General features: G+C 41.9%; 2 protein-coding genes across 4 annotated transcripts; one reads left to right on the top strand and one right to left on the bottom strand.

Moving 5' to 3' along the window:
• Positions 1-55,908: 55,908 nt before the first annotated feature.
• On the bottom strand, positions 55,909-135,341 carry LOC147614159 (uncharacterized). 3 transcript variants are annotated; one of them, XM_086780698.1, is made up of 10 exons: positions 135,146-135,215; positions 134,989-135,053; positions 134,652-134,889; positions 134,398-134,531; positions 99,408-99,475; positions 99,095-99,308; positions 98,788-98,880; positions 98,557-98,685; positions 56,682-56,776; positions 55,909-56,614 (listed from the first exon to the last, which is right to left on the bottom strand). In XM_086780698.1, exons 3-10 carry the CDS (start codon positions 134,737-134,739, stop codon positions 56,113-56,115), a joined length of 1,323 nt encoding a protein of 440 aa, XP_086636824.1. In that variant the 5' UTR covers positions 134,740-134,889; positions 134,989-135,053; positions 135,146-135,215; the 3' UTR covers positions 55,909-56,112. The 3 variants fall into 3 exon arrangements, with proteins under 3 accessions (XP_086636824.1, XP_086636823.1, XP_086636826.1); XM_086780697.1 differs by lacking the exon at positions 134,652-134,889 and having other exon boundaries at positions 135,146-135,341; XM_086780700.1 differs by lacking the exon at positions 134,652-134,889 and having other exon boundaries at positions 56,405-56,513; positions 135,146-135,341.
• On the top strand, positions 117,039-119,249 carry LOC147614160 (uncharacterized). The gene is made up of 2 exons (XM_086780696.1): positions 117,039-118,729; positions 118,858-119,249. The coding sequence occupies exons 1-2, from the start codon at positions 117,297-117,299 to the stop codon at positions 119,225-119,227; spliced, it is 1,803 nt and encodes a 600-aa protein (XP_086636822.1). The 5' UTR covers positions 117,039-117,296; the 3' UTR covers positions 119,228-119,249.
• Positions 135,342-144,179: the final 8,838 nt, after the last annotated feature.

Here is a 144,179-nt window from a genome sequence, read left to right as displayed (position 1 = left end):
GTAAATTTCCCACCTATACTTTTCAACTTGTTTCCCACATTTAAAACACACGATTTTATCATTTTTTTGCACTCTCATCACTATCAAATGCCATTTCCCATTTGTGCTCTTGAATTCCTTGATATGGCAACATAATCTAGAAGAGGCCATCTTCAAATGTCCAAATGATTGCGATCTATAACAAAATGATTACAATCTATAACATACTTGATGTAGAAAATGCACGAAATTCCTTGACAATGTCATTGATTTTTCTATAGCCATTATAGAAAAAAAAAGCAAAGAGGATTAGCCACCAACGATTTTATATATCACCTTGGAAAGATTCTGAGACATGGGATCAACAAAACCTGTATCGAAGAGATTCTTTCCCACATGATCTTCCTTGACACAAACCAAATTGTAAACCTATTTCATTTATTTGCAAAGTCAATAATAAGAGTTACGAAGATAATGGTTGTATGTGAAAACATGCAAAAGAGAGAGATGATTGAAATCCTCGGTGAAGGATGGAATAGAAAGGAAGAGAGAAATGTTATTCTCTCTTCTAATTGGAATTGTAGTTAAATTCAATGATAGAGTAATTTCAACAATCACTTTTGGTGAGAATGACATTCTTCAACAATTAAGAGAGCCAAATAGATTTACCCTTTGAATTTTAATTTAGAGTACAAAACAAGGATGTAAATGAATGAGCCAACAATGAATCTCAAAATGCATAACATGGACATGATTCTCTTTGTTGTATAGGTATCATCAGGGCATGCAAAATGTATATTACGCAAAGAGCTACAAGCAAAAAAGTGACTCTGACATGTAAGTGGCCTCTATCAAGTAAACCTCAAACATTATAGTTAGGTATTATAGTTTGCAAGATTTTATCATGTGAGAAACAATCACAACAAAGTAATTTGGGACATTCTATGTTAGTTTATGTCTCATATCGTATTGTTGTGGTCTTTCCTTGATTGATTTGATTTTATGATATTTTACAACATTAGTTCATTTTTTCACAGTTCTAAGCTTAATGCCAACTGAGAATTTAGGTTTAGAAGATACTCTTGAAGCAAACAAAACGACTACAACAACGTGATATGGGACATCTTATACTGGATTATGTCGCATTTTGTGTTGTTTTGGTCATTTTGGGCACCTAGTGCAAGATAGCATTAAAGAAAAAAATGACCACAACAATGCGATAGGGGACATCCTATGTTGGCATATATCCCATATCATGTTATTTTGATCATTCTGGGTGCTTGGTGCAAGATACTCTTAAAGCAAAAAATGACCACAACAATGTGATATGGGACATCCTATGTTAGCTTATGCCCTCTCTATCGCATTGTTCTGGTCATTTTGGGTGCCTGATGCAAAAAACTCTCAATGCAAAAAACAACCACAACAACACGATATGGGACATCTTATGTTTACTTTTATTCCAGATCGCGTTGTTCTAGTCCCCTCTCCCTCTCTCTCTATCTCTCTCTCACACACACACACACACACACATGAGGGAAAGGTTCATATAATTACAGGTTTTTAAGTTTGGTGTTAATATAATTAGAGGTGTTCATATAATTACAAGTTTTTAAGTTTGGTGTTAATATAATATAACAAGTTCTAGTTATCGTATATTGAATTTACAATATTAATGAGCTTTAAAATATATTATTATTTTGAATTAAATGCTTTTTTATATTTATGTCACTAATAGAATGGAATTACATTATATTAAAGTTATAAATTTTACCTTAAAAGTTATTATAATTTTATAAAGTCATTACCTATATATTATATATATTATAATTTTAAAGTCATTACCTATATATTATAATATATATATAATATATATTATAATTTTATAAACTCATAACCTATATATAATACTTTACCTAAAATATAGTTTACCTTAAAAGTTATTATAATAAAGTCATTACCTATATAACTTCTAACCTATATATGTTATATAACTTTATTAACTTTTCTAATATACATTACCTATATAACTTGTCATTACCTATATATTATATACATTACCTATATTAATATATAACTTGTCATTAACTTCTACCCTATCTTCTACCCTATATATGTTAATATACATTACCTATATTAATATTATTTTTGAAGTTAAATTTTCTTAACATTAGTATGTTACACATCTAGCACCACATTACCTATTACCTATATAACACATCATCTAGCATCACATATTTTTGAAGTTAAATTTTCTCAACATTACCTATAGCACATCTAGCATCACATTACCTATTACCTATTACCTATATAACACATCATCTAGCATCACATTATCTATGCTTCTAGCATCACATTACCTATATTATATAACACATCTAGCAACTTTTCTAATACATTACCTATATTAATATATAACTTGTCATTATTTTTTGAATATTTTTTTTGAAGTTAAATTTTCTTAACATTACCTATAATATATAGCATCACATTACCTAATTGCGTATAACACATCTAGCATCACATCACCTATTACCTATAACACATCTAGCATCACATTACTTACACTTCTAGCATCACATTACCTATATTATATACCACATCTAGCATCACATTACTATAACACTATAGCAAATCATATTCTTGTAAATATTATTAATAAAAAATTAATCATATTCTTGTAAACATTATTAATAGTATAATTTCTAGCATCTTGATTTTACATATAACATAATGAAAATCATTTTTTTAAATCTATATATAATATAATGACAAGCACAAGTAATTCATATAACTAGAAATATCATAGGACCTAGTCTTTAGAAACATTAGGGAAAAACAGGACTCATTCTTGGGCCTTTTAGTAAAAAGAAAAATAGACGCCCAACCAATGAGAGAACAAGCCTACATAATGTAGAAATGCAACAAAAATGAGAATGAAAATAGGTAGAACTAAAATGGACATTCTCTCTTTCCCTTTTGTATGTCACATGATGTCGGCAACATGATCTAGAAGAGGCCATCTTCAAATGTCCAAATGATTATAATTTATAACATACTTGATGTAGAAAATGCACAAAATTCCTTGACAATGTCATTGATTTTTCTCTAGACATTATAGAAAAAAAAAGCAAAGAGGATTAGCCACCAACGATTTTATATATCACCTTGGAAAGAAAGAATCCAAGGATTGAGACATGGGATCAACAAAACCTGTATCGAAGAGATTCTTTCCCACAAGATCTTCCTCGACACAAACCAAATTGTAAACCTATTTCATTTATTTGCCCTTGATTTTTTATTTAGGACTAATTTATGCAGACATCCTGGGGAAATAAAAGAATGAGTACTGCTTAAATCGATCAAAAGCTTGAACTGCTTACCCTGGTACTCTGCTGGAGTCTGGAGGACTGAAAATTAACAGCTATTCCCTTGATGCTCTATTGCTGCATCGATCTGTCCTTTTTCTTCCTCCACTTCCTTAGCTATAGTGACAGCTCTAGCTGCTACAGTGTCTGACGTGGAGCTCTCTCTCTTTGGTTACTCCAATTCTGGGAGGGAGTTCAGAGACTGCTTTACATGGAGGCTGGAGGCTGAGCTGGCACTCTTCTGGGGTTGCCTTGATTTTGGTGCGGGGGACCCTGATTGGGGACTAATACAAAAAGGAGTTTGTCTCTGAATTCTTGGACCCTAGCTTCCTTGGCCCACAGAAGGATATGGGCAATCCTTGAGCTGGTGCCCAAACCCATGACATCCGAAGCACCTGTTCTCACTTCAAAGCTCTCTCGGGGGGGGTCACTCGTATAAATATGTAAGTATCACGTGGGTTCAACAGAAGGATATTTTAAATATTTAAAACTTACAGAAATATATTTACAGAGGGGATTTATTTATTGTATTTTTAAAAAAAATTTACAGATTTGAATAGGAAAGGATACATTATATTCACTAAAAAATTCACAGATAGGGGACTTTTTAAATAGGCCTTGAACGCACGTGATATAGAGGATTTACATATAGTGACCCCCCCGAGGAAGCTCTTCCCTTTGCATTCTTGAGAGAGCCGGAGTTCCTGAGAATGTACTTTGAGGGAAAGGTCTTCCTTCATTCCTGAAGCTTCTCGTCTCCAGATTCTCATTGGGACCTTAATTTCTCCTTGGATAATGTTATTATGATTCAATTTTGATTTCTACTCATGGTCTCTCCTTAATGCAATACGATATGATTTTTAAGACTTTAAGATTGTATGATATTGCTCCAATAGTTTAACTAAAATTTGGTGTTTTTGACATCACACACGCATCCGCCGACATGCCTCAAAACCCCAAGAACGACTCTTGGATCACTGCATTCCAATGCCGGAACAAGGAGATATGGCAAAAATAAACATGGAACAAGAATGACCACTACAACGCGATATGGGGCATTCTTAAATTTAAGAATGCCCCATATCGCGTTGTAGTGGTCATTCTTGTTCCATGACTATTTTGCCATATCTCCTCATTTTCCAGCATCCGAATGCAGTGATCCAAGAGTCGTTCTTAGGGTTTTGAGGCGAGTCAGACGCGTCTGTGATGTCCAAAACACCAAATTTTAATCACAAAATTTATTGGAGAAACATCATACAGTCTTAGAGTCTCTTGTACTCTTATCTTGAATGCAATATTATATTTGAGTAGTCCTTTAATTATTAATTTACATTTCAATGCATTCAAGCACTAAAATGACTAAAATGAGGTTATTCTAAATTGGCCATAATAACAAGATATGAGATATTAGATCCCATGGATGTCTCATATCTCATTGTTATGGTCATTTTTATATAGCAATAGCTATCATAAGATAAAGGATTAAAAGGTGGTTTCTTCAATGTAAATGGATTTTTTAAAGAGTGGTGTACATTTCTTTCAAATGATTGCACTCCAATCGTGCTACAAAATTTAAGTCTTTTACAACTCTAGTTGATTTGCTTAGTGCAGTGTAATAGCCAAACAATCCTTGGTGACCATCTCCAACATAGCTGATTGATGAGGCCAGATTACAGAATGGAGGTATGAAGGAGTCTAGAGGATTTATTGGATAAGAAATCCTTGATGACCATCTCCAATAAATCTGATCGATGAGATCAGATTAGAGAATGGAGGAGTGAATGAGTCTATACAATTTATTGGATACATAGATCCATTGCACCAAAGGTCTATATGCTTTGAGCCTAAAACTCTTATTTCATTCTTTTCTCTTGAATTTTTTGAAATGGGCTCATGTATTTTCTTCAAAGGGACATAATCTTCTTAAAGATCAATATGTATATGATATGGCTTCCTTTTCTTTCCCATGGAAACTTAATCAAATATGCAAGTAAGTGTAAAATGGAATGAGGATCTAATAGACATCAATATTAGTGTGTTAGGCTAAATGATAAAATTGCAATAGAATCAGGGAGAGAAAAATCACTTAAATAGTGTGAGACCCCGACCCCACTCCGCGGTGCCCCCTCTGAGGCCCCCTCTGAGGGTGCTGGAAAGCAGTGCTAGCCTCTCGCGCAGGGCAGGGATCCACACTCTGGGCCTCGCCCGCGGATATCTGGACAAGAGACTAGTCTGACGGTTCCTCCAAAAAACGGAGCCCGAAAAGCACGGGCAATTCCTCTAGGGAAAATCTTCTAATGAGGGAATTAATCTAACGAGTCAAAGTCTTAACTAGTTAAACTAATCCAATGGAACCTGAAGTCACATGGTCAGATCAAAGAAGAGACTTGCACTTGGTCCATAGAATCACCACTTTTTTCCTCCTTTAACGAGGCATAGCCACTAATTTCCTCCCACAGAACAAGGATCTTCTCAAGCCTTAATCTAACTAACGTAACTAATCATATCTTAAGTGTTTCGCAAGAATCCCCTAATCTAGCCAACCAGTCCATGGATTAGCCAACCATCCGATCTAGCCAACCGGCCCATGGATTAGCCAACCACCCGACCATTGTATTGGTGGGATTGCTTTTATAAAGATTTGGTTTTGTTTTACACGGGTACCGACGAGGAAAAGAGTTCCCAGGTCCCCTAGCCAGTGTTTCAAGCAAAATTTAAAGTAGGCATACCACGTACACACCCAATATGAAATTGCCATTTATAACAGATTCGGCTATCTTTAAAACAATCCTTCAATGAAAATCATAATATTATTGATCATCATCCTCCAAAATTGTGGGTCCATTGTATTACAAAATATGTCATCTGGACTCAGGTGGCCAACCAACAAGATCCAATATCAAAATTTGTTTCACAAAAGTCATTCTTTTTAGTCCATTCGAATCTTCCTCAACGCACGCATGGGTGTCCTAGCAACCACAAGCCCGTGCATCACCTGGTCAGAACCCTCTAAGATCCTACTTAGGTTGCCTAGCACTTCACTCAGGGACCGCTTTGTCGGCCCTCGTCCATCGAACTGGAAACGCACCATTTTAACCGTACCGAGGCTGGTCCTCACAAGACCTCGGCAGGCTTTGTCGCGAGTGACGTCCCTCCACGACTCCCCGCCAGCTATTGCACAATGAACCTCCTCTTATAGTAAAACACATGCCAAATGCTTCCTCCAGCATTTTGGCGTAAAACAGTCCTTTAAATGAAAAACAGAGATTCTATGCAAGTAAAATTCCCAATTTGAGATTGGTTCTACGAAACCCCTTTTTCCTTAATTCCCAATTTCATAATGAGAATCCTTGATCTCTCATCAGGGTAATCTACCCATCATTTGACTTAATATCCAACTAGATTCTTGGTGATTTCGGTCAAAGAAAAACTAGTTTAATTCAACGGTAGTCTATTCTTTGTATTTAGGAACTGGAATTGGTCACAAAGCTTTTGCTTGATTCAGATCAAGAAATGGACAAGTAGGTTTACTGTCCGTCCCTCTCGTAGTCTAACCAAAATCATTCGGTTTAGCTCTAAATAACAAGGATTTTCTCAAATAAACAACTATTGAACTTCTAATCGTAAGGAAATTCCAACTTTGTGAATTTCATTCTTTTTTTTCCATAGTAGATTAAGAAATGGTTTTATTAGAGAATATTGGATTTTATTGAAAATACTCTTCTTCCATTTAATCTATTTTTCGGTAAACACCAATTTGGTGATTTAACCACATAAAATATCTAAAGGTATTCTTTATACCATTTAATTTCTCAACCTTAATTACCTAGGTGGAATTATGGTGAAAATTCCTCTTTTGTCATTAAAAATTAACTCAAATCTTTCTCTGCTTAAATATTATAAAAAATTTTCTTTCAATTAAATACAAGTATCCATTTTTTTAAATAAGCTTAAAATTCCTCTTTTCCTCATTTAAGGATTAGGTTCCAATTGTCATGGGAATTCCTCTTTTATCATAAAATGAATTTATCTAAAATTTCTCTTCAAATTAAAATATGCATTATTCCAAATATACCAAGAATTCCTCTTTTTCCATTTAAATGATTGAATTCCAAATATGATGGGAATTCCTCTTTCATCATTTAAATTTATTCATGCATAAAATAATTTTAACTATAATTTCTCTTAAAAATTAAATAAAAATATCCATTAATTTAAATATGATAAGAATTCTACTTTTCTCATTTAAATGATTGAATTCCAAAATTGATGGGAATTCCTCTTTCATCATTTAAATTTATTCATGCATAAAAATAATTTATCTAAAATTTCTCTTTAATTTTAAATAAAAATATTTATTATTTAAATATACCTATTTTTCTATTTCTCCATTGAAAATACATGGATCTCCATTATGATGGGAATTCCTCTTTTATCATAATAATAAAATTACTAAAAAAATTTCTTTTTCTCTAATTAACTATTTATGCATAAACATTAAAAATTAATTTTCCATGGATATGATGAGAATTATTCTTTTAGCATAGGATGACTAATCCTAATATTAGATAGGAAGTTCTCTTTTCACATTATGAATAAAAGTGACTTATGTATTAATTTCTAAAAATTTTACCATAGCTCTGCTGTTATTACTGATAATTTTTAATAATTTTGAAAAGAATATAACTTAGTAATACAATTATGATAGATTAACTATCAATAGATCTAAATCCAATTTGTGGATCTAAATCATAAGTTCATCATAATTTATGTAACATAAAACATTAAAAAGCCATTTCTTTAGCCTCTAGCTTAACAACTAGCATAGAGTTTGATTTTAGAATTAAGAATTGCTCCATGAGAAGCATCATTTGAATAGAGAATTGGTCATAGGAATGACCATTCTTTGGGGGAGAGAGAGATATACTTAGAAAACATATAAATTAAGCATAAAGATAATCTTTTTGTGATTAACCATTAGAATTCATTAGAGAGCTTCATTTGCATTGAAAAACCATTCATTTGAATACTTCTCAAGCTTGAGAGGGGTTGAGAAGTGAAAACATTTAGAATATTAGAGAAAAACCATAAAATCACATCTTACCTCTTGATTTTCTTGCTTCTCTATTCTTAGAAGAAGCCCCCAACCAATCAATTGGTTAGTATGTTTGAGAGGAAATCTCCAAGGAAGGTTGAAGAGAGAGAGAAACTCCAATCTCTCCAAATTGTAGAGGATTTTTAGGAGATAATAGAAAATATGCTTATTTTAATGTAATACTGGCATGGTCTACTTCACAGATGAGAATACAAAAGAATGAGGGTCTATTTATAGATGAGGGAGGCCATTAACTGAGTCCAACTAAGTTCTAGAATTTTCCAAGTTCAGTTTCGCTGAATTTGGACAAGATTTAGACCAATTTAGCTCCCATTTTGTTCTAGTTTGATTCAGGAGAGAGGAGAGATAAAATATTTGAATATTTTGGAATTAAAAACTCATCCACATGTGTGAAATAGGTGCCTTCTTAAAGTCTCCCCCCCTCCTTACCAAGGTATCAAAAATGTATCATTATTCTAAAATATCTCATTTTTTTAGTAATATCTCATACTTTTTAACTAATAAACCTTGTACTCAGTCAACTGTTCATCTTATGTGGGCATTTACTCATTTTTGGGTATCTTCTTTTATTCATTGGATTTATCTCATCTCAACACTTGGATTAATCTTATTGGCCCATAGGAACCTTCATTGGACCATAATCCAAAATTTTCAGAAAAATCTTGACCCTTAGACTAAGGTCTTTTAAAACATTTTTAATTCATTCCTAATGCACCTTGGAAAATTTATTTTTAATTTTTATTTAAGGGAAACATATTTTTGATATTAGGAGAATTTGTTTGTCTAAAAATATCTCAATATTGAATTTGTTTGTCCAAAAATATCTCAATATTGAATTACTACTCTCTAGAATTTTTCTTCTCTCTAGAAAAAAAAAAGAAAAATAATATTTGCTTGTATTCACAAATAGGGAATGATTAAAGGGGATTGAAGTAAAGCTTATTCATTATTCAAGCTGAGGAGGAATCTTACTTCATCTCCCACTTGAAAAATGCGAGATGTCCTCATCTCACAAAGTGGGGATAATCTTTCACCAACTCTTCTTCTTTCTCCCAAGTGGCGCCTTCTAGAGGGAAGAACTTCCACTTTACTAAAAATTCTCTAAGGACTCTCCTCGTGAGAATCTTCTCCCAAACATCAAGGATTTCTTCAAGTGTTGGAGTGCCATCTTCTGGCCTAGAGTCAGAGAAATCAATTGTTCATCTCATCAAGCACGTGACTCGCGCTTGGTACATACTTCTTAAGCAAACTGACATGGAATACATTATGCAACTTGAGATGGGGAGGCAGAAGAAGTTTGTAGGCTAGATCGCCTACTTTCTTTATAACAGCATTTGGCCCACAGTATCTGGGAGAGAGCTTCTTGTACTCCCCTAAGGATAAGGAACTTCTCTTTGGTTGTACTGGAATGAAGACCATATCTGATTCCTTAAACTCTCTCTCTGATCTCTTTTAATCTGCATACTATTTTTGCCTATCTTGGGCTGCCTTTATATCTTTATGGATTGATTGCATTTGTTGGTCCATGTCATCAAGCATTTGTCTTGACATTTCAACTTGGATCAATGGGTCAGATACCAAGTCAACGGTGTAAGGCAATCTTGCCCATACAAAGCTTTGAAAAGACTCATCCCAATGCTTCGATGGAAGCATTGTAAGCAAATTCAACTAGATGCAAATGGCTTAACCACTTATTGGGTTCCCTACCACAGCATGACCAAAGGATATCTTCTATTACCTGGTTCACTCTTTCAGTCTGGCCATCTGTTTTGGGGTGATAGGAAGTGCTAAGATCCAAGAAAGTTCCTATTGCTTTGAAGAATGCAGTCTAGAATTTCGATGTGAATTTGGGATCTTCGTCACTTACTATCCTACTGGGTAAGCCATGCAATCTGAAGATCTCTTTAAGAAAAACTTTGGCAACATCCACTACAGTGTATGTTTCTTTCACTGGAATCAAATGGGCAACTTTGGTTAGCCTGTCAACTACTGCCAAAATGGAGTTGTAACCTGATTGCACTGAAGGTAATCTAGTGACTACTGATACATTCCCACTTCATTTGTGGAATGTCTAGAGACTACAGTTTCCCTGGCATCTTGACTCTCTCTGCCTTGACTCTCTATGACACATTAAGCATTTTCGCACATGATCAAGTATATCCTTTTTGAGTCCTGGCCAGAAGAAGCTTTTCTTCACAGAGATATAGGTTTTCATAAACCCTGGCTATCATGGGCTTCTCTCATAAATTTCCTGAGGAGTCTTGCTTTCCTGCACTAGAAGGGTAGCAATAGGGGCAAAGAATTTGTCTTCCATGATTTTCTCTTTTGCTTCACTGATCAATGGATTTGACCCCACTATAATTGCAAGCAAGGAGGCTTTTTTGTTGAGCGCATCTGGCACCACATTTTCTTTCCCCGGTTGATACTTAATTTAAAAATCGAATTCCTCCAAAGTCTGCATCCATCTCCTTTGACGCATGTTCAGACCCCTTTGGGTGAAGATCCACTTCAGACTTTAATGATCTGTCATCAAGGTGAACCTCTGTCCCAAAAGATAATGTCTCCACAACTTCAGAGCATAAACTACTGAGAGTAAATCCAAGTCATAGACGGCATATTTTCTCTCATGTGTTCTGAGTTTTCTGGATTTATAGGCCACTGCATGACCTTCCTGCTGCATAAGAGCACCTCCTAAGGCAAATCCTTCGGCATCACTAACTACCTCAAAGGGTTTGGTAAAATCTAGCAATTTAAGGACAGGATTGGTTACTAAGGCTGTCTTTAGTTTATCAAGCGGCACTCTAACACATTGTAGTCCACTAAAAAAGTGTACTCTTCTTGAGAAGGTTAGTTAAAGGGGATCCTATCTGAGCATACCTGGGTATAAAGATCCTATACCATCCAGTTAATCCTAGAAATCCTCTGACTTCCTTTACTGTGTTGGGTTCTGGCCATTCTATGACTACCTGGATCTTTGCGGGGTCAGGAGAAAATCCCATCCTTTGATACTGTGAATCCCAAGTATTCCACCTGGTCAACAGAGAAAGAACACTTGCTCCTTTTTGCAAAGAGTTAGTATTTCCTTAGGATTTCCAGGACCTTGCACACATGATCTTCATGATCTGCAGCATTCTTTGAGTATACCAAGATATCATCAAAGAAGACAAGAACAAAATCATCCAAGTATTCTCTAAGAATATCCTGCACATAAGACGATTAAATGTTGCCGGGGCATTAGTCAATCCAAACGGCATGAGTGTGAACTCATAATGCCCATAGCGAGTATTGATTACTATCTTTGAGATGTCTTGCTCCTTGATTCTCATCTAGTAGTACCCGGATTTGAGATCTATCTTTGTGAACATTTGGGTCCCACTTAATCGATCTCCAGAAGTTCATCAATCCTAGGAATAGGATACTTATTCTTAATTGTTAATTGATTCAATCCTCTGTAGTCAATATAGAGTCTTAACATTCCATCTTTCTTCTTTTGACATAGAACGTGCGCACCCCAATGTGAGACACCGGGTTTGATGAATCCCTGCTCTAACAGTTGTCTTAACTACTCCTTAAGTTCTATGGCTTCAAGGACTGACATTTTGTATGTACGTTGGGCCACTGGCTAGCTCCGAGGGTTAACTCGATCTCATGATCTACTTCGCGAGACGAAGGCATCTCAATCAGCTCTTCAGGGAACACATCTACATACTCACTTAACCATTCTGGTTCTTTAGCCTTGCATTTTATGTCTACCAGATTCATCTTAATGACATAAACACCTTGCCTCCTTCTGAACCCTTTTAATAATTTGGAATCCTTGACTAATTGTAGCACTAGGGATCCGGAAATTCCAGTTCCTTGAACTTTATTTTCGTGAAGGTCGAGAAAAGAGATGGTTCCTTTGTGATAATGAATATCAGCTTGATTCTTAGGGAGCCAATCTATTCCAAGGATTCCATCATAGACTCCCAAGGGTAGGACTCTGAAAAATTGGCACTCTATTATGTTCCCATCGAGACTAAACTGAATAAGGTATGTTTCTCTCAAGGTGTGTGAAAAGAATCTTTCCACTAGTGTAAGATTCCTCCCTAGCCCCTCAAGGTGTCCAGTTTCTTCCCCTGTAATCAATCCCCTTTTCAGAATAATAAAAGATCTTATTTCTACCCGTTTTGGCCTAGAGAGAGAAAATATTCTAGAGAGAGGTAACTCAGTTTTTAGATATCTTTTGATGGAAAAATATCTTTTCTTATTAAAACAAATTCCCCCAAAATAGAAGTTTAAAAAGAATTTCCTAATGTGCATTAGAAATAAATTATAATTTGCTCAAAAGGCCTTAGCCTAAGGATCCAGATTAATTGAAAATTATGGATTAAGGTTCTGAGGGACCAATTAGATTAATCTAAATGTAGGGAGGAGATAAATTGAAGAAATAAAGACAAACCTCCCAAAAAAAGTAAATACTCACATAAGATGAAGAGTGGACTAAGGACCAAGGAAAATAGTTAAAAAACTGATTTTTGACACCTCAAAATGGGGATTCCCCATGTGAAGGAGGAACCTTTTTCTCATCATTGCTTTCCATTTTAAATCAATAAAATGAGATATTTCATCTCTCGTCTCTCCTAATTCAAGTAGTCTAGTTTCAAAAAGTAAGCTGAACTGACCCAAAATGATCAAAAATTGACCAAACTGATCTGGAAAATTCTAGAATCAGTTTGCTTGGTTGTTTGAGGCTCACTTTTTCCTATAAATAGAAGCCTCCCCCTTTGTAAAAGCTTAACTAGTATTTATGCACTGTTACTCTACTCCTCTCCCTAGAGTCAAATACATTGAATTCACTTGATAATTCAATTGTTTTTGACTAGATCCTCTTCAAAAGAATTGGTGGCCACTCTTGATCCAAACAAGAGTAGAACCCTCAATCCCTCAAGCTAAAGGAAATCTCACAAATCTCCATGTAAGTTAAAAACTCTACTTTTTAAATTTCTAATCTATGGTTTTCTGATTTCTTTGCTTTTTAGTGAATCTTGATGATAATGCCTTGATGAAAAGACTACCCCCTTCTCTTCCTTAAGAATTCAGCCCTTCTTTATCCTGAAAAGAGTAACAGATTTAAACTTTTTTTTTTGTTTATTCACTTGAAAGTGAAAATTGAGTAGATTAGAGAGCTTTACTTCAAATTGGGATTAATTTTAAAGTGATTTTAGAATGTAAAATTTGAGAAATGGTGAGCCATACAAAGGAGGTTATGGTAAAATTTTCTTAAATTTTATGGGAAATAAAGTTTATCTTTATGTTATTCTAAAAGAGTAATCTCCACCGCTTGTGCATCTTTGTGCATCTTAAAAGAAATATTTTTATTTACTCCATGTACATATTCATCTATGAATATACATGGATATCATTGATATAATTATTGAAATTAATTTCTATGCATGGAAAGATGAATAATTGAAATTTTTTATTATAAAAGTGTCATTTTCATCAGATTCAATTTCTATGCATGGAAAGATGCATAATAGAAGGGTTGTTGCAAGATCAGGGTATCCAGTTTTATCCAGTTTATGCTGGACTGGGACAATGCTTGGAGAGCAAATTTTGGGAGACAAGGTACTTAAAACAAGATCAAGCAAATAATAGAAAATACGCTTGCCCTTAAATTAACCCAATATAACTTAAATTAATATAAATTAGTCTAATTAATCAAAATTAATCAAAAATATGATGAAATGATAAACAAATGATCTTTCCATACTTAGAGTGATCCAATTTATTTTTCCATAGATGCACCATTATAAGTACAATAGTCCCTATAGGTTTTAGATGATTCACATCAAAAATGTAATTTTACTAATTAGATTATTGATATTTGCAGGCCTTCTGATAGTCTGGAAGAATTTTGAAAAAGAGATCATTAAAAATCCAACCATTGGATTTGTAATTTTTAATAACCACCACATTCTACTAATGTCTTAGTAGCTACCCACTCTTTTGATCTACAAGATTGAGGATTTTAAGTGGTAGTTATTGTGGGTACAAAAAGTGGCGTATATTACAACACTTTAAAGACCTTGAAATATTTAAAGAAAATAGACAGATATCTTAAAATTTTCTCAAAAAATCAAGTTAAGCTCCATATTATGTGAAGATCTAAGGAACAAAGTGGAAATCTCATATGAGTTTATATGTAAAAGATATTAGCATTTTATGGAATCAGTTCAAATTTGGGACAGGGTGTATACATTGACTTTGTACCTAAGAAAATGAGGACTTTTGAATATCTAATGCTTAATCAAATTATGCAACTATATTACCAACTTTGAATATGATGTTCCAATAAAAGAACTTGAAACGAAATTCCTTCATTTACTAGGAGAGATTAGCTACTAAAGGTAAACAAATGCCTGTTTTTTTACTGTTTACAGGGTGCCTGAGTGGACAAAACTGGGCACCCTGATCTTGCAACCACCCAGAAATATTTTTATTATAAAAGTGTTATTTTCATTAGATTTAAATTCTATGCATAGAAAGATGCATATTGGATATTTTTATTATAAAAGTGTTATTTTCATTAGATTTAAATTCTATGCATAGAAAGATGCATATTGGAAATTTTTATTATAAAAGTGATATTTTCATTATATTTAAATTATATGCATAGAAAGATGCATATTGAAAATTTTTATTATAAAAGTGTTATTTTCATTAGATTTAAATTCTATGCATAGAAAGATGCATATTGAAAATTTTTATTATAAAAGTGTTATTTTCATTAGATTTCAATTCTATGTATGGAAAGATGCATAATAGAACTATTTTTATTATAAAAGAGTTATTTTCATTAGATTTAAATTCTATGCATGGAAAGATGCATAATAGAAATATTTTTATTATAAAAGTGTTATTTTCATTAGATTTAAATTCTATGCATAGAAAGATGCATATTGGAAATTTTTATTATAAAAGTGTTATTTTCATTAGATCTAAATTCTATGCATGGAAAGATGCATAGTAGAAATTCTTTTTTTTAAAGAGTTATTCCTATTAAATTGATTTTATGCATAAATAGATGCATAAAAGGATTTTCTTTTATATAAAAGTGTTATTTCCATTCAAGTTAAATTTTATGCATAAAGAAATTTTTATATCAAAATTAGATTCTCTTTAATTCTATGTTTAATTTCCATGAATATTTGATGAATGAATAAGTAAATACTCTGTGAGGGAAAATTCTATCGTTTCATATTCACTCGGATTGTAACAAGAAAATTCAAAAAATTTATCGTAGTCGGAATTTCAGATAAATGATTAATCCCTCATCGGAATTCGTGATTAATTTAGAAATCAATTAAGTGAATATTCAATGAATGAAATTCAGTAAAATAATAACTAAAATATCACCCCCCCTTTTTTGAGAAGGATAGTTCAGGACAAACCTTATCAAACTCAAACCTAGAATCATACTATGACCAAGACCAAATTTCTTCGTCAGTTTCAAGGAAAAAAGATATGACCAGTTCAGGAAAATACACTCTAATCTCCTGCCAAACCTAAAACTAAGTTTGAGACCCTTTGAATTGATCAGTCGATCAAGTCACACAATTCGAGGAATTCTGTTATGGAATTCAAGATTATGATCAGAAGTTTTGGGAATACTCATTTAAGATATACTCATTGTATTCAAAAGAAAATCAAACAGAAAATTTGCATAGAAACCCTTTTTTCTTAAAGGATTATCTTACGCCAGAATGCTAGAGGGAGCATTTGCTATATGTATTTTTCTAAGGGAAGTTCGTTTGCAACAGCTGGGAGTGTTCAAATAACAGCTCACACAGCAAAACCTACCCAAGTCTTGACCTGCCTTGGTACGGTTAAAATGGTGCGCTTTCGGTAGTACGATGGACGAGGGCCGACGAAGCGGTCCCTGAGTGAAGTGCCAGGACACCTAAGGAGGATCCTGGAGGGTTCTGACCAGGTGATGCACGGGCTCATGGTGCCGTGGACACCCATGCATATGTCGTGGAAGATATTGTATGATGGACCAATGATTATTGTAATTTGTTACTGGATCTCATTTGCTGATGACCAGCTGGTCTCAACGGAGAGTCCAGAGTGACTGTTTTTTTTTAGAAACAAGGATTGGATGGAAATTTTGAGTTATGACATCTATAATCAATAACTGTTTGTCAATGGATTGTTTTATAAGTTAAAATTTAAAGAGGAGTGTGTGCGTATCTGTATTCGAAAGCAAAAGTTAAGAAAGGCATTCAATTATGGGTGGGTGAGTAATTGTCTGGCGGCTCTACCAATTCCAATGGTTGGGCGGTGGCTAACCCATGGGCCGGATGGGGTAGGCTGGAATTAGTATAGTTTTAATAATGAAATTGATTAATAGGAATACGCTTAGTACTCGAATAGTTAAATAATAACCTGAAGACTTCTCAAATGAATAGATCAATGGCTGTGCCTGATTCAGTTATAGGAAAAAAGCGTTGATTTCTTCAAGTTTAAGTCTGTAATAGTTTTCCTTCTATCTCGTTTAATCAGGTGAAGGTTCGCTTAGTCTCTCGACCCCGTTAGAAAATTTCTTAAGGAAATCAAAAAGGTGGAATCTTCCCCATTTTCCGGGCAAGGAAAATTTTTCCAGTTTCGATTTTGGAATGACCACCAGATTAGTCTCGTGTCCGGACATTTGAGGGCGAGGCCCCGAGTGGGAAACCCTGCCCACCCAAGAAGAAGCTAATGGTGCACGGAGGGGGCAGTTGGATCTCATAACTGGTATCAGAGCACTGTTGTAAACGTACAAAACAGCATCAGAAATTGCCTCTGCGAAAAAAAAAATGTTTTCACTTGCTAAGATTATGTTTGAAATGAATTCATAAACTGAAAACTCATAAATTGAATTGGATTTTTAGATGGATACCCCAAATCTGTCTAGCATTCTTGAACTTTCCCTGAGTCACGATATGATCGCCTTTGCCTTCAATCATCTCCTCAACTCCGCTACAACCCGAGAAAGCAGAGTGAGGCTCGCTCATCTCACTTTGAGGATCTATACTTCCCTAATCCAGTAGAGCAACGTCAGCACATGTGGTTCTCTAGAGGGTGATGTATTAACATCAATACCAATCAACTTCAAAGACTTAGGCAGAATATCTCTCTAACCATGATCTTGATAAGGCTAGGAGTTGTTCATTAAGTCCAACTCTTTAATCAGTTGCTCTTGCCAAATTTTTAGACTTCTGAGCCGCTTTATTCCTAGAAGTAGAATTACAGCACCTTTATCAGTGATGGATCGTGTATATCATAACATGTCTCCATTGCAGTATTGCCTTTTTATGCATACACGATTGAGGCAGTGACTTTTGGAGCCGAGATGCTTTATGTATATATCAAAAACTTTTGATAATAAATGATGTTTTGCAAAAGATTCTAAATTGTTTTCGTGGTTGTGAATATTGATTAACAAAATTATCAGAGTGAGTCTTGTTTTCAAAAATTATGGTGGAATATTTAATTGTTTAAGAAGTAAATCTTTAAAATTAATTAATCATAAATCTAATGACAAAGTTAAGTTGACAAAAATCTTGTTTTGTCAGAATCATGAGGCGCGCGGCCCATGCTAGGCAACCGGATCCTCTTACCGATGATGAAGAGTTAGATCCAGATGTTTGTAAAGCCCTGCACCGATCCCAACCAGGTCCATTTAAGGGTGAAGGAGAACAGTTAGGAGAAACGATGGAAAAATGGATTGAGGCAATGGAAGAGTACTTTGATGTAACCGGTTATAATGAGAGGAGCAGGATGGCTCTCGCCATATTAAAAATTATGGAAACGGCTAGGGTCGCATGGAGGAACCATTGCAAGAAACCGTCTCGACCAAAATACCCAGCATACCTTAGGAAGAGGTTTTGTCCCCCGGGCTTCCTGGAGACCAAAATGAATGAGTTCTTGGAGTTGAAGCAGGATAACTGGGACAATTGAAGAGTACCACCATGCATTTTCCCTTCTCCTCAAATATTCTCCACTTCTGGATGAAAAATGCCAAACCAATCTCAATGGCGGAAGCTGTCACAATGGCAAAAGACTTTGCCAAGGCATTTGTTATCAAGGTCTTGCAAAAACCTGCACGCTCAAACTTTAAAAGGTTCTAAACCCCAAGAAGTGCTTCAAATTTTCCACCCCCAAAGAGGCAACAAGGCCCAATTCAGAATCAAGATGCTCGTAGATTCAGAAGTGAAGGAAGACCCTCCCTCAGAACACTTTCTCAGGAGCCCCACCTTTTTCAAGGACTCAGAGAGATGAGCTTAGAAGTGAGAACACATGTTTTGGATGTCAGGGTTTTGGTCACCAGCTTAAAGACTGCCCGCCGACTCCTGCCATGTCAAGAGGACAGGGAAGTCAAGGACCTAGAATGCAGAGACCAGCCCCTTCCTATCAGTCAACAAATCAGGGTCCATCTCGTCAAAATTAGGACAATCCCAGGAGGAATCCAGCTCAGCCATCTGCCTCTATTCAGAGTAATCTCAAAACTCCCTCCGAGAACTAGGGTAACCAAAGACAAAGAGTTCCGCCCCAATCTGCAGAGCAGCCAGAGTAGTTACAATCATAGATGTAGTGGAAGAGGAAAGAGGTCAAATTTATGCCCCAATTGAAAACCAAGGGCCAAATCGTCAATTCTCTGTCATCCATACTCCAACTGAGTATAAGGGTAAGTCATTCAAACTTTTGATTGATTCAAGCAATACTCATTCATTTATTTTCCTTGGATGCTTGCGTAAGCTAGTCTTAGAACAAAAATCAGGGAAACCTATGCAAGTTGAACTGGCCAGTGGGAAGATCCTTTTCACTCACCTTGAGACAGATCGTATTCAGTTTAATCTAGATGGGAATATAACTGACTTATCAGTTCAGAGTCCTACCTTTGGGAGTTTGTTTCACCTTGGGGAGCGCCAATTCTCTTTCAGAAAAAGAAAGATGGAACTCTAAGACTTTGTGTGGATTACAGAGGTCTTAATCAGCTCACAGTTAAGAATAAGTATCCTATCCCCAGAATTGATGAGCTTCTGGGACAGGCTAAGTGGAGCCCAGATCTTCACAAAGATAGATCTCAAATTAGGGTATTACCAGATCAGGATTAATGAGTAAGATATCCCGAAGATAGCCATCAATACTCGATATGGGCACTATGAATTTATAGTCATGTCATTTGGATTGACAAATGCCCCAGCTACATTTAATCCCCTAATGCAGAACATTCTCAGAGAATACTTGGATGATTTTGTTCTTGTTTTCTTTGATCATATTCTGATTTACTCAAAGAATGCAGCTGACCATGAAGCTCATGTCCAAAAAGTTCTTGAGATTCTAAGGAAGCACCAACTCTTTGCAAAAAAGAGAAAATGCACTTTCTCTGTCGACCATGTTGAATACTTGGGCTTCCTGGTATATCCAAAGACAAAATTTCTCCGGATTCCGTAAAAGTCCAGGCAGTCATAGATTGGCCTGAACCAAAGACAGTGAAAGAAGTCAGAGCATTCTTGGGATTAACTGGTTGGTATAGAATTTTTATACCTAAGTATGCTCTCATAGCTTCCCCCCTGACTAATCTTCTCAAGAAGAATATCCCGTCCCTATGGTCTGCCAGGTGTCAGAGCGCTTTTGATAAGCTGAAGATCGCCTTGGTAACCAATCCCGTTCTGAAATTACCAGATTTCTCTCTACCCTTTGAGGTAGTAATAACTGATGCCAGTGGTTTTGCCCTGGGAGGTGCACTCAGCACAGCAGGAAGGTCATGCAGTGGCCTATGAATCCCGAAAAATTAGAATGCATGAGAGAAATTATGTTGTCCACGACCTGGAGCTACTTTTAGTAGTCTATGCATTAAAGTTGTGGAGACATTACCTACTGGGTCAAAGATTCACTTTGATGACAGATCATCAGAGCTTAAAGTGGATCTTCACTCAGAAGGATCTCAACATGTGCCAAAGAAGGTGGATGCAGACCCTACAGCAGCAAGAATTTGCTTTTGAAATCAAGTACTGCCCAGGCAAAGAAAATGTGGTAGCAGATGCCCTCAGCAGAAAAGCCTCCTTACTTGCAATCACAGTGGTGTCAAATCCATTGATTAATGAAGCAAGAGAGAAGATCATGCAAGATAGATTCTTTGGCCCTATTGCTACCCTACTTATGCAGGAAAGCAAAATTCCTCAGGAGTTGAACCGAGTTCAATGAACCGAGTTCAAGGGTACAGTCTAGATGATGGAATTATGTATTATAAAAGCAGGCTATGCATTCCCAAATGATGAGGAAACTAAGGGTGTCAAATTCTAAATCAAGCCCGTGACAGCCTTATTGGCCTGGACAAAAAAAGGATGTACTTAATCATGTACGTCAATGCCTGATTTGTCAGAATGTCAAAGCAGAGAGAGTAAAAATGCCTGGGAAGTTACATCCATTAGACATCCCCCAGATGAAGTGGGAATGTATCAGTATGGATTTTATTACTAGATTACCTTTATTGCAATCAAGTTACAACTCCATCTTCGTGGCAGTTGATAGACTAACCAAAGTTGCCCATCTAATTCCAGTAAAAGAAAACTACACTACAGTGGATGTGGCCAGATTGTTCCTCAAGGAAATCTTTAGATTGCATGGCCTACCAAGGAGAATAGTAAGTGATCGAGATCCCAAGTTCACGTCAAGATTCTGGACTACATTTTTTGAAGCAATAGGAACTTTCTTGGATCTCAGCACACCTTACCACCCCGAGACCGATGGTCAAACTGAAAGGGTGAACCAAGTAATCGAAGATAAACTTTGGTCATGCTGTGGGGACCCAAGAAGTGCCTAAGCTATCTGTACTTAGTCGAGTTTGCCCAATGCCTCTTATCATCGAAGCATCGAGATGAGCCCTTTCAAGGCTCTGTATGGACAAGACTGCCTAACACCATTAACTTGGTCCGCCGACCCATTGATTAGGGTCGAGATGTCCAGACATATGCTTGATGACATGGAGCAACAGATGCAGTCAATCCGCAAAGATTTAAGAGCTGCCTAGGATAGACATAAGCAGTATGCAGATAAGAAGAGGTCAAACAAAAAGTTTGAAGAAGCAGATATGGTCTTCATTCGAGTACGCCCCAAAAGAAGTTCTCTATCTCTTGGGAAGTATAAGAAGTTATCCCCCAGATATTGTGGGCCATATCTGGTTACAAAGAAAGTAGGTGACTTAGCCTATCAACTTCTTATGCCTCCTCATCTCAAAGTACATAATGTATTTCATGTCAGCCTTCTTAAAAAAGTATGTACCGAGCCCAAATCATGTGCTTAATGATGAACTTTTAACTTCTTCAACCCAAGGGCTGATGGAACTCCAATGTGAAGAAATCCTTGATGTTCGAGAAAAGGTTCTCACGAACAAAATTCTAAGAGAATTTTTCGTCAAATGGAAGTTCTATTCTTTTGAAGACGCCACCTGGCAGCAGAAAGAAGCCGAACTGATGCGAGATTACCCCCAGTTTGTGAGATGAGGACATCTCGCATTTTTCAAGTGGGAGAGAATGTAAGATTCCTCCCCAGCCCCTCAAGATGTCGAGTTCTTCCCCTGTAATCAATCCCCTTTTCAGAATAATAAAAGATCTTGTTTCTACCTGTTTTGGCCTAGAGAGAGAAAATGTTCTAGAGAGAGATAACTCAGTTTTTAGATATCTTTGGATGGAAAAATATCCTTTCTTATTAAAATAAATTCCCCCAAAATAGAAGTTTAAAAAGAATTTCCTAAGGTGCATTAGAAATAAATTATAATCTGCTCAAAAGGCCTTAGCCTAAGGGTCCAAATTTTTTGAAAATTTTGGATTACGGTTCTGAGGGACCAATTAGATTAATCCAAATGTAGGGAGGAGATAAATTGAAGAAAAAAAGAAAAGCCTCCCAAAAATGAGTAAATACTCACATAAGATGAAGAGTGGACTAAGGACCAAGGAAAATAATTAAAAAAGTGATTTTTGACACCTCAAAATGAGGATTCCCCCTCATGAAGAAGGCACCTTTTTTCTCATCATTGCTTTCCATTTTAAATCAATAAAATGAGATATTTCATCTCTCCTCTCTCCTAATTCAAGTCTAGTTCCAAAAAGTAAGCTGAACTGACCCAAAAATGGTCAAAAATTAACCAAACTCATGTGGAAAATTATAGAATCAGTTTGCTTGTTTGAGTCACTTTTTCCTTTAAATATAAGCCTCCCCCTTTGTAAAAGCTTAATAGTGTTAATGCACTGTTACCCTACTCCTCCCCAGAGTCAAATACATTTTGATAGTTCAATTGTTTTTTACTAAATCCTCTTCAAAAGAATTGGTGGCCACTCTTGATCCAAACAAGAGTAGAACCCTCAATCCTGCAAGCCAAAGGAAAGCTCACAAATCTCCATGTAAGTTAAAAACTCTACTTTTTAAATTTCTAATCTATGGTTTTCTGATTTCTTTGCTTTTTAGTGAATCTTGATGATAATGCCTTGATGAAAAGGCTACCCCCTTCTCTTCCTTAAGAATTCAGCCCTTCTTTATCCTAAAAAGAGTAACAATTAAATTGATTTAAACTTTTCTTTTTGTTTATTCACTTGAAAGTGAAATTAAGTAGATTAGAGAGCTTTACTTCAAATTGAGGTTAATTTTAAAGTGATTTTAGAATGTAAAAATTGAGAAATGGTCAGCCATACAAAGGAGATTATGGCAAAATTTTCATAAATTTTATGGGAAATAAAGTTTATCTTTATGTTATTCTAAAAAAGTAATCCCCACCGCTTGTGCATCTTAAAAGATATATTTTTATTTACTTCATGTACATATTCATCTATGAATATGCATGGATATCATTGATATAATTATTGAAATTAATTTCTATGCATGGAAAGATGAATAATGAAAATGTTTTATTATAAAAGTGTCATTTTCATTTCTATGCACAGAAAAATGCATAATAAAAATATTTTTATTATAAAAGTGTTATTTTCATTAGATTTAAATTCTATGCATAGAAAGATGCATATTGGATATTTTTATTATAAAAGTGTTATTTTCATTAGATTTAAATTCTATGCCGCATAGAAAGATGCATATTGGAAATTTTTATTATAAAAGTGTTATTTTTATTAGATTTAAATTCTATGCATAGAAAGATGCATATTGGAAATTTTTATTATAAAAGTGTTATTTTCATTAGATTTAAATTCTATGCATAGAAAGATGCATATTGGAAATTTTTATTATAAAAGTGTTATTTTCATTAGATTTAAATTCTATGTATGGAAAGATGCATAATAGAAATATTTTTATTATAAAAGTGTTATTTTCATTAGATTTAAATTCTATGCATGGAAAGATGCATAATAGAAATATTTTTATTATAAAAGTGTTATTTTCATTAGATTTAAATTCTTTGCATAGAAAGATGCGTATTGGAAATTTTTATTATAAAAGTGTTATTTTCATTAGATTTAAATTCTATGCATGGAAAGATGCATGATAGAAATTCGTTTTTGTTTTTAAAAGTGTTATTCCTATTAAATTGATTTTATGCATAAATAGATGCATAAAAGGATTTTCTTTTATATAAAAGTGTTATTTCCATTGAAGTTGGATTTTATGCATAAATAAATGCTAAAGAAATTTTTATATCAAAATTAGATTCTCTTTAATTCTATGTTTAATTTCCCTAAATATTTGATGAATGAATAAGTAAATACTCTGTGAGGGAAAATTCTATTGTTTCATATTCACTCGGATTGTAAAGAGAAAATTTAAAAAATTTATCGTAGTTGGATTTTCAAATAAATGATTAATCCCTCAATCAAAATTCATGATTAATTTAGAAATCAGTTAAGTGAATATCCAATGAATGAAATTCAATAAAATAATAACTAAAATATCACCCTCCCCTTTTTTGAGAAAGATAGTTCAGGACAAACCTTATCAGACTCGAACCCAGAATCAGACTGACCAAGACCAAACTTCTTCGTCAGTTTCGAGGAAAGAAGATATGAGCAGTTCAGGAAAATACACTCTAATCTCCCGCCAAACCTAAAACTAAGTTTGAGACCCTTTGAATTGATCTGTGGATCAAGTTACAGAATTCGAGAAATTCTGTTATGGAATTCATGATTATGATCAGAAGTTTTGGGAATAGTGATTTAAGATATACTCATTGTATTCAAAAAAAATCAAACTGAAAACATGCATAGAAACGTTGTTTTCTTAAAGGACTGTCCTACGTCAAAATGCTAGAGGGAGCATTTGGTATATCTATTTTTCTAAGGGAAGTTCGGTTGCAACAACTGGCGGTCTTGACCAGCCTTGGTAGGTTAAAATGGTGCGCTTCCGATATGATGGACAAGGGCCAATGAAGCGGACCCTGAGTGAAGTGCCACCACACCTAAGGAGGATCTTGAAGGGTTCTGACCAGGCGATGCATGGGCCCGCGGTGCCGAGGACACCCATGGAAGATATTGTATGATGGACTAATGATTATTGTAATCTGTTTACTAGATCTTGTTGTTGCTAACCAGCTAGTCTCAACGGAGAGTCCAGAGTGATACTGTTTTTTTTTTTTACAAGGACTAGATGGAAATTTTGCATTATGGCATTTGTAATCAATAACTGTTTGTTAATGGATTGTTTTATAAGTTAAAATTTAAAGAGGAGTGTGGCATTCAATTATGGGTGGGTGAGTAATTGTCTGGTTCTACCAATTCTAGTGGTTGGGCGGTGGCTAAGCTAACCCATGGGGCCGGATGGGGTTAGGCTGGAATCAGTAGAGTTTTAATAATGAAATTGATTAATAGGAATACGCTTAGCACTTGAATAGTTAAATAATAACCTGAAGACTTCTCAAATGAATAGATCAACAGCTGTGCGCCTGATTCAGTTAGGAAAAAAGCATTGATTTCTTCAAGTTAAGTCTGTAATAGTTTTCCTTCTATCTAGTTTAATCAGGTGAAGGTTAGCTTAGTCTCTCGACCCCGTTTGAAAATTCGTTAAAGAAATCAAAAAGGTGGAATCGTCCCCATTTTCTGGGGCAAGGAAAATTTTACCGGTTTCCGTTTCGGAATAACCACCAGATAAATCTCGTGTCCGGACATTCGAGGGCGAGCCCCCAGTGGGAAATCCTACCTGCGCACGAAGAAGCTACTTCCGCTAATGCTAGCAACCGGGAATGGTGCGCGGAGGGGGCAGTGGGATCTCACAACTGGCGAATTCCACTTGCATAGGTTTCCCTGATTTTTGATTTATGACTAATTTACACAGATATCCTGGGTAAATAAAAAAATGAGTACTTCTTAAATCGATCAAAAGCTTGAATTGCTTACCCTGGTACTCTGCTGGAGTTTGGAGGACTGAAAATTGAGGGTTATTTCCCTGCTGCATAGATCTGTCCTTTTTCTTCCTCCACTTCCTCGGCTATAGTGACAGCTCTAGCTGCTGCAGTATGAGGTGGAACTCTCTCTCTTTAGTTACTCCAATTCTGGGAGGGAGTTCGAAGATTGCATTGCATGGAGGCTGTAGGCTGAGCTAGCACTCTTCTAGGGTTGCCCTGACTTTGGCATGGGGGACCCTGATTGGTGGACTGATACAAAGGAGTCTGTCTATGAATTCTGGGACCCTCGTTGCCTTGGCCCACAGAAGGAGATGGGAAATCTTGAGCTGGTGCCCAAACCCCTGACATCGGAAGCACCTGTTCTCACTTCGAAGCTCTTCCCTTTGCATTCTTGAGAGAGCCGAAGTTCCTGAGAATGTACTTCAAGGGAAAGGTCTTCCTTCATTCCTGAACCTTGGTGTCTCTTTGGAGGCGGAAGGTTGGAAGAACTTCTCGAGTGTCTGGAATCTCTTGAAGGATTATGGAGCTGGCTTTGGCGGGACTTTTACGATGAAAGCTTTGGCGAAGTCCTTCACCATTCTGACAACTTCTGCCATGGACACTAGCTTGGCATTCTTCACCAGTGTGTCTAAGGGTTCGTTCATTCTCCGAATGAAACTGGCCATAAGTTGCTCTTCATTTAAAGGTGGTTCATACTTGAGTAGCAAATGCCTCTGATATTCTTCAATGGTTTTGCTCCCCTGGCTTAGCTCTAAAAATTCATTCATTTTGGTTTCTAAGAACCCATGGGGACAAAACCTCTTCCTTAAATAGGCTTTAAGATCGTTCCCCAGGACTCGGTATTCCTGTCTAGATGGTTGGTGTCACAATGGTTCCTCCATGCCACCTTGGCTATTTCTAAAATTTTTAACCTGGTAAGAGCCATTTTGCTCCGCTCATTGTAACCGGTGACATCAAAATACTCCTCCATTGCTTCAACCCATTTCTCTACAGCTTCACCCAAGTTCTCCCCTTCACCTTTGAAGGGTCCTGGTTGAGTTCTGTGAAGAGCCTTGCGAACGTCAGGTAAGCTCTTCTTCGTCAATGAGAGGGTTTGGCTGACGGCCCCACGATTCCCTCACCTCATGATTCTGCCAAAAATGATATATTATTAAATTTTTATTTTGCTATCGTCCATGAGATCCTAAGACTTAAGAGGTTCAAAAAATAATTTCTTAAACAAGATACACACATTTCTTTATTTATAGAAAGGTTACAATATGTACATAGAGAAGCTCGGCTCTAGAAGTCAAAATCTCCTCGGGAGATGCATAAGATGGCGATACAAATGTTCCCTTACTACCAAGGGAGCTACTATCTTCTCCTTGGAATAAAGAGACTAAGGAGTTTGTAGATTTGGTAGGAAAGTCTGAAATTTCGAGGCGTTGAGTGATATAAAATAACACCAAGTATCACTTTCAGCCTCATCAAAATCATGGTTAATGAGAGATTCTGCCTCAGCATCGCATGCTCGTCACACAACAAGAGGCGTGGACATACTGCCCTGCAAACCACTTGTGCTACCAACTCTCCACTGGGTTAGGGAAATATAGATCCACACACAGGTGAAGGAAACTGACCAAAAAGAAGACTCACTTTTTCAGAGGTGAGTCAGTTTGTCCTTTGCCCTGTCTCTTTCCTCAGATTTGTTTATGCTATTATCTCTTTCCTTTATGGGTTTGTCTCCGTCCTTCTCCTTCTCTGGTTGCCATCTGGTGAACGATTGTTGACAGGGGGCGACAGTGGGCCTTTTATAAGGACGATTTGTCGGAGGTCGGTCGCTTTCAAAAAAAATGTATCCTGTCTGCACAGACGGTTCATGTGCATATACACGCGTTTTTGGACGGGTGTATACATGCGTTTCTGGACGGGTGTATACATGCGACTGATAGGTGGCTTGGATGATGGTATTTGTGTGAGTCAAGAGACAGCCCATAATGTACATGAGGATGGTGATAGTCATGCATGCAATAATGTGTGTGCAACCTTTGAAGATAACCACACAAGATGGATGTTGTGGTGATAGTGATGTAGTTTTTGAAGAGTTGTAGGAGAATAACTCTATAGTTCTGAGTGTTGTTAAAGATGTGAATTCTCTAGATAGTGATGTCAGTTTGACGGTGGAAAATCATATGTGCTAGCTTGCATTTGTGCTTTGATGCAATCATGTATATACTTTCTTTATGGATCCAAGTTCTTCATCTGATCCATTTGTGTATAAATAGCAATTGGCTGATGGAGATGCTAAATCATTTTGGGTGCCATCCTGGTCCAGTTGAGCTTACAGAGTACATGTATGCCCATCCCCCTCCTTCCATGCCTGGTGTCTATACCCCTACCGCGAGTATCCAGGGCACTCCACTTTCGTCTATGCCTACGAGTCCGACGAGACGGCATGCAGCTTCTCCTCTTCCACGCCCACCGAGGAGACATACCTCATCCCAGACACTCACGCACACCCTCCCAAGCACCGTCACGTCAGGGCTCACAGCCACCATCACGTACTCCCTCAGAGCCACCGTCATGTCAGGGCTCACAGCCACCGTCACGTAGACAATCCCCCAGCCGTGACTCCACTCGCAGCAGTAGGAAGAGTGGGAGTGGAGAATGCGGCGGGTGCTTTGGTGGGGGAGGTAGTAGGGCAGATAGAGAGAGGAGTTGGAGGAGACAGTTCGGATGAGGAGGAGATGAGAGAGGTGGAGGGAGTGATCTGCTATGATGTGACGGATAGGGGCGGGATAGTGATGGATGCGAGGGGGAAAGAGGTAATGGAGTACATGCGTGGGGTAGTATCAAACTTGTATAGAAATTGTTTTATTAGATTTAAAGATCAAAATAGCCGATTAGTTGGGGAGGTGATAGAGGTTGTACATAGTCGGTACCCCAATCCCCCACATGCTACATTCTCGGATGTATGGGGAAGGACACAAATAAGGGAGATCTTAAGTAATAAAAGATCTCACCTTAAAAAACTCGCGTACGATGATGGGCTAAATGTAGCTGCGGGTGGCTATCCTACCGAGAAACCTGCCACTACGCACAAACGCGAGTGGAAGGAGGCAAAGAAATGAGCAGAGGGTGGCGTGAAGAGCAGGCAGCATGTGGAGGCACGACGGATCTAGATGGAGACCATTGGATCTTCGCATTTCGGATCTGGTGGCGTCGAGTCATGGGAGGCACGCAATTAGCATGGCAGTTTATCGAGCAATTGTTTAGATTGTACGGGTTACCGCAGGACATAGTCAGTGATAGGGATGATTGTTTTAATCTTACAAATTATGTTGATTATGATACAGCGACGGGTTACGGGGAGGAAGCCCACAGCCCACGATACTGGGTATGCTCGCCGGCATAGCAGACGTGACACGTGGGCCATCTTCAGAGCCGAGGGACGTATTACGGACGCGCAGTTTGAGATGGCCATGAGACCATACGGTTGACAGGTACTTGTTCTAAACGAATGATTTTGGTTTATTGAATTACATATATATATACTTATATACTATATATTACTTGAACAGGCACAAGCTACTGATGATCCACCCGCCGCCACTGCAGAGGGTGGACGTGAGCACTACTCATCGGACATTCCGACCGATGTGAGCTCATCTGAGCATGGAGGGAGCACCGAGTCATCATCTAGGTCTGAGTAGTACTCAGACTTATAGTATCACATTCCATATTGAGGATGTGGTTGTATATATATTTTTGTAACTGAAGCCATGGGCTACTTCGACATATGGACTCCCTTGTATATATGTGTACACATAAAATTTTGATAGTAATATTGAATCGTGAATCGATAGTATTGCATTCATGTCTATCTTGAATCGATAGTATTGCATTCATGTCTGTCTTGAATCGTGTATTGACAATGTATGCATTCATGTCGTTCTTGTCTTAATCTTCCTCGTGGATATCTTCCCCGTGGATGGTCCAATGCATCCAAAAAAAAATCCAGAGAGTGTTATTGGGTGCTGGAATGCTGGAACAGCATTCACGTAGCAAATAGCACTCTCTGGATTTTTTTTTTTGCTCTCTGTTCGCGTGTATAAACGCGTCAACTCTGCAAAAATCGCGTGTATATACGCGGATATCTGTAAAACATGCGTGTATAGACACGTCAAATCTATGAAATACGCGTGTATAAGCGTAGCTAAACTCACAAAACGCGTGTATAGACACTTGTATCAGCACGTCTAAGCGCAGCTAAACTGACAGAACGCGTGTATACGCCCATGTATCAGTGCGTCTGAAAAGTCCTATACACGCGCTTTTACACGCATGTCTCTGGCCGCGATTATACACGCACTGATACACAAGGCCCGCTACTTTTTTTCACAAGTCATTTTTAGCGGCTAGGAGCGCGGGTATGAGCCTGATCCCTTGTAGTGCTTGAATTGTTTAGGCTGTCAATATTTTTTTGCATGAAGTGATCTTGAATACCCTCATCAATAGAAGAAGATTCTGTGTCCTTCACTAATGGTTCACCATTCTCAAATGTGAGTTGCCTGATCGGTCAACTAACCAAATTTAGACCTGAAACACAAGTTGAACTTGGATGCAAAGATCCTTCTATAATGACACCCCAGCTACTCTCCCCTAGTTCTCTACAATTGATAGCCTCGTATGGGTGGACCAGCAATACTACTCCATTGCCAAGTTTTGTAGATCTGTTGTCATTCCAGAGGATGACACTTTTCTCTTTCCAGCTCTCCCCATCTATAAAGTGATCTTCTTGATCAACAAGAAGTTTTGCAAAATTATCCTCTTTGGTATTAGTAATGTCTCTGTCCATAATAAGGTTGACCAATGGCTGTGTCATCAAAGCTTTGTTGAACATGTATTGCTGCACATGTCTCACCAATGAATTGAAAACCACATGTTTGAGATGCATCAATGGAATGAATAACCCCACGTGCCTTCCAGAACCATCAATGGGAAACACTGAAGCACCTTGTTTTAGACCCTGCAATCCCTAAGAAAATTAAAATCTCAATAAGAAATATTGAAGCGATGTTTTTGCGGTCGTACACAAAACTATAAATGTAATTCAATCTCAACATGAGTTCAGGCTCCAACCAAAGTTTGAATCTCACCTATCAATGTTAGTTTGCTAGGAGGCTAGGCTCCATCTAAAGCTTGAGCCTTTGCCTGCATATGCTAGCTTGTTAGTAGGAGGCTCCATGAGCCTCACCATCATATGCTAGTTTTCTAGGAGGCTCCAGTTAAAGTTATCATCCTCACTTGTATCATATATTAGTTTGCATATGTTAGCTAGAACTCAAGTTTGAGCATAAGCTCCAGATGATTGAAAACCCATAGATGCATGATTCCTCCTAATATTTTGTGATATCTATAGTGAGGGGGCTAACTTCTTACTTTGCAACTTTGGAGGCCTTTGTGGGGAGACCACGGAGCACACACTACATAAGAATTTTGTCAAAAATGATTTACACTTGCTTCTATGTGATGATGATGATGATGTATGGTAGAATTGGGTTAAGATCATGAGGCTATATGCAAAAGTCTTGCTATCAAATACAGAGGGCGAAACTCAAACTAAAGGTCTTGATCAAAATCCCAAACTTCCAACTTTGAAGAGTGGGCAAATTCAGCAGGCACCAAGAGTAGTCACACTAGGCCCAACGTTGTTTAGGTGCATTTTAGGCCTTCAAAAGAGTGAAGTTTTGGACATTCAAACAGCACTTCTTGACAAGAGAATATTGCTTAAAAAGAGAAAGCAAACCCATCAAAGAATGGATATGGAGGAGATGGCTTAGAAGCTAAAAACAGATCGAGTTCTCAAAGATGCAATAACCGCCTTCTATTTTGATCTGACAAGGGAAAAGATGACTTGGGAACAGGTGTGTGAGACATATAATCTAGGGGAGTATGAGTATAATCAATTGAGAAGCTACAGCCAGTCCTTTGTTAGGGATGCTCTCAATCGTTCAAAAACAAATCCTTCACTTCCAAAAAGTGTAGTAACTTTACTGAATCACCTATATAGAGCATCTATGGGTATTGTATCTCAACAAGAGTCTATTCCTTGGACAATTAGGGGGGTGGGTTTTGATATGACAAAGATTATAGCCTTCTATAGTGAAGAGCATGTACCATTTCAACTGGCAATCATGGGCCTACATGGTACACAAAGGAGTAGCTCTCGTCAGAATTTTTCTCCAAGTTGGCACTTGCTTTGAACACACTAAACTCACAATATGAATATATTCTTATGTGTTTTGTTGATTTCATCACCATTGGAATGCTTATCGAAGGGATTTCTAGCCAGTCAACAAAGGTGCACTATGAATTTGGCGTGATCCACACACAAAAAGATGATGCCTAGACATCTGGAACAGTTGAGATTGCAACTATTATTCTTTTCAATAGCAAGGTTGACAAGTTTCAGGCCATTGATAAGGTTCTCACAAAAAATGTATTCATCTCAAGCTCTAGTGGCCAAAATAGAGAATTCATCGACAAAGGCTTTATTGACGGTCTCATCATAGGGTTTTTTCCTGAACAGAGCTATGTTGTAGAGATATATTGTGGTGGAGTTATGCTAGAGGAGAGCTTGCTAAAGAAGAGACGATGTATTGCTTTATGCAAAGATGATTTGGAAGCGATGGCATTAGAATCAAAGTGCTTTGCTCTTTTAGACGGTCACCCGTCCTTTTGCAAGAGTGGTGTGGTACAAGTGGCGGCACAAAAAAGCAAACACTAGATGATGCAAAAAAAGGGAACCTTCAAAATCTTCACATTAACGACCCACCAAGTACAGAGGAAGAAGACGAAGGTGATGATATTGACAACAAAAATGACACAGATGATGATAAAGAAGTTGGGGATGCTATAGACTTTGAAGATGCAGGGCAAAGGAATGAAGAGGACCAAGGGAATGATGCTCTATTCAATGAGGATGCCGAAGACAATTTTGAAGATATTAGAAGGCATGAAAATGATGATGAAGGTGGGAATGGTGATGATATATTGGATACTGCAAAAGCCATGGAAGCTACAAATGTTGGGGTTGCTATGGCCGTTGAGAAGATTGGGGATACAGATGTCAACAAGGCTTTCCATGCTCATAGCCCATCAAGCTCTCAACCAAAGAAAGGTAGAAAAGTGCATTGATAGTGCTTATTATGAATGTACAACGAATGATGATCATTGAAAGGAGCTTATCATCAACAACTAATATTAGCATAGGTTTTATTCAAAGTGTGGATTTGTTGAAATAATTATTAGTCTTTTGATTAATACATTGGCTTTTTTGGATTCACTTTTAACATTTTTCTATTAAAGTGAATATTTCTATTCTATTTATCCTTTATTTCATGCCAACGTCTGGTACAAATGATGATGCACACTTACTATTAAGAAATTACTCCATATCCTAGTGTAGCAGTGAGGGTCAAAATTAAGTTTGAGCCTAATACAAATGATGACGCACACTTACTATTAAGAAATTACACTTACTTCATATCCTAGTGTAGCGGTGAGGCTCAAACTTAAGTTTCAGCCGTACCTCCACTTATGTCCAACCTTGCGGATGTCTTCCAACACAAGGCACAATCTCAAGTTGAGCGATCTTTATGTTGCCCTTGTAAGTGAGGCTCAAACTCAAGTTTGACCCTCATGTTATGGTTCCTATTTCATTATGGTACATCACTCGAAGTTGAGTAATCTAAGTCTGGATACAAAGTATATGTGTAGATATAAAAATGACTAGTATTGTATTAGCCTTGGTGTATTATTTAAATCCTAAAAGTAATAGCATTTTATTTTAATCTTACCGATATATACAAAGAAGGGAAAGATGAAGATAACATTGCTCAACTAGAACATCATCATGAAATCCCTACTAGAGAGATCAACTCTCATGATTCAAGTGCTAGAAATAATGAAGACAACATGGTGGAGGTAGATCACATCGATGATTTAGCTTTGCAAACATCTTCAAGGCCTTCAAGTGATAGGACTAAAGAGACTAAGGACATTCCTGATTTGCAAGTTAATGTTGAGGTTAGTGAGAATAAAGATAAAGTTAATGAAGAGCTTCAAGAGACTTTTGCAACCAAGGAGAGACAAGAAGAGATTGTCGAACAAATTGATGAGGCTACATATGCTACGAATAAAGGGAAAATAGTTGAAATCAAGGACTCTGTGGGTGGCAGAGGGTGTTGAAGAAATTGACGAGGCTACATATGCTACTAATAAAGAGAGAATAGTTTAAATCAAGGACTCTGTGGTGGCAGAGGGTGCCAAGAAAACTAAAGGTAGATCTTTTTCAATAGGATGTTATTTAAGATGATTTATTCAGCAATTTTGTGTGTTAAAAAGTATGTTTCTCAGCGAGAGTTGTTTTTGCAGGTATAGTTGCTTCTAACAATCACAAGTTAAGTGCACAAGAAATAGAGCAACGTGTTGAGGAGCTACGTTCCGATACACAAAAGAGTAGGCCTCTAGGAAGTTTATATTCTTTTGAGAGAGATGGAGATAGATTAGTATTTCAATCTTCACCAATCAATAGGGAAATGCAATCAAGTCTAGAAGGAGCCATCATATAGATGAGTATGGGAGCATGAAACGAAAGTAAACTTCTGGATGTTTTGTTGTAATTAGCTCTCATTGATAATATAGGATCACTTGTTTTAATATTGTTAAGTATGTAAACACATTAAAGTGTTATCATTCTTATGTATTGTATGCAGAAAATATTCCTCGTGCAATCACCATAAAGAAACATGCACTTATACTTGATCTTAATGGAGTTTTACTCAACAAGGAAGAGAAGAGGCATCCACAAACAAATTGTATTCGAATTGATATTGGTTGCACCTATTCGCCCCGGGTGTTTTGAATTTTTGGATGAGATTTGCCAGTACTTTCATGTTGGTATTTGGTCCACCATGCTACACAAGAATGTTTGTGCCTATGTAAACACTCTTGAATAGTATGCACATAAGAAATATCATTTCTTTATGGTGTGGGGACAAGAAGAATGTTATATCCATAATCTTCGAAAAGTGTATAGGCCAGATAAGCCTACTGTTGAGGCTATGTTTAAACCTTTACTCAAGGTTTGGAATCAGTGCCAAGATATTTGCAATAAGAAGAATACATTGCTTATTGTTGATGATAGCCCTTTCAAGGGATGTGTTAATCCAAAAGACAACTGTCTCTTCCCTGAAATTTTTCAAGGAGGGTACGACTACGTACTATGCAATGACCTTCTACCCTACCTTTTAAATCTAAATAATACAAATGACATTAGGTCTATTATTTTGCTTAATTGGCTAGGTCAATCTCCTATCACACATGGCCATAATTTATTTATCGATTTTCAAGATGTACTGGAAGAATGGCTCCAATTCACCTCCCTATTTTTGCGAGAAGAGCTCAATGAATATTCAGATGAAGTGGAAAACTCATCTTCTGGATCTTCACACTTACCATTGTATGGTGATAAGCTAAAGTATGTCCAATCAAGAGGGGGAAAAAGAGAAGTAGAATCCATAAGCAATGATCTAGCAATGTTGGCATCCAAAGCTGGCGTACCATTACTATCCAAAGACCAGCTAAGCTTGTTAAAAGTGTGTTACAAAAGAAGGATTTTGAGTGATCAACACGCTATTGCTTATGCTACTCGCTTGGGATATGATCGTGGTCATCTCATAAGTGGAGTTGTAGCAAAAGCATATATATCAAGGCTACAAAAGGCTTACTTGAGCTTATGGGTAGAATAATGTCTGGTTTCATTAAACATTGAGTGACAGTATAATCAGATTCTAACCTAACCCATACTAGTTGTTTCTACAGGTCGAAGGAAACCATTTCTGAGGTCTAAACGTGCTGTTTGAAGTATGGGATCTGCACAAATATCAAGACTTGTTAGGTGCAGAATGTTTGGAGCCATTTTGTACTAAAAGCCCATAAGATAGACTTAGGCTTTGGCCAAAACAATGTGCTTAGATGGGTTTAATTTCTGGATTGTACGAGCCAAATCTTTACACTATTGTATCAAGAAATCAAATGCCTCCAAACTTATTGTCATTTGATTATCTCTTTTGTCAATATTTGCAATTCGATTGCAATGAAGATGTGTTTGTTTTTTATTGAAGATATTGCCTTGTCAAGGTGTAAGGCTATGAATATCATAATTTAATTTGGATAGACTCAATTATCTCAACAGTGAAAATCTTTTATACATCATATTCAATAAATTTGATGAAATTTACCATTGACAATATACTCGCTCTTTTATTTTTTTGGTTGAACTAATGAGGTATTGGAGCGTTTGTCTATGAAGGTTTAAGACCATCCATATCATGGATGAATTTATGTTGTTGGCACATAATATATTTATTCAAAATTTTGAATGTCCATTAACCAAACATTTTGTTTTCAACAGGATATGTTGAAGCATATAGTTTTTATTTCAAGTGTATAGAAAACTTACTATTGAGGTGGCACCAATCATTGATGACTCATGTACCTAGAAGCAAAAGAGTTCCACCACCCCCAGATACAATAAGGAAACAAAGAAGAGTATTGATACTTGAACTCAATGGTGTTTTACTTAAGACCATTGAGATGCAACATGGTTATGTATGTCCAGACTGGGCCAAACATATGCATCTTGTGGAACAGAATGCAAGTGTTTGGCATTTGATTCGCAAAGATGCATTCACTCTTTGATTTTTGTATGCAATGGTTTGAGGTATGGATCTGGAGTACTAATAGACTACAAAGGACTCGACGCATTCTTGAGTTGTGCTTTCCTCGGCACCATCAAAAGTTTAAGGTCGTAAAATAGGGCAGGCAGCATGTCAAAATATGGATCTTCTAATTGGATATCGATTTGTATACCACAAAAACTTGGATGTAGCATGGAGAATTTTTCATGACCTCGATGGAAATAACACGCGAATTTTTGATGATACCCTCTACAATGTAATGTGGAATATGCCGGGAACCTACTTGATTTTTCCAAAGATGTGGAATCAAAATATAGAGGAGCTTCAAAGTTTTTTGGAGACAACAATCAGTGCATGGTTACTTGGTTGGATTTATTCAAAGAACAAACGGGAGTATACCTGCAACACTTTAGTAAATGAAGCAGCTTATGATAGAGAAACTTTGTATGTATTGGAGAAATACATGAGAAAATGCTATGTTTGAGATACAATTTGTACTCAATTATTATCTTGACAAAGTGTCTAACGAAGGGTTTTTGTCTTCGGATGAATTGTAAACTTGAATGTAACAATCTCATTGAATGTAACAAGTGTTCTTTAGCATTATCATTCCATGTTTTTACTTCAATGTCCCTCAAATTTGAGCATATATATCATGATTTATAATCTTGATATAGTGTCTAAGATGGGTTTTTATCTGTGGATCAATCGTAAACTTAGCACATTGTTACTGTCATTGAGATTTACTTTTTGTTTTGTTGTTTCTAACACCACACCCTTTAGAGATCTCTCATTTCTAAGGTTCCTTTTTTAATGATATTTAGAATTCTTTTGGCAAATTAAATAAACCCCATGTTTTTACTTCAATGTCTCAAAGTGGAGATAGTATTTAACATTATCTTCTTCATATAAAAGGTGTTGTATAATCTCAATTAAGTTTAGTGTCATGTTTCCCTTGCCCTTCCAATATTGTTGCATTGATGTATGTATCTATACAACTACAAACAAATACGCCAAATAGTTGTGTCAAGATATAATCTAATGGCACAAAGAGTGCACCAACAAATAGATGTTATCTCAAACTACACAAAAATACCGAGTTTCCAACCAATCCTATAAGAAATCCCAAAATTCCTAAACTTGTCTTATAACTTCCCCGCATTTTCTATGAATTGAAAATGTTCAAAATTACACTTTTAACATAAAACTTAGTTTATGCATAATCCTAAGCTTAAAAATAAACATTAATTCATCATAAATCATAAACTTAGTTTATGCATAATCCTAAGCTTAAAAATAAACATTAATTCATCATAAATCAAGAAAAGCATGGTTAAAAGAGAAAACCCATAAAACAAAATGCTTCCCCAGCATAGGGGGGTTAGGAAGAAGGTTGACATTAAAAAGAGAGCATAAACTTCATTGTTTAGGCTTACCCTTGGTTTGCTTGATTCTTTACCTTGCAAAAGTTTTGTAGCCATCAAAGAAAAGGCTTAGCCACCAAGAGGAGAGGGTAATCTTCAAGAGAAGAAGAGGTTTAGTGAAGCTCCAAAGCTTCACAATGGAGGGCCAATGAAGAGGGAAGAGGAAAATACACTAAATTAAAAATTACACTAGCATAGAATTACTCTAAGATGAAAATAAAAAGGAATGGGTGTCTATTTATAGGTGAGGGAGGCCACCAATCAAGTCCAACTAGAATCTAGAGGCTTCCAGCTTCTATTTATAGGTGAGGAAGGCCACCAATCAAGTCCAACCAGAGGCTTCTAGCTTCATTTGGAAAAGTTTTGGACCATTTAGACTCACTTTTCTGATCTAGTTTGAAAGAGGTGAGAGGAGAGATGAAATATCGCATTTTTTAATTATTAAATTTGAGAGATGAAATATCGCATTTTTTAATTATTAAATTTAGAAAAATGATGAGATTCTAGGTGCCTCCTTCATGAGCTCCACTCATCCTCCTGAGGTGTCAAAATTTCATTTTTTTACTAAAATAAATTTCCATTTTTTTAACTATTAAGTTTCTGTACTAGTCAACTCTTCATCGTATATGAGAATTTACTCCTTTTTGGTAGATTTTCTTCTATTCTTGAATTTTTCTTATTTAAACACTTGGATTAATCCCATTGGCCCTTTAGAACACTCTTTGAACCTTAATCCGTAATTTTTTGAAAATGGGTACTCTTAGTAGGCTAAGGGTCTAATGCACATATTCAATTAATTTCTAATGCATATTAAAAAACTCTTTTTAAACTTCTGTTTCAGGGGAAGTCATCTTAAATTTAAGGGATAACTTTATATCCAAAAATATCTCAAAACTGTATTATCTCTCTAGAATAGTTTCTCTCTCTATGCTAAAAACAAAGGAAAACAATGTTTTTTTTACATTCTAAAATAGGGGATGATTACAGGGGACTAAAAGGAGAACTTATACATCTTTTAGGGACTGAGGAGGAACCTTACAAGTCCCCAAAGGCAAGTAAGTTTAAAGCTTTACAAAAAACTTCAAACTTCTCTCATGGGAGAGCCTTCGTGAAAACAAATCTGCCAAGTTGTCATATGTTGGCACATAAGCCAAGCTGATTTTCCCTACAGAGCATCTCTTCCTCACATAATGATAGTGCACCTCAATGTGCTTTGTGCAAGCATGAAAAATTGGATTCCTCGCAACTACCATAGCGCTCTGACTGTCAGTGAAGATGGTAGTGGCTAAGGACTCGCCAATACCCAAATCAGCAATAAAAGTCAATATTAGATAAAGTGGAAAAAATCCCATTCCCATGAAAAAAGTGGGGGTATGGTAAACTCATCCAAAATTTTGTCAAAACATATTCATGTGACATATCATTGGAAAGAGCTTGAAAAGTAGAATCTAGATCTACTTTGTCTGACAAATTTGGAGTTTGCATGTTCAAGTTATGGCCAAAACAAATTTTTTAAATACATTCCCATTTTGAGGGATTTTTTCCATTTTATCTAATATTGACTTATAAGGTGCCTGGGCCAAACACACTCAACTATAGCTATCAATGCTACCTTCTACTCAGTTTCACAGCTAGAAGTGGCCATAGTGGGTTTCTTCTTTTTGCTGAGCCCATGATATACATGAATCACCAAGGCAAAACCAAAAACCACTCGTGGACACTTGTGTGTCATAACATCCAGCCCAGTCTAAGTCTGTAAATGCATCCAGCTGTGATTTACCCCCCTTGGGATAAAATAACCCGAAGTGCTTAGTGTCCTTTAGGTAACGAAACACCTATTTGATGCTAATGCTTTGTGCCTGGGCTATGCATAAACCTGCTCAATATTAAGACCACATACTGAATGTCAAGCCTAGTGTTACACAAAAAGATAAGGCATCCAACAGCTTCTTGATACAAGTGAGCATCAAAAAATTCACTTGCATCTTCAAGACTTACTCATAAATCTAGCTCCATAGGTGTAGCCACAGGTTTACAGTCTTCAAGATTGAACCCTTTCAACAATACATCTTTGTATTTCCTCTGTAACATAACAATGTCATCATTACGCTGCCAAAACTCAAAGCCCAAGTAATAGTGCAACGGTCCAAGATCAGACATCTCAGAATAGTTCTATAAATTAGCTATAAAAGCTGACATTAGGTGAAATATACACTCTCATTTTTGCCCCTTAAGGATTTCCACACCTCCTTTCTCTAGAGAAATGGGCTCATGATGAAATTTTTACAAATCAAATCAAAAGTTGGTGGAGATTGCACATTTGGAATCTACTCAATGAGACCTTTCCGATGATATATAGTATGAAGAAAAATTTTGATTATTGAAGAAGTCCCTAAATTGGTCATCATGTGGCATGTTACATGCCATGTCATCATCAATTTGGGGACTTTTTGAATATTTAAAATTACTTATCATGCTATATATCATTGGAAAGGTCTCGAAAAGTAGATTCCAAATGTCCAAACTCCGCTCACTTTTGAGTTGATTTGTAAAAATTTCACCATGAGCCCATTTTTTCTAGAGAGAGGAGGTGTGAAAATCTTTAAGGGGAAAAAATAAGAGTCCATATTTTGCCTAATGAATATCATCACCATTAGGGCTATGAGAAGCATGTCATTAACGTATAACACGATGACCAATAAAATATCCTTAGTCTCCTTAATATAGAGGGTACTGCCAGTTGGGCTATTGCAAAAACCCTGTGCAACAACCAAGTATGCATGTATCTTTTCATACCATGCTCTAGGAACCTTCTTAAGACCATATGAAGCTTTCTTTAATCTATATACTTTTGGTTCCTAACTTTTTTGAACAAAACCACGAGGTTGAGAAGCATGTCATTAACGTATAACACGATGACCAATAAAATATCCTTAGTCTCCTTAATATAGAGGGTACTACCAGTTGGGCTATTGCAAAAACCCTGTGCAACAACCAAGTATGCATGTATCTTTTCATACCATGCTCTAGGAACCTTCTTAAGACCATATGAAGCTTTCTTTAATCTATATACTTTTGGTTCCTAACTTTTTTGAACAAAACCACGAGGTTGAGATTCATAGGCCTCCTCATGCAAATCTCCATTCATAGGCCTCCTCATGCAAATCTCCATTCAAACCAATTTTGATATCCAATAGATGTAAATTCCAACCTTTATATGCTGCAAATGCAATGATAGTCTGCATGGTAGTCATACAACATGTGGGTGCAACCATGGTCAATGCCTCTCTCTTGTGTATAACCCTTTGCAACAAGCCTAGCTTTGCATTGGTCTCAACAATGCCATCTACTTTATGTTTGAGCTTGTAAACCCATTTCGTACTAATGGCTTTCTTGCCAAGAGGCACATAGGAATTTTTTGGACCCAAAAAGGGCCTCCTAAGGATTCCTAATTTTAAGGGATTAGAGCTTTAAAATCTAGACTTAAGGGAGACAAAGGTTATGATGACCCCTATTTTTTGCCTTGCCACATCAGGCCATACCCCCCTAGTTTCACTTTTAAAGGGAATATTCTCACTCTCTCTCTCTTACTTTTTGACTTTTCTCATACTTTCTTTTACTTTTTGATTTTTTTATCTTCACTCTTTACAAATTGAATCTTTCTTGTCAGTTTGAAATCTCTTTCCTCACATTAACTCCCACCATATCTCCCTTCCACATCAGCAAAACGTTCTCGTGTCTAGGTGGGTCCCAAAAAGTGAAAATTTTTCATTTTTCATTTTTTTACATTTTGAGGTGGAAAAAACACCACAACCCAACCAATATGTATGATGAAAATATTTTTTCCCTCCAAAAATCTTGTAATTGAAGGGTCACATCAAAAGCCTGTCAGGAGCCACTACATCCATGAGATCCCAAAATTGTGGGGACCCCAAAAATTATTATTTTTTAAATTTTTCTCATAAATGAAATTTATTGAATGAAAAACTCCATGCTAGTATATTTGTATATCAAAAATATCATTTTCTACTCAAAAAAATGGATTTGTGTTAAACCTCCAACAACAAGCCAACAGCAAAGTTTTAACATTCTCTCTCTCTCTCTCTCTCTCTCTCTCTCTCTCTCTCTCTCTCTCTCTCTCTCTCTTTCTAAGAATCTCTCTACTTTAGCTTCTTCCTCTACTTAGCTATGGAGCCTTTGCAAGCTATGTGTATAGCCCCTTGTGAAGCTAGAAAATGGAAGGTTGATTTACACATTCGTATTCCTGAAGAGTATGGCAGATCTAAAAAAACCCATCCTACTAATGCACAATCTGTCCAAGCTCGTAGGATAGCTAAGGAGAAAAATGTAGATCTTTGGGTTGATGGTGGGTGTCTCTATCCAATTGACCCTCCATTAAGAGCAAACCCTCCTTTCCATGATTTATCATCTTTTATGCAATTTGTTGGTGAAGGAGAGCTTGGCTTGTTAGGATACTGTAGAAGATTGACTACAAGTGGAGCTTGGTAAACCCATATTCTCCACTCTCAATTGCAAGCATCACAATTCACCCTTTTACAATGTCAAGAAGGACTTAAAACATCATCGGATAAAATGAAAGATATCCTCGCATAGAGAATGTGGAGAAGGATGCAAAGATTGAAAGGCTAGAGGAACTTATAAACAAACGACTCAAAGCAATGCCAAATGGTGCTCGTGAACGCAAAAAGACATTGCCTAGTATAGAATCTCTTGCGTTTAAAGGTGGAGCACAGAAGAAAAGGATTTGTACAACAAAGTAAGTAATATAAACTTTCATTATGCACTCAATGATTTAAACAAAATAGTCATGATTTGTGTTCTGCCATGAATTTTCAAGAGGTGTGTGGTTCTAACGATGAGGGATGGAAGGATTTGGTCAAAGCCATTCTGAATACCAAGGATGTTGTCTCAATTATTACTGACCCTCATCGTCTTAAAATACGCCAAGGATTTTGTCTCAATTATTACTGACCCTCATCGTCTTAAAATATGCCAAGCTGTTGTCAGCAATGTGGTGAGCGAGATTACCGCCTCCACCGATTCTTCATCAATTTAACATGCTTGTGATGTGGATGGAATCAGCATGAAAGGGTACCAAGCAATCCATCAAGTTGTAAAAGATGCATTTCTAAGACAAGGAATCACTGGCACTTTATTTCCTACACTCAAGGTGATTTACAATGTCAAGAGTATCAATAATGATGATGTGTAGTGAGCTATAGGATAGTTTTATCACGTTGAGGGAACACTAACATTAGACACAGGGTGGTTGAGCAGAAAGAAAAGCAAGACAACAAGTACAGAATTTCACTATGATGTTTACAATAACATCTTTGTTCATATTGAGAGACTACAACAAGCTATGGTGAAGTTCTATGGTCTTTCACTAAGGTGAGAACTTGCAATTGCTAATATTCATGTTTTTCAGTATAAGATGAAAATGATTATTTTGTTTTGAATATTGTTAATTACCGTTTATTTACAGTTTTGAGGGAGCACACTTTCATCTGTGCTCAAACTAGATGAGTGCGAAATTATGAAAGGTCGGAAGCTAGAACATATGAGCATTATGCTCATGAATGAGGCCATGATATTGCATGAACACTGTTGCGAGACAAAATAGATAATATTTCCTAAAAACGAGAAACATTTGGCATCTTTCAAAGATTCCATCAAAAAAGTTTAGTTTTTTACCTCTTTTTAAAAAATGGTCTACGCATGCGTACAACACTGCCAAAAAATGATAATATTTTGGGCACTTTACATGTTTCTTACAAAAATTGACATGAAAAAAAAAAAGACTTCATTTTGCTTACTTTTTGAGATTATAATTAAAAATCTAACAATAAGTTTTTAAAAAACATTCCAAAATAGAGATAATGTTTATTATTTCCATCTTTAATCCATTAAAAAAATGATACAACTGTAAAAGAAGCCATTTTCTAAACATATAGCTTATGGCATAGGTATGGTTTCTCATGATCATGGCTACACCGTCACTAGTCGATGTGCCTTTCCCTGAGAAGGTAGATGAGGCATCCTCTTCTCCACTATCCACAAATATAATTTTTTTCTTCTATGTGTACACTTGAAGCTTAGACTCCTTGGGTCATCTGCCATGTTAGTATGATTGAGGATGTGCTATAGAGTGCAACTATAAAAAACTATTTGTATAATTATATTACAAAAGCGTTATCTTGATACAATTATTATCTTAATTGTAGAACCCTATTTTGGCTCTCGATGAAGATGAGAGTAGTATTAAAATCCATTTTGAAGCTCTTAAGTATCACAATTTCTTAATTGATAATATATTATTTTTTTTAAAGAGCTCGTTACGTACATATGAATTTTAAAATATCATGAATAAGCTATTTAAAAGTTGTCTAATTTTGAAAAATAATTCCACACTCATTTTTAAAGAAGCTGTGTCCTTGATGTGACAAAAAAGGGGGGTTAAATGGTAATTTTAGTTATTAAATGAGTTTAGAAAGTATGAAAAATGTCTCTTTAAGAAACAAAAGTTTATACTTTCCAATATACTTTTTTGTAAAATATCAGGCAGGGATTAGGTTCGAATCCTACTAGTTACTACACATAGTAAGGATGTTTTAGCTATAACATTTGTGGCAAACTTAATGCGAGTAGTAAGAACTTCTCAACTAAGAGTTGATGTTTTCCATCAACTTGATACAAAACATCAACTTTTATGAAAATTTGATATTTTGCATCAAGTTGATGTAAAATAATAACTTTATATTCAAAACATTAACTTTCTATGCAAAAGATCAACTTTTTTACAATACTTGATGTTTTGTATCAACATTATTCAAAACAACCTCCCTATCAGACCCAGCTACCTCCCCCAGCTATCTTCCCAGGTTAGCACTCACCTCCAAAGCCTCAGATCTTCCACCTAAGAGCCTCTTCTGACCACAACTAACATCTAGCTAACCAAAATCCCCTCCAATTTTTGCCACAAAAAAGCTTGAATTCTTCCTCCAAAATCCTCCACTAGTTCCCAGGTAAAAATTTGTCCTCCAATCCTCCAAAATGTCCTCTATCAATAGCAAACCTTAAAACCTTACCTCATAAGCTCTCTGAACCAGTCAGTTTTCCTTACCTAACCTCTAGCTAACAATAAACTATCCCACCTTCCACAAACAAATCAGATATTAATTGTTTAACTGCTTGCGAATTCTGATGGCTCACCCCAATCTAAAATGAGTCCTCGAGGATCCTCTACAATCCTCCAACATTAGCTAGCCCTATAGCCACAATCCTCAGACCTTCCGAGAGTCTATCTTGACCCTCTTCTCCTCTCCCTTTGACTACAATAATGGACTGAATTCTACCTCAGCAATCTGAAAGAGAATTAGTTGACTCAGAACCCTCAACAAACTGAGATATAAAATTCCTCCAAATGTCCTCAAATTCCTCCAAGCCCTCAGGCTACAGTAATCTTGAAGGGATATCACGTCACAGACACCCTCCTGCTGACAACTGACATTGAGCTGCCTTAGATCTTTCTATCCTCTCAAGGCTTACACAATTGACTCAGCTGATGCAGGCTTTCTCTCCTCTGCGTCAACTATCACTTCTATACCCTACAGTCACTCAAACCAAACAAGAATCTTACTCTATGACACTCAGCTGCCTCCAACCTATCTGTATACCACAGAAATCCCATCAGACCACCAAGCCTTCTAACTGCTGTGAGCTGACTTCTAACAGACTTCTAGCTGTCAATTGTGACTCATGATCATTTCCCTCCCACTCAAACAAGTCAAATCAAGGTCCCTACACCATCAGTTTATGATCGTTTTTAGGTCCACCAGCTGACACGCAACTGGTTCTCTACCCTTTTTCATCTAATTCTGACACAAAATCACTTCCACAGTCATGACATTGGCACACGCAAATGCTTCATCTCCTCAAACTCAATGAAAATAACTCTCTCACTCACCACAATAAAAACATCAAAGTAAAAGACTATGTATCCAAACACACTGTCTACTTCAGATAGACAAAAATACTCTCTATCTCAAGAGCCCTGAGACCTCAGCATCAACATAAAAGAAAATGCAAAGAAAACTCAAAGGTTTGCCTCAGGTGGGTCCCGGCGAGATGACTCTTCCAAACTTCCACTTCAGCGGCTACAGTTGAAGATTACTTGACTGAACCAAGTCTCTAACAGAAGAGCTACACAGAGAACCCAAGGTCACACTTCTAGGCCACCTGTCTGAACTTCAGCCACCTTCTGTTCTGATCCACCCAAATCTACCTGCCCTACGTTGTCCTCTTTCTGTACACTTGAACAATATTGTAGGTATTCCAGCCTGGAACTACCATCAAACTTGCAAGACATCACTCTATTGCAGTCTACGCTCTCCACTCTTCCTTGTGGTAGCATGAACCACTTCTACTAGGAGAGTCCCTTCAAATGAATTTAATTTCCCCTCTTGAACCCCGCGTCATCAGTGCCATTCTTCGAGAACACAACCACCGCCCGTCTTCCTTGTGTCACCATATCGTTTCCTTTTTCATTTGCGCACGTACGCTTATTCCCTTGGATGTCATGTGTTTCTTCTATCATCATGGCTCAACTACACTTCATCATACATATCTTGTTGTTGGATAGGTGTCATCTCCAGATGGTGTCACGCTAGTGGCACACTCTTTAGCCTCTAGGCATTTTTGGGATTTATAGCATTCATTTCCATTTTTTCCTATTTATACACATTTTTGGGTGGAGGAAAGGGTGGAGGAACTTTCCTATATATATGAGGAAAGGGTGGAGGAACTTTCCTATATATATGAGGCATTGTAGTTCATTTCTAATGAAGTTGGCTGATGAGTTCTTGAGTACATTGTCTCTTCTCTCATCTCTTCTTTCTCACATGGTATCAGAGCAAGGTGGTGGCGCACATAGAGCCTCCTTATCCTTCTTCCTCTCTACCTCTAGTCCTCTTCAACAACCCCGCTTTCAATTGCGTTTTTTCATTCTTTGATTATCTGCTAAACGAATGAGTTTTTGAGGATTGTGCCCGCGTGACCTATTGGAATCATTGTGGCCTACAACTTTGCAGAAGAAAGTTTTTGCAAATTCCTCACCGTTTTTGAGTTTTTTTTCGGAGACTTCCTGCATGCAGAATTTCTGCTTGCGATTTTTACAGAAGTCCTTACTCATCATCCTTGCACTCATTCAATGATGCAAGAGGCTTCAAACCAGCCCCTTACCATCCTCTACAAGTGTGTTTTTAAAGCATTTTCAATCCGAGTCCTACAACTCTACTTGCGGCGGTGAAAACATTGCCAACTAGTTTTCCCTACATGCAGTAGCGTTTTTTTGGAGGCTTCTTGGAGAGATTTCTTGGTTGCATTTTCATCATCAACTTCAGCCCTCTTCATGGTGTTTTGAGGTACATATTCATCCTCTTTTCTACACCTTTCTACCGATTCCACTTTGCTACACACTTTGAGTTTGTGTTTTTGTGGACAATCAACTCCTCCATACTGCTTCTACCTAAGGCTACATTCTTAGCTCTCTTTTGGTGGTTTCTACGGAGTCTATTGGTTCATATATCGGCTGCGTTTTGTGGCTGCATTTTTGCACTATCTTTGTGCATATTTTGGAGATACTTCCTTGGTGGACAGCCCATCTATTGGCTGCGTTTTTGGAGGTACGACACTTCTTCCCTTGTGTTTTCCCACCCTCCTCTCCCTATGGGATCTCGGAAGTCCTCTACTCCAAAAGACAAAGGCAAACTTGAAGATACTATGGATCCTACATCTCCTACAACGGTTGGACCGGCAACTACTACAACGGAAGTTGGTGCAATTCCTTCTTCGGTAGGTGCTTCTACTTTCTCTTTTCCGTCATATCCATTACCTTCTACGGATCCTTTCTCTCTTTCTTCTTTGTCCTTTATGCCTTCCTATCCACATACTTCTATGCCCTCTATGGTATATCCCCCTACATCATCTATGCCTTTTATGGCAACTTCATCTACTATGATTCCTCCTTCTACTACTTCCACTACTACTCCTCTCCCCACTCAATCATATCAGCCCTTTAGCCCATTCACTCAATCTTTGAGCCTTCCAAGTCTTTCCGATTCACAAAAGCTTACCCCAAACAACTACCACACTTGGTCCTTGTTTATGCAACTTCTTTTGGAAAGCGCCGGGGTGTGGTCTATAATCACTTCTCCTCATATGGTGCCTTCTCAATATCAAACCTATATGGATGCATGGGCCAAAGCTTTACTTGTGCATGGCATGTCTACATCGGTTGTGTCTCAATTTCTCTCTACAAGGAGTACGGCTCAACAATTATGGCACGCTATACAAATGCAATATGGAAGACTTTCAACGGTTGAGATGGCTAAGTTGGAAGAAGATTTGGATAAGCTTTCTATCTCCGAATCCAACAACATAGTGGAGAAGCTTGGAGAATTCAATCGAATCAAGCGGCAACTTGAAGAGTTTGGTACATTGGTAAGCAATCCGGTCCACAAGCTACATGGTAAATTGCCTTCTTCTTTTGAATCGTTCAAAGATAACATCTTTCTTCGAGTTTCTTTCCCTTCCTTTGAAGAGACTATGGGTCTTCTTCATGATAAGTGCCTTACTCGCACTTTGATGATGAAGTGATTGAAATCATTGATAGACAGTCACTTTCTTGTGTGTCACATGGTTATCAAAATGTTGGGCTTTATCATATAAGCTCTTTTACAACACAGTTGCCACCACATGAGTCTCATCTTCATCAATTATTTGCTTCTCCTAAAGCACTTGTTTCTAATGAAGATAGTGATCTATGGCATTTCCGCTTTGGCCATGTTCCTCTTGCTACTTTGCAACATCTTGTCTCACATGACATGGTTACAGGTCTACCAAAGCTTCAGAAACCTCGCCATCATATTTGTTCTTCTTGTGCTCAAGGAAAGCAACATCGGGCTTCTTTTCCAGAGGAGGCTACTCATAGGGCCACACGCATACTTGAGCTTATTCATGCTGTGATCTTGCAGGACCTATGGAAGTACAATCGCTTGGTGGATCCAAGTATTATGCTTCTTGTGGATGACTTCTCTCGCAAATCATGGGTTTCTTTCTTACCTAAGAAGTCTAATGCTCTTTCTCATTTTAAGGTTTGGCTTGCCCAAATGGAGAATCAAGCAAGTCAAAAGGTATCTTTTCTCAGGACTGACAATGGAGGTGAGTTTATAGCATTTGAGGATTTTCTAGCTTCAAAAGGCATACAACGACAAACCGCCATATCCTACACTCCTCAGCAGAATGGTGTGGTTGAAAGAAAGAATAGAACGGTGAAGGAAATGGCCCGCTCCCTCTTACATCATGTGACGCTACCTTTCTCCTTTTGGGGTGAGGCTATAGCTACTTCAGTTTATCTTCTCAATCGCTCTCTTACGAAAGCAGTGGACGGCATGACTCCAGAGGAGGCTTTCACAGGCCACAAGCTTACTGTTTCTCATTTTCATGTCTTTGGTTGTGTTGCTCATGTGCATGTGCCTTCTTCTAAGAGGAGGACTCTTGATGCTAAGTCCAAACCTATGATATTCACAGGATATGCTTCTCGCTCCCGAAGGGTTCCGTTTTTGGGATCCTTCTCGTGAGGATATTGTTCTTTCACGTGATGCCATCTTTGATGAGCATGTTTTTGGTCTTGATGAGTTACCACCTTCTACATCTCTCTCAGATCCATTTCCATCTCTTGAGCTTGGGCCTCTTTCATTCCCTACAGTCTCATCCTCATCTACACCATCAGTTCCTACTTCATCCCCTTCATCCATTTCGATTGCGACACCTACTACTTCATTGGATTCTACACGGACTTCTGGTCCTCCAAAATGGGTTCGCTCTCGACTTCAGGATTCAGGGATATCACTTTCAGATGCTCAACAATCTACTACACGTGTCTTACGTACACACCCTTCAGTAAATATTACCTTGATGTCTCATATTGGTGATGTGTTTGAGCCTGAAACGGTTAAGGAAGCTCTTTCCTTACCACATTGGTGTGAAGCAATGCAAGCAAAGATTTCTTCTATTGAATCTAAAACACATGGCAGTTAGTTCCACGACCTTCACATAAAAAGGTCATTGGTGTTAAGTGGATTTTCAAAGTCAAGTTTCATTCTGATGGTACTCTTGATAAGTACAAGGCACGCCTTGTTGCTAAAGGTTATGCTCAAAAAGAAGGTGAAGACTTTGATGAAACTTTTGCTCCTACTGCTAGATATTCTACTATTCGTGTTGTTTTTACTCTTGCTTCTCACTATGCCTGGCCTATATATCAAATGGATGTTAAATCTACCTTCTTGAATGGAGATTTAGAGGAGGAAATTTATGTGGAACAACTTGAAGGTTTTATTGCACAGGGTCATGAACATGATGTGTATTTATTACAAAAAGCTCTTTATGGTCTCAAGCAAGCTCCTCGAGCTTGGTATCAGAAGATTGACAGTTTTCTCCTTTCTCTACATTTTGAGAGGACTCATGTAGATCCTAATCTTTATGTGCTTATTGTGGATGATGATATATGCATTCTTGTGCTTTATGTGGATGATTTGACACTCACTTGCTCTTATTTGGATCTACTCAAATGGGTTCAAACTCAACTCACAGCATCATTTGCCATGACTGATCTTGGACTACTCCACTATTTTCTTAGTTTAGAAGTGTGGCAATTTGCTTCTAGCATCTTTCTTTGTCAAAAGAAGTATACTTTAAGGTTGCTTGAGAAATATGGCATGCATGATTGTGCATCACTCACTTGTCCCATGGATCCTAATTCTAAATTATCCAAAGATGATGATTCTCCTGAGGTTGATTCTACAGAGTATCGCCAACTTATTGGTTCTCTACTTTATTTGGTTAACACTCAGCCAGATCTCTCCTATGCTATGAGTATTCTCAGCCAATTCTCTTCACAGCCTCGTCGATCTCATTGGCAGGCAGCTTTGAGGGTTCTTCGATATCTTCATGGAACTCTTGAGTATGGCATTTCTTATGCAAGTGGAGATACACTTATTGGTTACTCAGATTCTGATTGGGCAGGGTGTATTGATACTAGGTGTTCCATGTCAGGCTATTGTTTTATGCTTGGTAAAGGACTTGTTTCTTGGAAATGTCAAAAGCAGCGAATTACTTCTTCATCGACCGAAGCAGAGTACAAGTCATATCTTGATGCCACTTCTGAAGCACTTTGGCTTCAACAAATTCTGAATCACCTTGGATGTTCATCTACTCCGACACTCATCTACTGAGATTCACAGAGTGCTATTGCTTTAGCCAAAAATCCAGTTACTCGAGGACGATCCAAACACATTGATGTTCATTTTCATTTTGTTCGTGATTGGATTTCTGAAGGTCGCATTCAGCTTGAGTATTGTCCTACCAAAGATAATGTTGCTGATTTGTTTACTAAGCCTCTTCCTCGACCTACCTTGGATTATCTTCTTCAGCGCGTTGGCGTTGGTCCTCCCATCTGGACCTGAAGAGGAGGTGTTGGATAGGTGTCATCTCCAGATAGTGTCACGCTAGTGGCACACTCTTTAGCCTCTAGGCATTTTTAGGATTTATAGCATTCATTTCCATTTTTTCCTATTTACACACATTTTTGGGTGAAGGAAAGGGTGGAGGAACTTTCCTATATATATGAGGCATTGTAGTTCATTTCTAATGAAGTTGGCTAGTGGTTCATTGATGAGTTCTTGAGTACATTGTCTCTTCTCTCATCTCTTCTTTCTCACACTTGCATCCGTCCATACATTGGGTTTAGAAGGGACTTGGGATTCACCTCACAACGTGGCCACCGACAACATTTTCTTTACTTTTGATATCTCGTGTGAGATAATATTAGAATATAAATCTTGTCAAGGACATATTCTATTTGATCATTTGTCAGGTGAGTTTTTTTCGTTTCTATTTTCTTGGTCGAGATACATAATATTAGAATTCCGAGACAACATTTTTCATTTTTCGTATCTCGCCCGAGATACATTATTTCATTATTCGTATCTCGTCGAAGATATATATTATTTCATTTTTCGTATCTTGCCCGAGATACATTAATTGATTTTCTTGCTGCGCTCGAAAAACATTTTCTCATTTTTCATATCTCGCTTGAGGTACATTTTTTTCATTTTTCATATCTTGCCCGAGATATAATATTTTGTATTATTTGAATTATCCTTATCTCGCTCGAGACTACTGAGTTGGTGTGGCAACATGAAAAATGACTTGCATGCAAGATTATAGACTTGTTGGTTGTGATGTGTTACAAGCTTCAACCTGTTATTAGTAACAAAATAGCTCATACAACATCACGGTCACACCATTTTTCTTATTCATAATTGGTTAAAACTCTTGAAATCCTAAAAAGTATTCTTTCCTTGCCTCTACTTGCTCTTGGCGGGCATTGTTTTCTTATCATCTTTAGGGTTTTCTTTGTCAGCTATAGGGTTTTCTACGTAATTCTAAGAGCTTTTCACATTAATGAACGCCTCGAGCTTCTGTAGCTGCTTCAAAAGTTCAATCCATCCATAACTTCTTGAATATTGTTTCTTTGCGGTGCTGCAATGGCCAACTCGGCCATTAACACTACCATGACTGGCGACCCAATAGCCATGTTCATGTTGACATATGTAGCATCAATTTACAAAAAATATTGAGAATCTGGCTAGATAGGAAACCAATTTGCATTCTACATGATGTGATATGAAATCACATTTGAGTTTGCTAAGAAGGGGCCAAGCATGGGGGTATCTGAGCATGACTTTTTAGGGGCTTTTTCCCTTTCCATATTAGGGAAACATGGTCATTGGGTGTCCTTACAGTGGAGGGGGCACTTTTCTCCTAGATTTGGTGGTGGTGGTCTCATAGGTCTCATAATGACCGCTAAGGGGGTTGTGGCAGTGGTGGTCCCCCTCTTGGTGGTGTTGAGAGAGAAGATACATATTTGGTACAATTGTTAGGATAAACAATGTATTGATGATAAAGTCAAAAGGAAAGTGGACAATGTAGTGTGTGGACACATAGTGTGCAAGGTAGTAACTTATAAAGGGATAAGGATGCCACATGTCAAAGAGTCTTGGCTAGAGGCTATGTATATTAGAAGACTCTCATTATATGGTTTTAAGGTGACAAATACACTAATTAAACGAGCTCCTGGCTCTTATCAACAATGCAAAAGAAATTATTGCTTTTTAATGTGGTACTAGCAATCCATTTAAACTTAAAAAGCAGTGGTTGAAAATGCGGGGTCACTTAAAATGTCAAATGAGAAGACCCATTAAATCGAATGCTTAGTACTCTTCCTTCAATACGATGATCAAAGGGTTAAGAATATAGAATATCTTATGGGTCGTATAATTTATCTATAACTATAATGTCCCAAAAATAACTCTTTTAAGAAAATACTCTCAACACAAGATTTTAGTTGAAAAGGAAAATATCAACCACCAAAATAGTTTACAACTTTTTCATAGTCATCACTTAAGCACTTTTGCAAAAAAAGCATTTTGCTTTGAAAACACCTTTAAAATAGTTCCAACATGACAAATATACTTTTTAACTCAAAGACAAGACTATTGTGGCATCTTTATGCTATTTTTAGTTTTTGAAAATTGTACCGTTTCTAGATACATGATTTTTTCCATGTGTAGATGCATGTTAACCAAGTGTACTCAAGTAGTTTTATAGAATTTTCAGTTTATTTTCCTTTTCATTTCTTCAAAAGATTGAGCCATTTTTCTCAAAGACTTTCAGCTTAGAGAGGGTGTTAGTAACCTCTTATGTGTTGAATTAGGAGTATCGAAAGCAATAATATATACTAGTTCTGCAATATTAAGCACAAGGGACACTCCAATCGTGAAAACTTACAATCAAAATACTCCTTGGAAAGATGATGGTTTGCCTACACCTATGTATGCTAATGAAGAATCAAGCATGAAGCGGACTTTATGCACTCTCTCATTTATTATATACTAGTTCTACAATATTAAGCACAAAGGCCACTCCAATCACAAAAACTTACAATCAAAACACTCCTTGGAAAGATGATAGTTTGCCTACACCTATGTGTACCAATTGTTTCAAGATGATGGTTTACCTACACCTATGTATACTGATTAAGATCAAGCATGAAGCCGACTTTATGCACTCTCTCTCATTTAGTGTACACTAGTTCTGTAATATTAAGCACGAGCGTCACTCCAATCACGAAAACTTACAATTAAAACACTCCTTGGAAACTGGTGGTTTTCCTAGACCTATGTGTACTAATCGATTCAAGATGATGGTTTGCCTACACCTATGTATACTAGTAAAGAATTAAGCATGAAGCCGACTTTATGCACTCTCTCATTTACTATATACTAGTTTTGTAATATTAAGCACAAGGGCCACTCCAATCACAAAAACTTACAATCAAAACACTCCTTGGAAAGATCATGGTTTGCCTACACCTATGTGTACTAATTGATTCAAGATGATGGTTTGCCTACACCTATGTATACTAATGAAGAATCAAGCATGAAGCCGACTTTATGCACTCTTTCATTTACTATTTACTAGTTATGTAATATTAAGCACAAGGGCCACTCTAATCATGAAAACTTACAATCAAAACACTCTCTTGGAAATTTGAAGAGATGTGCACAAAGGTGCATGTGCTAGACCGACCTTTCATGTAATGTGCATTATTTTCTCAGTAAGAAGGTACCAAGTTTCTAAAGGTTTTGATGACAAAATTCCAAGGTTAGTTGAGTAAACCTAATGATCGAGATCAAAAAGTTTTGTTGCTACTAGTAAAGAAGCTCAATTTTTTACATGTTGACATAAAAGATAGGCTTATTGACCTTGATTAGTAGGGCTAGAATACTTGCCAAGCCTTTGAATGACCTAACTGCCAAGACACCTGTTCCATGTCTTTTTCCTTAGATTTCCTCCACCTCTAAGTAAGCCCTCTTTAGGTTTTTTTAGATTCCCACAACTAACAAAACAAGACTGATAACTTTTTAGGATCAAATTGTGATGGCCTCAACTATTGAGCCTTTAAGTATAGAAATATGGCTTGATTCCATTTGCCCCTCCATGTCTCAAATGCAAAAGAGCTATGTCACTTCCCTGCACACCTTGATGTAGGCAACCTATCTACAGGGATGACAGAGAGGCTTCTCGTAGTAAGCATCTCATTGAATCTTAATAGGTGATTCAATGGCACGACAATAACTAGGCAGTAATAACTAGACAATATTTGGTGCTCCTCATCCTCATGCCACTGCACTTGAATACATATGCTCAAAGATTATTTTATTCCTCGCCCTAAACTAACCTGGTACTGGTCATGATTTCTTACATCTTTCTTCGTTTTCATCAAGGCAATTGGAACAGTTTCTGCCTGCCAATCGGTGTTCGAAAGGTGCCCTTTCGTCTACCTGGGGAAGAGGATGCGGTTCAGGGGTGCAATGTAAATCCTTGCTACCAGTTGAACATTAGGTTCTGCCATTTCAGTCTGTCCAGCTTAAATAGTTGCAATGTAGTGGAGGTTATGAATGTGAATCCCAATCCTACTAGAGTTCAAAAGTTGTTTAGTGGGAGGTTCCAAATGCACAATTAAAGTCTAAATTTAGATTTTGTCCAAGGTCACCTATAATGCAGACATCTGTCTTGATATGTAGAATCTTTAGAACAAGGCTGGATTTTATTTTAAGACAAGGTGATGGAGGTTCTAAACGACATGGTACATCACTTTGTTTCTTGTTAGTTTAGCATGATAGGAGACTAGTGATAGCCTTACAATACGGTCCATGCAAAGAGCAAGATATACCCAAGTGTAAGTGGCAAATAGGCACACTAGTCTGTAACCTTGATGTTCCACTTTACACTGAGCGAAGGGCAAAATGTATAAGCTTCCTACCGAGGGAAAGTCTGAGAATTTCATGCTTACACCAGGAATACACTTCCTTTGGTACAGTAGCTCTTGTTCAACAGTCGAACGCTTCACAAGAAGGCATTGAAAGTAACCAACAAATCAAAGCCCCTATCTATAGCAACAAGTCTAATCATTTACAAAATACTTATGGCAACATGTGATTGTAACTGAAGGTTCGGACTTGACCAAATAGGCATCCCCTTCAGGCTTACTTGAGATAAAGGGACCATTGTCCGATGAGCAAGGCAGAGAAGAGGATGACAGTTGAAAAGCACCAATTATCGGCTTAGGTCTAAGGTCATCAAATGCATGCATGTGTAAATCAACAGCACCCATGCTTATTTCAACCTCTGAAACTTCCACTTCATCTGATGCATTCTCCCTATGACTTGGCCTCTGTAGTTCTTTCCACAAGCTAGATGGAATGCAGTCAAAATAAGAAGAGACCGTCAAAGGTGCTGGCGGTATTTTCCATAAGGCTCGTGCTACCATTTCTCCGACATCCGCCATCACACGGTCAGCTACAGCTTCGTACTCATACTTGTCATCATTCAGTATTCCGTTGTTGTTAGTGTAAATGACAGCTGAGAGAAAAAAACCCTGCCCTCTTTCCTTGTCAAAAATATACCTGCATTTGAGCACATCAGATGCAGGAAGCAAGATCTACATCATTAGGTTGGGCATCTCTGACTCACGAGTTTTCAATTGTAAAGCCATAGGCTCGCCCCACTTTGTTGAAAATGCGAAGAGCTTTCTTTGGCCGCACTCGACATATGCCAGGCAAAAATAGCTGCATTAAGTAGTGAGAAATGAGTCAGAACAAAAAGCATGCTTTCATCTTCCAACAAGCAGATACAAGTTTCAAATTGTGCGACTAACTTTGCAAAAGAGCAAGCTAAAAAAACTGTTCATAGGTCCAGGAAAACAGAGGGTAGTGCGATCTTGCCAAGAGTGGGAAGGCCTTGTCATTGGCCCTGTGCTCCCTGGTATACAGTGCGTCTCCGTGGCAAAACTCCGGACTAATGGTTGAACCATCAACCAAAAGCCACTCCCACCCTTATTTTATCACGCATCGGGCCAACTCCCATCCTCACCCGTGTCCTTGATCCTAACTTGAGAAAGGCAAGAAGTATCCCAAGCCAAAAATGACCAGATGGAGAAGGTGGGATGGATTGCAAGGGGAATTGAAAAAAGTGCTCGACAAGATTAATGCCCAAGTCAATGCAAGTACAGAACCAAATGGACGCGGTGTGCTTACCAGAGACTGCCTACGGCTAGTAAAAGAAATTTTGACTATTCAGGAAGATCAGCCCGCGAACCATAGTTGTTTCTCGTACTGGTACGAACTAGTTTGTACGGTACGATATCGTACGGTATCATACGGTAAGAGTAGCCGTTTCTAGCCGTTGCGCTGCCCGTTTCCTGCGCCGTTTTGTAGCCATTTTAAGGGCTGTTTTTGGCTTGCCTTGTGGCCCATGTGACATGTCACATGTCACATGTGTTTAGGCCTTTGCATGGCCCATTGCCATGGGCCATGGGCCATGGCCCATTCCTATAAAATGCCCACCCCCTAAGCTTCTCTCAAGGCTCTCATTACTCGAGAGTCAAGACTCAAGTGACCATCAAGCCCCCCCCCCCCCCCCCCCCCCCCCCCCCCCCCCCCCCCCCTTCTCTCTCTCTCTTCTATTGAGGCGAAGAAGGAGTTCTTGAAGAGACGACCCACTTTAAAGAATACAGGCATTTTTCTTGGTGATGATCTTACTCTTTCACAGCTTGCACATATGAAGGAAGTCATGCCAGAGATTAGAGCAGCAAGAGAAAAGGGTAAGATAGCATTTTATAGAGAAGGGAGGGTGGTCATCGTGGAGCGACGCTCTACATGACGGTGCGAGACCTATGGGACCAAATTAAAGCTGGCAGCCTGGAACTGCAATGGATCTCTCAGACTTGATGTAGGTGCCTTTGAGGACAGCTTTAGAGATAGAGATATAGTCTTCTACTCGGAGACTCACCAGGCCCCTGGTCAGATGATGCCACAGGTGACAGGATACAGATGGGAGACAGCTTGCAGAGTAGGGACGAGATCGGTACACAGTAGTAGAGGATCAGGAGGGGTGGCAGTTCTTTTCAGGGAGGAGCTGCAACCGCTTCTACACATAGTTCGGAGAGATGATCAGGCCAGATATATGTGGGTGAGACTGAGGGCCGACACAGGCAGATTCCTGTATATTGCCATATGCTATTTTGCTCCTAGTACATCGACATATGCAGCACCTAGAGGGCAGTCTCCTTTCTCTGTGCTAGATGATGACATATGGGAGTTCTCTAGGGATGGAGACATCATCCTGTTAGGGGACTTTAATGCCCGGACGGGCAACCGCCAGACAGCCTTTTATGATACCTCGGAGGAGATGCTGAGAGAGCTGGACACTCTGGATATGGGATTAGACAGACGCTCACAGGATGTGGAGTGCACAGAGTATGGGAGATATTTGGTAGATATGGGGACTGCACATGGGTTGGCCATACTTAATGGCTTGCAGAGGTTTCCGTCAGCAGCTGGATTTACTTGCTTTCCACATAGACATGGTGCTAGCACAGTGGATTATGTTATGGCTATGCCCAGCTTTGTTTCATGCATTGAGGACTTCACAGTTGGATCTCGGCCCATTGGGGTAGTAGTGGATCATGCATTGTTGACATTGACTATCTCTTTTCACTTTACCACAGCTCAGAGGACACGAGGGACAGATCACACTCGATATACTTTTACCTCAGAGACTGATGCTGTCTACACAGATGGGATTTATAGACGTCTGTACACAGAGGAGCCAGGGAGACCTTTGGAGGAGTTGACCCATATACTGACAGAGACTTTACATGATGCAGCGAGAGAGGCATATCCACATACTCAGCCTGGACAGAGACAGCGTTCTAGATGTATGCCCCAGAACAGTTGGTATGATGAGGAGTGCAGAGAGACCAAAGCCCGACTGCAGCGGGAGGTTGCTTTGGGAGTCACTACTCACCGACAGTCACGTATTGCCTTCCGACGCCTTGTGCGAAGGAAGAAGCGGGCCTTCCTTGCTCAGCTAGAGCAGGAATTATACCAGCTGTTCTTGAGCCAGGATTCGAGGGAGGCTTGGCGTCTGTTTCATGAGTCCTCCCCTGCTTTGGCCATCACTTCTACAGAGGTCTGGGGTAGTTATGCAACATCTCTATATACAGTTCCTGGACAGACACCTTTTCCTGACCCGCCAGCACCATGCCCACAGACATGTACTTTCTTTACCGCAGAGATGGTAAGGAAGGCCATTGATAGGATGAAGACTGGGAGAGCATATGATCACGATGGATTGGTTGCTGAGCACTTTATTCATGCGAGAGACATGCTGGCAGAGCTTCTAGCAGTGATGTTCAATCGTGCTATGTGCGAAGGCTTACCCGAGACTTGGAGTAGGTCCACCATCGTGCCTATCTTCAAGTCAGGGGACCCTATGGAGCCAGGTAATTATCGCACTATTATGATTGGTCACACACTAGCACGATTGTATGCATCCATTCTTGAGCAGCAGTTGAGTAGATGGGCAGAGAGAGTTGGCATTCGAGCAGAGGGACAGGCAGGGTTCAGGAGAGGTTTCTCTACTCTTGACCACATCTTGACTCTGCGGGCCATTATTGAGGAGGGCAGGTCGCATGGGCGACGGATTTATTGTAGCTTTGTGGACTTCCGCAAAGCATTTGATACAGTGCCCAGAGCCAGATTGATGAGGCGATTACAGGAGATGGGGGTACCCACTGAGCTCATATGGGGGATTATGGCTTTATACAGATCAGTTGCAGGACAGGTACGCACCCCAGAGGGGGTCTCTACTTTGGTTCACTCCACTATAGGAGTGAAGCAAGGTTGCCCGTTATCTCCTTCACTGTTTGGTATGTATGTGGATGAGGCTTCTGACTACATTGAGAGATTGGGGGACAGAGGAGCCCAGCTAGCAGGTACATGGATCCCACTATTGTTATATGCTGATGATATTGTGTTGATCTCTGACTCTCCTGAGGGTATGCAGCGTCATCTGGATGCTTTACATGAGTTTGCACATGATAGTGGATTGACTGTCAACCTTGGCAAAACCAAGGTTATGGTGTTTAACACCACGCCACAGTGGGTTAGGCGATCAGCTTCCACATTTACATATGGGCAGGAGATTGTGGAGTATACAGATGCATATACATATCTTGGGGTAGTATTCAGTGGGCCAGTGTTTTCGATGAGGAGAGCAGTAGAGACTAGATTGACTAGAGCACATGCAGCCCTGGGTGGTTTGGAGAGGATGTGTTCGCAGGTTCAGTTTCAGGAACCTCGAACGAAACTCTGGCTTTTTGACACTCTAGTGACATCAGCTATGCTTTATGGAGTGCAGATATGGGGACCTTCAGTGGGCCATCACAGCGCAGGCGGGTGGAGAGGTATGGAGAGGCCTTTGGTATCTATGATTGCTAGGCTTATTAGAGCCAAGGCTGTGGTACCTCATGAGATTATTCGAGCAGAGCTGGCGGCTGCCCCTCTGGTGATTGAGGCTCTTACGAGATCAGTCTCCTACATACATGGCTTGTGGGATCTCCCCCGAGACAGATATGCACGCCTCGCCCTGGAGTCCTCCCGACAGTTGGCTTTACAGGGAGACACGGCTTGTTGGTATGGACAGATGACATCTTGGTTCCAGGCACATGGTTTTAGCATGGACAGATTGCCTCCCTTCCAGTATTCTCTGGAGGCACCCTCTCTCACTCTTACACGGACAGAGATTACCAGACTCATCCGTCAGGATTTAGTTCAGCTGGACATTAGGAGGACATGGATACAGCCGACTGAGGAGCTGGGCACGAAGATGGCTTTCTACAGAGAGCATTTTCTTCAGCTCACAGCAGATGGTTTTGTGATCAGACCCAGTTACATGGATGTACACTTGTCTCATGCAGTACGATGTGCTATTGGTCAGATTCGCACATCCTCACACCAGCTTGAGATTGAGATTGGCCGATATAGAGGTATACCAGCTGAGGCCAGGATATGCCGAGTATGCCATGGGGAGCCAGAGACAGAGCTGCATTATATATGCCATTGTACTGCATACTATGAGATACGTGGTCGTTTCCACTGTTTATTCAGAGAGGGTTTTGGACCACTTTCCAGAGTCATGGGGTACCAGGACCAGAGGTCTTTGGGATTGTTCTTGCTTGAGCTACGGAGACATAGAGATAGCCTGCTTAGGCGCACAGAGAGCCAGACTCAGAGGCACATTACAGACTTCTTTAGTCCGGCCATCACTGCGCCAGATGGACCACAGCAGCAGCAGGACATGGATACCGCCCACACCAGGGGTACACTGATTGATCGTGCGATTGAGCTTGGGTGGTCCAGACGCCCACGACTACGGAGGAGGGCATCCCAGCATAGACGGAGGTTGCAGCGGCAGATTCGGATTATTCTTGCGAGGCATGCGAGACACCCAGTCAGGGTGCTGACCACAGAGGATATTGAGGAGATCCGCCAGTGTCCGATGCGGCACATATTATGAGATGGAGGTACCTCCATAGTGTACCTTCCAGTTCCAGTTTCATTTTCTAGGTGCCAGTAGTATCATCTTTATTTTTCATTTTCTGGGTTTTTTTATCCAGACATTGTATCAGATCCACCATGATGTAACTTTTGGTCTCATAGGTCATTATGGCCTTTTGAAGACGTTAATATAACATTTCATTTCATTTCATTTCTCTCTCTCTCAACTCTCAACTTTCAAGCCACTCTCTCCCCCATAGGCCATCTCTCAAGCCTCTCTCTCTCTCTCTCTCTCTCTCTCTCTCTCTCTCTCAAGCCTATCCATCTCTTGAATCTTCTAACTTCTCTCTCTCTATTACAATGACGAGGGAGAAGAATGAAGCCTTCAATGTGCATGCTATCCATGTAGAGAAAGCCGATGGAAAGTCCCAAGTCATAGAGGTGGACTTGTAAGTATTGTGGCAAACAATACACAAGTGGAGTTACTAGGCTTCTCCAACATCTTAGAAAGGTGGGGGGGCAAGTTGCGCCATGCAAGAAAGTCCCCCTTGCTATATCCGATAAGTTCTTCAACAAGATCAAGGGTGGATTGGGTGCTCACCGTGATAGTGGTAGAAGCTCAAGGGCGGTGAAGGGAGCTAAAAAAGCTCAACTGAAAGTTAGGGTTTCATGTGGGAGACACACACACAGAGGAAGGGAGAGAGAGAGAGAGAGAGAGAGACATGTGGGGATAAGTCAACTCACAAAGTATGAGTGTGTGACTCCCCTATCACACATGTATATTTGCTCTAGTGCACATAGTGCATTTAGTACATTAAAAGTACTAAGTGTACTATGTACTATAAAACTTATGGGCTTGTACACACTATAAGGGTGGGCATAATGCCTTTACCCCAACAACCTCCCACTTAAAGGCAATGTGCCCTTAAGTGAAGAAGAAGAAAAAATCAGCATGTACATGATAATATACAAGGCCATATCAAGGCTGAAACTGGCCTCATCCAATGCCCATCAAGTGTCTGCAATGAGCAAACCGCTCTGGAGGCAAACTCTTTGTCAACAGATCAGCCGGGTTGTCATCCGTATGAATCTTGACAAGCTGAATCAGCTTGTTCTCTATCACCTCTCTGATGAAGTGATACTTCACATCCACATGCTTCGTCTTTGCATGAAAGACAGGGTTCTTTGCCAACTGGATGGCACTCTGACTGTCACAATGCAACAATGGAATATCCCCTGTATAACCCAAATCAACCACTAACCGAGATAGCCATAATGCCTCCTTGCAAGCCTCTGTTGCTGCAATATACTCGACCTCTGTAGTAGATAAGGCAGTGCACTTCTGCATCCTGGATATCCATGACACAGCACCTCCTGTGAATGTAAACACATAACCGGTTGTAGACTTCCGGTTATCTGGATGACCGGCATAATCCGAATCCGTGTAACCATGCACTAATGTATTCTGTTTGCCAAAGCAGATGCACATATCCTATGTGCCCTTCAGGTATCTCATGACACCTTTCACTGCTTCCCAATGCTTCTTGCCAGGGTTGGCCATGTATCTAGTAACCACTCCCACTGCAAATGCAATGTCCGGCCTAGTAGCAACCATGGCATACATGAGACTGCCACAAGCTGAAGCATACGGAATCTTGGCCATATCAGCCCTGTCACTATCCGACTGTGGGCTGTCCATAGCACTGAGTTTCACATATGGAGGCAAAGGAGTACTAGTCTTCTTCCCCCCTTCCATATTGAACCTCTGCAAAACTTTGCCAATGTATTCCTTCTGAGACAAATACAACACATGCTGATTTCTGTCCCGAAGTATCCACATACCCAAAATGTGATTTGCATCACCCAAATCCTTCATATCAAAGGTCTGATGCAACCTCTTCTTCAAGGCATCCATCTCTTTACGAGATTTCCCGGCAATCAACATATCATCGACATACAAGATGAGGATCAATAGACTGCCATCCAAAGCTTTCTTGGTGTATAAGCACTGATCTATGTCACTCCTCCTGAAATCCTGGGATTTCATGAATGTATCAAATTTATGATACCATTCCATTGGTGCCTGTTTGAGCCCATAAAGACTCTTTTTCAGCTTGCATACAAGCTTCTCCTTTCCATTCACTGCATAACCCTCTCGTTGTTGCATATATATCTCCTCATGGAGATCACCGTGAAGAAAAGCAGTCTTCACATCCATCTAAATCAAATCCAGATCATCATGAGCAACCAAAGCTAATACAGCTCTAAGTGTGGTCATTTTGACCACTGGAGAGAAGATCTCATCAAAGTCCACACCATATTCCTGCTTGAAGCCCTTAGCCACTAACCTAGCTTTGTATCTTGGCTTTGCATCAGGTGCAACTTTGAGCCTGTAAACCCACTTGCATGGCAAAACCTTCTTGCCTGTAGGCAAATGCACCAACTTCCATGTTCCATTTTTGTGCAGAGAATCCATCTCTGACTTCATAGCACGCTCCCAAAGAGCCTTGTCTGCCCTCTGTAAAGCCTCCTTATAACAAGAGGGCTCCCCACAGTCAGTGAGCATCAAGTAGTCAACCCCTGGAACAAACCTGTCAGGGGGTCTGGAGCGTCTTGTGGATCTCCGTACCCAATGATCATCATTTGCAGGTTGCTGTCCAGCCTGCATATCACCTATTGGTGGCTCCTGTTCCATGCCATAAGGTTGAAAGATCATGCCCGGTATCTCCTCTAACTGTGGGATATCCATAGGGATATCTTCTGCCATCTCTGGCTGTCCATTTGGACCATTTTCAGCACCATTTAAGGGCTGGTTTTGTTGCTGTAATGGGTGATTTACAGCCCTTGGTTGTTGTCCATGATGTCCATCATCATCAAAGATGACTCTGCTAGGCTCCTGTTGCCTTGCACGCTCCTTATACATGCATGTTTCATCAAAAATGATATCATTGCTGCGTATAATCTTTCTATTCACTGGATCCCAAAGTCTATACTCCATTTCACCTCTGTCACCATATCCTAGGAATATGCATTTGTGAGACTTAGAATCAAGTTTGGTGCATATTTCCCTGCGTATGTGCACGTACGCAACGCAACCAAACACTCTCAAGTGCTTGTAGAACGGAGGCTTCCCTGTCCATACTTCCTCTGGCACTTTCCCACCAAGCCTCGTGTTAGGTGACCTGTTTATAAGATGAACGGCTGTCATAACAGCTTCAGCCCAAAAACCATGAGGTAACGCAGCATGTGACAACATAGAACGGACCTTCTCCTGAATGGTCCTGTTCATCCTCTCTGCTGTCCCGTTTTGTGGAGGATCATAAGGAGCAGAGAGCTCCCTCTTGATGCCTTTAGCATCACAAAAGTCCTGAAACTGTTTGGACATATACTCTCCACCATTGTCGGAACGCAAAGCCATCAGTGTTTTGCCAGTTTGATTCTCAACATGAGCAACAAACTTCTCAAACACTGAGAATGTATCACTCTTCAAACGAAGAGGATAAACCCACACCTTGCGTGTGGCATCATCAATAAAAGACACAAAATATTTTGCATTCCAATCCTTTTTGGAGCGGGACTTGCTTCTTCCTCGTTCTTGGCTTTTATCCCTTTGCTGGGATCTCCCACGTGCATTCATTGCATTGGACTTTCCAACAGAGTCGTTCTTCCTGTTCATCTCCTCTTGAAGGAGAGCACCCTCCACATCTGCATATGACAGCATAGCATTTGAATTGCTAGTGGCTGTCCTGAATGTGTCCCAACTCTCTGGCAAAGTGCATAAGAGAGGTGGCTTTGAACTCATCGTCCATTGCCAACTTTTGATTGATGACCTGGCTGACAACACCATTAAACTCATTTAGATGGGCTGTCATAGACGCCCCTTCCTTCATTTGAAGACCTATGAGTTTCTTCAACCAATACACTTTGCTGGGCATACAAGTCCTGCAATCTTTGCCACATTCCCCAAGCTGTCTTCTCTTCACGTATGCTGAAAAGTAAAGAGTCTGACACAGACAACATGATGGTGGATCTTGCCAACTCATCCATATCTTCCCATTCTTCAGCAGTAAGAGAAGCGGGCATTACACCCCTTTCTTTGATGGGCTTGTGCTGCTTCTTCTGGAGCAACACATTATAGCACTAGGTTTGCCAAATGTCATAATTATGTGAGCCTTCAAGCTTCTTGATGTGAAGCAATGAAGAGCTCTCACCTGTGGTTGCCATAGCAATATGCAACCTTTGACACAGTCAATGCCTGACTCCCTGCAAGATGTGCAAACACTGCACCAAAAGCACACAAAGTGCTCACAGTTGTTCTCCCAAAGTTTATCTCCCACTGCGGAAGCACGAATGCAACTCTCCTCCCACTGAATGTTTTAAAATCTCCAAAATCTGGTTGCTGCAGATTTATGACAGCACCTTAGATGTGCTCTGTTCCCCTTCCAAAATACTGTACAACAGTACTAAGTGCTCACCAATGATGTACCAAATCTGTACCCACCACAAGTACAGCAGCTGAAAATGAGCCTTTTCCTCACTCAAATCAATGCACAGCCATGCCAAAACTTGTACAAAGTTGTACCAAATCTGTACCAGCAAGTACAGTAGCAATAAATGCTCTCATGGCTGTCCAAATGAGTGAAAATCAGACCTTGACAGTCCCCACCACTGCATACAACAGTCCCGGACAGAAATTGGGCAAAAGCTCCTTGAAATCAAGTGGATTTCTGAGGGTTCAAGGCATAAAAGTCTTCCCTGCTGCTTTGCCAAGCTCAACAAGCACAAAATCTTGAAAACCCCTTGATTCAAGATCAATTTCTGATCATGAATGGTACGCACACCTGCGGGCGCAGTGCACTTGTGTTCACCCGCACACCTTGTGCCACCTCAGCTCGAGCAGCCGAATGTTAGCACTCAGGTGTCGCAGTGCTCTGCACTCCAAGCTGCTTTTGCGTGCTGCACATCCGACTGCGTGTTGCCCTACGCTATCTGCTCAGCAAGTCCAGCTATATGGCATCGCAATCGCCTTCTTCCTCTTCTTTTTCTCTAGCTCTGCATATCTCTGCGGTGCCATGCTTAGCCAACTACTGGTGCCCATTTCCAAGCAAACCATGGAAGAAAACCTCAGCAATTTCAGCCCCAAAAGACAACGATAGACCCGTGGGCAGCAGAGTTGCAGGAATCAAAAGCTTTGCTCAAGAGTCGACAAGCTAGCTTGGTTGCTGCGCTGAGTCATGGAGGGAATTATGAGGAATAGCGACGGATACTGCTGAGATAAAAACCCTTTAAAAAAAAATGTAACCCTAAAACCAAAGCTCTGATACCAGTTGAAGGGAGCTAAAAAAGCTCAGCTGAAAGTTAGGGTTTCATGTGGGAGACACACACAGAGAGGAAGGGAGAGAGAGAGAGAGACATGTGGGAATAAGTCAACTCACAAAGTATGAGTGTGTGACTCCCCTATCACACATGTATATTTGCTCTAGTGCACATAGTGCACTTAGTACATTAAAAGTACTAAGTGTACTATGTACTATAAAACTTATGGGCTTGTACACACTATAAGGGTGGACATAATGCCTTTACCCAACAGGCGGATGATGAGGTCATTTCCCCGCCTTGTGATACATCCTCCCCCGCCGCCTCTGTCGGTGCCGCTTCCGCCGGTGCCGCCTCCGCCTCCTCAAAGAGACAAAGGCTTGAGTTTCCCATGAGGCAAGCCACTCTAGCCCAAACCACCGGGGGGTTCTCTTCTTCTCTATCACATCTCCGAGAACGGCAACGGCTAGCGGATATAGAGATTGCATGCACCATTATTGAGTGCAATCTCTCATTCCATGTGCTCAAGGTAGATCAATGGAAGTCAATGGTGAAAGCCATTGCAAATGTGGGTCCATGTGAAGGATGGACCAGCGTCTCCTATCATGACATGCGCACGAAGAGGCTTGTGGATGAGAGGGAGAGAATCGATAGATCTCTCAATCCGGTGCGGGCGGCATGGTCCAAGTATGGGTGTAGCATCCTCTCCGACGGGAAGAAGAGAGGCATCATCAACATACTTGTCTCTTGTCCTCTTGGCACATACTTTGTGCGGGGCGTGGATTCCAGAAAGGCGGGGAGGAAAATATTGGGTGCATTCATATATCGCCATATTAAGCAAGCCATCATGGAGGTAAGTTTCAAATTGCACTCAAGTCTTTAAAGTTTAAAGTTTAGGCTTTAGTATATATGATATGTGGCTATGTCATGACTAAGTCTCATGCCGCATATGCTCATTGCATCCATTCATGTGCATTGTGACATGTAGGTCGGATCGGAGAACGTGGTGCAAGTCAAGACGAAAACGCTTCAAATTGCCGTCAGATGGGGAAATTGCTCGAGGAAGACTATCACTCCATAGTATGGACACCTTGTGCCTCCCATTGCATTGACTTGCTCATGGAAGATATGGGCAAGTTAGTATGGATGAAGGAAGTAATGACCGAAGCTATCTCTGTTGTCACCTTCTTCACCACAAAGGTGAAGGTGTTGGCCATGTTCTGTGAACATAGCAAGTTGGAATTGAAGAAGCCTTCATCTACACGCTTGCTTCCCCTACATGTGGCTCCTCTTGGAGCGCCTCCACGATGTGAAATCCTCCCTTCACCAAACAGTGGTCTCCACAATGTGGAATGAGCAGGATGAGCGAGAATCGACGGAGACCAAAGCCATGCAACGGCTTTGCCTAAAGGAGGAGTTTTGGCAGTCAGTCCGCACTATTGTCATTGCGGTCACACCCTTGACTTCTTCCACCTTGACCAGTATGGGATTATTTGGCATTGAAATTGCACTTAAGAAAGATTTGCGGCTAAGTGCATCTGCTACCACATTATCTTTCCCAGGGCGGAATTTGATGTCGAAGTCATATTCTTGTAGAATTTCAATCCATCTCCTTTTCCGCTTGTCGTTGTTAGGCTGGGTGAAGATCCACGAGGTCAGTACCAAGCGATTCGAAGCCCTTTGGAGTCCTGTTTGTTTCGTATCGCTTGGTTTCGACCCCATTGTCAGAATGTTTTTCATGGGGTCAGTACCAAGCGATTCAAAGCCCTTTGGAGTCCTGTTTGTTTTATATCGCTTGGTTCCACTATAGGGTATTGCGGATGACCAACATGGAGGGAGCCACCATGGGCCTTCTCATTCACTTCATGAGAGAGGCCATAGCAGAGTTGCGCGCTTCTCCTTCCATCGATGAGGAGAAGCGCGATGGTATGTTGGCCATTGTCGAGAAGAGATGGAAGTGGATGCGAAGACCTATCCATGGTCTTGCCGCATTATTGCATCCGGCTTACAAATCACCAGCCCTCTTCACCAACGTGAAGCTACTTGAAGCCCGAGATGCTTACTTGCCCAAAGCATTGCCGGAGGATCGCCATGGGAAGTTCCTTGAGGAGCTCATAAGCTACGATGATCAAAGGGGAGGAGCCGCGTTTGCATCTACTACCTGTTGGAAGAGGGAATCCCTTGTGAAGCCCCTCTTTTGGTGGGAGACATTTGGATATGCGCTCTCAAGCCTCCAACGAAGTTACGCAATCGCTTGAGCACGCAACAGTTAGAGCGGCTAGTGTATTGCTGCGCTAACTTGCGCATGGTGCGCGCAATGCAAAAGATGGAATCAGCGAGACAGGTATAAGTTACAACTTATAAGTTATAAGTTTGAAAGTGTTAACAAAGTGCAAGATGAGGAGGAGGAGAGGATCTATGCAGAGATCTATCGAGAGCTCGAGTCGTTTAATCGACGACCTACTCGCACTCGTCGTGGGCGTGGAGGTAGTGGCAAAGGAGTGCAAGTAGGAAGCCGTGGATGCACGGTTCGTGGTGCTTCCAGGGACATAGTGCATACATATGTGCGGCGTGGTTCGGGTAGCTCCACACTCGCTCTTGCAGATGAGGATGCTCCCTTTGGCTTCTCACATGAGCTTAGAGAGCCCGAGTTCGATGATGAGGGCAACCTTCTTAGCGATGGCGACTTCGGCGAGGCCACTAATGTGTCCTCTTCTCATGAGGATGATTTCAGCGAGAGCTCTGATAGTGATGCCTTTATCTAGTCTCTACTTGGGCCTTGGCTCTCTTTTTGTACTCGCGCCTCGCGCGCATGATCGCATCGCACTTCTATGCTTTATGTACTTTTGTTTGTCACTTCAAACTTGTTTTTAATGATATTTTGGTTTGAAACAACTTCTCTAGACTATACCCTTCCAAATTGAAAATGTCTATGTTTGTAGGTGTTCTTTAATTTAAAAAAACCGTATTTTATCGTACGGTATCCCAAAATTTTCATATCGTACCGAAAATTCCTGTACGGTATCGTATTTTCGTACAGTGACAACTATGCCGCGAACAAGAGATGGCAGAAACATGAGAGGAGATGGCTAAGATGAAAGAACAACATGCAAGCCAAGTAGATGGAATGGAGAAAGAGATTGTCAGGCTGAATGGAGAAATACAAGACTGCAAGAAGGAAGGAGAAATCAGCCCCTCCATCCTCTCTGAAGGTGCAGACCTCAAGGTGAAGCTTCAAGAGAACATTGTGGAGATGAAAAAACAAGGGTGGGCTGCATATAGGAAAACGAGCATGCCGCACGTGCTTGAAGCCCGTAAGGTGGGAACATGGGCAGTTTATAGAGATGGCAAGGTCATCATCACAGACAGACGTCCCAAATATAGACACGGGGTCTATGGGACCACACATTTGAGGATGGCCACCAAATTTAGAAGCGTTGTCACCTGCGAAAGCTCTGGGAATCTTCTTTCAACCCTAAACACCTTGCAAGAACAATCCGATGCAAAACGCAAGCAAGAGATGGAGAGGAGAGAGAGATAGTTGAGTTTCACTATATTCATAATGTACAAAAAAGTCGTACAACTTTGGCAAGCCATTGGCTCCCCCATAAAAGGTTGTCTTGACTCAAGAGAGTCCTAGTCTACTGACTCAATCCCTAGGGGATTGAATACCAACAATGATCTTGGCTTGAGCCTTTTATAGGTGCACCACGTGCAAGGAACCTGGCCGACCTCCTGCTGACAGCCAACAGACGAAATCCACTCGACCTGTTGTCCAACATCTGTGTCAGCCAGCTACAGTAGCTGCAGTTGACACCCCTCTAGTTCGGGGTTCTCCTGCACATACTTGAGCCTGGCTCGTGCCCTAAATTCTTTTTTATTCTGTTGTCATTCAGGGATTAGATCAGAGATAAGCATGTACATGTCATGCATATGACATCCCCTTTTGCAAAACTTGATGACGGGATTCCAACTTCTAACCCTGGATGACTCTCATCCTCCCCTTGTCTCCTCATGGACTCGACTTCTTCCATGTCTTGTGTTACTCTCCTTGGACTGTGCACCTTCATTTGGGACACTATCAATGTTTAGCCTTGTTGAGCCTGATGCTAATACAATGTTGCCTAGTCACCACACCACCAAAAGATCAAGACACAAGCGATGGTTTCGCACGATGCAGTAAGGGTGGGCGGGACATGGGCAGCAACAATATCTCAAGATCAACCTAAAGCGCTGATACCAATGAAGCCAAACAGCCATAAACGGCTAGAAATGGCCAAGCGTCCCCAAACGGCTAGAAACGGCCAAAAAAACGGGTAAAACAGGCGGACTGCACGCAACGGCTCCCTGCCGCCCCCCCACAGCCGTCCCCATCCCTTGTGAGTAACACTTCCACAGGGACGTCCGACCGTCCCCTGCCGTCCCCGTTGCTGGTCCGTCCCGATTCGGCGTCCCTCCGTTCCAAGCATGCGTCCCTTCCGTCCCCTGAGACTATGGTTCGACCTCTTCCCGCTGCATTTGGATCTCGATACACAGTGCATGACCATTGTGGACCGATTTAGTAAATTCTGCATGTTGATCCCGTGCAAACAAATGGCCACAGCCGAAGACATTGCTCACCTTTTCATCCAACATCGGTACCCCATCAAAGGTTTGTCAAGGACAATAACATCAAACAAGGATCCCAAGTTTACTTCAAATTTTTTTAGAGCATTGTTTGATAACTTTGGGACCAAGTTGCATCTGTCTCACGTGCATTACATCTGCAAACAGACGGCCAGACAGAAAAGCTAGCTTTGATGTTCTCAAATCGTATTGCGATGACAGGCAATCAAAGTGGTGGGAGCATTATCTTCCTTTGGTTTAGGCCATCCTCACGACACTCATTCATCTAGCATTGGCCAAACTCCGTACAAGGCAGCATTTGGTCACCGTTTGTCGTCACTTCTGACAAGAATGGTATCATCTTCCTTGGAGGCCAACAAGACCACCGAAACATTTTCGAAGATCATTGAGTCTGTCAAAGAGCGCCTTTTCAAAGCAATCAATCATACACCAAGCAAGCCAACAAATCAAGAAGAGATGTCAACTTTAAAGAAGGGGACTGGGTATATCTCTGGATTATGAAGCAAAGACTGAAGCAAGTGAACAAACATTGTCCAAAACTATCCTTTCGACCCTTTCCTATCATTAAGAAGATAAAATGATGTCTCTATGAAGCTTAAGCTTCAAGATAGTTGGACTATGCATTATGTTTTCCATGTTTCTTGGTTAAAGCTCTACATTGGTCCAGCCTTGCAGGATATTACAGATGAGCAACAACCGGACGTGGTAGACGAAGCCAAAGTTATTGAGCCTGAACAAATTCTCCTCCACAAGTGGAAGCATGGATCCAATCAAAGACAAAGACAATTCTATACGAAGTTTCGAGACCGAGGTACATGAAGCAGTATGGCTCGACAAAGAGTTCTTCCCCGAGTACCCCCAACTTCTGGCAGACTACATGGAAGCAATGAACCTGCCACCAAGCCTACATCCTGCACTGGAGTGCTATGTGACACACTAGCTCTACATCAGTGCATCATTCACCATCAATAGGATTTACCTTTTTAGGAATATTTTGTCATATGTAGTGGCTCCATTGTGAGTCCCAGTCCAGGACATCTCAGGCACGAGCTACATAGGTCAGTCTCCACAACCAGAGAGAGTTTGCATGTGTCAGTCCTCTTACCCACTTGGAGAATTCATCAATTGGTGCATGTAGAAGTCAAGCCATAGCAGTAGACTTGCATTAGTGCATGTAGTTGCATAGTAGACAGGCTTATGGGCCAGCCCATGGCCACAAGATTCAGTCGGCAGCTTGTGTGGGTGAAAGATTAAGTGATAAGCTAATAGATATTAGGAAGAGAGGGAACTCTAAGAGTGACCATTGAGAACAAAAGGAAAAAAAGGGGCTTTTTATAGCTCAATCGAGTTAGGGAGTTAGGGTTTTAGACATCAGGGGACGTGTCAAAGTGACGATTGGTTGCCCATATAACTCGATGGAATTACTAAAAATTATGTTTTTTAAAGACCTCGATGGACACATGTCAATCACATCAATTTGGTTCTCATCATAACTCAATTGAGTCATGTAAAAAAACCCACAAAAAAATGGGCAACATGGTTTTTGAGTCCCGACTTTTCTAAACAAAACCACAAGACTGAGATACATAGACCTCCTCATGCAAATATCCATTCAAGAAAGCAGTTTTGATATCCAACTAATTTCACCATAGTCAATGCCTTTCTCTTGTGCATAACCCTTTGCAACAAGCCTAGCTTTGTATCGCTCAACACAGCCATCCACTCTACGTTTGAGCTTGTAAACCCATTTTGCACCAATGGCCTTCTTGCCAAGAGACAAGTCTACCAAATCCCATGTATAATTTTTTCATACTCAGCTTTCATAGTACTTAATCTGATTTTCACATTCCTTTGCTACATGACAGGAGAACAGGTTCCTCTTCATCACATAAACTGGCAATAAGAGCATAACCTGCATCAACAAGAGATGCATGATGAGAGCCTGCACATGTTCTGCTAGGCAAAGAAGTGACCAATTTGCTGTCACGTAGTGTTTGCACCCGCCATTTTGGCATACTTTTTGACTCCACAATTTTCCTTCTTTTCTCATCAACTGCATCATCCACATTTGCCTCATCAATAAGATGATCTGTGGACTGAAAAACATGCTGATTTGTAACCTGTGTGGGCTGATTTTCAGCTTTCCTTGGATCACCCAAATGCTCTATATCAATGTGTCCTGCATTGAACAATGGAAGAAGAGTGTCGAATATGTCCTGCGAACATACACTTTGTTGTTTTTAATATGAAAGCAAGGGCTAAATTGCATCTTCCACAAATACAATATCTCTACTCACAAGAATCCGCTTGGTAGCAGAATGATAGAGATAGTAACACGGGCCTTTTGATGTGTGCAGCCAGAGCCAAAACAATCCTAATGGTGGTATACCTGGCTGTAGGAGCTAATGTCTCATCAAAGTCTTCACCTGCCTTCTAAGCATATCCTCGTGCAACAAGGCGAGCTTTGTACTTGTCCAAAGTACCATCTGCATGAAACTTGACTTTAAAAATCCAGTTCACACCAATAACACGACGATGTAAAGGCCATGGTACCAAACACCAAGTGTTATTCCTCACAATAGAGGCCATCTCTGCTTCCATGGCTTGCCGCCACTGCGGCTGTGAAAGAGCCTCCTCTGGACTCTCAGGCTCATCAATCTCTTGGAGAGAACTCATGAGAGCATAATTCACTGTGTGATGAGATGTGGAAGCCTGAGATGAACAATGAGGGCCAAGGGTGGTGGTAGAGATCTGGTTATGGAGTTGTGCATCAGGGAGACCAGAATCTCTAAAGAGTTGCTCAACCCACCAAGGTAGGCCAGCCTTCCTCTCAAAGTGTGAAGAAGAAGAAGATCCAGCTACAGTAGAGGACTCATCCGATGCTGCTGGAAGTGGTGATGAGGTAAGCACTGGTGAGGGTAATCCCGGAGTCAAAGCAGGACTCGTAGAGGGACTGGGAGCTGCAGAAGCTGATGCAACGGGAATGGGTGACTATAAAGGAGCAGCTGGCATCGGCAGGGGAAGGAGGAGGAGCTGGACGTGAAAGAGGTAAAAGATCACTAGCATCTGCCGGGAATGGATCATCCAGAAAGTTGGAAGATGCATCAGGTGGAGAGGAATCAATGCCAAACAAGCTCTCATCAAATCGAGCATCACGGAAAATGATGATGTCATCAACCTCCGGATCCCAGAAGTGGTACCCTTTGGATCTCAGACTATAGCCTGTGAAGATCATGCTCTTTGACTTCGGGGCGAGTGTGGTCCTTTTCTTATCTGGGACATGCACATAAGCAACACAGTCGAAAACACGAAGATGAGATACAGAAGGCTAGGCCTCCTTTGGAGTCATCCCCTCAACCGCTTTTGTGAGAGAGCGGTTAATGAGATAAACTGAGGTAGCCACAGCTTCACCCCAGAAAGCAAGAGGGAGACCTACATGATGCAACAAAGCACGAGCCATCTCTTTGACGGTCCGGTTCTTCCGTTCCACAACTCCATTCTGCTAAGGAGTGTAAGGAATTGTAGTCTATCGGTGAATGCCCTTCGAAGCAAGGAAGCCATCAAATGGTACAAACTCGCCACCATTATCAGTCCGGAGGAATGAAACTCTACCCCTAGACTAATTTTCCACCATCGCGATCCAAGTCCTAATGTCACGATTGTGACTAACTCTCTTAATCTCTCCTTAATTACTCCTTAATCCCTTATTAACTGAAAGAACACCTGTGAAGGGTCACACCCTTACACATGGGTCACTATCAAAGGACATGTCTATTCATTAAAAGACACACCCCTAAGCCCAAAGGACATAACCATTGATTCAAGAGCCGCACCCCTTCCCAGGGATGTCTCTCTTCACTTGTACCCTTTCGGCCTCTATTTAAGAAAGGCACCTATCTCAATGCAAACAACTCAGTCTTTTCCTGCAGTATTTATCTTATGTTCATTGATTAAGTCTTAATCATGTTAATAAAGCTATAAAAGCTTTACAGTGATATCAGAGCAAACATTTTCTGCCCTGTGACATGCCCAAACCCTAACTCTAACCCTAAAATCAATCCTAACCCTAACCCTAAAATCAGCCTACCCAAACCCTAAAATTGGGTGTAGCAAGTGTTGAATGGAAGAGAAAGAGAGAATGCTCCATCAAATTCAGCCCCCAACTCCCAATTTTTATTGATTAAGTTTGGGCCAGCCATATGCAGGACACTCTTGAATAAAGGCAAGACAAACAAAAATAGCCTTCAATCAGGAGACTTACCTCTTCAGCCGTCAGCACCCCTTCATGGACAGGCACCCCTCCTATGAACAGTCGCATCCCTTCGTGGATCCCTCCCTAGTCGGCCTGTAGATGAGGAACGCACCCCTTCGTGGAAGTTTCCGCCGTTGAGAAGCGCCGTTTGACTGCTGATTTTTTTTTTATTAAAAAAAAAACGGGGCAATCCTACACTATTACTTACCCAAAGGGTTATGCCCCTTAGGCTTTAATGCCAAGTCTACAAATATTTTTTTAAAAACAAAACCAAAACTCACCTTACGGGCCCCTGCGAAACGGCACCACCTATTGGCCGTTTTCAGCCTGTGATTGCTGCCACCCTGTAAACGTCTCCAACGCACCGGATTGCTGCCGCCTCTCTTCATTGAACTCGGCCTTCTTCATTGTTTGCTGCCTGCTGTCTACTCCAATGCCTGGACCAGCCACTTGCAGTTGTGGATTTCTGTCGGCTTGCGGGCCACCCTATCCTTGGTGCTTCTTCTCCAGCAACAATATTTATTATGAAAACCTCCTTCAGGTGTGATTTTTCCATTTTCTTGGGCATAAAAATCTCACATAATGTGGAGTATTAACATATCAGAAACCCGCCATTTCATTCTTTTGTGGGCTCTCCACTCCTCCGGGACCAATATCACTTTTTACGGGTTCAAGAGCACCTCTCAGATCACGTGGACACACATTACCCTCTTCTCCGACGGCTTATGGCAGAGGAAACCTATGATTTCAGTTATTTATAGGATACACCCTCTCAGTCCATAGTGCCCTCTCCTACCCGTGTTTCTCCACCGGTCTCAACCCCTGTTCCAGTGAGTGCCCCCCTTTTTCCAGCCCACTCATTACCGTATTCAGATAGCCACACCGACTTCTCGCGGCCGAGAATTCGACGTGTGGGTGATCCGTGTTCGTACTTCTCCACAGGATCTGGATCATTACTATTTTATACTCAGGCGTCATCCTTATCTGGGCGCTATCCTCCCCGAGTGTAGCATCATTTTTCACGAATATTTTACCTATTCTGAGGACGTTTATCCATCTTCATTCACGGTGCGCCCCTCTACACCAGAATATACACCCTTGACACCAATAGCTGCCCCTACCCCTGTACCTTCTTCTCCAATAGCAGACTCTCGTGCGAGCCCAGTCCCAGAGGATCGCCCTTACTATACTGGATGGTCTATAGCCGCTTCACCAGTACGTAGCCTCTCCTCTCAGGATTTCCAGATGCCGCACCCTCCAGCCGATGGTTCTTACTAGAGCCCAGCGGCATCATCAACAGCAAAAACCCCATAGCCTCGTCACCCTGAAGCCTCTACATCAACATCTTCTCTCATGGAAGAACCTGTTGACATACTAGCCCCTCCGAAATGGCAGCCAGCTTTGCAGCAACTTCAGCAGCAGTTCCAACAGCAACTCCAGGAGTCTATGGCATCCTTGGCTTCGCAGATCCAGCAGCTCCACACGGATCGCCACTCCTACACGAGTTTCGTACCAGCAACAGTACCAGCAGACGCAGACGTCATTCCTTCCGAGGTAGAAGGCGACGACCTTAAAACTCTTTATCGTCTTTTACAAGCCAGTAAAACAAAGAAATTGGAAATTAAACCCCTGACTCTTATGGTGGTCAGCGCAATAAGCGCATCTTAGACCAATGGCTCTACAAACTGCGGTTATACTTTGAAACCATGACCCTTTCTGATTCCAAAAAGGTGATTTTTGCGGTATCCCTCCTCAAAGACACTGCTTTATTGTGGTGGCAACGACGACAGCACGCCGGAAAATTGGTTACAACGTGAGAAAAATTCGAGCGGGTATTCCGTAAGCAGTGCATACCTACCAATGCGGATTTCCAAGCCCGTACTCGCTTACGCCATTTGGACCAAACTAGTTCCTTGGCCTCTTATATCTCCCAGTTCACCAACTTGATACTGGAGATTGACTCTTTGTCCCCAGCGGACGAACTTCATGCCTTCGTTGAAAGTCTTAACCCCACACTGCATGCCGAGGTTCAGAAATATAACCCTGTCGATCTTGCCAATGCCATACAATACGCCGAGCTGCAAGCATTAATTCTCGAAATTCGGCCTCTTCCGATCGAGCTGATGCCTTTCAGAAAGCGAATGGATCTCGTATGAACCGAGATAGTCGCAGAGAATCTTCTGGTAATTCTACCTCCCGGTCTAATCCCCAATGGAATAATTCTCAACACCCTCACCGATCAAAAGGATCGTCCTCTTTTCGGTCCCGACGTTCTCAATCCTTCCAACCACGCAGTTCGGATCGTGGACGTGACCGATCTCGCAATCCTCGTCCTTCCACTGTCCCTTCTGGACGGGATCAACAAAAGACACAAGCTTGTGCACAATTTGTAATGGACTCATCATTGGTTTGAGTGCCCCAAAAGACCAACCCATCGACAGAATTCTAATGCTGAACCCCCACTTCCGAGGAGAAACCCCTAGTTGCTGACAAAGGAAAGCGTGCAGTTAATCACCATGCTATTGCACATGCTTCAGTGATTACCACTACTGCCACAGCACAAGCTGCCTCTTCACCGTTGCCCCAGCGGTCTACTCAGGTTTTGGTTCTTCAAGGTTCTATTTCCAGTCACCCTATTCAGGTGCTCATTGGGAGTGGATGTTCTCATAACTTTGTGGGAATCACCTTGACTCAGAGATTGAAGATTCGGACTTCTCAAAGTGCTGTTATTTATGAAGTAGAGCTTGTCGATGGTTCCACATCCTTGTGTAACACCATTGCCAAACACCTCTCCTTTCGAATTCAGCACTATCGTGACAAATTGGATTTCCAAGTCATGAATTTGGTAAATTATGATATGATCCTTGGTCAAGAATGGTTGTATCAATATGATCCCCTGATCAGTTTCCGGAACCATTCCATACAATTTGCTCAAAAAGATATGCTTGTGGCACTCCAAGGAATCAGAGACCAACCTTCTACACCAACCCTTTCAGCTCTTCAAGTGAAACGGTGGGTTCGCAAGAGCGGTTGTTCCTCAGCACTTTTAATGGTCTATTCAGCCAACGATCCTCCGGAGGACATAGATACAAAGGTGATGTACCTCAAGCAACCTTTCTTTGCTCCATACTTGAATCTTTTTCCTCCAAAGCTTCCTGCGGTTCTCCCACCTCGACGACCAATCGACCATGCTATTGATATCCTTCCTGGCAATGCTCCACCTACTCGTGCTCCATATCGAGTTTCTTTTACAAAATCTCAGGAGATACAACGACGACTTACTGAACTTTTGGAGAAAGGACATATTCGACCAAGCAAAAGCCCTTTTCGAGCTCCAGTAGTTTTGGTGAAAAAGAAGGATAAGTCTATGCGCCTTTGCATCGACTATGGTGCCCTTAATAAGTTGACTATCAAGAATAAGTATATCCTCTTCCGCGCATTGATGAATTGTTTGATCAATTGCTCCATGCAAAGGTCTTCTCCAAAATTGATCTTAAGTCTGGATATCATCAGATTCGCATTCGCAAAGGTGATGAATATAAGACAGCTTTTCGCACAAAATATAGTCATTACGAATACCTGGTCATGCCATTCGGGTTAACCAATGCCCCTGCAACATTTATGAGTATGATGAGTGATCTTTTTCGTCCGTTTCTGGACAAGTTCGTCATTATCTATCTTGACGACATCCTAGTGTTCAATCGTAATATGGAGGAACACAAGGCACATCTTAAGATCATTTTCCAGGTGCCTCGTGACAATGCTCTTTATATTAATCCAAGTAAAAGTGAATTCTTCAAGACATCCTTGGAGTACCTTGGACATGTTGTTTCAGCACACGGTATTTCCATGGATCCAAAGAAAATACAGGTTATTGTCAATTGGCTAACTCCCACAAACATCCATGATGTTCGTTCTTTCTTGGGACTTGCCAACTTCTATCACACAAAGGTTCATCGATTATCCGAAATAGCTGCTCCTCTCACAGAACTTCTAAAGTCTGTTCCTGCATTCAAGTGGACTGAAGCCGCAACACAAGCTTTTGAAAATTTAAAGACAGCTTTGACAACAACTCCTGTCATGGCTATTCCTAACCCTACTCTCCCCTTTGATGTTTACACGGATGTTTCTGATATTGCCACTGGTGCCGTCTTGATGCAACAAGGACGTGCTATTGCGTTTGACAATCATAAGCACTCTACAATTCAAGTAAGATAGCCGGTATATGACAAGGAATTTTTGGCTATTGTTCATGCCTATCGTGCATGGAAACATTATCTCCTTGGTGCGGATTCAGTGGTGAAAATAGATCATCATTCTTTGAAATACATTTTCACGCAACCAGTTATGAATGCTAGGCAAGCGCGTTGGGTCAAATTCTTAGCCAATTTTCATATGACAATTGAGTATGTTCTTGGTCTTACCAATGTGGTTGTGGATGCCCTCAGTCGTATGCCACCAGCTTCAGTCTTGGCTATTTCTACAGTTGAAATGGATATACCTCAAAGTTTCAACGACCGTAATTCAAAGGATCGTGATTTTGGAAATGCATTTCGAATTCTCAATTCTCAGAATGCAACTCCTTCCGACTTGAAGATTTATGGAGCATACACAATAGTGGATGGTTTATTATATTATCAGGATCGTATTTATGTACCTCATGATACTCATGTTCGAAGAGTATTGGTGAAAGAACATCATGAGGTCACTTATACTGCACACCCAAGCATCAACAAGACATATCGTCTTTTGATAGCTACATATTATTGGCCTCAAATGAAGCAAGATGTTATTAAGTTTGTTACAGCATGTCTCTCGTGCGAACGTATGAAAGCTAGCAGACAAGTTCTAGCAGCTGGTCTTCTTCAAACACTTCCAGTTCCCAATGAACGCTGGGAAAGTATTAGTTTGGATTTTATCACTTCATTGCCACGTTCTTCTAAAGGCAATACACAGATTCTTGTGGTGGTTAACAGATTTTCTAAAATGGCACATTTCATTCCGTGCAAGAAAGCAACCCAGGCTTCAGATATTGCAGTATTGTTCATACAGTATATCTTCAAACTTCATGGATTGCCAAAATCTATAGTTTCTGATCGAGATCCAAAGTTTACGGGACATTTTTGGACTTCGATATTCAAGTCTCTTGGTACAAATTTACTCTTTAGCTCTGCTTATCATCCTCAGACACATGGACAAACGGAACGAGTTAATCAGATTCTGGAAGAAATGCTGCGTCATTATGTTCAGTCTCGATTAGCTTCATGGGAAGAATATTTACCTTTGGTGGAATTTGCTTATAATAATTCTTATCATTCAACTATTGGAATGACACCTTTTCAAGCAGCTTATGGCCATACTCTCCTTGTTCCTGCCAACTTTGTTCTTCAACATAAAGTGGCTTTAGCAGACCAACTCATTCAGGAAATGCAAGATATTCTATTACAGATTAAGGATAAGATGGTCAGCGTCCAAGACTAATATCAGCACACAACTAATAAGCGTCGTCGTCACATTGAATTTTAAGAAGGAGACTTGGTATAATATATTGCCCCTCATCGATACAAGACATTGAAATCAATCTTCCCAAAGCTTCGCCCAAGATATTATGGACCCTTTCGTATTATTAAGAACTCATCTCTCAATTATAAGTTGGAGTTACCGCCTTCTTGGGATAGAATTCATCCAACTTTCCATATTTCTTGGCTCAAGAAGTTTGTGGACGTGATTTTCCAGTTTACGATATTTTGGATTATATTCCAGAAATCAAAGATAAACACATACTCTTAATTCCAGAGACAATTCTTGATGTCAGACAGAAAGAAACACGACATAAGCTCACTACAGAATTTTTGGTTACATGGAGAGATCTTGATGATTCCGACTCTACTTAGCAAAGTGATGAAGACTTACAGGAATATCCAGAACTTCTTCGGGAATTCTTGCAAAGACAACCATCTCTTCTTAGCCGGAGTCTTATTTTAAATAGGAGGGAATGTCACGATTGTAACTAACTCTCTTAATCTCTCCTTAATTACTCCTTAATCCCTTATTAACTGAAAGGACACCTGTGAAGGGTCACACCCTTACACATGGGTCACTATCAAAGGGCATGTCTATTCATTAAAAGACACACCTCTAAGTCCAAAGGACATAACCATTGATTCAAGAGCCACACCCCTTCCCAAGGCTGTGTCTCTTCACTTGTACCCTTTCGGTCTCTATTTAAGAAAGGCCCCTGTCTCAATGCAAACAACTCAGTCTTTTCCTGCAGTATTTGTCTTATGTTCATTAATTAAGTCTTAATCATGTTAATAAAGCTATAAAAGCTTTACACCTAAAACTAGCAAAAGCATTTGACTTGCGAGCCAGAAAACATATCCAAACTTTGCGAGTAAAATCATCTACAAGAAGAAGAAAATATCGAGCCCCGCCAAGAGACTCAACCTCCATAGGTCCTGCAAGATCTGCATGTATAAGCTCCAGTCTTTGGGTTGCTCGATGAGTGGCCTCCTTTGCAAATGCATCTCGATAATGCTTGCCCATCATGCAGGATGAGCGGATGTGTGAGAGAGACCTGAGCTGAGGTAGTCCGCTGACAACCTGCTTAGAATGGAACTTCTGTAAGGCAGTAATGGGTACATGACCAAAGCGAGAACTCCATTGGCAACAACCGAGAGAGTCTTTTGTCGATTACTTCGATGACCTCATTATCAAAGTACACACCAAGTCCCTTCTGAGAAGCTTTGTATGCTGAAAACAGATTTTTGGAAATTCGTGGCACATGCAGAACATCATGTAAGGTGGCAGAGCAACCCAAAGAAACATTACCAACACCGGTGACAAGAAGCGAAGAGTTGTCACCGATACAAACTAAAGAAGAGATAGTCTGGTAGTCCTCCAAGATATGGGCCTGATTGGTCATGTGGACAGAAGCACCGCTATCACCAACCCATTCCACTGCTTCAGGTGTGACACTAATCTCTTCACTCAGGAGAAGTCATATCTGTGATCACGAGGAATGAATCCTTTAAAGAAGTGGATGAATCTGCGAGACTGCCATGTATGCAACTTTGGCAGATCCCTCCTCTGAAACTTTGTCTTTATCTTTGGTGTTGTCCTTGTCAGATGCTTTAGAAGCATCCTGGGCTTTATACTTGGCTTTTGCTGCTTGAGAATCATCACGACGAGCAAAGCAGCGAGCCTCAGTATGACCTATCTTGCCACAATAATCACATTCATTGCTTTTGTCATTGGATTCCTTAGAGTCCTGTTTACCCTTGCCTTTGCCTTTGTTTTTGTTGTTGTTGTTGTTGTTGTTGTTGTTGTTGTTGGAGTTTCCTTTTCTGCCTTCGCCTTTGCCCTTGTCAGAGGCAACAAAAAGCAAACTCCGACTTGCCTTTTCCGCGAAGCATGCACTTGTCGTGGAGATAACTCGCGAATTCCTCAAAGGGGGGGAGAGGATCACGGAAATAAATATTATCCCTGAAAGAATCAAAGGAAGCAGGCAACTTACCAAGAAGTTTATGGATGGGATTGTTGATGGTGCTCCCGTACTCCTCAAGTTGCAGCTTGATATGGAAAAACTCTCCAATCTTCTCAATCAGATTATCTGACTCAGTGATGGTAAGCTTCTCCAAATCTGACTCCAATTTGGCAATCTTCACTGTTGAACCTCTCCCACACCTCCTCTGGATCTCTGTCCACATCTGATGAGCATTACTCCAGGAGGAAACAAACTGTGCCTGTATGTATGGAGTCATGCAATGGATGATGATAAGACGAGCCCGAGCATCCAATATGCTTCTCAAAGCAGGGTCCGCCAAGTTAGGTTATTATGGCCATCCACACACCGACTCCTTCCAGCAACAACTGAGTGTAGAAAGACCAAGTATGATAGTTGGTTGGGCTAAGCTTCATGGAGTCACTGACTTGGGGAGGATTGTAGGATGGTATGTGGGTAGGGGTGGAGACAAGACTTGGATGAGAGAAACTCAAGAGGAAATATTGGGAATAGGAACCACCTGTGGAGCGACGGGAGCAGGGGATCCACGCTGTGATGGTGCTGGAGAATCAACAGGAGAAGGAGCAACAGTAGAGAAATCTCGTGAAGCCATGTCCTCTAACAAGAAACCTTCTCTGAAGAAAGGGACTGAAAAAAAATCAGCAAGTCCTCTCAGGCTGTGCACAGCAAGAAGAAAGGGAGGGAGGATGGGAAACTGGAAGGAGAGGAAGAAGATCTCTCCAAGATGTAATTCCCTGTCCTCAGCACCTAGAAGAGGTGCTTCAACAATCAGAAAAATCAACAATCTTTGCTGAGGATTCGGAAATACAATAGTCCCAAGTGTCAGATGAAGAAAAGGCAGCACTCTTGAGGAAGCCTCTGCTCCCGAAAGAAAACGCAACACCTTCTACGCTGAAATCTGCAGAAAACACAGCAAATTGTCGAAGCCTCTACTCCAAAACAGAAAACGCAGCTTTCTTCTACTCACAGGTCAGCGTTTTTCTCTGATACCATGAAAGAAAGTGAAGCAAATATAAAACACAGATGTAGGCCCAAGTACAAGACCATTAAATGCTGAAAACTGATGTTTATTGCTGAAATCTGAGCGCGAGGGAAGCCCATAGGTGTTGTACAATGGTGAGAAGTAGTAGCAGCTGCTAATGACCTCAACTGAATGCTGAAAAAATAGATGAACTGGGGGGAGGGGAGCCAACCCTTATATATTCCCCCAGGATGCTAGTCGGCCAGCTGTAGCAGAACGACAACATGGCAGTAGCATAAAGTGCTACAAAAAATGCCAAAAAATACCAAAAAATGATAGAAAAATGCTGAATAATCTCTGCTAAGAGATGCCAATGCAAGGCCTCATAAATGGCCAATACAAGCATGAAAAAAGGTGATATAGACTCTCTGGAGATGATATAATCCAACAACCGGGCGTCCACACATGGGCGTTGTGTGAACGCCTGCTCGTCAATCCATCCCTAGCCCAGCTCGTCAATCCACCTGCCTAGCTCCAAGCTACCCCAAGCCTCAAAGCTAGTCTTGTGTGCGTACCGCACACAGTAAGTACACTCTATGCACATGACATACTCCCCTTTCTCTAAGAGATCACTCCTAAGCTCAGTAAAAACTCATGGTAATTCCTCTGAAGGGTAGGCAATGTCTTCCATATAGCATCCTCCTCAACACGATCCTTCCACTTGATCTTGTATTCCGTGAGTAGCATATGCCGCAAACATCTTTCACGAAATCCGAGAATCTTTTTCGGTTTGTGTGACACATGTTATATCCTCGACATATATGATTTCTTGAGAGGTAACTAACTGGTCTGCTCCACCCAGTACTTTCTTAAGTCTACTGACATGAAATACAGGATGAGCTTTCACATGAGAAGGCAAGTCCAATTCATATGCAATTGAACCAATCCGACGAGTAACCCGAAATTATCCGCAGTATCTACGAGATAATTTCGGAGACCAGCCCGTCCGTAAAGTCTCGGAATCTTTCGGAACTCGCAAATAAACCATCGTTCCTTCATAGAACTCTCTCGGTGAACAATGTCTTAGAATAAAATTTGTCTCTGTCTTTATGTTAATCCATTCTTAGAGTTAACAAGAGCTACTACCATTATCTTATATCAAGGAGTCAAGATAGATACACCAAAAGGTTATACATACAAGATATAAAGCAATAGTGTGCAAATCTACAACTTGGACGGGCGCCCGTAATGGTCCTATGGAATACTTATGGTGATTTCTACTTCAAGAGCTTGTGGTAGTAAGTTAGAATGAAGTCCCAAGTGATGTACTCCATGTGTATATTATGAGAGTAGTCATTGTAATAGCATTAGGCCTCTTATGAGCCTAAAGTGCCCGATCGACCACAGTTTAAGTGAACACTTATGGCCATATATATAAGTGAGTGTGAACACTTATGGCCATATATATAAGTGAATATCTCTCATAATACAAAGAACTCTGCCATTGTGCAATAGAGTCTTGCTCTTGCTAATCTCTCTCTCTAATGTATGCAGTGAATGTGTATGAGTGACGTGAGGTGAGAGGAGGGACGAGTACACGTAGTGTGTGACAACGCTCGCCGGAAGACACGGTGAATTACTTCTCAAGGAGCCGTGGAGCTTGGAGACCTCAAGGATTACGAGCTCGGCCATTGGAAAGATCCTCACGACAGTTACAGTTCACCAGGTAATCTCTTGTTGGATGTGTTTCAAGAGGGGTTTACCGTTTGGATGAGCCATAACATTTTTGACACTGTTGCGGGGAGTCATCCCTTAGCTTTTTCCATCGTTTTTCTCTAATCTACGCATTACTCATTGCACATTATCATCATTAACGGTTTTCCATGAAAAATATATAGCTTTGATGGAGATTTATGTGTGATTTGGTGTAGAATAGCTCTCTTTTTTGTTTTATAAAGAATGTTTTTTTGTTTAATTTTTACCTTAAATCGTTGTTTTTATTGTTGTTAATGTGGTTTTTAATGTTCCTAGGTCTTGCACATAGTGTGTATTAGGTTTAGTTTGCATCCATTGATCAAACAATGCAATAGAATGTAATTTTTAGTGATTTTTAGCTTTCTTTAGAGTTAAACATAGAGCTAGATTCATTAATTTTTTAATGATTTGTATGTTTTTTGTTTGATTTGTATGCATTAGAGTGTTATTAAGCATTAGGAGTAGCTTAATCCTTTAAACAATTTCTCAAAATCATCAACAAACCCTTGAAATCAACTAATCTTCTTTAATTGACTGATTTTTATCATTAAGAGTGATAAATCCAATTCAAAAGAAAATTTTAAAAAAATATATTTTTTGGAATCGAACTTGATCATGTAAGAGATCGAAATTAGTATTTTTTTGTGTTTTTGGAAGCATCTAAATACATCAAAACATCTAATTGCATAAATTTCTTCATCAATTGGAAGAATTTGACTCTCTTTTGCTTAATTTTGCATAAAGAGAAAAGATTAGAATTAAGAGTTTAATTAATCTCTAATTATAAATTAATTTACATATTAGTTGATGCATATAGCTTAGCAATTCCATGCTCTATCCAATGATGTGCTCAATATTGTGACTTAATTAGTGATTAGTAATTAATTAGAATTCTTGATTAGTCTAAAAGAGGGAAGGATTAGTGGAAAGATTAATCTTTGATTAATTCTTAAGTACTTTTTTACATAACTCTTTAAGACTAATGAGCATTGAATGAAAGGATATCAATATGTTGTCAAATTGTCCATTTTGAAGGTCATTTATAAAAGGTGTAAGAGAGTGTCATAAAAGGATTGACTTTTTTTATTCCTACTTGCCTTTTTTGAAAAATGCGAAGTATCTCTCCAATTTAAAATTCAAAAAATATTCCCTCCAAACAAGAAAATTCAAATTTTCCACTAAACTTTTTTTTTTGTAACTTTCACGCCTTAAGGATCTCACGTCTTAAACCCCCGCGCTCCAAAAAAAAAAAAAAAACTTTCGCGTCTTAAACTTTAACGCCTTAAGGATCTCACGTCCCAAAAAAAAAAAAAAAATCACACCTTTCCCATGGAAATTCAATGTCGCAGGCCATCCTGTGATAACTTATCCATATACAAGAGCATCAGATGCGTCACAATGACATATAGCAAGGCACTATGAAGGACAGCCCTGCGTGACAGATTTGTCTAACTTTGAGGGAGCTAAAAGTTCTCCTCCCAAAATGCGTTGTACCTTCTTGATATACCAGAAAACAACACTTTTCATTTTGCACCCAAATCCCATTCTATCCATTATCTATGCTATGAAATCCCGCTAGACAGTTTCAAAGGCTTCAGCTATGTCCACCTGCATAATGAGAGCATCCTGGTGCGTGTATATTCAATGCCTATAAAAGCATTGGCTATATTGTCCATAATTTGCCTTCTTAGGGTGAAGCCATAGTAATTGGGATGAAGACCAACATCATGCAGTATAACTTTGATTCTATTCACAAACATCTTAGTCACAAGCTTGTACACCACAAGTATGATGGAACGCCAATTCACTAAACCTTCAAAACGCTGTTTTTTGGACAGCAATTTAAGTAACCCTTCTTTCCATGAATATAGCAACTATCCAATAGACCAGCAGTAAATGACCATTATGAGGATGAGTTGTTTTAGAACATCCCAAAATGTGTGAAAAAACTCCACCGTAAGCCCATCCCATCTTGGGGACTTCTATTTACCTAGAGTTTTGAGAGCATCGTCTAGTTCTTCCTCGATAAAAGATGCATCCATACTAGCTGCCTCATGCGGTGTGACTACAGGCTAAACATATTGCAAGAGTTCATGACGTGCATGGAATACTTCCTCACAAGGAGGCTGAAGGACAGTAAACATGTCCGCAAAATAGTGATGACAAACATCAACACGTCGTGCTTTGTTGCCACTCGTTCAGCTTGCGAGCATCATTTTGGTCAAGACAATGTTTTTCCTATGCCATATTGTGATGCTCATCAACTGTCAAAGGTCACAATTGGCTAATTTCACTGTATTCTTGCAGGGCTGATTTTGCATGAGCCACTCGCATCCTAGTTTCCTCCATATGCCATCTACCATAATCATGAATGACAGCCTACATGCGCATCACAAAGCCATACCAAGCAACATCCAAATCCTCTCATGTGAAGCATAAGAAGATGGGCAGCAGCATGTACCGTCTGTATAAACTGAGCATGCGATAGATAATTGTTATTTACCAACAACAACCTTTTGTCATGCAAAGCACGGTCATGGACCGATATTGTCATTTGGGATTGCGTCATAGGTCGTCATTATGGAGATGATGCAACCTCTCCAGCCAGTGGCTGTGCTTCAAGAAGAAGGCCAACTCAAAGACTGGCTTCTTGACAGGTAGCTCCCGGGGTATACACCTCTTCCTTTTCATTAGCTCATAGTTTCTAGGACGTACAAGCTACTTTTGCCCCCCTCCCTCCCCCCTTTTCTTGGATTCATGAGCATGCGAATCATCTATGGAGGATGTCTAAATCCTTGCATTGGTGGAAAGCGGCATTGGGACGGATATGGAAGAGCAAATTTTCCTTGAAGAAACGATTATTTCTATGGAGATGTATTATGGATGTTTTTTCGGTGGGGATTCTTTGGCCTCGTAGACACATTGCTTCAGCCTCATGTAGGCGATGCTCTCACCCACCTTCTCTGGTACTCCTCCCACTCTCGAGCCCTCCTAGACAGATTGTCAGGGCACTTATGAGCACGATTTCAAGGCAGACTTTTTGGGAGGCAGTTTTGGCTTTTTGGTCGACTCTCTCCACCATTGCTAGCTTATGCACTCTTTCTGAATTGGAAGAGATTTTGGGCACTCTGGACTATCTACCATGTCCAAAATCAGCTACATTTTTATGTTGTTCATGTCAACCCTTATTCCTTCTTCCGTAGATCACTTTACCAGTCTCTCAGAGAATCTTTTGATCTTGGAGAGCTCTCTTTTCCACAACTCGAAGTGTTTTCCCACTGTTTCTAATCTGACTCGTAGTTGTCCCACTCTGGGACAGCTATGAATGTACATTACTTTTATTAATGAATGCAGCTTACCGGTTAGCACTACCTCCTCGAATCAAGATTCGCCTCGTGTTTCACATCAGCCGTTTGTTGAAAGAGCGTCTAGGTGAAGGTGATGAGGTGGTGCCAATGGAGGAGATCCCTTGCGTCAGGTATATTCCTATGGAACACAAGATGGTTTAGGATCAACGTACTAGACAGTCTCAGAATACCATCCATTCTTAGTACTTGCTCAAATGGAAAGGACGGTCTGAGGTCAACCTACATGGGAGTCAGTGAATGAGTGCACAAAGCAGAAGCAAATAAGCACCAGAGTGTGCTGAGAGAGAGTGCAAGAGAGAGAAAGAAAGAAAGAAAGAAAGATTTTATTAACGTCTTCCAAAAGACCGAACTCGGCCTATGAGACAAATCAGTGTACCTGTGTGGGGTATCCTCTGTCATCCCAACAAAATGAAAAAGTACTGAACTAAAAAGCTGAATCTGGGTGTGCAATAAGTACAATGAGTGGGGGAGGGGATGGAGCTCTACTACTAGGAGAATGCAAAGCTATACGCATGGAGTATACAATCATGATATGCAACCTAGCTAGCGGGGCTATAAAATGGTATACATCAATGAAGGAGGTGTCCACAGCTCCCTGAAGAACATGCCTGGGTCTGCTCTAAAGCGAGCCAATCGCTCCGCACCCTCTCTGTGAAACTGAGCTCTGATCTCTGTCATCTCTCTCTGGTGTAGGCGTGGTGTCCGAAAGCCAGGTGTCCTCTGTCTCCTGCGGGCTCTGAGTGTCTCTGCTCTCTGGAGAGTAATTCCCTGCTGTGTAGGGGCTGGGAGTGGGATGGATCTCTGAAAAAATGTAGTAATCTATGTCTGTCGTCCCTCAACTCGAGCTGTCTGAGCCTGTAATGATGTCTCTCTATGACGCTCTATGTCTATAATGAATCTCCCCAGTATGCGCTGGTCTGCTGCCTCAAAGATCTGGCGTAGGGAATGTGGCTCTCTGAATAAAATGGAATATCTCTCTTTGATGGCTGTATATGCTCTGCATCTGCATACAAGCTCCTCACTCTCCACCTTCTCTCTGCACGATCTCCAATCGATGTGATGAAACTCTAAGCTGACCAATAGCCACTCGGGAGGTGTGTGGTAAAAAGCCCTCCATGTATCTAGGCCTCTCTATAAATCCATCATCAGTGATACTCATGAAGTGATCTCTATAGTATAGCATCTTCGGTGGAAGAGGCTGTATAGGCGATATCCATGTCTCTCGTGTATAGAGCTGCAATAGGTCCTGTCTCAATACTCTGTTCCTCTCACTATGAGAGAGACGGATATGTGGTGCATCCCTGTCATACTGGAATGGTGGTAGATGATCCATGTCTAGGCCATGCTGTGAGAACCAATGTGTGACCTGTGGATACCATGATCCTCTGTCTCCTACCTCAGCCAGCTGTCTAGATGCCTCAAAAGCTCTGTATGACAATCTGTCCTGTGGCCTCTCTCTGAATCTGTCTAGCAAGCATATAGTCTGGAATATGGCCTCTACCATCATAGGAGGCAACAAACTCTGCTCGGATAATGTCATGAGGTACCGACGGTTTGCTGCGTATCATGCGTGCCATCATGAGGGCCTGTGGTCTCTCTATCTGTGTCCACCAATGGGTAGCAAGGCCTGGCGCCCATACCGCTACTCCATACATCAGTGCCGGTGTGACTAATGTGTCAAATAGCCACCCCTTCGTCCGGGGCTCCTGAAAATGCGCATGGTGGCCCTGTCTCTCTAGCATAGCCAATGCTGCAGTTCCCCGTGTCAATCTAGCTCTGGCTGCTAAACCCATGGTGAAGCGCGTGGTTGCTACAGAGAAGGTAACCCCTAGGTACACGTATGATGTCACCACCTCCACCTGGCGTCCTGCGAGAGTGAATGTCAGCTGACTCCTGCCCTGTCTCGATGTATGAAAGACCATAACCTTGGTTTTCCCAAGGTTCACAGTAAGACCCCTCTGTGTGCAGAAATCATCGAGTGCATGTAGATGCTGCTGTAGACCTCCTGGAGACTTAGACACTAATACAATATCATCAGCATAAAGCATAATATGTGCTGAGGTACCTACTAAATCAACTCCATCTCCGCCTCCCCGTGTAATGAAGTCAGCCACCTCATCAATGTATAACTCAAATAGCGTGGGGGAAAGTGGGCATCCTTGCTTCACACCAATGGTGCTAGCAATAGTCTCGGACATACCTCCTAGGCATCTGACTCGCCCATATGGTCGACAGCCCGTCCATGCTGTAGGCGGCGGATAGCTTCCTTTACCACCGAGTGGGTAAAGAAGCTAGCTGTGGTAGGTTGAGGCTCCTGTGGCTGAGGTATAGGTGGCTGGTGTGGGGCGTGGTGTAGGCCCTCTGCATATGTGTGCCATGTGTGTGGGTCTACAATAGGTGTCGGTGTCCGGGGCTCTCTGAAGTGCCGCCATGAGATAGGGCTATCTCTACTCATGAAGAAATGGAAGATCTCTAGCTCATGTATCTCTGCGAAGGCCCGCCTTTTGCGGCGAGTAAGTCTCCTCATCTCTCTCCTCGACTCCTGCTCTGTGATGGCTCCCAAGGCTCTCTGTATGCGGAGCCGTGAGTATAGGGCTCTGCACTCGTCATCATACCATCTATTCTGGGGCATAGTCCCAGATCTCGCAGGCTCTCCTGAGTGGACACGATATGGGAAGCTCTGTAATGCAGCCGTGTGTAGGAGTGATGCCAGCTGGGCTGTAATGGTATCCATAGGTGCCAGGGGATCCATGACTAGGAGCCCATCCTCTACTCTGCCAGTGTATATGTCTGCCATGTCATGTGTGAAGTAGATGGTAGTGTGTGGTGTCGGTATGTGGGGGGCTGGTGATACTGGTGATCCGGCTAGTGAAAATGCCATGTATGTATGATCTGTCCCAATAGGACGAGGTGGAATGGAGAATGAGGTGACAAGCTGTGATGCCTCCAAAGACCCCGTAATGTAGTCTACCACCGTGCCTCCGGTCTGTGTAAGACCCCCATGTGGGAAGCATGTCAACCCTCCTGATCCCGGCCACTGTGGCATCCCGTTATAAATAACGAGACGATGCCTGGCTCCCAACTCTAGTAAGTGGTCCCCATAATCTCCTCTGTCTGGTCCAGTGTCCTCTGATGCCCGACTAGCCCCTATCTCCTCTGGATCCACAGGGTGGAGGATCTCCATGTCATCAGTCATACACCTCACACTGTCTGCTCTGTGTGTGGGCATTGAAGTCACCCGTAAGAAATACTTCCCCTAGTGTAGAATAATGCATAATCTCCTCTGACAGACAAGTGTATGGCGAGGCTCCTGTCTCCTCTTCCTGTGGCATGTCCTCTGTAATGACATAGGAGGATCCTGCTGGAGAAAAGTAACATAGGGCTATGTATATAACCCTGTCCAATGAGAGCTGTAAGCTGATCCACATGTATCTGGCCTCTGGATCTTGTGCTACCACTCTCAGTCTCCCTTGTAGCTCCCGTATGAATAGAACTTCTACTCCCCCCGACCCTCTCGAGGTACCCTGGCGTGTGGTCCTCCTGTATGCTGACTCCCACTGGAATCCCTCTACTCGAGGTAGCCCTCTCTCTGGACTCTGATGTGTCTCTGTCAAAAGTATGATGTCTCTCCCCACCATAACATGCTCCAGTCGTCCAAGCTGCACCCATAGTGAACCATTACAGTTCCATACTGCCATGTGTATCTCTGTCAGTGGCCGTGTCCCATAGGCCCCAAACCGCTAATCCATGGGCCAGCCATCAATGATTACCCAACCATCTCGATAGAAGGCCTTCTTGCCTTCTCTCCTAGCGTGTAAGACTCGTGGCATGCAAGCTCTCCTATGCTCTAGCTGCATCCTCGTGAGATCATCATCCAAGAAAATAGGAGCTCCCTCTAAGCCTCGTAGTATGACCCTCTTCCTCATGAAGGTGACCCTCTCCGTCTCTCCTGCAAACTGTAGGATGAGGGCTTGTTTGCGTGTTGAGTCTTTCCCGACTCTCCATGCTTTGGTGAAGGGGAGAGGGTCCTCTTCCCTGTAGCCTTGCATAGAAGCTGTCCATCTTTCTCGGGAGTGGAGTTGGGTGTCTCGGCTATACCTGTGACTCGAATGTTGAGGTGGTGGGCATGCCTCATCTTCTCCTCCTCTCAATGGTGGTGTGAATGATTTGATGTTCTTCCCTTTGAGTCTCCTCCCTCACTTCTTTACGGATGTTCTTCTTCACCACCTCAACCCATCCTGACTGCTTGGCTTCGAGTTTTCCCTCCATGTCCTTTGTGATCTCCTTGGAGATCTCTTCTTTGATGGCCGTGAGAGTGTTGTCATTGATCTCCCCTTCTTCCTTCTCGGTGTTCTTGACGGCTACCAGTTCCACTTTCAATGCACTCACCTCCTCCTTGAGTGCTGTGTTCTCTTGTTCAAGGTCCGTGACCCGTGCTTCGAGGGCCATGATGTGCCGGTGTAGTTTGTTCTCCACCTCATTGAGGTTGGAATCGGATGTCTTCTTGTTCTCCTTGATTAGTGCCTTCATTGCCGTCTCGAGGGCCTCGAGTTTCTCTTGGAGACTTGGGGCCATTCCTCGAGATTACTCTGCAGCCCTTCCCACAGGCAGGGAGGAGAGAGAGAGAGTTATGTTGCTGCCTTGGGGGCCTGAGCAAGGGTGGGTGGGAAAACGGGGGCATAGGGCCTAGCGGACAGACAGGCGGCCCAGCATAGCGCTAGCGGAGAGAGAGAGAGAGAGAGAGAGAGAGAGAGAGAGATGAAGCAACTATGCTGAATATACTGAAGTAATATAGTCCCAAGCAAGAGACATGAACAGTCTCATAAGTGAGGGAAGCAAAAGGAAGACTAGACTATGGGAAAAGAGGGAGACAAACCCACCTATTTATAGGTAAGAAGGGCTGGCCGACTGGACACCTGAAACTGGCCGACTAGACATGAGGCAGTTGGTCGACTGGGCATGAAGTACCCAACCTAGGAAAAATGCCAGAGAAATATACAAAAATAGGGTGGCCAACCCACAACCAAGGGCCATGAAAAGAGACCAAAAGGGGACTCCAATGATGAGTAGAATCTGGGAATGAATGTGCTAACACCCCCTCTTAGCACCAAATGATGAACATACTCTGAGAAGCCGAAGATGAGGAGCCAAGGAAGCCTGGGAAACCGGCTTGGTGAACGCATTCTCTGCTGAAGGATAATACTCCAAACGCAAATCTCCAGCAAGAAACGGTTCACGAACATAGTGATACTGTATCTCAATGTGTTTCGTACGAGCATGAAACACAAGGTTCTTGGCGATAGCGATGCAACTCTGATTGTCACACCAAAGAAGAGTAGATCCGGTAGGAGAAAAGCCAAGCTCCCCCAATAATCTCCGCAACCAAATCGCCTCACAACCACATGATACTCCGCCTCTGTAGAGGAAAGCGCCACAGTAGGCTGCTTTTTACTGCTCCATGAAATGGCTCCACACCCAAGTGAAAAAACACAACCAGTGGTCGAACGCCGAGTATCTAGATCTCCAGCCCAATCTGAATCAGACCATCCATGAAGAGTGCATCCTTGGCCATAGAAGAGATGCCAAAGTCCAGAGTACCACGCAAGGACCGATAAACTCTGAGAGCAAAGCGCCAATGCTGCTGACACGGTTTGGATGTGAAAGAACTCAATAAGCTGACGGCGAAACAAATGTCCAATCGGGAGTAGGTCAACCAAACCAAACAACCGACGAGAACCCGATAGTGTCCCTGATCCAATCCCTGGAGAAGCATTAAGAAGAGAAAGCTTCTCACTAGTATCCATAGGAGAAGATATTGATCTGCATCCAATCATCTAAAATCTATCGAGTATCTACCATGTGTACTTCTGCTGCCACTAACAGCAAGCTCGTCTCGGAGATCTTTCATCTTCAAGATGAAAGTAGATAAAGATGGAAAGGCAAAAATTGACAAGTTCATAAGCTGCTTTTCCAAAGCCAAAATCCGTCCTGGAGACTTAATCTCATAAAGATCTACAAATGCCTTCCAAACTTCATGTGCAGCGTCTGTTATACGCACATGAGAGAGAACAAAATCTTGACAATTCAACATCAAAAAAGAGAAAACATGATGATCATTTGCCAACCAAATATCAATCTGTGCCTGAGTCACACCACCGGAAGCAAGGGTGGGAGGGGTGGCATTGGTAGGTGTAACAAGCCAATCCTAGAGATCCACGCCACGCAAGGCTGATTTCACCTTCACCTTCCACAAAGTGTAGTTGGAGCCATCCAACTTTGCAGACTCAGAGAACATATGAAGTGTAGTCGAGGCAGCCATCACAAGAGCTTGGGCTCAAACTCAGAAGGAAAAATGCACATTTCGGAAGGAGTTACCACTACCACTATAGGTGCCAAAAGCCACCAATCCTCTACTCAGAACACCAACAATTGCAAGAACCACCTGTAGGGAAGAAAACACAGTAAAACAGATGCTGCAACCTTGAAAAGGAGCAACCGATAGGTGAGAAGGGGGTTCTCAGAGATCAAACCAGTGAAGGACGACCTGAATCTGCAGTGGAGAGGCGCCGGAAGAAGCCAGCCGACCAGCAGCAAATCTGAGAATAAAATGCAGATGTGAAGGTGCTGAAAATTGAGGCAGATCTCGGGCAGAAAAGTTAACGCTGACTGGGGCAGCAGATTAACGTTGAACCAAGAGCGATGATACCATGAATGAGTGCACAAAGCGGAAGTAAACAAGCACTAGAATGTGCTGAGAGAGAGTGCAAGAGAGAGCGAGATATGAAGCAACTATGCTGAATATACTGAAGTGATACAGTCTCAAGCAAGAGACGTGAAGTCTCATAAGTGAGGGAAGCAAAAGGAAGAAAATGCAGATGTGAAGGTGCTGAAAATTGAGGCAGATCTCGGGCAGAAAAGTCAACGCTGACTAGGGCAGCAAATTAACGCTGAACCAGATCTGAGAAGAAAACGCTGATGTGAAGGTGCTGAAAATTGAGGCAGATCTGGGGCAGAAAAGTTAACGCTGACTGGGGCAGCAGATTAACGCTGAACCAGGAGCGATGACACCATGAATGAGTGCACAAAGCGGAAGCAAACAAGCACTAGAATGTGCTGAGAGACAGTGCAAGAGAGAGAGAGATATGAAGCAACTATGCTGAATATACTGAAGTGATACAGTCCCAAGCAAGAGACATGAAGTCTCATAAGTGAAGGAAGCAAAAGGAAGACTAGACTATGGGAAAATAGGGAGGCAAGCCCACCTATTTATAGGTAAGAAGGGCTGGCCGATTGGACACCTGAAACTGACCAACTGGACATGAGGCAGCTGGCCGACTAGGCATGAACTACCCGACCTGGGAAAAATGCCAGAGAAATATACAAAAATAGGGTGGCCTGCCCACAACCAAGGACCATGAAAAGGGACCAAAAGGGGACTCCAATGATGAGCAAAATCTGGGGATGAATGTGCTAGCAATCAGTACATAGTCTGAAGAGTTGCTTCCCCAAATTCATTGCTGAGGGCATCAATGGTTCTTAAGGGGGGAAGTATGTTATGTCCTAAGGCTAATCAAGGTTAAGACCTTCCGGTTAGGTTAACCCCAGCCTAGGGGTTAGACATCTAAGTAGGGGTTAGTAGCTTTTATAAGATGTGTGCTATATTTGGCTCCCAGTTTATAGGAGGCCTATAAAAGTGACTTTTTGAGTCAGTTCGAGAGAGAGCTCCTCACACCTGGACTCGAGGCCTTGACACTACTCCGTGCTTACATCCGATGGGTATGGGATGCCAGAGACTTTGCACGTGGAACCATGTCTCCGTTGCTACTACCCCCCTCTGCTCAAGGGTGAGCCTAAATGGCTCTATGGTTGGGCAGTAAGCTAGATGCATGAGTCTCTGTGTGCGTTCCTTTTTGTTTATGCTGGGTCTGTTAGCATGGGAGCTTGACACTTTCACTAGCCTGCTTTTCTCCATGCAAGCTTGCCAAGTCCATGGCTGAAGGTTCAAACTCGAAAAATGCTTAGATAATTGCCCAACTTACAACCTAAGCCTCAGATGAACACTGATGTAGAGAACTGTCTGTTGCTGCTGGTTTGCAGCTAATGCCAGGCTATTCATGAATTAGAGAGAGGGCTAGAAAGAAAAGGCTGAAGCTGACGCTGGATGAATAATGGAGTGAGGAACTTATTTACAGGCCCCCTTACTTTTTCTGGTTGGATGCAGGTTAGCCTGCTCACAACCAACCCAACCAGCATCAGGAATGCCCATCCTGCCCAAATGCTTGCCCACTGCCCAGTAGCCAGCCTGCGCGCTGCCTACAAGGTCCCCACAACCTGGTCCAAAATGCATTTATTTGAGAGCATGCTCCAAACCCTTCGTCCTTGGGTAGCCCATTCCTGACGGGGAGGCTGCCCATCCCTTTCCTGTGTCCAGACTCCTGTAATACTCCTAATCTAAAGAGTATGGACATAGTCTGGAGTAAGGCGTGTCACTGTTCACAACTCCACTACTGCTCACTCTCATCACAGACTAGCAGTCGGGAAGATAGCCACAAAATTCTACAACAGCACGCTGCATCAGCAGGTGGGTCACCTGTCAGAATATTTGTGCAATGCTCATTATGGATAAATTTATTTGTGAAAGGGTTTAGACCTTAATTTAGTTAAAATGTGTATGGACAAGGTTCAAGCATGTCAAAAATAGATACATTGTGTGAATGCAAGAGTCATGCATGGAAAAGGACAGAAAGTTGTGGAAAGGAGATCTTTTTGAAGGTCTATAAGTTAATGTAGAACCTTTGCATTAAGTACTCATTCTACTTTTGTCTTTTCTCCCTTGTGTTTTGTCAAAATGTAGCCCATCGAGTGATTACTGCTAATTAGCATCAGAATTAGTTTAATCATTCAATAATTTCTCCCAATTTCTTGCATCACCAATTCAATGCAGACTTCTCACAAACCCTCTCTCTTGTGAGGAGCTTCATGAGGCTTTGCAGACCAAGGGAATGATGGAATCCCTGTCAGCAAGGGACTTATTCACTTGATCCCTAAGGAAGAAGGGGTGCAACAACCACTTCCCACTAGTGTCCTATTACCCTTATCAGTACAATCTATAAAACCCAGCAAAGACAATTAGCCTTCAGCTTTGGACCTTCCAAGTAGCTACCACAATCAACTTTGAAGACAAAGTCTCATGTCCACATTTACCTTACAATAATCATCTGGAAACTCTGACTTTGGATAAGCTGGATTGCAGGACTCCGAAGGATAATCTGCCATTGCCTCTCTTAGTAGCATTTGAGAGCCATGGAACAACTTGCATGGTTCACCAACTAGCTTTACAAGTGCATAATAAACCTTGTTAAACCAAAGCTCTCTTCACATCAGTTTATGTCAAAAAACAAACCGGGTGATAATGGACTGATAACCTAAACTCACCTCCACATCTTGGCAGAAAATTTTTACCATTAAATTCTGCAGGTCCAAGAGGCTTATGTAATTCTTCTCGGTAAAATCCATCGGCTGCATAACCTAGAGTTTAAAAAAGGCATAATATGAGGGTAAGATATACATAGGCTGGATACACAACAAGACCACCACCCGCTGCCAGCAGAGGGTCCATCGTGGCCGCCGCGGAGGATGGACTAGCAAACTTGCCCGGCCAACTCCCCACCTGTGGGTGTTCTCTGTCCAGCCATAAACAAGCTGTATATAGTATCATAATCTAGAGAACTCTTATACATACCACTTCTCTATTTTCTAGTACATGACCCACTCCCATCTTCAAACCTTTTACTTCACCGATATTATGTATCCAATCAGCATTCTTCTTCGGGGGAAGAGTAACCGACATGCCAGGAACACGTATCTCTACTGGTTCACAGTATCTGTTTTGTTCTGTGCTCATCGGCATCGAGAGCCTGTGCTGAACCCTTGTGGTCTGTAGCCCCAGTTGCCACCTTCAGATAAACTAGGTATAAAAATAAATCACGAGTGTCTGACGTACCAAAAGGCCCATCTTTGATCATGTCGGGAAAGTAAATGATTCATATACTTACATTCTCTCATTGATGTAATGTTGGCCAGCAAATGCATACAAACGATTGAACGCCACATTGTCCGATACCTGAAAAATACCCCGCAACATACTTGGTGACGGATTCATAACATCAATCGATCTGATCATTGAGTTGTGCAACACTCTGAGAATTCTCTCTCTCTCTCTCTCTCTCTCTCTCTCTCTCTCTCTCTCTCTCTCTCCACACTCACACCATGGATATCTTCCATCCACCCTAGGTGTACCTGTGTAACCCTAACCCTAAAATGAAACAAAAGCAACATGCACAGTGTAACACTGGCCTCTGTTGATAGCTGTTTTGCCATGATTAGCAGGTTTGGCTTCAGCAGGTCTTTTGCATGATAATGAAATCACATATGGCATATAATTGCTAGTGTTAAGTATTCCAAGAATTTGCAATAAATGGCTAGAGTTAAGATCCAATGGACAACCTCTAATGCTTTTATAGGCTTAGAGCCTTGTCTTTCGATTCAATCACACACACTGAAACAGTGACACATGGCACATGTGCTGACATCACTATTTACTACATACACACAATATCTAGCCTTAAGGGGTTGTTCACACATACATACTAACTCTCATAGGAAGTGTCCACACACACATACATAGACAAGACCTTGATCCCAACAAACCCCCCCCCTCGAGGGATTGCCTCACAATCACTGAAGATTTGCCTAAGCCTACTATCATCTGCGGGGATCACAGCATTCAGGGTTTTCCGCTCATTTTCCACCTCCAAGCTTGTAGAGCTATCAAAAAGGGAGCAGAGTGTGCGATTATCTATGTCCGCCCACATCAGATATCGACATCCACTGCTATTCCATTAGAGTCACAAATGACAGGACTCCTATAGCAGTTTCAAGACATCATGTTACGGAATGATCTCCCACCCCGACCCCCACCCTCTCATCCTCAAGACCATCATATCGATTTGGTACCTAGAGCTAAGCCAACCCAGTAAGTTTCCGTATGGTCTTTCCAAGGCATTGGAAGCTGAGTTGGAGACACAACTTGCGCAGTTGCTTAGGTCTCGATTCATTCGGCCTTCATCCTCTCCATTTGCTGCACTGATTCTTTTTGTGGAGAAGAAAGATAAGACCGCTCGTCTCTGTGTGGATTACTGAGCCTTGAACAAGTTGACAATCAAAAACAAGTTCCCCATGCCAAGGATAGAGTATATCCTCGAAAGGCTCAACGGTGCTAAGTACTTGCATCAATGCGAAAAGTCGTATCTTCATCTGCCATGTGGGGAAGTTTGCTCGAGTAAACTTCTCTCAATGGCCATGTGCTCTTGCTCATCTCCATGGCTTGCTTCAATAGGAGAGGTCAGCTCATGTCGCCTCCATTAAGCACATCAAGGTCTGGAGGGCTAGCAGAGACCATAGAAGTGGGGCGGTTAGATCAAAGAGGCCGAGCGGTCGACCAACAGAGGTGGTGCGCTCCCTACAAGTGCACCTAAGCCAAGTTTTGGCCGACAACTGCATTGGCTCCAATAAGCATGCTGGGATGAGGCAGTGTTGGTTGCGGGAGCTATAGAAGAGGATGTTGAGAACAACGCGTCTAGAGGAGACGAAAGGCAGCTCTCGGTGCTAATGGCGACAATGGGCCGAAAGTCTGTGTGGCATATGGAGCCTGACATGACAGTACATGTATGGCTGGTGTAGCCTGACATGATAGTACATGTGTGGCTTGTGGGGCCTGACATGATGTATATGTATGGCCAATGGAGCCTCACATGATGAAATTCTCTTGGACTAGCTATCTTGGAGATCTTTTGTATTTATGTTCTGGGAGGGTTCCGGAAGGATCATGAGCCCTGGACATTTTATCGGATACAATTGAGCAGATGGGTGTTTCTTCCAATATAATTGCACTCATGTGTGTGCATGACTTTGATTTTATCTTTGGATGACTTGCCTTGTTTGCCTGGACAATGCTTGAGATTTCTGCCTGTGTTGTCCATGGGGCCGGGGACGCCTAGGCACCCTGTGGACGTGTATGTGCACACCTGTTTGGGACTGACAGGTGGTCTACATGTGTTTTGCAGGTGGTAAGTATTCCCAAAAACTCAATTTACAGTTTTATGAGTTCACATGCTAATAATTATTGATGCAGGTCCACACTCACTTATAAGTGGCCGGACAACTTATAAGTGAGTACACATTGAGCAGGACTTATTTAATACACGTGGCGGCCAAAAACTGGACACTAGACATTATTTGGACCTCCTTCATGTAGGCGCCTCCTTTCTGGACCAAAAAAGCACACGTGTGGGCTATTTTCAGGAGGGAAGCCCTATTATGGGAGAAAACTCTAGTTTGGAGGTAGGCGCCTGCTTTTCCACGTGCATGGGGGCTGGTCAACTCTTCTCCAAGCTGTTTACAGCCTTCTATCGCGAGACGAATACCTAACAGGTGCATGGGAGGTGCTGGCCGACTCCTTCTGCATGTTCTCCACTGCTGGCCGGCTGATTTACAGCTTGAACAGAGGCTGGACAGAGGTTAAAAACAGAGAGGAAGAGCTGGTCGTGGGCATCTAAACAGTTTTCCTTTCAATCGGGGGTTTGCAGGCTTGTGTACAACTGCTGGTCGCTTTCTTGTGAGGCTACTGAGGGCTAATTGACTCCTGAAAACAGCCTTTGAGGGCTGGTCGACTTGCTCTATGAGCCAGACAGGAAGAAGATGATGATGTTGAGTTGTCCCGGGCTGATGTGGGAGTGATATGAGTCCATAGTTGTCCTGCATGTGCTTGATGCCGGGAATGCTCACTTGTGCTGAGACTTGTCAGCAAATTCAGTTTATGCGATGTCTTCTTGTTTTCGTATTGTTTTGAAAGAAACAGGTGCGGCCAGTGGTGAACCTTGGGCACCCGCAAAGTTGTATTAGAAGCAAACTCCTTTTTGGTAATCTCACCATAAAGCGGGGGGGGGGGGGGAGGGGGGGGGTGTCAACCCATCTTCTCGCCCCTAGTGTGGTGTACTGTGCAGATTTGTCATCTTGTTTTATCTGGCATGTTTATGTGTATTTTCAAATTTCATGATTGATTAGATTTTCCGTGTTCAGTTGCCCTTCCGTTTGCATTGGTATCAGAGCCTGGCTTTCTACTCAGTTGTGCCTAATATGATGCTGGATATGGCTATAAGGAGTAATTATCCGTGAGAGAAGGGTGGGATTCTGAGGTAGCCCTCGTCTTATTGTCGTGCCTCGAAAGAGGTTACCTTTGGTTTAAGCGGCAGTGAGCGTGTGGAAAGACTTCGTGGCCCTCCTGTCTGTGTAGGGGCACTGATGCACCCTTGCAATCTATTCGGTATCATACTTGGGGAATCGGTAGAGAGCGATTCCGAGGCACGAAAATTTATTTTCTATCTAAAAAGCTGAAAGATACATTATGGCCAACCAATCAGATCAGTCTGTGGAGGACTCTATCACTCGTACTCGCCGCATGCGGCACACCCAAAAGCTCTTTGTCATAAACCAAATAATTCTTTTCGACGACATCCAATTTTCTACTATAGTAGGCCACGGGTTTATTGTCCTACTGGAGAACTGCACCTATGGCTACATTGCTTGCATCGGTAATGACCTCAAAAGGTTCATACCAAGATGCTAACTTCAAAACAGGTGCTTCTAAGGCAGCTTTCTGGAGTGCACGGAATGCATCAAGCGCCTTGCCTGTGTGACTGAGACTTTTTGTCTACAAGTCTACACCCCCTTGAGCAAGTCAGTGAGAGGTGCTGCAAGGTTGGAAAACTGGTGAACATGGGTGCTGTAGGCTTGACAAAGACCTACGAAAGAACAGATCTCTTGGGCAGTATGAGGGATGTCCCAATCCAAGATCTCTTAAACCTTTCTAAGGTCCAATCGAATACCATCGGAACCGATCTCTTGGGCGGTCTGAGGGATGTCCCAATCCAAGATCTCTTTAACCTTTGAGGGGTCCAATCGAATCCCATCGGAACCGATGATATAGCCCAAGTATTGAACCTCTTTAACGCCGAAGATAGACTTTTTGGCGTTCATGTAGAGCCCATTATCTCGCAAAAGTTACAAGACTTTCTCCACATCTTTCTCATGCTGCTCCGTAGTGGCTGAGAATACAAGTATGTCATCAAGAAAGATGAAGACACGCTTACCAATAAGGACTGCGAAAATCTTGGACATCATTTTATTGAAGGTTGCGGGTGCATTGGTAAGCCCAAAAGGCATGACTACGAACTTGTAGTGACCACGCTCTGTTTGAAAAGATATTTTTGGAATGTCAGCTTCGAAAATGCGGACCTGATGGTAACCACTCGTGAGATCGATCTTAGTGAAAAATTTTGCACCGTTCAATCCTTGGCATAGGAAACTTATTCTTAATGGTGAGTTTATTCAATGCCCTGTATTCTACACAAAGGTGTGCAAACTTCTCCTTCTTTTGGACAAATAGGATGGGTGCAGCAAATGGTGAGGAAGAAGGCCGAACGAATCTGGCTCGGAGGAGCTCAGATAACTATCTTTCTAGCTCGCCCTCTAAAGTCTTGGAAAGACGATAGGGAAACCTGCTAGGAGGTTCTGATCAAGGGACCAAATCGATATGATGGTCCTCAGGACGTGACGAAGGGAGACTAGACAGAAGATCGTCCCTAAGCATGATGTCATGATGTCTGGTCAGGAGGTCTGCTAACTGTGGGACTGAAGATGAGATAGGTGCTACCGATGAGATAAAGGCTGTCTGAGCATGAACATAAAGTAGTGCCCCTTCCGCTCCCTTGTGGATAGCTCATCAGGCCAGGAGGTGCGAAATCAATGGGATGCCAAGAATGCTTCTATCCCCACGAATCATGACGGGCTTAGGAAAACCTTTATAGATAGTAAAAGTGTCCTGCCCCCAATCGGGAATAGGCTCATATTGACGAAACCACTGGATTCCTAAGATCATGTCACACCCCAAAAGAGGCAAGACACAATGAAATCTCGTTGGAATGAGACCTTTGAACTTCAAAGGCAAACTGTTGTGCCTTCTGAGATATGTGGGTGCGGAGACCAGGTGTGAACCCGTCCACATCCAAATGATACGGCACTAATGTACAGCTCATTTTGTTAGCCAACTGGACAGAGATGGCGTCCTCAGAACTGCCCATGTCGAATAGGACTAGAAACTACCGGCCCTTGGCAAAGCCATAAGCTCGGATGAGGCTTTTCTGTGCAGCATTGCTCTCACCCTCCTGCTTAGCATCAAATACCACGGATGGCATAGGATGCATAGAAGGTAAAAGCTGAACTGCATTTGTGGTAGTAGGCGGGACTGGAGGAGTTGGAGATGTTGTGGCAATTGTGGCAGAAGGAGCTTTGGAGGCTTACTCCGCTTGCCATTTGTTGCAATCCTTCTTACCATGCCTAATGGCATGACAAAAAAAGCATCTGTTTTCTGACTGGTATTTCCTTTGCTCCTCTGGAGGAAGATAACCTCCAATGATGCCTGCTTTAGCCTTTTCCTTAGGGGTTTTGGATTCCTTATCCTTCTTACCCCTGAACTAGAGCTAGTATTGCCGTCCTCCTTAGCATCTTTAGCAGATGCATTACCTTTCCCTAGCTGCGTAGCAGATTGCTGCTACTAGGGTTTGGTACTGGACTGTGATGACTGCTTGGGCTTGCCTCCGTTCATCTTCATTTCTTCATTTTGAGCAAGAGTCAAAGCCCGGTCATATGTACTGTTTTCAAAGTTGCAAACTGTGAACTGGATGTTGGGATCTAATCAACGAATGAATTGATCCATCTTGGCCTGCTCAGATAACCCTAACTGTTGTGCTAAAGTTATAACCTTTCCGAAAAACTGAAGCACTGGAGACCCATTCTATCTGAGTCCATAGAACTCATCTGCCAGCCCGGTCATATACTAGGGCGGGAGAAATCTGGTCTTTAGGTCATGAACAAATGTATCCCAACTAAAAGTTGTGACACCTGTGGTCTAGTCTATATGAAGACTAGACCAATGCTGCCACCAAGTAACCGCCTCACCTGTAAGGTGGGGAGCCACTATGTGGACTCTGTCCTGAGGATCTGTAATCCTAGCTAATGGAAAATGAGCAGTAAATTGATGAATGTGTTAGCACCCATCTCCTGTCTGTACACTATGACAGGGCCTCTGTTGTGGGTGTGCCCGCCCGTATTTGGTGTCTTCCCATTTTTCCTCACTCTCCGTATATTTTCCTATTTTTCTGGAGCTATGTGTGGGCTGTCGACTGCCCCCAGATGCCTGGCCGACTGTGTCTGTGCTGCCCAATTGATGTGGTGATGCCCGACTGTTTTTTGGTGCCGGTCGACTGCCCTTCTGCTGGCCGACTATGCATTTGCTAGTCATGGGCTCCTGTCAGCTGACTCTGGGCTGTGGCCGACTAGCAGCCAAGGGCCATTTAAAATGGCCCCTTGTCCTCACAGTCCTTAATTGTATTATTCTGGGATTTATTGGTGTATATAGCAGAGTTACACAAGCTTCTCTCTCTCTTTCATCTGTGTATTGCTCTCTACAGTCGTTGTCTTCATTTCCGTTGTGCATTCTGACATGGTATTAGAGCCCCAGGTGGCTTGAAGCTTGGAGACAGTGGGACGTCAAGGGTTTTCTGATTGAGGTGCTGATTGGAGACTATTTGGGCTGTACGGGACTTGGAGACCGGGTAGAAGGCGGCCATCACCGTTGGACAGCCACCTTGCATTCTATTTGCAGCCTCTTCTTCTTCTTTTTTTCCAGAGCGTTACAGGGTAACCAGCCTTAGATCATTTTCATTCCATCATTCATTTAGTCAGTCATCATGTTAATCGCTTCCGCATAGTTAAATCCAATTCTCAAAATCTTGCAGGCCATCCTTAGGGATTTCCCCTTAGGCATGCATTAGTAACCCATCCATCTACATTCTTGCACAGCATATAGGATTGCACATGGCTTGCATAGCAGTCAATCTTGCATCTGCAAGGCCTACATGTTTTGCCCATGAGTTCTCTGGGGAAGAATGACATCCATCATCAAAGTAGTAAATGGAATTTTGAGCTTCAACTGGCAACAGCAGGAGGTTCTCTTCCACATAAGAAGATGGAAGTTTGCTCCAACATCGCCTCAGGAGGTTTAGAGGTTCAGGAACGACGGAGATGGTGTGTGAAAGGATTCCACGGACAGGTCAGGGATGACTTACGTATTTCCAAGCAGTTTTAGCAGCATTTGCCATTCAGTTCCCGAAGTAGACAAGTCTGTGGCTCAAAGGATTCAACTCCTACAATCGACCTCAATCCCGACAGAAGAAGTCAGAAGGGGACAGTGGTTTCAGTGGAGAAGGATCATCAGAGGAGCCCAAAGATTGCCAGGTTACAGTTTAGCAGAGGGGAATGTCACGTGCACACCCATCAGGTGTACAAGTGGCATGGCATCATCAAGCATCCATAAACATTAAGCAAGACATTTAAGCATTAATCCAAGTATTATTCAGGAATATATCAGCATAAGCATGTATATGGGGCTGTTTCAGCACCAACATGAGTACATGAGGCATCCTAAGCATTAGGGGCATTTATTAGCATCAGCTCGGGTCCTGTTGGAACCAACTGATAGCCTGGCCAGCAGCCGACAGCAATTAAAGAGCATTTATTGAATATTTGCTGGTCGTGGAGCATCAGACAGGCTGGCCGACAACAGTAAACTGCCCGACCAACAGCAGCACACCGTATATATAGAAGCGCAGCATATTCAATCCATTGTCTCATCTCTCCTCGGCGTTTCTCATCCATGGAGCAAGGGAGAAGCAGATCAACAGTATAGCCAGCATATTCAACACATAGTTCATCATTTCTACCTCCTACATAGAGGGAAGCCGGCATCGAAGGGTGGACCTCAGCATTGCAGCAAGGAACATTCCTCATCATCAGCATTCAGCCTATCCCTCTCCTCTCGAGAAGGATCTTCATCTAGGAAAGCCTCATAGATATATTTAGATCTCATTGTAACCTATTCATCTAATATAGCTGCATTGCATTGCATTGACACTATTTGTCTATCTCTTAAGCATCATTAAGTGAAGTTTAGTTAGCCTAAGGTTGTGATTGCTACGATCAATGCCTCAGATGTCACATTGGTATCAGAGCCAAACCCAAGACCTCTAAAGACCAGGAGTTGGGCTGAACTGTACACTGCTGCAGAAGCACCAAAGATGTCCAATCTCGAGCCTATGCACTCTTCCCAATGGAATGAGGGAGGGATGCAAAGCTGAGGCTGAGAGAGGGGCTGTTTGGGACTGTTCTAGACTATGTATGAATGCTGTAAATGAATATAAATGCTTTGTTTTACCTTCACCAAGTGGTTGGAGCAAAACGATAATATGATGAATGCTGAAAACTGTATGGATGCAGAAAACGCAAGGTGAACTGCTGGCTGAATGCTGAACTGATGCGTTTTGCTGATGCAGGATGGCTGAACGCTCATGCGTTGAGGCGCCTAGTGCCATAGGAGGAAAACGCTGAGGGATGATGGCTAAAATTGCAATCGCTTATGCTCCTTGTGCTGAAGATGCCAAGCGCTTGAATGCTCTACTGCTCAATATGATGATGAATGAATGGATGAATATGATGTTGATCTATTTATATGGACCCAAGGAGCCAGTCGGCTGGCTACAGAGCTAGCCGACTACTCATGTCCACAATGCATAAATAATGTATAAAATGCTGAAAATGATGGGAAAAATACCAAAAAATTCCTAGTAAATATCTTGATAAATACTAGATGCTATCGGGGGTTTCTGCAATGGTCTAGATGCCATGAATGAATGACGTGCAATATGCAGAATGCTTTCTAATGCAAACTCTAAGGTTTCTACTGACTATACATGCATGAATGCGTTTCTTCAAGTGGGTTAAGGGACTCAGACTGACTGATTGACTTGCTATGGTTGAGAATGACCTACGTAGCTCGTGCCTAACTTATTGTTGGGGTAAAGGCATTATGCCCACCCTTATAGTGTGTACAAGCCCATAAGTTTATAGTACATAGTACACTTAGTACTTTTAATGTACTAAGTGCACTATGTGCACTAGAGCAAATATACATGTGTGATAGGGGAGTCACACACTTATACTTTGTGAGTTGACTTATCCCCACATGTCTCTCTCTCTCTCTCTCCCTTCTTCTCTGTGTGTGTCTCCCACATGAAACCCTAACTGTTTCAGCTAAGCTTCTTTAGCTCCTTCAACTGGTATCAGAGCTGCGGTTGTGTCCGTGTGTGCGCGTGTGTGCTTACTGGCATCGTAGGGCTGGTACAGGTGTGCGTGTACAGGTCTTACTGTTGTGCTCTGTGGAGCGTAGGTTTGGGTTGTGCAGGACTCCATGTGTGTATACAAGTACAGGAAAGCAGTGTCCTGTTGAGAGGCTCTTTACTTGGCTGTGTGGCCAAGGTGTTGTCCACAAATCAGGTACTGTGTGGGCAAATCGCGAGTAGCATCTCTGCCAGACAGCAACGAATTGACCAGCCACAATAAGGTCAGTGTTGGCAGATGCGGTGAGTAGTGTGTCCCTATTGTGCTGCCACGAAGTCCAAGCATCAGTTGCCGTCAACGCAAGAAAGCTGCCAGGTGTTGGAAGATTGATGCGCAGGGTCTCAATAGGCGATCAGCAGGGCAGAAGCATAGGGACTTGTGTTGCCGTGTGTGGGTCTGATTCGCCACCCTGCATAAGCGTCAAAAATTTTGGTGTCCTGTGTGTGTACAGGGTAGAGTCGCAAGGTGTGTTGAAAGCAGGCAAAAGATGTTACAGAGGTCAACGTAGACAGGTGTAGTCGTTTGCAGTTTGCTAGAGCCGGGATCTGCAATCCGCATAGTGGGACTGTCGAGAGCGTGTCTAGCTGGCCTGAGGCGATTGGACCGGTTTGATATCTTCAGCCTGTGAACTCGGCTACACGAGTCAGCAAATACGACGCCCCCCCCTCCTTTCTGCAACAGAAATCAGAAATTTCAGAGGTATTTGCTTTAATTTTGGGATTTGCATGTCCATTATTATCAATTGAGCAGGTACAGGTCCTAATGGCTCAGATTTGAGCACAATTGGCAACATTGGGTGACATTGGTCACATTCCGGGTCAATTGGCAAGAAATTGGGTGTTAACATTTGGGGCTTTTGATGTAATTGTGCCATTGGGCATTCATACATGCTGTATGATGTGAGCAATCTCACATTCAGGGCTAAATTGCAAGAAATTGGAGTGCAAATCAAAGGGCTTTTGTGCCAATTGGGTTGATTTGCATGCAGGCACTGGCATTTGATGCTTTGGGCAATGTGTTGATGCCTGTCAAGCACTCAATGTGCCAGTAAATCAAGGGGCTTCTATGTATTGGATGTATATGTGGCCAGGGGGAAGCATTGTGAAGACTCTGGATGCCTTCATGTGCATTAATGTACCATTCATGATCAGAAATTGATCTTGATTGGGGCTCTTCAAGATTTTGTGCTTGTTGAGCTTGGCAAAGCAGCAGGGAAGACTTTTATGCCTTGAACCCTCAGAAATCCACTTGCAGTCAAGGGGATTTTGCCCAATTTCTGTCCGGGACTGTTGTATGCAGTGGTGGGGACTGTCAAGGTCTGATTTTCACTCATTTGGACAGCCAGGAGAGCTACTGTACTTGCTGGTACACAGATTTGGTACAACTTTGTACAAGTTTTGGCATGGCTGTACATTGATTTGAGTGAGGAAAAGGCTCATTTTCAGCCGCTGTACTTGCCGGTACAGATTTGGTACATCATTGGTGAGCACTTAGTACTGTTGTACAGTATTTTGGAAGGGGAACAGAGCACATCTAAGGTGCTGTCATAAATCTGCAGCAACCAGATTTTGGTGATTTTATCACATTCAGTGGGAGGAGAGTTGCATTCGTGCTTCCGCAGTGGGAGATAAACTTTGGGAGAACAACTGTGAGCACTTTGTGTGCTTTTGGTGCAGTGTTTGCACATCTTGCAGGGAGTCAGGCATTGACTGTGTCAAAGGTTGCATATTGCTATGGCAACCACAAGTGAGAGCTCTTCATTGCTTCACATCAAGAAGCTTGAAGGCTCACATAATTATGACATTTGGCAAACCCAGTGCTATAATGTGTTGCTCCAGAAGAAGCAGCACAAGCCCATCAAAGAAAGGGGTGTAATGCCGGGTTCTCTTACTGCTGAAGAATGGGAAGATATGGATGAGCTGGCAAGATCCACCATCATGTTGTCTGTGTCAGACTCTTTACTTTTCAGCATACGTGAAGAGAAGACAGCTTGGGGAATGTGGCAAAGATTACAGGACTTGTATGCCCAGCAAAGTGCGTCAAGCAAAGTGTATTGGTTGAAGAAACTCATAGGTCTTCAAATGAAGGAAGGAGCGTCTATGACAACCCATCTAAATGAGTTTAATGGTGTTGTCAGCCAGGTCATCAATCAAAAGTTGGCAATGGACGATTAGTTCAAAGCCACCTTTCTCTTATGCACTTTGCCAGAGAGTTGGAACACATTCAGGACAGCCACTAGCAATTCAAATGCTATGCTGTCATATGCAGATGTGGAGGGTGCTCTCCTTCAAGAGGAGATGAACAGGAAGAACGACTCTGTTGGAAAGTCCAATGCAATGAATGCACATGGGAGATCCCAGAAAAGGGGTAAAAGCCAAGAACGGGGAAGGAGCAAGTCCCGCTCCAAAAAGGATTGGAATGCCATTATTGTGGCAAGAAGGGACATTTCAAAAAGCATGCTATAAATGGAAGAATGATCAAAAGAAAAAGGGCAAAGGAAAAGACAAAGACAAAGATGAAGCCAAAGATGCAAAGCCAAAGGGCAAAAGTGAAGTCAAGATTGAAGAAGACAATGTGTCACATGCAGGTGACAGTGAGGATGAAGTCCTATTCATGTCTTCACTTGATGCCCATTCACTCCATGCAGGAGATGGTCATGGTATGCACTCGTGGATCATTGATTCAGGTGCCTCCTTTCATGTCACAGGTTGCAGAGACTTGTTTGTCAGGTATACTGCTGGCAATGAAGTAGTAGTTTATTTGGGTGACAACCATGCATGCCAGATTCTTGGCAGAGGTGATGTGAGGCTTGTGTTTTCAGATGGCTCACAGCTTATGCTCCATGATGTCAGGCATGTGCTTGAGATCAAGAAGAACCTGTTTTCTACTGGACAGCTTGATGATGCTGGTTATGTTACCACATTTGGTAGTGGAAAGTGGAAGATTAGTAAGGGCTCACTGGTTGTTGCCAGAGGCTCTAAGGTGGACACTCTTTACTTCATGCATGCTGGTATTTGTCACCATGCTAATGTAAATGCAACCTAGCTGCCGGAAATCTCTATGTGGCATAGCCGGTTGGGACACATGAGTGTCAAAGGAATGGAGCAATTGTCTCGTTTTGGTTACTTGCCTTCTCTAAAGTTCTCAAGTTTTCAGTTTTGTGAGCATTGTATATATGGCAGGCAACTCCAGTGCCCCCACAAGAAAGCTCTTGGACAGAAAGATGCTCAGTTAGAGCTTGTGCATACAGATGTATGTGAGATGCCTCAGCTTTCTTTGGGAGGGGCAAAATATTTTGTCTTTTATTGATGATGCCACACGCAAGGTGTGGGTTTATCCTCTTCGTTTGAAGAGTGATACATTCTCAGTGTTTGAGAAGTTTGTTGCTCATGTTGAGAATCAAACTGGCAAAACACTGAAGGCTTTGCGTTCCGACAATGGTGGAGAGTATATGTCCAAACAGTTTCAGGACTTTTGTGATGCTAAAGGCATCAAGAGGTAGCTCTCTACTCCTTATGATCCTCCACAAAACAGGACAGCAGAGAGGATGAACAGGACCATTCAAGAGAAGGTCCGTTCTATGTTGTCACATGCTGCGTTACCTCATGGTTTTTGGGCTGAAGCTGTTATGACAGCCGTTCATCTTATAAACAAGTCACCTAACACGAGGCTTGGTAGGAAAGTGCCAGAGGAAGTATGGACAGGGAAGCCTCCGTCCTACAAGCACTTGAGAGTGTTTGGTTGCGTTGCGTACGTGCACATACGCAGGGAAATACGCACCAAACTTGATCCTAAGTCTCACAAATGCATATTCCTAGGATATGGTGACAGAGGTGAAATGGGGTATAGACTTTGGGATCCAGTGAATAGAAAAATTATACGCAGCAATGATGTCATTTTTTATGAAACATGCATGTATAAGGAGCCTGCAAGGCAACAGGAGCCTAGCAGAGTCATCTTTGATGATGATGGACATCATGGACAACAACCAAGGACTGTAAATCACCCATTACAGCAACAAAACCAGCCCTTAAATGGTGCTGAAAATGGTCCAAATGGACAGCCAAAGATGGCAGAAGATATCCCTATGGATATCCCACAGTTAGAGGAGATACCGAGCATGATCTTTCAACCTTATGGCATGGAACAGGAGCCACCAATAGGTAATATGCAGGCTGGACAGCAACCTGCAAATGATGATCATTGGGTACGGAGGTCCACAAGACCCTCCAGACCCCCTGACAGGTTTGTTCCAAGGTTGACTACTTGATGCTCACTGACTGTGGGGAGCCCTCTTGTTATAAGGAGGCTTTACAGAGGACAGACAAGGCTCTTTGGGAGCGTGCTATGAAGTCAGAGATGGATTTTCTGCACAAAAATGGAACATGGAAGTTGGTGCATTTGCCTACAGGCAAGAAGGTTTTGCCATGCAAGTGGGTTTACAGGCTCAAAGTTACACCTGATGCAAAGCCAAGATACAAAGCCAGGTTAGTGGCTAAGGGCTTCAAGCAGGAATATGGTGTGGACTTTGATGAGATCTTCTCTCCAGTGGTCAAAATGACCACACTTAGAGCTGTATTAGCTTTGGTTGCTCATGATGATCTAGATTTGATTCAGATGGATGTGAAGACTGCTTTTCTTCACGGTGATCTCCATGAGGAGATATATATGCAATAGCCAGAGGGTTATGTAGTGAATGGAAACGAGAAGCTTGTATGCAAGCTGAAAAAGAGTCTTTATGGGCTCAAACAGGCACCAAGGGAATGGTATCATAAATTTGATACATTCATGAAATCCCAAGATTTCAAGAGGAGTGACATAGATCACTGCTTATACACCAAGAAAGCTTTGCATGGCAGTCTATTGATCCTCATCTTGTATGTTGATGATATGTTGATTGCCGGGAAATCTCGTAAAGAGATGGATGCCTTGAAGAAGAGGCTGCATCAAACCTTTGATATGAAGGATTTGGGTGATGCAAATCACATTTTGGGTATGCGGATACTTCGGGACAGAAATCAGCATGTGTTGTATTTGTCTCAGAAGGAATACATCGGCAAAGTTTTGCAGAGGTTCAATATGGAGGAGGGGAAGAAGACTAGTACTCCTTTGCCTCCATATGTGAAACTCAGTGCTATGGACAGCCCACAGTCGGATAGTGACAGGGCTGATATGGCCAAGATTCCGTATGCTTCAGCTTGTGGCAGTCTCATGTATGCCATGGTTGCTACCAGGCCGGACATTGCATTTGCAGTGGGAGTGGTTACTAGATACATGGCCAACCCTGGCAAGAAGCATTGGGAAGCAGTGAAAGGTGTCATGAGATACCTGAAGGGCACACAGGATATGTGCATCTGCTTTGGCAAACAGGATGCATTAGTGCATGGTTACACGGATTCGGATTATGCCGGTCATCCAGATAACCGGAAGTCTACAACCGGTTATGTGTTTACATTCACAGGAGGTGCTGTGTCATGGATATCCAGGATGCAGAAGTGCACTGCCTTATCTACTACAGAGGCCGAGTATATTGTCCACAATCCATTCCTGCCCTGACTCTGAGCACTGTCTTGGTCTTCATTCCTGAGAAATGAGTCTAGCACTCTCACATCACCCCTTGGAGGGTAATCCTCCCTTGGGACCGTTGCCCGAGAACCTATCTGGCTCACAGGACTGCCATACCCTCTGGCTTTGTGGAACACCACCAACAAACCTCATGGGAGCTCGTCGCGATTCTGTGCTCCTTGTCTTGGGCTTCGTATCCGTGTACTTTCCTGTACCTTGGACCTGTACACCATCATATGGGACTGAATCAATGTTTAGCTTTGCTGAGCCTAATGCTCTGATACCAATGTAACACGCGGAAGCTCTGGGAGTCTTCTTTCAGCCCTAAACACTACTGGAAACCATCTGATGCAAAACGCAGATATCGAGAGAGAGTAGAGAGAGAGAGATGTGCTGGAAATTCAGTATATTACTATAGTACAAAAAGGGTACTTTGCTACAGCCCTAGGGTGTCTTCATAAAAAGGTGATAAACACCAAAATCATCCTCCTACTCTAGGACCCTAAGGACCCAATCCCTAGAGGATTGAATGAGTCCAACGATGAGCTACCTTGCCTCTTTCTAGCCCCTTTATTTCCTTGGAGAACTGGCCTACTGCTGGACGGCCAGCAGTCTTGGCTTTATATCCATAATATGTAGCGCCGCACTCTGGTTGGTCCAGCCGCCTCTGGTTGGCCAGCCGCCTCTTGTTTTGGGTCTAGCCGCCCACCTTCTGTAAGCAGCCGACGCCCCTTCCTGGTTCAGTCGACAGCGCATCATCCATGCCCTAGCTCAAAGTCCAAGCTAGTACCTCATCTGCACCCTAATGTTCCTAACGTCTGGTTCACTCTTTATCTGGCTAACTCTTCTGGATCACCACCTGAGAATGTCCATGGCATCTTTCATGCACATGACAAATGATGAGCCAGTTTGTCATTATGCACTACAGTGCAGAGTGCATGTGACATTCCCTCCTGCTTAGCTTGACAATAGGTTCATGGCTTCCAAGTAGTCCACCAACAATTGGAGGTACTCTTGAAAGAATTCCTCGTCTAGCCATACGGCTTCGTGGGTACCTCGATCTCAGAACTTCGTATAGAACTGACGTATTCGTCGACCAGAACCATGCTTCCAACGATGAAGAAGGATCTGCTCGGGCTTGATGACTTCGGCTTCGTCTACCACGTCTAGCTCTTGTTCATCTGAAACATCAAACACTTCTGGTCCAACATATGGTTTTAGCCAAGAAACATGGAAAGCATCATGCATCGTCCAACTGTCAGGCAATTTCAACTTCATGGAGACATCACTTAACTTTTTAACTATTGGGAAAGGTCCAAAACTATGGAATGAAAGCTTCGGACAACGTTTGTTCACTTGTTTCAATCTTTGTTTCATGATGCGCAGATAGACCCTATCCCCTTCCTTGAATTGGATATCTCATCTAAACTTACTTACCTGTCTGTGAACTGAATAATGGCCAAGCTCAAAATTGAGAGCCAGACTGGGTTGAGTACCAAACTCTGCGGAATCGACATACTAATCTTCTATGCTATTTAAGTCTTTTCCAGAGATGTTGAGAATGGTAGACTCCTGACTAGGCTGGATGCTGGTCTTTCTACTAAGAACATCTGCTACTGGGTTATGCTGACCACGGATGTACTTGATCATTCCTCCAACTTGGTGGAAGAGCTGACCCTGTCTAGTGTGTTGATCACTCCACTGGGCACTTGGTACCGTCGGGAGCCACTAAAGTGCTTGGTGGTATGTGATGACTGTGAAAATGCGTCTAAAAGGGACAGGTTTCAAATGTTTGAGAACTGACTGCTATTCTAGCTTGCCCTTGAAAGTCTTGGAAAGACGAGGGAAACTTGCTAGGAGATTCTGCCCTAGGGACCAAATCAATATGATGATCCACAGGACGAGACGGTGGGAGATCATCCTTAAAAATGTCTGAATGAGAAAGGAGATCTGCCAACTGAGGGACTGAAGAAGATGAGACAACGGTTATCGATGAGATAGAAGCTGTCTGATTATAAATCAATGCTCCTTCCTCTCCCTTGCGGATAGCTCGTCGGGCCTAGAGATGAGAAATCATAGGAATGCCAAGAATGCTCCTATCCCCCCAAATCATGACAGGCTCAAGAAAACATTTAGAGATAATAAAGGTGTCTTGCTCCCAATCATGATAGGCTCATACTGACAAAACCATTGGATTCCTAAGATCATGTCACATCCCAAAAGAGGAGAGACAATGAAATCTCGCTGAAATGAGGCCTTTTGAACCTGAAAAGAGAACTGTTGTGCCCGTTGAGATATGTGTGCAAAGACCAAGTGTAAACCCGTCTACCTCCAAATGATAGGGCACTAAGGTACAGCTCATGTTGGTAGCCAACTGGGGAGAGATGGCATCCTCAGAATTGCCCATGTCAAAAAGGATTATGAACTGGGCCCTTGTTGGCAGAGCCATAAGCTCGGATCAAGCTTTTTTGGGCAATATCGCTCTCACCCTCTTGCTTAGCATCAAATACCACGGATGGTATAGGATGCATAGAAGGTAAAAGTTGAACCGCATTGGTGGTAGTAGGCGGGGCTAGAGGAGCTCGGGATGCTGTGGCAACTGTGGCAGAAGGCTCCTTGGAGGCATAGTAGCACGAAACGGCGTTTCCGCCCCTTGGAAACGGTTCGGGCGTTTCCGGAAACGGCAGGCCGGCGGAAACGCCGTTTCCGTGTATTTTTTTTTTTCAGGTTTTGACGGGGGCGGGCCGCGTGCGTTTTTTCATTTTCGCTCTCCTTTCCTGCGGCGCTGCGCTTCTTCGAACCTTGCGCCTATTCACCACAAAGGGCCAAGGCCCTAAGGCTCAAGCCTTTGCCCCCAGTGCCCCCCACAAGGCCCCAAGGCCTGTACTCTGCAGGCAGCCTGCTCTCCAATCTCACAGGTGGCTGCCCATTCTTCAAGGCTTCAAGGGCCAAGGCTCAAGCCCAACTTCCAAGCCTCCAAGGGCAAGTGTTCTCGAGGGTAAGTGCTTTCAACTTCAAGTCTCACTATGCCTACAGATCCCTATTGGCAGTATGCAACAAAAGGGGATGGATATGTCGGAGGTGGGGGTTCCCGCAAGTGGAAATGTATTTTTTGTGGATATGAAAAAACAGGTTCAGTGACCCGGGTAAAAGACCATTTGGGGCATGTCCCAGGCAGAGATGTCGCTTTATGTCAAAATGTGCCGCCCGATGTATTGGCATCACTTGAGGGTTGGAGAAAGCAACGCCTTGGTTTGGATGTTGGTGAGCAACATATGGCAGCACATGCAACAGGTGAAGCATCCTCGAGCCAAGTGGCCTCTTCAAAGAGGACTAGAGTTGAGAGCCAGACAGATGTATCTTCGAGTGTGGGTGAGGGCCCTAGTGCAAAGAGGACACCTTTACCTAGTGTGGAAGTGCCTGCAAAGGGTTCATTGCAAAGAGCAAGCATTACAGCAGGCTTGCAAAAGCAAGCCATGAAGGAGGCAACAAGGGAGGTCACGCGCTTGTTTATACGGTGTGCTATCTCTTTCAATGTGGCTCGCACCATACAATGGAAGAAGACCATGCGGGCCGTTAGCCGCATTGGCTGTGAGTGGGAGGGTCCCTCGGCTGAGACAATCCGCACACGAGAATTAAAGAAGGAGAAACTCAACGTAGAAGGCCAGCTTGAGTTTTTGAAAGAAACATGGAAGAAATATGGCTGCACTATCTTATGTGATGGATGGTCAGATGTACGCAAGAGGAATGTGTATAATGTGCTTATCTCCTCTTGCAAAGGCACCATGTTTTACAAGGCCATTGATGCATCGGCTGCGGGTCTCACCGTTACAGGTCTCTTTATTTGGACACACATCAAGAAGGTGATTGAGGAGATTGGCCCACAAAATGTTGTGCAGGTTATTACGGATAATGGAAGCAATTGTGTCTCCATGGGGAGTATGTTGGAGGATGCATTCCCAACAATTGTGTGGACCCCTTGTGCCTCCCATAGTCTTGATTTATTGATTGAGGATTTGGGGAGAATTTTTTGGATCAGCGAAATCTTTGCCACCGCGAGGAGCATTGTCAAATTTGTGACACAAAGACCAAAGGTTTTGAGCATGTACAGGGCTAATAGTACCTTGGAGCTTCTCAAGCCATCCACTACGAGGTTTGCATACATGTTCATAGTGCTTGAGCGGCTTCTTCGTGTGCGGCCAAATCTGATTCGCACTATTAGTTGTGATGCATGGATCCAGTCGGGTAAGAGTATGACCCCAAAGTTTGTGGATTTTAGACGCAAGATCCTCAATGAAGCATGGTGGGAAGAGACAGAGGCATTAGTGAAGACCTTAAATCTCATCTACACGGTCTTGCGCATCACGGACATGGAGGGGAGTACACTAGGCCTCATTTATGAGTACATGGATAGGATCGGGAAGGCACTAGACAACAATGCCTACCTATCTGTAGAGAGGTACGTACTTCTTCGCTCATGACTCATGGCTCATGAGCCTTTGCCAAATTGCCTTTTTGTCTTGGCTCTTTTCTAAGTTATAACTTTAAAGTCTTTCTTTGGTTTTGTTTGTTACTTGTAACTTGTAGAATCGCGGAGATCAAGCAGATTTGGCAAAACCGTTGGGTTTGGTTTCATAGACCAATCCATGCTGTGGCTCATGTGTTGCATCCTCTATGGCGTAGCGAGGATCAGCTTGAGTGTGAGGAGCTAAACGATGACTTCCAAACCTATGTGGAGAAATGGTGTGGTGGCAATTTGCAGATGTTGCGATGCTTAGAGGATGATCTCCTTGCTTTCCGCAACAACACTGGCTACTTCACAAGACCTACTGCAAAACTTCGAGAAACGCAGCTTCAGCCGGTCTCATGGTGGGAGAAATATGGACATGGTGTGCCTACGTTGGTGAGTAAGAAGCCCCTCCGCTTAAGCTTTAACGGCGACACCTTATTTGTATAATGTACTAATCCTAAATCTGCTCTTTGAACAGAGACATCTTGCCATTCGAGTCCTCTCACAAGATTGCAGCTCTGGAACTTGTGAGAGGAATTGGAGCACATGGGCGCTCTACCATACGAAGCGGAGGAACAAGTTGACTACAGCCCAACTGGAGCGTCTTGTTTTCTGCAATTGTAACTTGAAGCTTCTTGAGCGGGCAGCTATGGGTCCTGAGCCAATGCAAGTGAATGTCGACAAGATTGACATTGAGAAGGTGCGGGATATTCCCACAATTCTACAAGAGGACCGAGATCTTTACACTTTGCTTTACGAGGAGGCCACAACACCAGTTCACGACACACGTGGTGGTCGTCGTAGGAGAGGGAGGCCGGCTGCAGCTAGTACTAGTGCTGCTAGAGAGGAGGCTACTGGAGAGGACTCATCTACTTGCAGTGAGGACACACGCGAGAGCCATGAGGACTCTCAGGAGGATTCAGACTCCTCGGGTGCTTCAGATGAGGCTCAGCAGTGATCACTGATTCACTGATGTTCCATGTTTTTTGTTTAGTTTTTCTTATCCTTAGGGATTATGGACAGCCGGCATGTCGGTTATTTTGTAGTTTTTGAACCTCTGACTCCCAAGTTTGATGATCATTGCTGATATGTATGATGTATTATGATCACAATTTGCAGCTTGCTATGTATGCTTCGGCCTTCAGCCTTTAGTTTTTTATGGTTCACATGAATTTGCCGCGACATCATACATGTCCATTATCTACATTCTGTTAAGTGTTATGATTCTAATGTCCACTTGAGTCTTTGATGTGTCTTGTTTGAGGTCTCTATGCATGTTTTTTGCATCTCTTGACATAAGTTTATTTAATAGGATGTCTCTATGCATGTTTTTTACATGTCTAAAATAAATTCAAAAGAAACTCCGTTTCTTGCCGTTTTCGACCTCGCGGAAACTCGGAAACTCCTTTTCCAACCCGGTCCGAACCGACCGTTTCTGCCGGTCCAGGTTACTATGCTTGGAGGCTTGCTCCGCTTGCCTTTTTGGACAATCCTTCTTACCATGCCCAATGGTATGACAAAAAAAACATTGGTTTTCTAACTGATACTGTCTTTGCTCCTTTGGAGGAAGATAGCCTCCAGTGATGCCTGCGTTAGCCTTTTCCTCGGGGGTTTTCTTAGGCTTGGGTTCCTTACCCCCTAAACTAGAGCTAGGACTGTTGTCTATCTTAGTGTCTTTAGAAGACGAATCACCCTTCCCCGGTTGGGGTTTGGTACTGGACTGTGATGACTGCTTGGGCTTGCCTCCGTTCATCTTCATTTCTTCATTCTGAGCGAGAGTCAAAGCCCGGTCATATGTGATGGGTTCAAAGTTATGAACTGTGAACCGGATGTTAGGATCCAATCCACGAATGAATTGCTCCATCTTGGCCTGCGCAGATAGCCCTAACTGCTATGCTAAAGTAATAACCTTGCTTGAAAACTGAAGCACTAGGGATCCATTCTGTCTGAGTCCATAGAACTCATCTGCCAGACCGGTCATGTACTAGGGCGGGAGGAATCTGGTCCTCAGGTCATGGACAAATGTATCCCAACTAAAAGCTGTGACATATGTGGTCTGGTCTGTATAAAGATTAGACCAATGCTGCCACCAAGTGACTAATGGAAAATGAGCAGTAAATTTATGAATGAACTGATTAACTGCTAAATGATCACACTTACCATCATACTTACTGGAATTTGGTTGACTGCAAATGACGGTAGTTGATGCTGCGGACTGCTGGCTGGTGGCACCTGAGGTGGGGGAAGCTGAAGAGAGGTGCTGGTATCTAAGATGAATGGCCTCCTTTTCCCTTTGGTGCTCTGAGTACCATACGTTCTCAATCGAGCTCTCGTTGGTGCTCCCGAGTGGCGAGTTCAGCTTGACGCCGGTCTTCGTCGATCTTGCGTTGGGCTTCCTTATAGTCCCGTCTATTTGCTTTTTCTTGTTGTTTTCTTGCTTCTGCTTCTGCTTTTGTTTTTTCTTCTCTTCGTCTAGCCTCATCTTCTCTTCTTTGTTGTTCCATCGAAAGGAAGAGGGAGATGTAGTCGGGGACTGCGGGAGGCGGAGGAGGACGTGCTGCTGGTGCCTTCAAGAGTTGGAGACCCTCCATGAGCAGTTGGTTCTGTGCTCTAAGAAGAGCTATGGTGTCTGTTGTAGTCGGAAGAGCAAGGTCTCCTTCGGGGGAGACGTCTTCCGACTGATGGATACTCTCCTCTGTCACCTGTTTCAGTCTTTGCTTCATAATCCGAAGATAAACCCAATCTCCTTCCGAAAACTTCATATCCCTTCGGTCTTTATTGGCCTGTCGAGTGTAGGCCTCTTGCGCTTTAGCCAATCTGTCTTTTACTGACTCTAAGATCTCCTGGTAAGACTCCGTCACTCTGTTCGCCTCCGGTACTGAAGACGAAGTCCTGGTTAACAACGACTGGAAAGGTCTTCCAAACGCTGCCTCATATGGAGTCCTGCCAATAGCTGAAGAAAAAGAGTCATTCAAAATAGCTTGAACTAAAGGCAAAAACGATTCCCACTTACCTTGCTGATCGTGGACATAACACTTCAGCACATCAAAGGCCAACTGGTTGTATATCTCTGTCTGGCCATCTGTCTGTGGGTGGAATGCACTGTAAAAATTCAACTTAGTACCAAAATTATCAAACAATGCCCTCCGAAAATAACTGGTAAACTTGGCATCTCGGTCCGACACTATGGTTCTAGGAATCCCGCCAATCGAGTACCAATGCCGAATGAATAACTGGGCAACATCCTCGCGGTCACATTGGCCCTGCAAGGAATAAGCATAACAAATTTGCTAAACCTATCAACAATAGTTAAGCACTGCGTATTACGCTTACTCGGACTGGGAGGCAGGTTTGTGACAAAGTCCATCGAAATGTCCTGGAAAGGACCCTCAGGAATTAGCAAGGGCTGTAACAACCAACGGTCGAAAGGCCGTAACAACAACGACAAGGACAAAGGGAAGTCTTCATCGAAGAAGTCTTCTAAGAAGAAGCCCGATCCAGACCGAGAGAAGCTAAAGGCCGAGAGAACCTGTAATGATTGTGGCGAGAAAGGCCACTATTGGAGGAAGTGTCCCAAGCGAACTGGGAAGAGTGCTGATTCTTCAGCTTCAGCTGCAAAGACTCCAGCCTTTGTGCACTTGGAGATGTTGGACACCGATGCTTCATCTTCTTCGAGCGAGGAAGCAGTTGGCTTCACTGCCAAGGATACTCGGGAATGGATTCTTGATAGTGGTGCTTCCAAGCACATGACTCCTTCCTGTGACTTCTTTCAAGATCTGAAACGACAGTCAGGTCACATTTTCATTGGTGACAATTCCACCATACCGATTCACAGTGAGGGCCGAATGGAGATCATTCCCGATGGCAGAGGGGGGAAGCATTCCTCTCGTGTTCTTTACGTCCGTGCACTTGGTTTTCATCTGTTGTCAGTGCATGAGATGTGCAAGACTAGCTTTCGGGTGGAGTTTGAGGAGCATTCTGTTACTCTACAGACCGCGAGACTAGCCAGGTTGTTTGGAAAGGCGGAGTGGAGAATGGTATATACAAGCTCTCTGCACTCTCCTCTTTGACAGGTTCTCAAATTGGTGATTTGTGGCACTTTCGGTTTAGCCACTTAAATGTGGATGCGCCGACGAGCTTTCCGAGACTAGATGGTGGTTGGCTTGCCAGATGTTGGTAGCAAGCAAGCATTCGTGGTAAGCAATACAAGGAATCTTTTCCGAAGCAGACTTCCAGGCGGGCTTCGAAACCTTTGGAGTTGGTACACATTGACTTGTGTGGACCTCTGCAGACGCCATCCTTGGGAGGTTCTTTGTACTTCATGCTACTTGTAGATGATTGTAGCAGATTCTCTTGGGTTTATTTTCTTTCACAGAAGGACCAAGCTTTTGCTCGGTTCAAGGAGTGGCATGTGATGGTGGAGAAAGTCTGGCTTGCAGATAAAGACTCTTAGGACTGACAAAGGAGAAGAGTTTTCTTCCAATGCATTCGTGCAGTTTTGTGCGGAACATGGCAGCAAGCGGGAGTTGGCCAATACAGGTTCACCGTCAGAGAATGGAGTAGTTGAGCGTAAGAACAGGACTGTGGTGGAGATGGCGAGAACGATGCTGGAGCATCGTGATCTTCCTCGTCCACTTTGGGGAGAGGTTGTGGCTACGGCAGTCCATATCCTCAACCGTTCTCCGACAACTTTAGTACCGAACATGACTCCCTTTGAGGCGTATTTTGGCAAGAAACCAGATGTCTCCCATTTCCATGTGTTTGGGAGTGATGCAAATGTTCACATTCCAAAGAAGCAAAGGGGGAAGCTTTACTCAAAGTCCCAAAAGCTTGTCTTTGTGGTATATAACTCCCTTTCCAAGGAATACAAGTTGTATGATCTAGAGAGACACGAGGTCGTCATCAGCAGGGATGTGATTTTTGATGAGCATGTTTCAATTTCCACTATTGTGATGAGCCGCCACTTCTTGGAGACCCATAGGATTTTGATGATGATTCCCAGTCGATTGTTCCAGTTGGACAGCCTAAGTCAATTGCGGAGGTTGAGCCCGCAGCTGGAAATGAGCCCCCGCAGCAGCAAGAGGCTCCGCATTCTGTTTGAGTACCCAGGTGGTTGGTAGACACCCTTCGGAAGTCAAGTGTTACAGAGCTTCCCTCCGAATGGACCACAGAGAACGGACCTCGAAGATCGCAGAGAGTTCGTGACAAAAGTCATTCAACGGAGCTTTTACAAGTAAACTATGCTTTGATGTCTCGTATCATGCGAGACAAAGAGCCCACTTCCGTCAAGGAAGCCCTTGCACAGGATACTTGGAGGAAAGCCATGTAGGTGGTGTTAGAAGTCATCTCCTATCTATATTTATACACCAGGGCCTTTGTTGTGGGTGTGCCCGCCCTTATGAGGTGTTTTCTCATTTTTCCCCACTCTCCGTATTCTTCCCCCATTTTTTCCTTTTTTTGTGGCTTGGGAGGCAGCCCTGAGGTGGCAGGATGTCCTTGTCTGTAGCCGACTGCTGCTACATTAGTTTACTAATGCTGGCCGACTGTGTGGACACCTTGGTGCTGGCCGACCTTCTTGGTGCTGGCCGACTGTGTGGACATTTTTTGGTGCTGGCCGACTATTCACAGTACTGGCCGATTGGTTTATTACCAGTTGTGGTGTGGACATGATCCTGTCGGCTACCTACAGCAGGCCGACTGCTGTAGGGGGGCCATATACAATGGCCCCCAGCCCCCTTGTCACCATTGTATCATTTTCAGGATTCTTTTGTGTATATAGAGCAGAGTTACATGCCTCTACCTCTCTATCTCTTGTGCTGTTATTTTCTGCATTGCGTTTTGCTCGTGTTCCCAGATCTGGTCATGATCTCTGCTGCGTACTCTGACATGGTATCAGAGCCTAGGCTCTAGATAGTTCTTGGGATTTGTGTGAGCAAGAGGGGGACTGTTGTGTTGCTGATTGGTGGACTGTTCGGGAAGAGGAGAAGCAAGAGGACGGTGGGTGGACAGCCACTTGTAGGTGTTAATACTTCTTTGTTCCCAGCCACCCACCCTTTTCAGAGTACATCCCCGCAATGGCAGATCTGTTAGAGATGGCCGAGAGGCATGTGAAGATCCCGACACTCCCCACGTTCCCGGTGGACCGTCAGCTGGACGGGAACAACTACGGCATATGGAAGGTTATGATGGAATCTGTTCTGGAGTCTTACGACCTCGCTGATTTCGTCATTGTTGGGGTTCCACGGCCGAAAGTAGAGGAAGGGGAGTTACCGTCGATCCAAAGGGACCGGGAGGCACAGGCACAGATGTGGGATCGTGTCAACGCCAGGGTCCGTTCGTTTATTGTCCTCAACTGCACACCGCAAGTAATCAATCATGTAAAGCATATGACGCTGGCTAGAGGTATATGGCAGCATTTGGCCTCTCTTTACAACAAGGTATCGCCCATGAAGAGGATTTCCTTGGAAGTACAGATGCGGGTTATGAGCCCTGCAAAGTCGTCGACGATGCGGGAGCATATTAACAAGCTGCAGGCTCTTCAGCAGGAAGTTCTTTAGGCTGGGAAGGAGATAACGTCAGAGGACATGGCCATAACGTTGCTGTCACACTTACCCTCTCAGTACTCAGCATTTTACTGGTCTTTGATTACCAGTGGTAGGCTCAGCACCATCACGTGGGAGGAGCTTGTGCCCATGGTCTTGGACCAAGAGGAACGATTCACGAACCCTCCTCAGGGTGGAGGTTCGGAGGCCTTAACTGGCCAACGGTCGAAAGGCCGTAACACGGGCAAAGGGAAGGCTTCATCGGAGAAGTCTTCTGAGAAAAAGTCCGTTACTGACCGCGAGAAACTAAAGGCAGAGAGGACTTGTAATGATTGTGGCGAGAAAGGCCACTAGTGTCCCAAGCGGAAGACCGAGAAGGGTGAAGATTCCTCGGTAGCAATCATGAAGACTCCGGCTTTTGTGCACCTGGAGGTGATGGACACCGATGTTTCATTTTCTTCAGGCAGGGAGGAGATTGGAGGATTCTCCACAACGGATACTCGAGAGTGGATTCTAGACAGTGGTGCTTCCAGGCACATGACTCCTTCCCGTTCAGATTTACAGGATCTGTGCAAGTATTCTGGTCACATTCTTACTAGGGATACATCCACTATCCCAATTCACAGTGAGGGCAGGATGGAGATAGTTCACGATGGCAGAGGGGGAAAGCATTCCTCCCAGGTGTTGTATGTTCCATCACTTGGTTTTCATCTGTTGTCAGTGCATCAGGTTTGAAAGACTGGCGTACGGGTGGAGTTTAATGAGCATTTTGTTGCTCTCCGGGACAAAGCAACAGGCCAGGTAGTTTGGGAAGGCGGAGTGGAGAATGGAGTTTACAAGCTTTCAGCACTCTCTCTCCCAAGTCCTCAGGTTTGTGATGAGTGGCAGTCTGGTAATGGCCACTTAAGTGTGGATACATTGCAGGTGCAGGCTTTCCGGGACCAGATGGTGGATAGCTTGCCAGTTGATGGCAGCAGTTGGCAGGAGCTTTCCAGTACTGATGTTGGTAGTTCTTGTGTTCGTCAATCAGAGGAAACTGAATAGGTAACTTATGCTCTAATGTCTCGCAGTATTCGGGACAAAGAAACTCCTGTAGATGAGGATGTTCTTTCCACGGGGACCTTTCGGAAAGCCAGGCAGGTGGCAGTTGATTACTTGCAGAAGGAGGTGGTTTCTCCAGGCTTTGTGGTTCCGCATTCAGAGGGGGTGGTTGACAGGTTTCAGAAGGCCTTGCGTGGTCTTCAGCAGGTTTCCAGGACTTGGTTTTGCACCGTAGCAGGTGTTGATCCTTGTGAGCAGTGTGATGCCTCTTTGACTCAGAAGCAGAATGGTTCATTGATCTGGTTGATGGACACCAGATCGGACGGGAGCTTCTTAATGAGGCAATTCAGCTCATGGTTGCGGATGACTCTTTGGGAGGCACGATTGCGTTTCCTGTGGTTTCTGCGACATGCGAAGGATCATGGACTCTTGTACACAAGAGAGGGATTGATTAATGGAGTCCGACTCCACGGTTGGAGTGACTCAGTTTGGGGAGGAGATCCGAACACGAGGAGATCTACTTCAGGCCCAGGAGTAGTTTTATGGAGCAGTAAGAGGCAGTCATCTTTTGCCTTGTCGACGACAGAGGCAGAGTGAGGTGGTGAGGATGCAGAGGTTGCATTGCAGGATTGGGCTTCCACTGGAGGAACCCATGGTCATCCAAAGGCACTTTGTTCGTGAACAGATCGTTGCTGATGACATCTTGCTAGAGTTCTGTTCGACGGGACAGTACGGTGGACCTCTTCACGAAGTCGCTATCTCAGGATTTGCTCGGGCGGCACCCCAGCTCCCTGTGGTTGGTTTCACAGCCAGTAGAGGGGGTGTTAGAAGTCATCTCCTGTCTATATCTATAGAGCAGGGCCTTTGTTGTGGGTGTGCCCGCCCTTATGAGGTGTTTTCTCATTTTTTCCCACTCTCCGTATTTTTCCCCCATTTTTTCCTTTTTTTGTGGCTTGGGAGGCAGCCCTGAGGTGGCAGGATGTCCTTGTCTGTAGCCGACTGCTGCTGCATTAGTTTACTGATGCTGGCCGACTGTGTGGACACCTTCTTGGTGCTAGCCGACTGTGTGGACATTTTTTGGTGCTAGCCGACTATTCACAGTACTGGCCAATTGGTTTATTACCAGTCGTGGTGTGGACATGATCCTGTCGGCTGCCCTACAGCAGGCCGACTGCTGTAGGGGGGCCATATAAAATGGCCCCCAGCCCCCTTGTCACCATTGTATCATTTTCAGGATTCTTTTGTGTATATAGAGCAGAGTTACACGCCTCTACCTCTCTATCTCTTGTGTTGTTATTTTCTGCATTGCGTTTTGCTCGTGTTCCCAGATCTGGTCATCATCTCCGCTGCGTTTTCTGACAGGTGGAACTGGATGCCATAGAGAAGAATAATACTTGGGAGTTGGTTCCGAGGCTGTCAAAACCGTCATCATTGGTGTCAAGTGGGTCTTTAAGACCAAGTATACGTCAGATGGGTTGGCGGACAAACACAAAGCCAGACTTGTGGCTAAGGGTTATGCTCAGCGGCCTAGCATCGACCACGAGGATACCTTTGCACCGACAGCAAGGATGACCACGATTCGGACCGTTCTTGCCCTTGCTTCTTCTCAGCGGTGGCCCGTATTTCAGATGGATGTTAAATATGCGTTCCTTAATGGTGACCTGCAGGAGGAGATGTATGTTGAGCAACCTCCAGGCTTTGAGGCTCCAAGATCAAAGGGGATGGTTTACAGGTTGCGGAAGGCCTTGTATGGTCTTAAGCAGGCTCCCAGGGCTTGGAATCAGAAGATTGATTCCTTCTTTCTACGGATTGGATTTCAAAGATCGGTTGCAGATCCTAACCTAAATCTCTTTCAGTAACACCGCATGGTCACGTTGATCATCCTTTATGTGGATGACCTCATTCTCACAGGCGGTCATATGGAGCACATTGCAATGAAGAAGACTGCCTTGTCAAAGGAGTTTGAGATGACCGATTTAGGCTTACTCCACTTCTTCTTGGGATTGGAGATCTGGCAAACCCAGAGGGGGTTCTTTGTCTCTCAGCAGCGTAAGTCCATGAGTTGCTTGAGGCCTTTGGGATGGAGAACTGCAAGCCTATCACGTCACCAATGGACCCGAACACAAAACTGACAGTAAATGATCCTTGTGAGCCAGTTGATGCCTCTCTGTACCGGAAGCTAGTTGGTTCATTGATCTAGTTGCGAAACACCAGATTGGACTTGAGCTTTCCTGTGGGGCTATTGAGCTCATTTATGCAGACGCCGTTGCAGTCTCATTGGGAAGCAGGATTGCGGATCTTACGGTATCTACAGGATACGAAGGATCTTGGACTCTTCTACACCACAAGAGGTGAAACGAAGGAACGAGTTCGACTCCAAGGTTGAAGTGACTCAAATTGGGGAGGAAATCCAGACACGAGGAGATCTACATCAAGCTACAGTTTTACCCTCAGCTCAGGAGCTATTTCATGGAGCAGCAAGAGGCAACCAACTATTGCCTAGTCGTCAACAGAGGTAGAGTACCGAGCTGCTTGTGGTGCTGCTTGCGAGGTTGTGGGGCTGCGGAGGTTGCTTGGCGAGATTGGGTTTCCATAGAAGGAAGATCTTGGCTGGTGACATCTTACTTCTTTATAATTCAACGGAGGACAATGCAACGGACCTCTTCACAAAGTCTCTACCTCAGGCTATGCTCCGACGGCACTCCAGCTCACTGTTGTTGGTTCCACGTCCAGGAGCTGAGAGGGGGTGTTAGCAGTCATCTCCTGTCTATACACTATGTCAGGGCCTCTGTTATGGGTGTGCCCGCCCGTATTTGGTGTCTTCCCATTTTTCCTCACTCTCTGTATTTTTTTCTATTTTTCTGGAGCTTTGTGGGCTGTCGACTGCCCCCAGATGCCTGGCCGACTGTGTCTGTGCTACCCAATTGATCTAGCGATGCCCGACTGTTTTTTGGTACTGGCCGACTGCCCTTCTGCTGGCCGATTATGCATTTGCTGAACGTGGGCTGTTGTCGGCTCTGGCCGACCAGTAGTCAAGGGCCATATAAAATGGCCCCTTTCCCTCACACTCCATTGTATTATTTCGAGATTTATTGGTGTATATAGCAAAGTTACACAAGCTTCTCTCTCTCTTTCATCCGTGTATTGCTCTCTACAGCAGTTGTCTTCATTTCCACTGTGCATTCTAACAGAATGAACTGATTAACTGCTAAATGATCACACTTACCATCATACTTACTAAAATTTGGTTGACTTCGAATGACGGTAGTCGATGTCACAGGCTGTTGGCTGGTGGCACTTAAGGCTAGGGAAACTGAAGAGAGGTGCTGATATCTAAGATGCATGGCCTTCTTTTCCCTTTGGTGCATGTGGCGGGGGGTTCACATGCATTGTTGGAGAGCATTGTGGTGGAGTGCGAGGAATTTGTGGAGTAATCCCACATGGGAATTGGGGGGCTTAGATGGAGCTCTATAAATAGCATAGTGGGCATGGCTCATAGGTATCTTCCCCACCCAAGTTTTGTGTGGACGTGAGGGGGTAGCTAGCGATGGGGATTGTTGCCTTCCTGTGATCATTGTTGTTTGGTAGTGACACATGGGATTTGATCAGAAATTTGGGGATAGATTCCTCAAGGCGTTGGGCTTCCTCATAGTCCCGTCTATCTGCTTTTTCTTATTGCTTTCTTGCTTCAACTTGTGATTTTTCTTCTCTCTATCGAACCTCGTCTTCTCTTCTTTGTTGTTCCATCTGAAAGAAGAGGAAGATGTAGTCGGGGGTTGCTAGAGGAGGAGGAGAAGGTCGTGCTGTTGTTGCCTCCAAGAGTTGGAGACGCTCCATGAGAAGCACGTTCTGAGCTCTGAGTAGAGCTATGGTGTCTGCGGTAGTCGGAAGAGTAATGTCTCCTTGGGGGGAGACTTCTTCCGGCTGATGCGTACTCTCCTCTGTAGACATGATGTTGAAGTCGGTGGTCGTTCCGGAACACAATCTGACCATCTAAGGATGCCCTCACACTTGGATGCGGTGTGTGGACAAGCTGAATCTGATACCAATGTAACATGCAGCGGAAGTATTCATAATTAAGGATCCTGTCTCACAAATTCTCACACCGCCTTCTGTATCCTCAGTTTCGCGAGTTTAGCAATCCACTTTTATGACTTCAAACTTTAAGAGATTGAAAGAGAGAGACAGAAACTGTACACCGTATGGGGTCCCGAATTACCCACTGAAGGGCCCCCTATCCCGTTACCGGAATAGTATTTGCTTTATTACTTTGAAGAGACTAACTGTGAACTGACGATAAGCCAAACGCAAGATCTCTGAGGACCAAGAGTCGAGCTAAACTATACATGGCTGTAGAAGCACCAATGATGACCAATCTCGAGCCTATGCACTCTTCCCAATAGAATGAGGAAAGGCTGCAAATCTGAGGCTGAGGTAGGGACTGTTCTAGGCTATGTATAAATGCTAAAAATGACTATGAATGCTGAGTTTTACCTTCACCAAAGTGGCTGAAGCAAAATGATGAGTTGTATGCGGGCTGAATGTTGTTAGATGCAAAAAACGCAATGAAGATGATGCACAGATGCTGGCCGGCTGCTGTGTATGCTGAAAACGCACTGCTTATGGAGCTCTAGGGCTGGCCGGCTGCAAGAGATGCTATGTTTTGCTGAATGAAGGCTGAAACTGTCAAGCGATGATGCTCCACGGCTGAGGACCGCAACGCTTGAGCTTTCTATGGCTGAATGTCCAATCGTGTCACGTGCACACCACTCAGGTGTACAGTGACATGGCATTATCATTAGCATCATCAGGAATCATCAGGCATTATTCTGGCATTTATGCAATTTTATAGGCATTTTTCAGATATTTATGGGGCTGCCGACAGCAAGTTATGGACATTGCATCTGGCCGACAGCCCTTATGCTGGCCGACCAGCAGCATGTTTGCATATATATTTAGGCGCCTCTCCATTCAGCCAGGCAAGCTCATCATTCAAGCATTTAGCAGTGTGTTCTCCAACGCATCTCCTCCAGGAAGCATTGGGAGCAGCAGAACCAGCCAACGCATCAGCATATCAGTAACGCATCATCATCAGCATTCATCTTCAGCAAACGCAACATCATCCAGTTCAGTTCAGCCCATCAGTTCTGCGTTTCATCATCAGGTCAGCATTCAGCATCTGTTCCAAAGCCTCCCTTCAGCGTTTCCTTCCCAGGAGACAAGGGAAAGAGTGGACAGCAGTTCATCCCGCATATTCAGCATATAGGCAGCATATTCAGCAGTATAGATCCATTTGGATCTCATTGTAACTGCATTCTTCATATAATATAGCTGCATTGCATTGACACATATCTGTCTATCTCTTGAACATCATTAAGTGCAGTTTAGTTAGACTAAGGTTGTGATTACTCCGGTCTTAAGCTCTCACATGTCACGTTGGTATCAGAGCGTTACAGGGTAACCAGCCTTAGAGCATGTTCAGTTCATCAGTCATTCAGTCAGACATCATGTTAATCGCTTCCGCACAGTTAAACCCAGTTCTCAAAATCTTACAAGCCACCCTTAGGGATTTTCCCTTAGGTCTGCATCAATAACCCATCCATCTGCATTCTTGCACAGCATATAGGGTTGCACATGGCTTGCATAGCAGTCATCTTAGCAGTCAGCCTTGCATACGTGTTGCCCATGAACTCTCTGGGAAAGAATAACATCCATCATCAACGGAGGACATAAGTTTTGGGCTTCAACTGGCAGCAGGGGGTTTCTCTTCCACAGAAGAAGACGGAAGTTTGCTCCAACATCGCCTCAGGAGGTTCAGAGCTTCAGGAACGACGGAGATGGTAGGTGAAAGGTTTCCACAGGCAGGTCAAGGGTGACTCAGGTATTTGCCATTCAGTTCCCGCAGTACAGAGAGTCTTGGCTCAAAGGATTTCACTCCTGCAGACGACCTCAGTCCCAGCAGAAGACAGAAGGGGGCAGTGGTTCGGAGGAGAAGGATCACAGAGGAGTCGAAGGTTGCCAGGTTTATCACCCAGCAACAGTTTAGCAGCGGGGAATGTCACGTGCACACCAGTCAGGTGTACAGTGACATGGCATTATCATTAGCATCATTAGGAATCATCAGGCATTATTCTGGCATTTATGCAATTTTATAGGCATTTTTCGGATATTTAAGGGGCAGCCGACAGCAAGTTATGGACATTGCATCTGGCCGACAGCCCTTATGCTGGCCGACCAGCAGCATGTTTGCATATATATTCAGGCGCCTCTCCATTCAGCCAAGCAAGCTCATCATTCAAGCATTTAGCAGTGTGTTCTCCAACGCATCTCCTCCAGGAAGCATTGGGAGCAGCAGAACCAGCCAACGCATCAGCATATCAGTAACGCATCATCATCAGCATTCATCTTCAGCAAACGCAGCATCATCCAGTTCAGTTCAGCCCATCAGTTCTGCGTTTCATCATCAGGTCAGCATTCAGCATCTGTTCCAAAGCCTCCCTTCAGCGTTTCCTTCCCAGGAGACAAGGGAAAGAGTGGACAGCAGTTCATCCCGCATATTCAGCATATAGGCAGCATATTCAGCAGTATAGATCCATTTGGATCTCATTGTAACCGCATTCTTCATATAATATAGCTGCATTGCATTGACACATATCTGTCCATCTCTTGAACATCATTAAGTGCAGTTTAGTTAGACTAAGGTTGTGATTACTACGGTCTTAAGCTCTCACATGTCACAAATCGTTTATGCTCCTTGTGCTGAAGGCTCACACGCTTGAAGATAGATGAATGGAGTGATGCAATAGCAAGGCGATTTATATGCTCATGGGCTGGTCGGTTGGCTCCCTAGAGCAACACGACTGGATCTTATGGCTAATAAATGATATTGATGGTATTTAAATGCTATAATAATGCTGAAAAATATGGAAAAAAATTTAGATAAATACTAATAAATACTAGATGTTATTTGAAGGCTTCTGCAATGCTCTATATGCAATGGATGAATGATATGCAATATGCAGAGTGCTTTCTAATGCAAACCCTAAGGTTTCTACAGACTCTATATGCATAAATGCATCTCTTCAAGTGGATTAAGGGACTTGACCGACTGACTGACTAGCTATGGATGAGGAATGACCTACGTAGCTCGTGCCTGACTTATCCTGGACTGAGGATTACAATGGGGTCACGGCGTACGACAATTATCATCCTAAAGGGTAATAATAATGTACAAAGTTGCACTGATGATGATGAGCCATCTTGTCACCATGCACTACAGTGCAGAGTGCATGTGACACCGAGGTGCAGGTGCAGCAGAATAGGGTTAGGCTCTGATACCAATTGTTGGCAGCTCCGGTTTCCTGACACGGGCAAAGCTATTGAGGGTGAATGGACTTCATGGTGCACATGGAGAGAGAGGGAGTGAGAGTGAAGTGATAAAACTAAGAAAGTGATCACTTGATTAGATTGATGTATATGCTTCACCAAGTACAATGCTTTTATAGCCTAAGGCTCTTCTTGATGGCATCATTGCTTATGTCAAGCAGATATAAAATATCTAGATATTATTGAACCACTATAAGAGTGGGTTCACACACTACTAGCACACTATACGAGTGGGTTCACACACTACTAGCACACTTAGCCTTCTAAGAGGCTGTTCATGCAGATATAAAATATCTAGATATTATTGAACCACTATAAGAGTGGGTTCACACACTACTAGCACACTTAGCCTTCTAAGAGGCTGTTCATGCATAAAGACTCCGAAATACCCAATACGAACCGCCCAAGGCCATTGGGTTGCAAACTGTGCTAGCAAGATCAATGCGGGATGAATGTGGAACTTGTTGCAAGCGCATTCATTCACATTGATCTTACTAGAACAGTTTAGAATCTGCCCCCTCCATGTAAATACATCAGGTTAGCTTTAAAGATACATAGAAAAGACACAGCTAAATATATCGCCAAAACAAGAGGTAAAAAATAAGCAATAATGTGGTCTATATTCAAGCAAAGAAAAGGTCCACATACCAAACAAAGCTTGCGGATCTCATGAGCAAGATTTATTGTGCCATCAACTACATTAGAGGGGTCATGTTCCACTAATTGTTCTCCTTCTTGCAAAGGATAGAATGCCAATGGCGTGGTCAAGCTTACATTCAGACCTGCAAGCAAGAGATTAGTACGTCATAGAGAAGCTCCCGTTTGTAATAAGATGAAGTCTGCATTAAAGGCCCAAAAGTGTGACTTGAAGGCTGATTTGGATGCCCATAATGCACACAAACCACGTCGAACTTGCAGGTTGGCCTGGTCAGCTTGCATCTGACCAGTCCAGTTGCCATGAACAACTGACCATAGCCCTTTGGCTGTCATCTGCCAATTGCTGCCCACACCTGCATGCAGCACTCCCTTTTGCCATCCATCAGTGCTGAAATGAGCATCCCATGCGCATTCACCACTTTGACATCCTTCTATGGTGTGATTCCTAACTAGATGTGGGGCCGAGATTCTTACACATCTTGGCTGCTCAACATCGACAGTCCTCAAATGTAAGCTAGCCAAAACCTGGGCACGTGAACAGCCCCTTTCAAATTGAACTTTTCATACGTTTCGAAATTTTACCAAGAGACTTCTGCAGGTGCTCGAGCTTGTAAAGAGCCGCAACTGCGCCGCAGAGCTTGATGGCACTAATACAATATAAATCAAATGAGAAAAAAAAATGGAAGAAGTGGGAGATAACAACTACAGTCAGGGAATTTTCTTTTTTCTTTTTTAATACCTGGCAGGATAGAAGTATTCGTGGTCTACACGGTAGCCATGGCGAGCCAGGGTGTGGCAGCCTGAGGAATCTACATTAATGTGTGAGAGGAGAGCCTGGAATCGGAAGTACTCTGCATTCTCTGTGATGAGTGCGAACTTGGAAGGCGAACTCGCCAGAACTTCGTGTAGCAAATTTTCCTCCATCCTGCTTTGGTTTTTAGTTGATCAGTGACCCTTTATACATACCCTCAATATTTTACTTTTAACCTATAAAGTTTACTTCCTCCTCAATTTTTAAAAAATATGTAAAAATTTAGACTTTTTTTTTGCTCAAACATATGAAAATTCAAAGAGGGGGGAACATAAAACATATCGAATTTGTAAGTTTTGTGATTGATCGGCATAAATGTTTTCCTTGCCAATCGTGTGTTAGTGGTTAGAATGGAGTTCGAGAGTGCCCAGGTGGTGGGTTCAAATCTCCCCTGTGCAAGAGAGAGCACTTGTGTGTGTGGATGATAACATATGTATTTTCTACTTTCAAGCCAAGATCCATAAATAATTAAGTGAATAGCCAGATAAGTTAGATCCCCCACCCACAAGGATTTAGACTAGCAAGTCCAGCGATGTGTGTAACCAACCTAGAGCTATTTTACATAGAAACCTAGTTTTGTCCAAGCTTCACACAGGTGTGTAGCTATAATCTTTGCAAGGGAGCAAAGTGTGTGATGATTATACAAATGCAAAGATTATACTTTCATTGCAGAACATGTTCATTGCAAAGATTATACTATCTTTGCAGAACATGTTCATTCTTTTCATTGCCCCTTTAAAAATTGCTTTGGGAGCGTACATCATCGTTGTGGCGATACTTTTTTCTTTTACTATTGTCCTTGATTGTTGTGGCTTTACCTTTTTAACAAGAGTAGTGGATCGAGGGAACGACGCGTAAACACCTTAAGTGCACCAATGAATGGTCAATATAAACTCATACACTTTAACCAGATGTCATCATATGCATGGTGGTCCAAATACGATCAATTTGAAGGGCTTTACACATCAGCAATGTGAAGGGCTTTACACATCAACAATGTTGAAATTTGAAGGCTGAAATGTGCTTCAAATCCCATTTTAACCTTGAATAGAAACCCATCTTCAAAAATTGGGTTTCAAAAGAGGGCTATCTCAAGTACATTTTTGTTAGTAATGATGAGTTTCACTTTAATACCAAGGTACATTCTAGGCCTTCAATTTTGAAAACTTTAAAGTCCAAAGAAGGTTGTGATAGCCATAGTTAAATCTTGGACATGAGCTAAGAAAAGTTCTATAATAGTTGTTGCTAATTTTCCAACTTCAAGCTTTTCACACCTATCACAAATTATGTTTGGAGGGTCCTATGCCTTGTCAAGAGAAATTCTCTCTTTTCTTTAGGATTAATACCTGTGGGTTTTCTAACTGCATTAATCATCCTTCTAGTTACACCTCTCTACACTCCAAACCTCAATAAGCCAAATAAGCTCTTTTAAACTACTTAGGCATTGTATATCGAGAGATTCCACTCTGTCTACCCACCCATGTCGCACAAGATCACAAGTCCATTGAGACCTAGACATTACCGTACAATGTACCCAAAAAATGAGCTACCACTGTTATCTATATAATGGGTATTACATGCTTGCTACATATGTGTAATTATTTTATCGTGTAATTGCCAACCCCCTTATGATGAGCATAGCTCGTACCTCCTAACACCCTCCCTCCTCAAGCCATGTAAGGGTAATGGCCAAGGTGTTAGGGTAAGCATGAACTTAAGGGTAATTTTTCCTCACTCTTGGTACCTTATTGAGAATTCACATTGCATATTGGGATGCTATTTTCACAACTACAATTTGGGTATAGCGAGACAAGAAGCATGTTGCTTCAAGACAATGCATTTAGCAATGCCAATTCCACAATTCTAAAGGGACACTTTAAGAGACACTTGATGCATGTATTCTTTGAGCTTTAAGAAAGAAAGAAAAGTATTTCTTCGCTTCACTATGGCCATTTAAATATTTTTTTAAAAGCAAACTTTCCCTCTCGCACACGTTGCTTAGCATGTAGTAAAAGATAAATATCCAAATTTCTATTCCAAAAAAAAGGTGAATGCTTTTTTCTTTTCTTTTTTTAATTTATTATATTATAAAACCTATTTTTCTTTTCTATTTCAAACCTTTGATGCTATCCTCAACCTTGAAAATCCTACAAGAAAGAATAGATCTCTCGTGGAGATGGCAAGTTTCATGGTTGAAGGCCATGATTTGCCTCATGCTTTTTGTAATAAAAGTGAATAGCATTAGGTTTGACAATGTTGTATGATTATTATATTTTTTATGGTTCATAGCTTCTTCCCCTTTAAATCTCCTCAAGTTAAGTCCAATAAGGTCTTCATTTTTATATGGCTAATTTAAGAGTTACATTTTATTTTAATTTTCACACTTCTATTTTTTAATTTATTATTATATCTTGTTATGTTTTTTTATTGTTCTCCTATCAGATTTAGAAGATGATGGAGGGGAAGGGGCCTCCTTTTTTTTAGTTTTTGTTCTTCTTTTTCTTTATTATATTTAGAAGAAAAAAGTAAGAGGAGAAGGAGAACCCTCATTCTTCCTCTTTCATCATGCATAAGCAAAATAATTAAATTAGGGTTTGCATAGAGCAACACCCACACAAAGATATGAATGCAAAGATACGATGATTAGCATTAAGCTAAGCTCTCACATAATTATACACCTCAAAGTAAAGAAACATTAAGCAACACTAATTCACGAGTTAAACACGCTTGAGAACAAGCATAATGGAGCTTGACACAAGGTATCCACAAAGAAGCACAAAGCTCTACTGTCATAATGGAGCTTGACATAAGGTATATCCACAAAGAAGCACAGAGAAGGTATATCCATAAGGTATATCCAAAAAGAAGCACAGAGAAGGCACAAAGCTCTACTATCACAAAGATGCATGGTACAAAGGTGGCAGAGAGCATTTATAAAGAAGGTTAAGGACATGCCTACTCTCCATGATTCTCTCCACCTGCCTTTATTATCTCCACCTCCCTACGTTTACGAGATGTGTGGCTTGGTTCTAAGAGATGCCACTTATAAGATCGGCTACCTAAGCCCACCAAGTTAGAGACTAGTTATACCTTTAACCCTATACCAAATGTAATACCCTAAGGTATTAATGTAGGCAATGTGTCCCAATACATAGAAATTCTAACACCCTCGCTTAACTTAAAGGGTGTGCTACTTGATCAAGTACTCACATAAAAATTCCAACACCCTCTCTTGACTCATAGGGTGTGATGCTTGATCAAGGACTCATATAGAACAAAATGCCCATTGGCTATAAATGTTACATAAAAAAATGTTGTTTAGTCTTGACAACACCAAAACTCTTCCTTCACATACAGTAAGGATGTGAAAGGTAGAGAAAATAACACATTAAATACAACCATTTCTAGGTATCATGTATTTCACCAAAGATAAGATCATGTTGTTATACAACCATTGCCATAAAATACAACCAATGCCAGATTAAGTATCATGTATTTCACCAAAGATAAGATCTTGCTGCTATACAATTGAAGTTGGTACTCTTTCTAAGAGTACCCTCTAGCAAATCATAGATCCATGATTACATGATGTGACACCATGTCATGGCAAGGAGTACTCTTCCTTCACATACATGATGCACCACCATGTCATGTCAAGGAGTACTCTTCCTTCGCATATAGTAAGGATGTGAAAGGTAGGGGATATAACATATAAAATACAATATAAAATACAACGATTTTGCTAGATTAGGTATTGCAAAGTCCACCAAAGATAAGATCATGTTGTTATATAGTTGAAGTTGGTACTCTTTCTTGGAGTACTCTATCATAGCTCATAGATCCATAATTACATGATGCACCACCCATGTCATGTCAAGGATGAAGTCACATAGAGTTTGAGAATGAGCATGTTGCTACCCATGCCATCTCAATGAAGAAGCCACAAAGTCGAAGTAGATCCACTAAGAGTTGTGCATGAGAATCATGCTCATCTCGAGACATCATGAAGAAGGATAGGGATGTGTGTCGACTCACATGACCAATCACATAGTTAATAATGAGGTGATATATCCAAGAAGAAGTCTACCAAGGATGAATTCCACCAAGTAAAGTCACTAATAAAGATGGAAATGTGCAGTGTCTCACATGCCCACAAGGAGATGACGAATCAAATCACCAAGAATATGTGCTCCCTTTGAAGCCAAAAATGACCACCATGCATTGAGGTCCCATAGATATTTTCACAAAGGTTAATGTAGAACCACCAAGTACAACAATGAAGTGCACGTTCATGTGTCCACAAGGTAACGTGTCTTATCAAACAAATGTTGATGTGATGTGACAAGAGTACCTCCATCTCACATAGAGAGCATAAGATAATCACCATGGAACTCACAAAAAGCATCACAAAGGTTTTGTTGTACCACATAGACGAGAGTTAGATAAGGGTTTTGAAGCCCTCCCTCTTTTCAATGAGACAAACAAATGGGGTGGGGGGGCAAGGGCAAGGAGGGGGGCAAATTACCTTAGATTCTACCCAGATCTTGGAGCTCTTTAGCACCTCTGGACATGCATCTAATCATTTGGAGCATCTTTAGCATCTCTGGACATACATTTAATTGTTTGGCTGATGTATGCTAAATGAGAAGAAGGATTCTCCTTTGCTATTACTGTGATTAGGGTTAAATCATAGCCCTAAAAAGCTCACCATGGAGCTCAAAACTTCGCATAGGTTCTACACACGTAGGGGATTTTTCCAGTTTCTCATTGCCTTGGTGGAGATGCTGTCTCTACTACACACCAAATAGAAAGAGAAATCATGCCTTGTTCTTGATATGGGTAAGACGCCTTAATCCTAGCTCAAATGAGCTTAATTTTGAGCTCCACTTACATTGGTTCTTCTGCACTTAGAAGGATGCCTTGGAAGTTCAAGTAGATGTATCCTAAAAACAGGTAGATTTAAGCATGGATTACACTCAAAAAACATGTAGATTCAAGCACATATCAGACTCAAGCATAGATCACACTCAAAAAACATGTAGATTTAAGCACGTACCACACTTAAGCACCTACAAGGAAGGCTGAGATGAACTTGGTGCAATAGATCCTTGAGCGTTGCATATCTTAGCACCAGATTCACTTCACTGGAGTAGGACACAGAAAGCAGGAAGGTTAGCTTAGCTCATGGAGGCAGAGACAGAGGCAGAGGCCGAGAATTCTGTAAGCATGGAGGCAGAGGCAGAGGCCAAGAATTCTGTAAGCATGGAGCTTCACAATGGACTAAGGGAACTTGGCCAATTTATAGAGAATTCTCCCCAATAATTTGGGCTCACAAAGATCTCAAAATGGAAGCTTCAATGGTGAGCTTAAATGGCAGTGATAGAGGGCTAGAAAATTAGCTAATTAGACAATACAATAGCTTTTCAAAATCACTCTCAATGCTCTGATCTTTAGAGATCTACTCTGAACTTAGTCTCTCTCACTCTTTGCTATACAATGAAAGAGTGCTTCCTCACTTCTCTCTCACTCACTCTTTCCTCACACAAGTTTGGGATGAAATGATCACATAGCTCAACACTTCACATTGGTTTCTTCACTTAGAAATCTAGAGATATCTTTCTCTCACACAAAGAATTATTAACAACACCCACAATGGTGCTTCCCAACATATTTCTCTATCTATCTAATGATTTATCACTAACTAAAGTGATTAATAGATAATAATCACTAAGATTTGAAGTTGGTGCTTCTTCCACAAGGAGGAAAGAGGTAGATTATGGTTGCTTTGGATCACCCCAACTCAATGACTCTCCCTTGCTCCCTCACTTGATGAAGACTCTCTCAACAACTTCACACAAAGTTTGCACCTTAAATGTTCTCATACCCATAGCTCACAAAAGGCCAAGCTCTCTTTCCCGCTCCAATGTGCCACTCAAAATGAAGAAGGAGATCCTCTCATACACATAATTCACATAAAGAATGGATTGGTTCACCCTCTCTTGTGCCACTCAAGAAGATGACCAAAACCAAAAATTTTACAAAGATTGAAAAAATAATTTCTCCCTATTCAAGCAAGATACCCACACTCATAAAGATACTCCCCTCAACAAATGATCAAGAGTAGCCCCATGGAAAGGAGTCAACAAAGAGCAACACCCACACAAAGAGATTAACATAACGTTAAGATGATATGTGTTAAGCTAAGTTCTTACATAATGATGCACCTTAAGCAAAGACTAATGAAACATTAAGCAATTAAACACACTTGAGAACAAGCATTGGAGCTTGACATAAGGTATCCACAAACAAGGAACAAAGATTCAATATCAAAGATGCATGGTACAAAGGTGGGTGAGAGTGCTCATATAAATAGGCCCTCAAAAGAATACACCTAATCTCCATGATTCTCTTCAGCTCCCTTCATTATCTCCACTTTCTTACATTAAGGGATGTGTGGCTTGATTCTAGGAGATGCCACCTATAAGATTGGCTATCTAAGCCCACCAAGCTAGGGTCTAAGGTTATACCTTTGACCCTCTACCAAATGTAATAATTCTCTTCCTCCTGCATCCTCTCATCTTCCTTTGCTTCTTTTCCCTCTTGACTCCTTGTTCTTCTATGATCCCTTTTGGCTATTAGTGGCATCAAAGTCTCATTATCTCCCTCTGAAGATGTCTCCTCTAGTAATTCCACCCTCTTGTCCTCCTTCTGTTTTAACTTTGGACACTCATGGCGATAATGACCCTTCTCTTGGCACTCATAACAATTGATACTACTTTTATCCCTTGTTGGCCTATCTTCCACTCTAGGGGGTCTAGCTGGGCGAGCATTTACTAAGTGAAGCTTAAGATCAGCAAACTCAGCCATAAGTTGTGTAATATTGTGATCTAATGCAGTGGATGAAGGTACCTTTGATGTTGACGAAGTAGTTGAAGGGACATCCACTTGAGAAGTTGAAATTGCCATAGTTATGGAAGCCTGAAGTGTTGACTCAATTTGAAGGGAAACCTCCTTCTTCATAGCAATCCGAAGGGCTTCTTGAAAACTTTTGGGGTCTTTGCTTAAGACCTTTCCTCGCAAAGAAGCAAAGCATTTGGCGACTCCACCAACCCAAACCTCTCCTTCATTACCATTATGAAGTCTTTATTGACCCATTCACAAGCTTGAGAAGTTTCAAATTAATTGTTTTCAATGCAAATCAAGCTTTCTATAAGAATTCTAATGATTAATCACAAAAAAGTTAATCTTTATGCTTAATTTGGATGCTTTTTATGTATATCTCTCTCTCCCAAAAGAATAGTCATTCCTATGACTAATTCTTTAGCAAATGAATGTCTCTCGTTGATAAATTCTTAATTCAAAATCAATCTCTAAGCTTATTAACCTAGAGGTTAAGAAAATGTCTTTTATGCTTTTATGCTAATAAAATTATGGTAAACTTATGATTTAATTCCATAAATTGGATTTAAGTCTAAGGATAGTATTCTACCATAATTGTATTACAAAGTCTTATTCTTTCTAGAAATATTAAAAATTATCAGTAAAATAGCACCTATAGCAAAAATTTTAGAAATTAATACATAACTCATTTTCATGCATAATGTGAAAAGAGGACTTCCTACCATATTCTAGGATTGGACATCCTATGTTTAAAGGATGATTTTCATCAAATTCATGGAAAACTAATTTTTAGTATTTATGCATAAATAATTAATTAAAGAAAAGAGAAATTTTAGATAAATTTATTTTATGTATAAGAAAATTTTAATGATAAAAGAGGAATTCCCATGACATTTGGAATTCAATCATTTAAATAGTAAAAGTGGAATTCTTGACATATTTGAAATAATGGATATTTTTATTAAAGAAAAAAGAAATTTTAAATAAATTTATTTATGGATAAAAGAGGAATTCCCATGACATTTGGAATTCAATCATTTAAATGCAAAAAGAGGAATTCCCATGATATTTGAGATCCAAGAAATTAAATGGAAGAAGAGGAAGTTTTGGCATAATTCAAATTATGAGTATTTATCAAAAGTGGAATTTTGAGCATTATTAATTTTATTGGAAAATATGGGTAGAATTGAATTTTGTAAATCCCATGAATCTTTTACTCAAAAGAAGAATATTGAATATATTTCACTTGAAAATTTTGAGAAAGAATATGAAAATATCCGTTGAGAAAAAGTACCTTTAACTAGGCCAAGCAATTGACAAAAATTTAGAAAAAGTCTCATCATCGGTATCGAAGTAGAAAAAGCTACTAAATGTGATTATGATGTGAATAAGATGTGATAGGATGTGAGTGGATGTGTTAAGATGTGAGTGGATGATGTGATAAGATGTGAATGGATGTGATAAGATGTGAGTGGATGTGTTAAGATGTGAATATAATGTAAATGGATGTGGATGTGAAGAGATGTGGATGGGACGTGATGTGATGTAAATAGATGTGGATATGATGAGATGTGGATGGGATGTGATGTGATGTAAATGGATGTGGATGTGGATGTGAAGAGATGTGGATGATATGTGATGTGAATGGATGTGATGTGAAATGGATGTGATGTGAAATGTATGTGATGTGATGTGATGTGAATCGGGATAGATGTGAATGGATGAGATGTAATGTGAATGGATGTGATGTGATGTGATGTGATATGGCTATGGCTATGGATATGGATATGGATAGATATGAATGGATGCGATGTGATGTGAATGGATGTGATGTGATGTGAAATGGATGTGATGTGAAATGGATGTGATGTGAATCGGGATAGATGTGAATGGATGTGAATGTGATGTGATGTAAATAGATGTAAATGGATGAGATGTGATGTGAATGGATGTGATGTGATGTGAAATGGATGTGATGTGATGTGAATCGGGATAGATGTGAATAAATGAGATGTGATGTGAATCAGGATAGATGTGAATGGATGAGATGTGATGTGAATGG

The sequence above is a fragment of the Cibotium barometz genome, chromosome 42 (assembly GCF_041138505.1).
Source record: "Cibotium barometz isolate CiBa-2024 chromosome 42, ASM4113850v1, whole genome shotgun sequence".
Classification (NCBI taxonomy): domain Eukaryota; kingdom Viridiplantae; phylum Streptophyta; class Polypodiopsida; order Cyatheales; family Cibotiaceae; genus Cibotium; species Cibotium barometz.
Note: the sequence above shows the minus strand (reverse complement) of the source record. Positions and strands in the feature narration are given on the sequence as shown.

Bases quoted from the DNA above. Each gene is read 5' to 3' on its own strand.
- LOC147614160 (XM_086780696.1), top strand. From the start codon at position 117,297: ATGCCTACAGATCCCTATTGGCAGTATGCAACAAAAGGGGATGGATAT. The intron at 118,730-118,857 runs GTACGTACTTCT...TGTAACTTGTAG, and splicing joins GCCTACCTATCTGTAGAGAG to AATCGCGGAGATCAAGCAGA.
- LOC147614159 (XM_086780697.1), bottom strand. From the start codon at position 135,330: ATGGAGGAAAATTTGCTACACGAAGTTCTGGCGAGTTCGCCTTCCAAG. The intron at 134,532-134,988 runs GTAAAATTTCGA...TCTTGCTTGCAG, and splicing joins GCACCTGCAGAAGTCTCTTG to GTCTGAATGTAAGCTTGACC. The intron at 99,309-99,407 runs GTAAGTATATGA...GTTTATCTGAAG, and splicing joins CATTACATCAATGAGAGAAT to GTGGCAACTGGGGCTACAGA.